The sequence below is a fragment of the Centropristis striata genome, chromosome 16 (genome assembly GCF_030273125.1).
Source record: "Centropristis striata isolate RG_2023a ecotype Rhode Island chromosome 16, C.striata_1.0, whole genome shotgun sequence".
Taxonomy (NCBI): Eukaryota; Metazoa; Chordata; class Actinopteri; order Perciformes; family Serranidae; genus Centropristis; species Centropristis striata.
The window spans coordinates 7,158,766-7,268,222 of NC_081532.1; the positions used below are offsets into that span (position 1 = coordinate 7,158,766).

A 109,457-nucleotide genomic window follows, 5' to 3' on the forward strand; every position below is an offset into this window, starting at 1 on the left:
TCGGGTGATATTGTACTTTCTTGAGTACTGAATTGAACGAGGATTTGTGTGAGCAGTGAACGCAGCAGCAGGTTGTAAAGAGAAGCACACAGTGTTCTGTGACAAGATGCAACAAAGGACGAACCAACACGTCCACACACTGTTTTTGAATGTATTTAAATGCCATTTTATATTGTATTTATTTGGATTTTGTCTCTTTGCTTTAAAAAATAAATAAAATCACTTTGAATGGCCTTTTTACAGAAATGTGCTCTATAAATGAACTTCTTGAATTAAATTTTCGTCATAATAATAAGAATTTTACTGACATGTTGTCTATTCACATTGTAATACACAACCTCTGCCCGTCTCCCACTATCATCACCGCCAAATTGGGAGGCTGTCTCTATGACAACGCAGTGCAGGCGGGGTTTGCCAGCTGGAGGAAGAGTCAATCAGTTGGCATCACGGCTCGAAACCCTGCACACTGCATCACGCCCTGAGTGGAATGGAAGAAAAGGACAAGAAACAAAATGTATGTAGCTGCGTGCTCTTTATTTACGCCTCTACTGCATGCATTTTAGCGTTCCTGCAAAATATGATTTCATTTCCATTTCATTTAGTTTTCGGCGTGGCTTAGTGAGAGAAATAGAGAAGCAGAGTTTGTGCAGCTGAGTCACTGGTTGTTTAAATGTGGATCAATAAAGCTTTTGTTCCCATCGGTGCCATAGGGTTGCAGCTCACCGCAGATTAAGACACCAACAGGCTGCATGATGAAGACACACCATGCAGTAATACAGTAGTTCTGTTTATCTGCAGGCCTCATTTTGTGTGACCGCTCAACATCTCTATTGTTTCACAGGGGGAGTACACCGGAGAGATAAAGGGTGGGCTGCGGCCTTCAATGAAACTCGTTGTTATGGGAATTATTAACAAGAAACCCAAGAGGTAAGTGAACACACCTGTTTTTATTTTATAATAAAAATCGGCCGATACATTATTTATGAAAGCTACTGTTGCACACATGACGTGGCAGCCAATTAAAGTTAGTGCTATAAATGCCTTGAATTGGAAAGCAAATAGACAGCTGTTGTCCCTGTTTGAGTGTGTGTGTGTGTGTGTGTGTGTGCCAACCACCCAGCTCGATCCCGTTTTGGGAAAATATCTTGGTAATGCCAGAGCGTCTCCTAATTATAGGTTAGTATGTGAATACGCGTGGGAGAGCTGCAAAATCCCATGAAATCTGAAGAGTCATTCTGGAGTTGCTGTGGTTGATAACATCAGCTGGTCGTTTAGCTATTCGGTCGCCAATTAAGTTCCAGTAAGAGAGGAAATTAGTCTTCACAAGAAAAAAAAACTTTGCCAAAATAAGCAATGACGCAGACATTTTTTTTTATGTCAAGGAACTTATTTTTAGCTGCAGAAGCATCAAAGTTTTAAGGACAGATGTTCTCAAAGGGCTATTTTCCTGGACACTGAATGTAACATGACAACCCTGTTCCTTTCTTTATTTTATGTCTCTTTCTTATTTACGAATGTGTAAGCCGGGTGTTATAATTAAAGCCAGGCTAACTGTTAATAAAACTTGGTGTTGCCATGGATACCACATCCACTATTAGTTTCAATGAAAGTTTGCAGCCAAAAATATGTCCTATGTGATTTTGGAGCTCAGATCAGGTTCAAATAAAATGTATTTCACCAAAAATTGACCCCAAATTAACCCTTTGATGCACAACATATAAACACCTTCTAATGTACAATATGGGTCCAAAATGACCTGCATTCATTTCCCATGTTATTTCATGCTGGCTGTGTGTTTGAATAACTTTTTTTTATTACAACATTATATCCATTTTTCCTTTCATACTTTATGAAGAAAAATGTTTTTTGTATTATTACATCAAGTTTACACACATGGGTCAAATGGCCTTGTGCATTAGAAGTGTAGCGATAAAAAAAGGGTTTTCATTCAAAAAGTAAGAAATTAAAACAAAAAAATGAGGACGTATGATGATCAAAAACTGTTAATCAAGGAAAACATGGAATACTAAATTATGAAATTAATTTATTGCAAAGATATAGAATATAAAAACTTAGTTGGGTCACTTTAGACCCATGTTGTGCATCATAGGGTTAAAGAAAAATAGTTTTGTATGTTTTAGCTTTGCAGAATCTGGGCCAAAGACTAACGTTCACTGTATTAAAAAAATATTCAAGTCATTCAGTGAAGAAAAAGTAGTAACATCATATTTAAAAAATACATTAAAAGTTAAAACTAATTCTGAAGTAATGGCAACAAATGCACTTCAAGTATGAAAAGTCAAAGTACTCATAATGCAGAGTGCATCATATTTTATAAACTGATAAAATATGTTAAAATGATAAAATGTGTTGTCTGTAAAAAAAAAGTTTTAATCTGCAAGGTAACTTCAGCAGTGGAGTAAAAAGTAAAATATTTACCTCTGAAATGTAGTAAATTAAATGTGCAAAGTAACATAAAATAAAAAAAATCTTTGAGTAAAGTACAAGTATCTCAAAACTATACTAAAGTTGAGTAAATGTACATTCTAATTGTTATTTTTCTCCACTGAAAGTTGGCTGCACAAACAGCAATATTACATATCCTCTGGAGGAACAACCGAACACATTTTTTTTATTAAGTAGAGTGCGTAAACCCACTACATCAACATTATTTGTGATCGAGTTTTCTTCATTTAACGCCTTATTGCTACATTACAGTAATGATGAAGACCAGAAGATGTCACTGTTCTCTAAAGGATCTGCATAAGTTTATACCCAGTTCAATCCATCAGAAGTAAATAATGAAAGAGAGACAGAAAAAGCTACAGTGAAGGAAATGTTCAGATCCTTTTATTGAAGTATAAGTACTAATAACACACTGTAAAACTACTCTGATAAAGTAGATACAAACATTGAAAATGCTACTTTAGGAAAATTAAGTAAGTTTAATCAGGCGTTTACATTATTACTGCTCATAGATTCTTACTGTCATTAGTTGAGGTGCGGCTCATTTAAAAAAAAAAAAACATTAAGTACATGACTGAAACTAATGATTTTTTGATTATGAATTATAATTATATATTATTGTATATTTTATATCATTATGAATTATAATTATATATAATTATATATTATATATAATTATGACAAATTATAAAAATAAACTGAAATTCTAGAGAAATAATGAAAAGGAAAAGCAGAAAATCCTCAAATTTGAGAAACTTGTGCAATAATATATTAATAATAACAATAATATAATACTTTTTTAAGAAAAATGGGTGAATGATTATCAAAATAGTTTCTAATTAATTGTCTGTCAATTGATTACTCTACCTATGGTTTCAGCTGTTTAAAATATACATAAATACTGTATTTTTCATTTTTATGTGTTTTGAGTGCAAAAATCTTAATTTATAAAGTAGCCGAAGCTGTCAAATAAACACAGGGGGAGAAAAAAGTGCAATATTTCCCTCTAAGAAGATAATACTCAAGTACAGTAGAAGTACCTAAAATGTGTACAACCACTGCATGCCAGTGTTTTAACTGTTGTATTGTGCACCACTGATGTCTGGTGTGTGTTGCGCAGCATCGAGGTGATTCTGTCCAGTGCGCCTCAGGAGGAGGAGACGGAGGGAGACGTGGGACTCCAGCTGAAGGTGAGCTTCATGGATAAAGCGGTCCAACGCAACGCCCGCCTGGCTGGAAAGTGGGGAAGACCTGAAACTACTCTCTCCTTCTTTCCTTTTGCACCTGGAGAATCCTTCAAGGTACTTTTATATTATCTCTGAGATTCATGAACATAAACTGTGGGCAGCAAAGTCTATTAAGATTGCAAAAAGAATACTGGACAACTCCTCAAGTTTTTTCTGTGGTTTAAGTGCAAATTGCTTTATTTTTTAACTTTTTTTTGCAACGTTCTAAAGTGGTTTTGTCTCGTTGCAGATCTTTTGTCTGAACTGGCCTTTATTTATCTGGTTTCTGAGAGAGATTGGGTTTTGTTCACTAATACTTTCATAAAAGTAGTATTTCATAAAAATAACATATTGGAAATCCTAATTTAGGTGGTATTACCCTTTAAAGCAGCAAAAGTAATAAACACACAATGTATAAAATAATCAGAAAATTCAAAATTATTTAAACTAGACTTAAATGATTAAAAGGAAGAGTTTTAAATCCTGACTTTTGTTAGAGACATTTTTTGCAATCATGGCAAACACAAAAAATCCTAAACTTTTTGCAAAAGAGCTGCAAAGTACTAATTTTCTGCCAGTTAACAAATCAACTAATCGACAAATCATTTCAGCTGTACTTGTATTTACTGTTATCCAGCTAAATTTATAACAAAACCTAATGTTTTAGAAGCTCTTTGTATGTTTTGAGTGCAAAAATCTTAATTTGTAAAGTAACTAGAGCTGTCGAATAAATGTCATGGAGTAAAAAGTGAAAGTTTTTACCTCTGAGATGTAATCCACACTGTAAACAATTGTCTTGTACATTAACAGTAAAATACTGGCAGCAGGGTTGCCAGCCTTCTACTGTTAATTTTAAAGTTCCCTTACTGTTATCTACTTTACACTATGGTACTGTGATAAAACCACATACTGAATTAAAGTCAAATCCTGCATTTCATTGATTTTTACAGTAGACTAAAACACAGTATAGTGCTGAAGCTAGTTGCAATATTGTTGCAGTATACAATGCAGTCATTTTTTGTAAATAGAACCTATTACTGTCTGAAAGCCAATTACTATGAATTAAGTGCTGTCTTCACTGTCACCTCAGTAATTTTAATATACCATATACTGAATGAGCTAGTTAAGTAAAATACAGCCATTAAAAAAATGTATACAAGAAGAGACTTAGAAAATATCATACAGCAATTTGTTACAGTGCAGTACAAGTGGAAAGTGGCATGGAAAGAAAATAATCAAGTAAAATAAACATGAGTCCTTGAGTAAATGTACTTAGTTACATTGCACCACTAAATTTAATGCATTAAACTTGAAACCTGACCTTCTCCTCCTCTCCACTCCCTCTGCCTGCTAGATGGAGATCGTTTGTGAGCACCAGCAGTTTCGTATCTTGGTGGACGGACAGCCTCTGTGTGGATTCAGCCACCGGTTCACTCCGCTCGCCTCCCTCACTGCCTTACGAGTCTTCGGAGACGTCCACCTCACCAAGGTGGCCTAGCACCAGCGTTTGAGGATGTTTTTGGGGACAGTATACAATACATACAGTTAGAATAGAGCTACTTTTTTGAATGAAACGATGATGGGGATGTGGGGAAACAAAGTTACACCTGCCTCGTAATCACGTGTTAAGACAAAGTGCCTTCACTAGATTACCTGTTTGGGGACTTGAAGATAATGTGACAGTCGTCAATGTCTTGAAATCAACCGAGGAATGTGATTTGAACTGAAACCAATGTGGTCCAAGCTATAATATTTTCCCTCCCGGATGAACATTTGCACAAACATGATGTGTCACTGCTATAAAAAGGAGTGCTGCATCCGTCTTTGTGCATTCAAAAAATCTCAGACGTTTGTCTTTGATTTCTCTGGAGTTAACCTTTGAAAGCACTTACGTTTACGAGCGCCTGCATGAAGATGAATGTTTCTGAAATCAGCTGATTGTAATTCTGTGCCCGACTAAGTACTGTAACAGGTGTAATAATGTCAAATACTTTAGCATACATTAGTGCATGCCAGTAACACACACAGTTTGTTTCATTCCTCTCAGTTTGTCTCCAGATCAAACACACATCTGGACGGATTAGGTCACACACGTTTTGTATCATTATCACCTTTGAAAAGCGATTAACGCCCACTAGTTTGTGTACTTTTATTTCACCCTGAGCACTTTTTTATCATGTTAATGTTTCATTATGGCTTTACTCCACCGCAATAAATCACTTTTGTTGTTATTTTTCTTTGTTTTTTACGATTTGTGGTCGAGTAAAAGCCACTTGGATTGACTCCAAACCCTGTTTTACAGTAACATATCTCACTGAGGTATTGTGTCACTGATGAGTTCATTGGAAAGACGGCTCCGAACAAACACCAGCTCAGCCTGAGTCATCCAGATAAAGGCTCGACTCAGCTTGCTGAGTGGGAGTGCCTGTCTGTGATCGCTGGGAGCAGCTAAAACTTCATGATTGTGGCAAATACGTCCAGAGGATTTTCTTGTCTCTACTTGTACTTCCTTTTAGATCCTTTACTTCAGTAATAGTAGCCTATAAAACCATAAAAAATATTCCACTCCAGGTTTCTACAGCAAGTTTTAAGACCTTTTTAAAATCACATACAATTTCCTAGTCATACTGACCAAAGTATAGGACTATGATAGAACACCATTATAATTCTTCTTATCATTATTATATCACATATTTTCCAGAAAAGCAGTAAATAACAATATTTTTGAATGACGTTGAAGAAGTTGTGAAATGGATAAATTAACCCATAAGAACCCATGGTGACACCCGTGTAACAAACACTTTAAATCTTCTAGAATCTCCCATATTCAGCTTTATGCTTCACATTAACTCATTAAATTCCTCAGCAAGACTTCTCCAAAATGTGGCTGTGACTGGAAACAGAAATGTGAAAAAGTAGCTTATTTCAAAAAGCTAATTTTTGTTCCGAGGCTAAGTTTAAACCCATTTAACAATTCTAATCCGTTAACAGGGTGTCCTGTATTGCATTTAACTTGTTCTGACCATATTTCCTGAACAAATTAAAGTCACAATTTTGATTTATGTTATGGAGATGCAAACAAAAAGGCAAATTGATATTTGTTTTTATTTATTATTGATTTATTATTGTTTTTTTACTTAAAAACAAATCTGAAAAATAATTTTAAACACTATTCATGTCACAATTTTGATAAATGTTGTGGAGATGCAAAGAAAAAGGCAAATTTGTGTCTCTGTAAGCAGAAAATGTGTCTAGTTTTGTGTTTTTTATTTTAAAATAAGAGATATTATAAACATCAATACCATAAAGGCCCAATGTATCGTATGTGTCACATCACAGATCTTTGACATTTAGGGGTAGAATTAAAAAGAAAAAAAAACATCATAAAGGGGTATATGTGGTCCACTTGGTCTGTGATATAGCCCCCATGATTTTCCTTTAAGGATAACTGGGTCTGGGTTCTTATGGGTTAATTCAAATCTTTAAAATATTTAAACTAAAAACTTAAGAGATGATGAGTTTCAAAGCTACAACAGTGAGCAGCCGTGACAGTGTTTGTTGCAGGTCTGATGGTGCCTTTTTATGAAAGTCGTGCCAATAGTTTCTGTAATCCTGCTGACAAACAGACAAAAAGAAACAAAGACACAAAGTCCTTGGTTGGGGAAATAAAGTAATCCTTTTAAGTATTCCATTTTTAACTTTTAGTTCAGTAAAAGTATGAGCATTATCATAAGTTTAGAGGAAAACAAAATGGGGGTTTCCGGCACAATTTTACACACTTCCAAAGTCTGATGAGGTCAGAACTCCAACATCTTTGTTGTGAGATCATCACGTATCGCTTGTGGCCTTCATCAGGATAACTGTGAAACGTGTTGTTGTAATGTGTGTAATGTGAAACATGTTGGTTTTACACTGAAGTTGTGTGTTGCTGAAGTTTTGACCTCTTTATCTCATAGGCGTCTGAGAGATGATAAAGTACTCTGAATACACACTGATTTATATGTGGTCTCTCAAGTCAAAAGGTTGGGAACCACTCAGTTATTTTTAACAATTCATTATTATATTTTATGTTATTTGAGGTAAAATGTTTGTCTGCATATTGGTAACTAGAGCTGTCATTTAAAAGTAGTAAAAAGCACACTTTTTAATAAATGAAAGGGAGTAGAGTTATCAAGAAATAGATAGAAAATAGAAACACAAGTAAAAGTACCTAAACGTATTTGAGTAAATGTTCTTTTCACGACAGGTTAAGGAAATTATATAACAAAGTCAGTTTGGAAAATAAAGTCAAAATGCTTTATTGTTTCATAATGAAAAAATCTTTTTGTGACTTAAACTGAATGATTATAAGAGAAAATGCTATGACTGCTAGGACCTTGAACAAACTTTAAAATACAAAATAATCAAACTGGGAAAAAATAAATGAACAGAAATATTTCTAACCACTATCACTTTCATTTAAATTTCCTGGACCCAGTTTGTTGCTACAGTTTACATTCACAGAATGTGTAAATTCAGTCTTCTTCATGAACTCTCTCAAAGTGAAGTGGAGTTTGGACTCGCTGCTCTATATGTTCTCTCTGATGGCGTCGATCCAGTCCATCTTGTCCTGGTGGGTCGGAGCCTGGATGAAGTAATGTGTGTTTGCCTGAGTGATGATTTTAAACAAGTTGCCTTGAATGTTGCCTTTCACACCTATTGGAGGAGAAGTTAGGGTGAGTAAAGTATTAGGATGGACTCAATAAGGCTGCTCTGGGTGGACAGACAGACCCTCTGAACTCCAAGTTATTTCAGGGCATTTTTTGCTCTTTTTACATTTTACTCACTGTAGCTGTTGTATTTGTTGTTGTATTTCACTGCAATAAAAATAAGTCCTACAGCTCTAAGGAATCATAACAATCATGGCTAGAAGTAGGAACAACTCAAAAATGTTTGTTTTTTTTAAAGTAAAGTGTCACAAAAAATTGGGTCATATTGAACAATTTGCCTCTTTACAACTTCCAGCCTCTCCTGTCTTGTCCTCTCCTCTCCGCTCTGTGTAAACAGCCTGCAGTTCTCTCTGATTGTCAGTGAATATTTGTCACATGACTGTTTATCTCTTCAAAATCAATCATGGCTTCACAGTGTTGCTGAGGAATACAGAATTTAATGTTTTTAACAGGATCTAGTTATTCCAAACTGTTTATTTTTGGCAACCTTTTAATTAAACTTAATAAACATGTAGAATAAAGTGATTTTGGAAGAAAACCCACAATTTTAAGCTTTGTTTTGGTAAGTTTTTGTAACAGAAGCTTTCGTAACTTATGATCCGTTCAAGGACTGTTGGAAAGTTTTCTTAACTCTCTAAGAAGGCGGCAAATTGCACAGACATATAACCGCAATCAAGCAGAATCACAACAGAACCATTCCCTCTCATTACTTGTCCTATCTTGAAATATGTTTTAATAACTTTGTTTATTTTGGAAAAAGCTCCTGAGGTTGCTGGAGCTGTAGACAGTGACTCACCTGAGGGAACTCCGTTATCGTTCAGAGAAGACACCAGACAGGATCGCAGCGCGAAGCCGCCAGCTGGGCTGATGTCATCCTGACAAGTGACATAAGACAGGAAGTGGATAAGACTGACTCTGATATGAAGAAATACATGATGAGTAGAAATACATCATGAGTAACGACAGCTTCAGAGTCATAGACAGCCTGAGGCTGAGACACAAAACCACTGCTTTGTTCTGCAAATCTTCTGTTCAGTGTTGTCATCATTTAAGCATTCAGTGAGGTCGTGTCATCATGTTTTTGCAGTTTTCATAAGTTAAATACACAAAGCAAATTACTATTTATTATTGGCTGCACACTCACCTTGGTGGGATCATAATAGTGAAGGAAAGCCGGCTCTGAACGCAGCACAAACAGTCGCACCTTCCAGTTCTTCCTCCGGTGTCCCTGTGATTAAAGAAGTGTTAGTGTGATGAGTTCATTTGATCACATCATGTTTAAATGAATTTGTCAAAGCCATAACACAGAAATTATACCACTTTTTTAATAAGGCACCCTCTATTAAAGGTTGTAGCAGAAATAAGGTCAATTTTTGGGTTGCCAGGTTGAGAAAAACCCCTTTGGCTGTTGTTTATTCTTCATATTCAGCAATAATGCTTTTATAAAAACTGATAACCTGTTGACCAGAGGGGTTTGATAAAAATATTTTGGTCCTGACCCTCTACAACCTTTATCCAAGTGGTAAACAGTCTGTAATTAACAGATTACAACTGATCTGTAATTAGAATGAATAAAGTCATTAGGTTTAAGCTCTTAAAACCCTCATTCTCACGGGTGCCAAGCTTCTTTTGTGTATAGTTTATTGTTGTAGAGAGACATCATTATCTGTATTTTTAATCTGTATTTGTTTAACCAACAAAATGATCTATCTCTATTTGTATCTAAAAGACATATTTTTATAAGAAGTCACATTAAATAGTTCAAATATTGTATTTTCTAACCTAATTTTCATTGGCAGTGCAATTTTTGGGCTTCCAATGCATATAATTAATTTAATATTGGCATTTAATTAATTATGAAATATATTGCTACATCCTCATACTGTACGTTTAATAATTTGAACAAACATAATGATGCACAGATATGTTAATCATAATCTTTACAACAAATATAGCAAGCAACTAGGGATAGTAGAAGTAACTGTTCCCATCACTGATTTATGTATTCGGATTCGGGCACATCCCTTATATAGTTATCACATAACCTCTTTTTTCAAATACACATTTCATAGTTTTGCATAAGTCCTGCAACAATACAAACTAAAAGCACCCTAGCTGCCATAAGTTTAAGCCTAGAGGTCTGGAATTGTATACAGGTTTGGTTGACAAGATGCAGGAGGTCAGTTTTAATATTCAAATATGACATATTGTAGGGGAAGTGTTTTGCGTAAAATTTGCATTGATGCAGTTATGGTTGGGTTTTAACCAGACACAAAAGAAGAAGCACATTATCCAAATTCTAACCTAATCTTTCCATTTGGCTATGACAAAAAGGTGGAAGTTCCAAAACAAGGCTTGGTGTAAAAGGATCATTTGAATATCTGAAATGGCATCTTAGCACAGGGATAATACAATGTGTTTACCTGTTTTAGTAGAAATCCTCTCCTGACAACTTTCCCACTGAGCTCCACGGCAGACAGGGACGTCTCTGCCTTCACGCTGCCTCTCTTCTTTAAGTTTTCAGACTGTGATCAAACATAAACATGCTGTGGATTAAATGCCGCTCCAACCTACTAAATATATGGACAAACACTAAAAAAATATGTCTTTATGTGTATAACTGTCCAGCAGTTGAAAGTATTGTTCCATTTATATTATATATTATTATATATTATATATTTACTACAAGTGATGTATGTTTTAATTATGATAGGTTTGTTTGATTAGATTTCCCTTATCTCGCGACTGTAAACTTGAAGTGGGCGGGGTTTGTTAAACGTACAGTTAATCGTTTGATTTTATTCCACTTCACTTAATTGATTGTCAGGACTGGTACACCTTGCCGGTTTACAGCCTAACTAGGGGTCTAAATAACTTTCTGTCCATCGAGCTAACCACTGATTAAGAGTGTCGGCTGGCTGGTGTGTGGGTGTTTGTTGTGCTTGATTATGCAATAAACGTGAAAGGAAAAAGAGAGACCCGAGTGGTATCTGACGTGCTTTTCCTTATATCCCTTCCAGAGGGGAATTTACCAAACTATAATAGTAATTTACTAAAAATCTGGACAGTATGTAGAGGTGTGAATCAGCAGAGACAATACAATATTAATGCGATTTTAAGAATTTTGCGATATGGTTGGTATTGCGATACGATATATTGCAATTTAACTGTTTAACTGCATTTTGTGTCCACAAAATCAAATTCAATCAAGAATTGTTTTGTCAAATAAGAGAAAATTCTCAGTCTATTCATCTCACTTCAGTCTTTTTATTTCTCCACAGTGAGAGTCAAACCCACAGAGTCAAATTGATCTTATCTAACTGATATCAAACATGTGGACAACAACACCTGCAGCATGTTATCAAACTTTCCTCAACTTTAAGCTTTAATGAACTTTAATGAAACGTAAAAAAAAGCCTACATTTCCATCGTTATTCCGACAATTTACTGACACGATATCTGACACACATGGTGCCTATAGATTCCTTCGATCTTCTAGTTTCATATGATTTCCTGTATATTCCTAAAATTGAGCCCGCTGCTTTCTCCAGAAAAAACAAAAATGGCTGACAGCCCAACGAAACACTTAATATCGATATTTGGCGGCCATGAATAAATATAATGTATGAAGATGTAAAGTGCTGCTGGTGTGGGACTTCCTGCTACTCACAAAGCTGTAGAGTGCCGTGGAGTCGTCCATGAACAGCTCACTGAGGCCGGCGGTGCGGAGAGCCTCCACACTCCTCTGACCCACGGGACGCAGGAAACCCTCCTCCAGCAGGGCCGAGGCCAAGGTCATGGACTCCACACGGGTCAGAGCCAGCTGCATGAACACCAGCCAGTCCACCACCGCTGAACCTGCAGGGACATCACAATAAGATGGATGGATGGATGGATGGATGGATGGAAGGATGGAAGGAAGGACGGAAGGAGGGAAGGAAAGAAGGATGGATGGATGGATGGAAGGATGGAAGGAAGGAAGGAAGGAAGGAGGGAAGGAAAGAAGGAAGGAAGGATGGATGGATGGAAGGAAGGAAGGAAGGAAGGAAGGAAGGAAGGATGGATGGATGGATGGATGGATGGATGGAAGGAAGGAAGGAAGGAAGGGTGGATGGATGGATAGATAGATAGATAGATAGAGAGAGAGAAAGAGAGAGAGAGATAGCTGATAAAATTCAGCCTGACATTTAATATCTTTGTAGACTTTTGTAAATTTCAATTTTATTTACATTTTTGCAAATCAGATTTACCAGCAGGTCAGTGGGTTCAAGTTTAAAAGGTTAGAAGTGTTCCACGCAAATATCATCTGAGGTTGCAGCAGAATAAAGATGTTTGAAAGGTTCACCTGAGAAACAGTTGCTGTACATGATGCCCTGATCCACATGGTTGCTCATGGTGATGCCACTGTGGACGTCATACATGTCGTCCAACACTTTGCTGTAAAAGATACAAAGAAAGGAGATATATGAACAAGCTGAGACAAAAGTAAGATGTCTGCAGGTGTTTGTAACGCCTACCTCAGATTGATGTCGTGTAACTGGGATCCAGCAGGGTCTTCCTGGTTCGTCTCCTTCCCACCTCCAGCCGTCCCCAGCTTCTCCACCGCAGCGGTGATGTCAGCAGCCCAGTCGTCTCTCTCCTCACGGGAACAAGCCTCCAAAAAATGATCCACGCCATTCTTTGCCTGGAGCTTGAACACCAGCTAGGGAAAAAAATACATGAATATTCAGCCAAAAAAACAGATAACAAACTGTTCTTAAGAATTTTTGGATAATGGAGATCAGGTCCTGACAAAACAGTAACCTGAGGCAAAACATATAAAAGGATCAGATCTCCTCATCCGGTGAAGTCACTTCAGTGTGGTTTCTGCTAATAAAAATATAAACAAAGGAAAACACTTGGTCCCACGGCCCCTAATGCACTTGTGTTTCCTCCAAGTCATGTTATGTAAAAAGTACATTTACTCAAGTATTGCACTTTTTGAGCACCTTTATTTTCTGCAACTTTATACTTCTACTCCACTACAGGAAAATAATGTTCATTTTACTCCAATACATGAATGTTAGAACTTGTAGGTTCTATAAACAAACAAACACACACACACACACACACATACATATATAATATATATATATATATATATATATACAGTCATGGAAAAAATTATTAGACCACCCTTTTTCTTCAATATATGTAAATCTTGATAATAACCAAAATCATTATCAATAAAATCATTGAAAATGTCAGCTCTTAAATTAAACTCTTATGAGCTATTTTTGTTGTTATCATTATATTTGTCCAAATAAATGTACCTTTAACTGTACAAGGTATTAAAATGAACAACAAAATTAAAGAAAAGGGTGACCTAATATTTTTTTCCATGACTGTATATATACAATATGATGCAGAGGTATACTTATATGATATAGGTATACTTATATGATATATAAGTATATAAAATTGTCCCCACATTGATGAACTACAACCTTTACATGTATTTGCTTGTATTATCTTCATTAAAAAACACTATGAAAGCAGCCATTCTGCACAATGAGTAAGTCTACTTTTAATACTTTAAGTTAATTTTGCTGTTGATACTTTCTCAGTTAATTTTTTTAAAATTCAAATCTGTGTTTTTGTGTATCATTTATAGTTTTTGTGTATTATTTATAGTTCTGCAAATATATTGTGTATGTTTATTAATTGTCTTTTCAGAAAAAAAAACTTTTTGTTGTTTTTATTTTCTCCTCTTCAAGATGAAGGTTTATTTGATCTTTATTCTATATTGAACTTAGAAAACTATAGAGGTCTATAATAAAATGTAATATTAATGCATATAATTCAAAGGTCGAATGTTGTCATCACTCAATGAGGAAAAACTTTACTTAAACTTTTTCAAAGTAACTTCCCAACATAATTTTCATATGCAAACTTTATTTTAGTCCTCTAAACTTTGGAGTCCTATGAAACTTTTGTTTATCTATAACATTACACAAGTAACAAGTAACTCCTGAGTGGGAATAGACTCACCAGTCGGTTTTCACACTCCAGAAAAGGAGAAGTTATCACACAGTCCTTCAGCAGGATTTTCCCTCGCTGACAGGAGTCTCTTTTACTTCCTTCGTACTTGTAGTACAGCAGTTTGTCTGGCATCAACACAAACCAGCGAGCCTTCCAGTTTTGTACAAAATGACCCTGTATAATCACATTATTTAAAAAAATATGGGAAATGTTAGTGTTAGCCATTATGTTAGCCCTGCTTTATTTGTTTGTTTGTTTGTTTTTGTGGTGAAAAAATTTACATCAGCCTGAGAAATGGCCAAAAAATTCTGCAAATTAAAATAAAAATGTATATTTTCCACTGTTGCTACATCCCCCACTACACAGGTAAATCTGTATTTTACATAATTGGACTAATGATGTATTTCACACATTAAAAGTGTCTTACCCTTTTCACCAGGAATCCTTCTCTGAGAGTCACATTCTTCTCTGTATCCATTCTGCTCACTGTGATCTTGGCAATTGAGCTTTGCCTGTCCCTGCCTGCTCAGGTTATTGAATGTAGAGGGGAGATTTTTTCCTTTCCTTTCCTTTGCGTCACTCTGTTCACACCCTCTAACACACCTCACTCAGCACTGGGAGGCCAATGATAGTGCTGCAATGCTCGCCAGTTGTCACATGAGGGCGCAGCAACTCCTTCAGAGGCTTCAGCATGTGTGAGGATCTATACAGTCTATGGTGAGGAGTGTTTGGTAAAAGGCTCAAGTTTCAAGCTTCCAGCAGTTGTTGGCATTAATATCTGACATCTGACTCACTCAAAAAGAAACAATTTTGCTTACTTATTTTATTTTATGTTCATGAGGTGCTAAATTAGTTTTATAATAATAATAATAATAATAATAATAATAATACATTACATTAGAATTAAATTATTACATATTAAGAATAAGAAAAAAATAATTACATAAAAATAAAAAAGAGTATTTCAATTATGAATTTCTGCACCAGAGAGAGACAGACAGACAGACAGACAGACAGACGGACAGACAGAGAGAGAGAGAGAGAGAGAGAGAGACAGAGACAGAGAGAGAGAGAGAGAGAGAGAGACAGATACAGACAGAGCTCAAAAGAAAGTTTTACTCTATTAATGTCAGTATGAGAAGAATTCAAATCCGGGACATTAAGCTGCAGGAAACATTCTCTAGTCGGATACTTTTTTTTTTTTAAAGGTTGTTTTATTTATCCCATTTTGATGAAAAACCAGCAGCTGGTGGTCAAACACAGCTCTGCTTTGTAACAGCTGTACCCAATAGGAGAAGGGAGTGCACATAAAGCTGGTTAATGATGCTGTGAGCCTCAGAAAATATGTTACTGTTACTTCCTGTAAACCTTTCCACTGTTTCCACTAACTCTCTAATGAACTCAGATTTTTTGGCCACTTGGGGGCAGCATAAACTATCTGTGAACACAAAACTGACACATAGCTTCACCTTTCCAGCAAACAAGTTGGCATACAGTTACACATCCAGCAAACACACAGCGACATTAGGATTCATTTCAAAACATTTCTGTCCATCATAAATATAGATCTAATATTCACTCTCTTTTACCTCAGTTTTGGTCTCTACCACCTCCTGAATAGATATCTGGCTCTATCTAGCTGCTAAATGCTCCACTGTGTTCACCAGCTAGGTGCTAACTGTGTTTATCTGTCATCTAGAGCTGAGCAGGTAGTCTACAGTGGGATTTCTGGAGCGAAAACTATGCCATGAGAGTTACAGTGAACTTAAAATGTAAGTAGAGTGACAATGCACAGCCATAAAAGGTTCTCAGGGGGTTTGTTACTATTAGCAACTGTTATTATTATTACTACTTTACTATTTTAATATCATAAAAATATTAGTTATTGTCGCTTCATGTTTGATTCTTTTTGATTATGTTGGAATGAATATTCATATGACTTAAATGCACAATATGTAGTTTTTATGGGGTCTGGAGGAGGTCTCTCATCTAAAATAAGTACAAAAGACAGAATTTTGTGATGTCATGAGTGTGGAATCATGGGAGTTGTTGTCTTTACCACTATTGCTGTCATGACAGTCAGCTTCTCTCAGTTAGGATACCTTCACATTAAACGTTTTTTACAGGGAGCCTCTACATTTCTGACAGGTGACCAAATAACAAAAGTATATAACATAAGTCTAGTCGTTTTTGGTCATTATAATGCAGAAAATATAACATTACATACTCTAACTTTAAAGCTGCTATGTGCAGGATTTAAATTGTTGAAGCGTTGGCGCCCCCCAGTGGCAGCATCAGAAACAGCAACAAAAAATCCACACATACAGTAACAGTAATAGTTTTACTGTCTATGTGGTGGTATTTGGTTTTTATCTCTGCTGTTTCCAAAAAGGCTGGGGATATTCTATATTTCTGTTATTGTCAACAAATCCCAACAAAAGAAAAAAAATGAATATTTGCTCCATCTCTCAATATTGTTAAACCTTTGTTTTGGATTTGTGGACAATAAAGATATAGAGAATATCATTAAACTTGTCCTTTAATATCTCAAAACGTTCAGTCAGTGGGACATTTACATCAACAACTGTCATTGATACTGTCTTGTTTTGGAGTTGTATGCTTTGGCTCACTATAATCCTTTTTTCAGTCTGAATATGTATTGTCTTTTATCTCAAAACACACCCAGCTGGAAATTCCACAGGATTTCCTTATGATTCCTTAAAAACCCGGCTGGGAAATGCTCACCAAAAAGCCTGCAGGATTACTTCCCTGCAGAATTTTTTTTTACAGGATTTCAGAAAAAATCCTATTTTCTTCAAGCAATTCTGATTCTTTTCCAACATATTGTCAGCGACATTTAATAAGGTTAGAGAGTCATATATCATGCCATGTCACATAAACCTTAATGTAGGACAAAAAACAGAAAAAGGCCTTCATGTGATTAAAGGGGCATTGTCTCACAGCTCTCCTCTCTGCTGCAGGACTCCTGTAAACTCTCCATTGTGTCTCCCAGGTGGAGGAACCTGCACATTCAAGCATGTGGTTATGAGACAACTGGAATGTGCTGCAGACTCTGTGTGGCAAGCGGCCAAATGGGTGTCAAGGAGAGAATCTGTTCTGCACATAGAGGAACAATAACCCAAAATCCTGCTTGTGAGACTCAAGTACCTTCTCTGAGTCTAAGTCAAACACGCTGCTCTGAGCTGAGGAGAAGCCCCTGGCTGCAGCCCGCAGATCGGGGAGAGGCTCAACGTGGGCGGAGTTAAACGTTTAACTCCGCCCACATTGAGCCTCTCCCCGATCTGCGTACTGCAGCCAGGGGCAATTGGAGCTGAGTGCTAAGTCAAGTCACAGGTTAAGGTGTGTCTGGAATGCCCTCTGTGTAACATTAACCATAAATCAAACATTAATTACGTAAAATAAAGATGATGGTGTTTTGGCACGCCAGGATATGGAAGGCTCTGACGCAGGTCAGCTCACGTGGGGCACCCGGTTGTCCTGGTCACACACACTTTAAACACAAACACCCGCCGGATTGTGTTTTCTTGGTCCACAGACTTATTGTTCACTGGGTGTGTGTTTGCGTGTCCACGTCTACAGCTGGTTACACAGAGCAGGCTGCCGGTCAATCTTGTGTTTTATGAGACTGAAATGGAGACAGGATTCCCTCTGGGATCATAAACCTGAGAGTTTTATTCCCAAAAAGTACTAATTTGCCTGTCAAAAAAATTGCTTTATGTTAAAAATGATTAGTTGAATGGTAAAGAAGGCTACAAAAACCCTGAAGGAAATTGTTTTTTTTAAGTGCAGGCAATCTTCAAAACGTGGACACAATTAATTGAACTGAAACTCAGCTTTTCAAGGTGCTGCAGCTGAAAGGAAATTGTTTCAATTTTTCCTCCCACAAATGGCAAATGTTCTTTTCTATAATCACTCCTCAAACGCTGAGGTTGAGATTGAGATTGCCTACAAACAGTAGTGGCGTTGAATTGCCGCTATAATAAAGAGTGAAATTGAAAAAACAGGATGTAGCCGAGTCAGGAGGAGGAGGAGGAGGAGAAGCGCCGTGCAGATTCTCTTGCTGTTTGCTTTGAGATTTCTCAACCAGTGGCCTCTTCAATAAAAAGTGACATTGTGACACTGTGGTTTTATGGTTGTTGACCTATTTTACAGGTTCTGACAGACTTTGTGTCATGAGTGGTGTACATAACCAAGACTCTGGCCTGCTTTCCTTCCACGTGCCATAAACAAGACACTAAAAAAGACATCCTGTCATTCCCACATCATTTAAAAATAGCTACGTATTGCTCAAATTTAATTTTAATTTGATATTCCATTAAATATTCCTTTCACATCTTTCTTTCAATAAACACACAAACTAACGTGACTTTTTCAAATGACTACTTTTAATCACTAAATTCTCAACATTAATACATTAAATACATAAAAAAAATTAAAGTGCTTTTATCAAAAGCGTCCAGCTAAGGTTTGATACTGCTTTATATTTCCCTTATTGTCAACAAATACCATGAAAAGACCAAAATCAACAGTGAATAGATTAAACTAACAAAACTGTGTATCCAGACACTGATATCGCTGACAGAGCTCCATCCATTGGTGTCTAATAACTAGTAAAACATATCAGTGAGCACATTGTTGCTGATAAGATCATTCATTACTTGCTAACATACAAAATGTGTGTAAATCAGCATCTAAAGAAGTCCCCACAAATACCTTTACTCCTGTTTAAAGCAGCTATAAACTGCTAGTTTACTCTAACTATGCATCAAATGATAACATGGAGCTGTATTGTAGCTCTAATGTCTGTAAATTTACTTTTGGGTTCACTCTCATGTCGTTATAAGACGCAGCAGGCAGTTACTTTCAGTGAAAAAGCTCAATAAAGCCTCTGTACATCATACTCTGTCTAGCTGGTGAACATAGTGAAAGGTTTAGCAGCTTAATAGCCAGATATTTCCCTCCCTCTACCAGGAGTTGGTAGAGACCAAAAACAGAGCTAAAAGTGTGTGAATATTGGGCTTAAGTTGGTGATTGTTTAACAAGCTTGCCAAATCAACTTCAATTGATGATTATATGTTGGTAGCAGCTTGTTTCTGCTGCAGTATTATAAACAAGGAACTGATATTCAATAAATAAATGAGGGGCAGCTGTGGTAGATTGTTCGTCCAGTGATCGGAGGGTTGGTGGTTCGATCCCTGACCATGGCAGCCTACATGTCGAAGTATCCTTGAGCAAGATACTGAACCCCAAATTGCTCCTGATGCTGTGTTCATCGGTGTGTGAATGAATTCCCAATGGTGGCAGGTGGCACCGTTTAGGGTAGCCTCTGCCACCAGTATGAATGTGTGTGTGAAACAGGTGAATGAGTGCAGTCTGTAGTGTAAAGCGCTTTGAGTGGTCGCAAAGCGACTAGAAAAGCGCTATATAAGTGCAGGTCCATTTATCATTTACATTCCCAAGAAAAATTCCTCTCTGGGCAGTGAGATTCAAAAACACACCTGAAAGATCTTTGATATTGTTACTTTAAGTAATGATTTGTGAAGTCAACAGTGCCTACCTGTTTCAGCAAATTACAGAGCCCTTTTTAAAATATACCTCTATATATGTGATTATATTCTCATGACTGATATTCTCATAAAGATTTTATGTCTTCACTAGGAACAAGTGGTGTTAATCTGAGAGCCAAAGACAAGGTGGAGAATCGTTGCGTATCCAGAATGTAGTGTTGGTTTTGATCTTTTTGTGGGTTCGTTGACAATGAGAAAAATGTATAATATTGCCAGCCTTATCCTTTAAGATGGGACTAAATTACATAAGGTTTTTAATACAGTGAATTCAGCTTTATGTCGACTTTCTCAGCTTGTAAACTTTCTATCCAACTGAAACAGAGAGAGAGGTTTCCCTAAAAAGACACAAGAGTTGCTAATTACAACATTATATACAGCTAACTGCTATGCAGCTGACTTGGTCAGTTGGATAAATGCTCTACAGTTTTTTAAGGAAAAAAATAGTTTTCTCTACTCCAAAACCACCAAAAAAATGACTTTTCAGTAATTACACTTTGTTCGAAACACCTTTTTACAACCGAGCACCTGAACAGTGAAAACCTGGTCTCTCAGGGCATTCAGAGCACATTCAGCAGTTTACAGTCCGGTCCTTCAGACTCAGGCCACTCAGCCAGAGTCTAGACTTGTGGTCAGCTCCTGGAAAAACAAGCGGGCACAGCTGGACCTGCAGCCCGGGAGCATCACATCTGTAGTGTGTCAAGAAGACAGAAGAGGTTTAGGCGGCGCTCAGCCTGTGCCATGCGGACACCACTTTCTCTGGATGAGCCATCGTGTCCTTCCACAGCTCCACTGCTTCTGGGACAGGGCTGTCGAATCCCAGCTGAACCTGCCAGACACATTGGGAGGGTAATAATTCCTCAGCTTGTTTCCTTTAATCTCCAATCATCTTCAAATCCTACAACATGTTACTTTTGGAAAAAAGGAATAACACAATCCTCCTCAGATTGAGAAAATGATGTACTTTCTTCAAACATTAAAGCATGTAAACATGTTCTAGTAGAAACAATGCAAAAAATGCAAGAATGAACCTGTAATGGCCATAATATGTCCCCTTTAAGGCTGATTTACACTTTTGTCATTTCCCATGTGACCAACCTGGAGTCAGAACAACTCACCTGTCCAAGACACTGTTTCCTCCTGACTGAGCTCCGGCTGTAGAGTTTGACTGACAGCGAGCAGGCCTGGTCTAACGCAGCCAGCAGGAAGTGAAACGTCTCCTTCCACTTACACTGCCCCCCCGAGGCCTTCAGGACACGAGTCTTCTTCTTCATCACCACCCGCCCCAACTGTTGCATCTCCACTTTGACAAAAAACGCTTCAGGGGTTGAAACGACAACCTGGTTACTCACATGAGCCACACAGAACTGCTGTTACAACATTTCACATTTGATTTATCACCAGGGAGGGGCACCAGCAGTCAGTACCTTGGGTGAGTGGTGAAGAGGATGCTGGGAGGTTCTGGGCGGCGAGGACTTGGAGCTGGATGCGTCCGTTGACTGGCTGAAAGCAGGTGGTGAGATGCAGCTCAGCGTGGCACACCTGGAAGATAAACAGATAATTATTTCCCTCAATATCAGATCTAATAGATTCAGTAAAAAACAAGTACCTTTTAACATTACATTAAACAAAAATCTCCCTTTTTTTTTTAGCTATTGTAACCTTACTTAATGAAAAAAATATGTTTTTGGTTATTTCAATTATTTAAGTTACTATTATATACAATAATTACTTCATTATTATTTATGGCACTTTCACTATAATTTATGTATTCATTTTCATTTCCTTGCCCAAAGTAAATTAGTTCCTACCTGCCCTTGTTTTGGGGGACAATTGTGTGTGAGGGGTAGTCAAGCGGATGCAGGAGTTTTGCGGGGTTTTCTCTTGTATTGTGACCCGTTAAGTGGAATGCTGTATGCTGTTGTACCGATGTTGGTTATTAAAGAAGATTCAGAAATAAGTGTGGAGTTATCTTGTAGCCCGCTCATCACCCATCAGCCTGAGAGACTGGAGAACGATACCCCGACAAGAAATAAGGGTTACACTATGATCTCAGCTATCTCCCAAATTTGTAGGTGGTTTAATTGTGGACAAAATTGTATTCATGGTGCCCAGAGGATGGATCCTAATCACTTTGGTGATCACTTGACTTTCCTCTAGTGCCACCAGAAGTTTGATATTTGTGGCTTTCAGTGAACTATCGCAACAAATGTGGGATGGCTCGGAAAAAATTTTGGGAGAGACACTCATGATCCCCTTAGGATGAACCATAACAACTTTAGTGTTTTGCTGAGTCTTCCTCGAGCGAAATCATCAGGTAAACAAATATACAGTCATAAAAAAAATGATTAGACCGCCCTTGTTTTCTCCAATATCTTCTTCATTTTAATGCCTGGTACAACTAAAGGGTGTTTGGACAAATATAATGATAACAACAAAAATATCTCATAAGAGTTTAATTTAAGAGCAGTTATCCAGCCATTTTCTTGATAACTATTTTAGTTATTATCAAGAATGGAAAATTGCTAAATATCAGCTCTTAAATTAAACTCTTATGAGCTATATTTGTTGTTATCATTATATTTATCCAAACAAATGTGTCTTTAGTTGTCATTAAAATGAACAAGAAATTTAGGAAAACAATGATCTAATAATTTTTTCCATGACTGTTTTTGCTTAAAAAAAAATCAGCTTGTTAGCTTTTTGAGCATGTTAGCATACCAAGGTTAGCACTTAGCACAGAGCCTCCAGCCTGGTTGTTTCTGTATGATTCAGACTGCCGGCTGTTCTGTTTCTTTTCCGAACGCTGCTAATATTTCTCTTGTTCGAGACTTCTACGAGTTCAGCTGTCTTGACCGTTAAGAGCGTCTACTGAGTCACAGTGATTTGGACAATTTGGGCCTTTTGTGTCCACCAGATGGGTAAAATCACTCACTGAATTAAATGACAGTCTGAGAACTTAATGATGATTCACTGTCTGATCCACTAAGTGCAGAAACATCCACATTTCACTGTCACTAGCCAGACATGCATCCATTTATCAACAAAACCACTCTCTGCTATAGAAATGGTTTGAGGTTTGACCTACTTTCCATGTCTTACATTTCCAAAATCCGCACTCTGGTTTCTTCTCTCCAATAAAAGCCTGTTTCCCAATTTCCCTTCGATAATGAATCCCCTTTCTCTTTTTCCTGTGATTATGCAACAACACAAAGTGTGCCTCTGCGCCGATGTTACGATGTTATGGCCAAGAGTACGGAACATGCATGTGTGCTACAATGCATCATGGTGACAGTTTTATGAGGCACACACAGTGCTTTGTTCTTATTTTCTGTCCACATACAAGGGGGTGATAAAAGACAGCAGCCAACGAGGGAAATGGTGGAGAATAAGTAATAAAAGTTCAGGATATTCCCGCATTGCCAGTTTTTCCTCTTGGCTACAACAGCTGCACAGCACGTACGACTCTATCAGCTGTGAACTTTGATGGTCCTCCAACCTTTCCTCTAGAGCCTCCATTAGGGCTGACATCTGTGGATACTGATCTCAACAACTATTGGATGGATTATCATGATATTTGGTAAGACATTTATGTGAAATAAAATCACTTTTACTGACCCTCTGACTTTTCACCTAGTGCCATCATGAGGACAATCACATTTTTTTCCCACAATACTTTTTATGACCAAATACCTGCAAATCTAATAACTTTACCAATAGCTTTAGCTGTACTTTGTAATTTGTGCTAATTAGAAACCACTTGCAATTTGAATGGTGAACATGGTGCATAGACGTAACATTTGTGCATATTAGCATGCAATTATTAACAATTAGCTCAGATATTTGCGGCATGCTATTATTCTGACACAGGCTCTTGAGATGGCCTTCTCTCATTTTTACATTTTCTGAAGGCCATCATACATGTTTGGAAAGGGAGGAGCAGTCAGTTGGGTTGCAACATGCAGCCTCATCTAGATGCCAGTAAATCCGACACACTCTTCCTTAAAAAAACAAACAAATATAACTCGTTCACAACACTCACAGAGGATTTGGACTTGAGGTTGAGTTCCAGCCAGTGCTCTGTCTCCTGAGGGCCGAGCTGTCGTAGGGAGAGGACGCACTCCGCCACCGTACGTTTCTTGGGGTTGTGTGTCTGCAGCCGCAGCACCAAGGCACTGCCACGCAACTGCTGGAGACGCAGCGCAAACACGAAGGTCTCCATAAAGGACATGTCCTGAAGAGCAGGCAGAGCAGACAGTCACAATCATGGGGATTTTCCACAACTTACTAACAAATAATAAATCCATCTGTTACTGGAATAACAAAACTGTAAATATACTATCCAAAGACAAAAGGTAACTACATAGTAAGGTTTATCTAATAATGTACAGCATCTGTATACAAAGGTCAAATTGGTAAGTCAAAGTCTTAGGTAAAAAAATCTGCCTTTTATTCACTGTCCTTCTCCTGAGTTACAACTTGACACTCAACTAGCCAGCAGTCTACCTGACAGTAGTCCTTGATCGAGGTCTTGAACTGGATTGGTTTGGGGATGGTGATGATCCCTTTAAGTCCAATCTTTTGTTGTTCCACTCCATCTGGAACGACGCTGAGGTCTGAACACTGATAACATAAGAGGAAAAAGAACGTTTTAGTTGAGGCCGGTCAAATCTATTTATAGGCTATGGTGCCCTTAAGCAAACAGGTTTAAAACAAACTGTTCTGCTTAGCAAGAACTACATGCATACAAACACAAAATAATCCAAAACCTTTATAACAATCCTGTGTATGTGTGCATGCATCTTTTTTTTATTGTGTTTTATATACATTAAGAGACTGCTGTGATGTTTGTAATATATTTTTCTTTTCTTTTCTTTTTAAACTTTTATTTCAGCAGGGTTGACTCAATTTTAAACACACAATAAGGGTATTTGTGAGACCCCAGTAATTTACTGGTTCCTCCAAACGTCCCAATGGATCATTGAAGTGCCACAATGATGCAACCGTGGGACAAAAGTGACCTCTAACCAAAACCAAGACCTTAATCTTGGATAGGATAGAAGTGCCCCATTTTTTACTTTTGCCCCTGTTCATTGAGACATGAGTGCACATCTCTTCATTGAAATCTTAAAACTGTAAACAAGACTTAAAGTGCAATACACACAGACACACTGTAGCTGATTCATTTTGCATGAATGCACAGAAACACTCATCGCTGTGTTTCAGCATCAATGAGGAAGGTTCTGCTTCTTAAAAAACAACCTTTTCCTCCTGAGTGTCCGAGCCAGAGTTAACAGAGCACAGAGACGATCTAACTGAGGCTTGTGTTCTGGACACACAGAGGCTCCATTGAGAAATGCTGCAGAGGAGCACAATGCAGCTTTTTGTGTTCTCCTGCTCCCCTCTCCTCACAGCTTGTAACCTTACCTGAACCACAGTGATCCACACCTGCTCCACGGCCTCCTGGTAGCTCACTCGGACGCACACCTTCCCTAGCTCACGCTCATCCCCAGACAGGGTGATGGAGTCTGTAACACCAGCAGCACAACAGGAACAAATTACTGCATGTTATTGAATATAGTGTTACAGTGTAGCTGTATTAAGTTGTTCATGAGTGTTAAAAGCGGATAGAGGGGTTTCAAAGTTCAACAAGATCTTGATTTGGCCAAGAATTTGATCTTTCCTCCTCTTTTTTATGATTGTTTTTGTTTATTTCATGAAAGCACTTTTTCCAAGTGTCTACAGAACTGCAGAGTAGTTATACATAGCCACATGCGATTCTACCTATCAATAAATAAAGCAACATTGTTGTGTTATTGTTGCATAGTAAGTAAGGGGGGAATTTGTCATGGCTGCACAGGTATTTCTAAAGTTCTTTTTAAAATAGCCTGCAATTTAAAGAAAAAAAATCTTGAAGGAAAAACAATTTTCTCTTCATAGAAGTAATGTATCTCTTATTGTAATGAAGCTGCTTCTCTTCATGGAATAATGTTATCTTGTGTAAGGAGGCTTATCTGAAGCTCAACAGTGGCCCTCGGCGAAAACATTTGCAAGCGATTACTGTGTCTGCCCTTTTCTTGCTGCACAATGCAGAGCGATCTTAATCACACTTCATAGAGAGTTTGAAAGAGGAGGTGTTTGTTGACGGAGACAAATCTGTATTTAAGTTACCCAGGCTGCTTTCAATGGAGCCAATCATGGAGGAGGTGCTGCTGAGGACGCTGGAGACGGAGTCGAAGCGCTGCAGGTGAATCAAACACAGAGAGATAGTCAGGATGACAGATTCATTTTGTGTTTTCAACTGAAACCAAAAACCATCATTTAGGCTTTGAGAGGCTCTGCTTAGGTAGCTAATTGAGCTAAATGCTAATGATGTGTAGCAGGCATAATGTTTATTATATATAGTATATCTTATGCTGAATTTCCACTGCACGATATGACATGGCTCCACTTAACGTAATCACTATTTTTTTGGTCAGCAAAGTTGTGGGTTGTACCTGTGACTTCTTTTTGGGACCAAAAGAGCCAGAGCTGAGCCAATATTAAAAGGTAGAGTTAAAAGACAGCAGACCACTGGTTGGTCAGAGAGAACTGTCACATGCACGACACAGGATATCTTGCACACACATACCAAATCTAAAATAGTTCTACTTTCTTATTTTAGAGCAAAATGTGAAAGTCTCTTATGCTTGTTTCAACCACATCACTTTTTTCTGAGATTAAACAAAACCCATTCATAAAATCTACTGTCTTCAAAACAAGGGAACCATGGATGCAAAAATGCTGACTAATTACCAGGTTTTATGACATTTCATAAAACATATTAAAATTGGCGCCGGATGAGAAGTCAGGGGGATTGAAGTTATAACAATTCATCCTCTGGGGATCATGAATATCTGCACCAAATATCATGCCAATCCATCCAGTAGTTGCGGAGTCATTTCACTTAAAACCACAAATGACAACTTCCTTGTGCCACGAGAGGAAAAGTCATTAGGATGTATCCCCTGGAGACCATGAATGTGTTCACAGAATTTGATTGCAAATTATCTAATTGTTGCAGAGATTTTCACTCAAAACTACAAATTCCATCTTCCTTGTAGCACTCGAGGAAAAGTTTGCAGACCACCAAAATTATTAGATTTCATCCTCCTGGGAATACGAATGTCTGTACCAAAATTTGTTGCCATCTTTCCAAAATAATGAGATATTCTGTTTGAAAAAAAGTGGTGGATTTGACTGATACTACAATCCTTGCAATAATATCTTGTTTCCTCCTTAAATCTGTCACACATCTCTCACTCATTCTTTATTTTGTTACCTGCACTTTTTTTATTCCACCTCTATTCTGGAAATTCTGGTTTATTTGTTTACTGATAGATCTACTGCCAAGGTGCTGTGCCTTTCATGCTTTCATTACTTACTACTGTTTGCTCATAATGCTGCCAAGCTAAACATTTGGGCTAATTGAACTGTAATTGTTCACCCACTGCATGTTGCTCTTGATAAAAGGACATCAACAGAAATGGAAGGTGAAAAGAAACGTATCAGTGTTGGTTCACAATAAGCAAAACAGTGAGTGTGTTGCTTTAACACGTTACTCTGACGTTCTGACGTTGAAGTGTGAACTGAGGGAGATATTGTAATGTTTATCAAGGTTTTGGGGTGAGACATGAGATTAATTGTTTGTAACAGCCTCCTAGTGTGAAGGAGCTGTTGACATGCAAGCTGCACCACATCCTTCACAGAACAAAGAATTACGCCCCAGCCTACTCATTGTTTTCCCTATTGTCTTACTGATTAAACAACACTTTGTCCAAGAAAATCAATAGCTGAATCATATGTAGCAAACAGAGATGCATTCAGGGAAAGCCGCTGGACTCCAGGAATGAGTGCTGAAGCTGAAATTAATCTTGTGACCTTATCATCACTTTCGAAATTCAAAAACCTTTCAGATCAGTTTCAGAATGACTCACAGGCTCCATTATTCATTTTCTTTTATAAAAACAGTATCTCTTGTGGTGTTTTGAATTTTATTTTTGACTTTTAAAAGACTTAAAAAGGTTACAGGAAGTCTGAAATGGGACGTTATCGATCAATTAAATACACATCTGATAAAAATAGTTAATATTTAAAGTGTTTAGATTAGCTTCTTTTTTTAACTCTTCAGGATGTAATGACCCGCTGAACTTTTCCCCTTAAATCACAAATCCAGTCTGTGAGGCCTGTTTGCAATGTTCCACTATACTACGCTGCTGAGGACAGTGGAAACTATAAACCTATATATAGTCTTGGTTGACACAGGGTGAGAAACACTGTGTGAATACAGATTAGATAGAGAACAGTCTCACCTGCATGTGATTCTGAGGGCTGGACAGATCAAACATGGAGCTGCTCAGTCGCTGCTCGACGCCCGGCTTCAGAAAACCTGGAGGCAAAATCAAAAAACCACATTGATGTGGTATTCATTTTTCTGTAGGTGCACATAAAATGCGCTCTTTTAATGCAAGCTATAAAAATAATATCATAAGTTATTATCTTCTACTTTCATTATACAGATTTTTTTCCAATATCTGCCCTAATTTTTTATATCAAACACTAATTGATTTTTGAATATTTTAAGCCTTTATAAGGTTTCTGTCATGATGCCACCATTTTTATAGGCCTGGCTGCAATCGCAGCTGTCTAAATAACTCTTTTTTTTTGTTATGAGTTTGTCATGTCTCTCTAGATGGCTGCATCTTTGATGTGATTAAAGATGAACTATTTTTTTATTTATTTGAAGCAGTTCATGCTTCACTATATGCTGAATATGGTCAAAATGACGCAATCAGGTGGAAAGAATGTATTTTAGCCTTAATGCAGGAGCTGAGCTGAAAATAAAAAGAGTAAATAAAATTACACAATCTTGCCAAAATTCATGCCAAATGCATGAACACAGCCAAAACTATTAACAAATGAAGAATGAAAAGTGTGTAAAATGCATTCAACCTGCCCTGAGGGTTCAGGGAAACATTTCTCATCCCTATAGCCATAATACTTCTCTTTCTGGAACAGTACAAACTGTTGTCTATTAATGGGTTTATAATGAATATGCACATGAAAATCTGGACTAAACTTGCTGATTTCATACAACCTCACTCCAAAAAGTTAGGACACTGTGTAATGTAACCAAAAACAGAATGCATTAAATTTAGAATTCAGAGTGTAAATTCACACAAAAAAGGTTTATCAGTCTGACCATAAAACATATTGTATTGGATAGGATTGGATTGGATTGATGCACTGCTGTGTCTGCTACCTGGACTTTGTGGACCGGCGTCTAGGTTCTTCACTGTGTTGCGGCGTGTCGATCCTGGGGAGAAGTACTCGGCCAGCTGAATCTGATGGAAGCTGGACTCTGGGCTGTAGGTGAATTGACTGGAGCCCAGCAGCTCTGCCTTCCTCTCGGCATACGTGCACCGGGCTGAGCCTGCAGACACACAGCAGGGCTAAAGATCAACATGCTGCCATTTGACCAAATTCTTCTTTTCAGTCAGCAAACTGAGAGGCCGCAGCTATTCATCTAGAAACAGGACATCCTGGTACTTGTGTAATCAAACGTCAAGTCATACCTCAGTGATTCTGAGCTGATTTTAATGAAAGTTAGTGCATGAGGCAACTGGCTGTGTGGAGTGGGTGGAGCAAAATGTGTCAATCACACCAACCTAACCCTATGTTGAGGAGAGATTACACGTGTTATAGGCTGCTGCATGGACACTTACTCACTAACCTATTGTACAGTCATTAAATATTGCCATTTTTAACCCCAAATTCCTATGTCATACCTACATTGCATAAGAAACTACATACTACAGCTGATAAACAGCCTCATGGAGGCACCGATTAAGTGAAATATGTGATATCAGAACTTTGTGTCAAGAAAAAGTCTTCCCAAAATGGACAGAAACTAGGCTACCAAGAACGTGTGTGTAAGGAAAAAACAGCCTTACAGAACCGTAATTCAGAAGCAAAGCAGTACAAGAGGTGTCTTCAGAAAACATTTGAATATTCTCCAATTTTTTAAACAAAATGAAACACATAATGATAAAAGCCATCTTGAGCCATTTGATTGGCCAAGATCTCATCCTGTTCTTTACACAAACTCTAGCCCAGAGCCGGTCTGACTGACTGAAATACACACCCTCAAAATCGAGCCAATCCTGGCAGCCATGAAGCAAAATTATCAATGTTATTTCTTGCAAATAAAAACATGCGTGGTACATGTTGTGTACTCAGTGTGGTTAGAGACACTAAAAATGGGACTGGCAATATTTGCCAACCCAGCCTTCAAATTAACACATCACTCATCACTGTTCATTTCACCTTCTATTCATTCATTCAACAGTTTATGATGGTGAAATTGTGCAATTTGCTTTAAGACATTAAAGCATCTTTCTATGCAAAAAAAGGGATACATACTCTGCGGTCCAGGCTGTATATTGGGGTAGCGGGAGCCTCTGGGTTGGACGTACGAGGCCTTAAATGTCGGCAGGACAAACGGCACCTCTCTGCCGTCCGGGGGCAGCTTGGACAGGAGGTAGTCTTCTGTGACCCCCCTTCTTTCATCTGCCTCCCATCCTGATGCCTTGTTAGGAGGCATCTTCATCGCGATAACTTGAAAACAGAGGAAATAACACAATCAGAAACCAAAACCCTCTGTCAGCTGATATGCATCTGTGCAGGACGCTAGTTTACCTTGGGTCTCCTGCTCCTTCCCCTTCTTCTTCATGAAGTTCTTGCAGCAGTCTTTGAGGCACTCCATGGCAGCAACTGGAAATATTTCAGTAAAGAAAGAGCAAGTGGAGGTTAGAGTTTGCACAGTAAACAGTGATACAAGCAGGGCCGGAACAAACCTTCTTGGGGATCTAATCAGGACTTGATAACACTTCAAATACAAAATTTGTTATGGTGCTCCCAAATTTAGCATTAAATCATAAAATGCTGTATTTGTTATAATCAAAAATGTGTTATTTTTTTGTAATCCCATTTTTTCTTTAAAAAAACCCCAAGTCCAACACGTTCTCACTCCCACCTTGACCAACACAACAGCTCCGTCTGTGACCCTACATCTTAAACTATGTACCCCTCTACCAATGCAGTTAGGTTCAGGAAAAGATCCTGGTTTGGTTTAAGATATATCATTTACACCCTTACTTTCCCCCTGTGCGAACTTTGTTGCTCTTTATACTGCATCTCCTGACTTCCTCCTTTACTCAGCCACGTAGAGCATCATTGTTTGAAGTGTAGGCTCAGTGACAAAGCTGCCATATTGATGACTTAGGAGTGTGAAGAATGGGCTGCAAAATCAGTAAAATGTGCCATTTAAATTTTCTTGTAGTGTAGCCCTATTATCAAATTTGGCAAAGTGCTCCAAAAATGTGTTTTCATGACCCCAAATTTAGGTTTGGTGCCCTAAAGATATGCTGGTATGTTCCCCAAATCTGTCATTTTTTACAAAGAAATCAAGAGCGTACATTAAAATTAAAATAATCTCCCAATCATGAATCCCAAAATTGGTATTGAGCCGTAACATGGTTAATTCTGTCCCATAATTTGTTTTAGAGCCCCAACACTACAAGGATACATTGTTATAATCTTAAAACAATTTTATTGTTCCCATTAAGCCCACAGTTGGTGATTGGATATTCCCAAATCTGGTGTAGTGAGCCGAAAGTTTGTAAATAATAATAATTGTTTGGCTGGGAAAAATAAAACTTTGTCTTTAAACAGCTCAATTATATATATATATATATTTTTTTATTATTTTATTTTATTTTTTTTTATTTTTTTTATTTATATAAAAGTAGCAGATTAGAATTCACATTTGAGCGGAAAGTTTGTAAATAATAATTGTTATAGTCTTTTACAATCATTAAAATATATAACTGGCTATGAGCCCCAAATTCAAAAAACTGTTCCTAAACCATTTATTTTTGTAATGGCTGGGAAAAATAAAACTTTGTCTTTAAATAGCTCAATTAGGTAGGCTATATATTTTTTTTAAAAGTAGCACATTTGAATTCACACTTGGAAGATTGACAGAAAAACACTCAAAGGTATTTCCTCACTAGCAGCTGGAGTCATCAAACACTGCTTTGTGCTGCGGACGTATGAAGGAATTTGCGTCGCTGTGGCCTTGTTACACACATAAAGTATCAATGAATCATCGAATTCTTTAAATAACAAAATCTGCAGAAAAGGGAAACTTACCTCTGCGATGTTTTCATTCAGAAAGGATGAAGTTACAGCTCACTCTCACGGTCCGACTGGAGAGAAATGCCAGTGAGCTCAGGTTGACGGTGCACTCCAGTTACAGGTCTCTCTCTCTCTCTCCCTCCTCCTCCTCCTCCTCCCTCTCTCTCTCTCTCTCTCTCTCTCTCTCTTATAGACTCTGATTCCCGGACTGACTGCCACCATTTGTTTGCGCTTCCTTCCCCGAACAGCCGTGAGAGCACCGTTTTGTTTTGATTTTTTGTTTACACCCACTTATCATCACTCTGTGTGCTTGCTGTCATTTTATTTCCCTCTTCCTCAGTTGATATCTCAACAGTGTCTACATCACACAGCTGCAGTATGTCTTCATCTACTGATTAAACTTATTGTTGTCATTGTGCCACAATCCATCAAATGCTGTCATAGTGCTGTCACATTGCCAAGAATTACTATGGTGCTCCAAAATGAGTTAATAATCCTTAATTTCGTTTTGCATATTAAAATTATAATTTTTTAATTCCATATAATCCCCATGGTACAGTGCCCATAACTACCCCTTACTTAGTGTTCAAAAAATATGCAGCAAAATCCCCCAAATTTGATATATTGCACCCAAAGATTATCATTTGTTATGGTCCTAAAATATTTTAGTTTGCCAAAATCCACCAAATGTGGTAAACACCACCAAAACAATTTATTTGATATAATCCAAAAATTGGTCCAAACATTGCTAAAATTGGTAGTGTTCAAAAATGTGCTGATATAACCCCAGAATTTGAGAAGATTGTCCTCCAATCCCTCAAAATTTGGTGTATTCCATGAATCCAGGGCAGCTATGTGAGAGGAAAAAAATGTTCTAATCCTAAAATGATTTATATAGTAGTATATAGTATATAGTAGTATATAGTATCGTACAGGTTATTAATATAACCTAATTTATATAGTGCTCCACCACTGCCAAAAGGCTATTGTCCAAAAAATATGCTGATATAATGCAAATGTTGTTCTATTTATCGTGTTTTATATGATTCCCAAACAAGCTTTGTCCCTTTGGTGCTTTGCCTCAATATATTTGTGGAAACACAGCAAAAAGAAGAGAAAATAGAAAATACAGGCAGATGGCAGCACGTGGCAACCTCCAGACCTGAACAGAGAAGCGAGTGCTGAAGTGCCTTCAACCTGCATTCTATGTAACGACCAGCAGGAGGCGACACCACCGATTGCAAAAAGAAGTCCATTTGTATGCTAGTCAATGGAAAAAAGACCATACTTCTGACTTGATTTATCACCTGAGTAAACATTCTCATAATGAGTTTATGGTCTCAGTGGTTAGTTTCATGTCTACTTCAATACAGCATGATATTCATTTTGTAAATTATGGTCCAAGTCAGAGTAAAATAAATGATGAAGAAGGTTGTGCTTTAGGGCATGGCTAACTTATGATTGACAGGACGCTATCACATAGCACTGTGTCTGTCAGTTTGTCTTCAAACTTTGACCCTTTTAAAGTGGGTTTTCAGTTCATTGAAACATTTTGGCCGATTAGAAATGTTTTGTTCAGCTTTCGGTTGGACTAAAAGGAGAAGGCTAATTATTTAGAAGAACAATTGTCCCTTGCTAACAAAGCTAGTTAGCTAGCTAGCATAGTGTTAGTTGATTATTGAGGCTTCAAAACGGAGTCCACAAACCAGTGTGTGACGTCACAGTGACACTGTCTATGGTCTATACATTGTTTTTGTTTTTTTAATCCATAATCCAGCATTGTAAATTTTTAACAATCACAATTTGTTATATTCCTCCTGAAAATATTACATTATAATCCCAAAATAAAGTGTACTGTCAGGGTTTCAGGACCGGCTCATGCCAGGGACAGCTGTGTGGTGAAGACATTTATTGGTCTAAAAGAAACTGTGATCAATAATTCAGAGTTAATGACTGGTTGTTACATCATTTCAAATATTCCCACTGCAAATGCACGATTACACTCCTGCTCGGATAACCGGCTCTCCTCCCATGTCATAAAAAAACACAACAATGATGCAATGACAGCTCTTGAATTCAGGCATATAAAAGTCACTTTCACAGCTTATCTGAAGGGATGAAAATTCACAGACAACTGGGGGAAACTCATGAAAAAAACAACTGTATTGTGTATACACTGACCGGTACTCAGTGAGGGTAATTTTCCATCATTTTCAGGTCATTTTCTAAATAGAGGATGTCAGAAATTGTACACCATAAATATCCCTCTGTGTCGAAATCCATATCGCAGCCATAAAAGCTCAGTGTCCATTGAACCAGGGTGGAGATTGAAGCACATGGATGCTTTCCCATCAGCTGATCTTGGCTGAGTCTTTATCGGACGTGTCTTTACTGAGGATGACATAATGATTTAAAAAAACAAAACAAAAAGTGATGAGCTGTCTCAAACGAACCATTACATCAGCTGCAGTTGAGTGCAGCTTGATTCTTTTAGGGGCCGCTGAAGTTCATTTGGGACTCTCAGAACGGGTGCTCTGAGACAAATACCGTCAGACGGATGATGGAGCTGCCTCTGAAGTTGATGACGTTGTTGACCGTGACCATCTCCAGGTCCAGCACCACCTCCCGGGGCCCTTTTATTGGCCGTGACAGGACGAGCGTGGCGCTCACATTACTGGTTTGCTGAAAGATAAAGAAGACAGGAAAAGGAATGTGAGGAATGAATTACAGGAAACGCTTTGAATGTGACAGCTGCTCATGATGGAGGACGTCCAAGTCTTTGTTGTATCATTTACAATTAGCAAACACAAGCACAAAGTCAAGGAAAGTTAATGGGTTTTCCATAGTGCAAAAGGTCAAAGCAAGGCCTGTTAAAACAAAGACAGCAGAAGGAAACTTTAGAAAGATATTATGCTACTTAACTGTGCCACAGATAATCTTTAAACACTAAAACACTCCTAAAAAAGTCTATATTTATTAAAAAATAAAACGTCAAGACATTACACACACTTATTGCTCCATCTGCTGGACAAGGGCAGGTGCTTCATGTTTTACAGCCTCCTCCCTTTTTTAAAGGTATTATACCACCACAAATATGAAATATTATACTCTGGTAAAATTATAAATAAATGTATTCGCACATAAAAAAAATCCTGTTGGTATGTAAACAAAGGAGACTCGAGCTGAGTCATATCAGATAATCTGATACTTATTTTCTTTTCTTTTTTTTATTACTTAGGCAAGATATTTGGTTTCATTTCCTGCTCTGTTCAGCAATTATATTCAATTGTCTGGTGATAGAGTTTCTGCAGGTGGCACTGTTTTCTGTTCTTTTGTCTGTCTAGTGGTAATCCAGAGGGAGCTAAAGCTTATTTCCCTGTTCTTGCTCCCTTTATTGTAAATGAACTGTGGTTGCTTGCTGCTGTCAGTTATAGAAAAAATCATTAAATTTGCTTTTGTGTGTCCGAGGACCTGCCCTTGTAAATCCTTAGGACCAATTTTAGTTTTTTAGGGTTTTCTTCATATTATTATTCTATTTTTGCTGTGTTGATGCTTATGGCATTCATTTTGGCAAGAGTGTAAGTTTGGTTGTTGTTTTTTCAAATTTTGGAAGTTTAACCTCAGCTCCTATAAGTCTAAGAATAAAGTATGTAATCTAAATACAGAGATTTAAGTTTTCTTTTATTAAATTTTACACAGCATAAAAATGCATCAAGATCAGTGTTATTGTTAATTGCTAACATATGTATGAAAAAATCAATTTAGCATTTAGTGAATAGAAAATTATTACATTTTTGTGTAACTTTTTGTCAACTTTTTTTGTAACAGCATTGACATTTTGTAAATGAACTGGCATTTAAAAAAAAATCATATTTGTAAGTGATGATCTTGAATCTTGACTGAAGTTGGTTTAAATATTTAACTCAGGGAAAGAGTTAAATAAATAGCAATTTGTAATTTTATGAGGGTTTTTTATTTATTTATTTTTTTATACATTTTCATGCTTTCAGCGTGGAGCCCTACTGTAAATTTACCTCTAAAGTTCTGGCTGTAAACTCCATGAGGCCAGTTTCAGTTTGATGATGATATACCAAGTAAAACTGGAGACAAGCTCAAATATATTTAGTATAAAATGATAGAATTGGATGTAACCCTCTTATATGTTATATTTGCAAACTTTGTTCACATTTGCAACTTTTAAAATTATCTATTGAGCATGATAGTGTTTTGAAAGTTAAAAGAAAGATTCAAAATCACATTTTTTGTTGGACTAAAGGACTGAAAAAATACAAAGTGACCAAAAAAAAGACACAAAATGACAAAAAAAAGACACAAAATAACTAAAAAAAGACAACAACAGACACAAAATGACCAAAAAAGACACAATAAGACACAAAAATACAAATGACCAAAAAAAGACAAAAAATGACTTACAAAGACACGAAAAGACATGAAAAGGATTCAAAAATGGACAAAATAGCCCAAGACTCCATAGAGGTAACAGGAAACACAAGAGTTAAAAAGAGCAAAAAGAAATGCATCCTAATTAAAACATCTGAGAATGTCTCATTGCATCCCTTTAATGTATTAGGGATGCATTACTGTATTAATGTATGACACTTCATGCCTTAAGTTTGTGGATCTCTGAAGCACTCACCCTCATGTAAAACTCTCGTCCTTCGTTGCCCGACTTTATCTGGAAGATGTAGAAGGCGCCGGGGTAGCGCGTGGTGGCCTGCATCTGGAAGATGTCTGCAGGCACACTGCGCCCCGACGACAAGTCCATGTGTCGGTAGAGAATAGTGAAGGGTTTGTCCCTGCAGGCAGGGTTCTCAGCTGAACACATGCACTGACTGCAGAGGAGGACACACAGGGGGAGTTATCATAAAACACAGAAATAAATTTCACTTGATAATAAACATTAATGTGATAGAATACTCACTTGTCACTAACTTCGATGTAAGGAGAGTGACACTGTAGAGGGTCCAGGCATGTGTAGCCTCCCTGGAAATTGAAACATACTTGTGCTGTTGTACAGGTGTTGTTACCAGTGTCACATTCATTGAAATCTTCAAAATCAAACACACAATAATCAAAGTCAGTTAAATCATCATCATCATCATCATCATCAGACAAACAACATTTAGAGAGCACAAAATGCACCGTTAATGACAATGATTATAACAAACAAAGAGCATATAATAATATTAAATAAGGAGACACACGTTTTAATCCCTAGCTGGTGTAAAAACTGATCAGTAAACATGCTATACATATGTGCAGATAGTCTAAATGCAGGGTTAATATTTATAAATTGTAAATATGTTTAGTGTAGTATTAGAGGTGCAGATCTGCCATTTTAACTTAATAAAAACCTCAAATAAGACACATTTCAGCTGACAGATGATAAATATTCCTGCAAAACTGATCAAACAAAGCGGGATGAATTACATTCAAAACTTTCCATAAATAAAATATTATAATACACAACAAGACAATTCACAGCACAGTTTTGATTAATATTTCCATTCATAATTGCCCAAATATTCACCCCCTGTGACACTGAATCTAAACCTACACTGACATTAAAAATGCACAATTAATTAGTTGTCTCATCGTCTTCTTTACCTTCACAGCTCCTGCCGTCCTCAAATACATAATATCCAGGCGGACAGACGCAGGAGAAAGAGCCGGGGGTGTTCACACATCTGTGCTGACACAGAAACTCAGAGAAGCTGCATTCATCCAAGTCTACAGGGAATAAAATAAAAGATGAATATAATCAGAAGGAGTTTGTCAGGGCCACTCAGCAACAGGCTCTTGGATTCAAACTGGAAAATCCAAAGAGCAGAGAAATGAAGGTTTTTGTAACGGAAATATTGGTTGATTTTTGGTCATATGTTTTAATTGTCAACATGTATTAATAAAATGAATTGAGAAAAAACCAACAGAAAAAAACATATAAATCTGAAGTCTATCCACTTGATAAATGTACCTTTGCTTAAAGGGTTACATATTAAGTGGATAAAGTTTGAATCTTTTTAGATCGCTCATTAGATGCCATTAAAATACAAAAAATCCAACCGGCTCACCAATGCAAGAAGTCCCATCAGCTGCCAACTCGAATCCTTCATCACAGTTACACATAAAGGAGCCGTAAGTGTTGAAGCAGCCGTGACTGCACGGCTCGTCTTCACACTCATCCACATCTGGAGGGACAAACAGTTTGATACCATCAGTGGGCACCACAGAGATCTGTCTGTCTGTGTCTCTCTGTCTGTCTCTCTGTGTCTGTGTCTCTCTATGTCTATCTCTGTGTCTGTCTCTCTGTCTGTCTCTCTGTCCGTCTCTCTCTGTCTGTGTCTGTCTCTCTATATCTCTCAATGTCTGTGTCTCTGTGTCTCTCTATATCTGTGTCTCTCTGTGTCTGTGTCTGTGACGCTCTATAACTGTGTCTGTCTCTCTGTGTCTCTCTGTCTGTCTCTCTCTGTCTCTCTCTCAATATCTGTGTCTCTCTGTCTGTCTCTCTCTGTCTCTCTGCCTGTCTCTCAATATCTGTGTCTCTCTGTCTGTCTGTCTGCTCTGTGTTTCTGTCTGTCTATGTCTGTCCCTTCGTCTCTGTCTGTCTATTGTCTGTGCCTTTCTGTCTGTCTCTCTGTGTGTGTCTGTCTGTCTGTCTGTCTGTCTGTCCGTATACCTTGACAGGTCCTGCTGTCTGGGTTGAGGATGAAGCCGGGGTTACAGGAGCAGGAATAGGAGCCGGGGACGTTGGCACACAGCTGTTGGCAGTAACCATATCGACATTCATCAATATCTGGTCAAAAAGAAAGAGACAAACTGGTTATGAACATATAAATAAATATAATGTAGGTCTGTTTATGAAAATGTTTTAGAAGAATAAAAGCCTAGCTTTATAACCTTTACGTATAATCCCTTATGATTTATTGATTTGATATAGCAAAAACTGTGCCGAGCTGCTTTACTGCACACAACATGAAGAGGGCGCTGTTCTAAAGCTTATGGAGGTCAAAATGGCATTTTGTAAAAAAGACATAATCCCACATTATCCAACAGGAATTACAAGTATTTTCTTTGTAATTTTAGGACATACTTGTACTAATCTCTCTACTTGGTCATTGTCTGATCTGTTTAAGAACTTATACCAAAGTGTGATGGATCACTTGTTGAATTTACATGATTCAGACCATTAACTACAAATGCAATCTGCTTTACTGCCTTGTATATTCAAGGCTGCCATTACATTCATTACAGTATTAAAAATCAATTTGCAGAAAGTAGAAACCAGCTTTATAGAAATAAACCATCTCAATGAAAAATTGACTTGGTAATAATAACTATTTCTTGCTGGAGATTTTAAGGAAAATGTCACAGACTTGAGACAGTCAACCATCTAAAATGCTGATAATCATTAAATTCATCTGATTGTTCACAATATGTGATGACTGTTTGACTTAAAGATTTGTCTGGAAAAACGTAGCTTGATTACAACGCCAATTAGCAACAAAGGTTCAACTTTCACATGTCAGAGGTCCCTTAAACGCACCACAATTAAAGGGGCTTTCAACGGTTTCTGTTAATAACTGCATTTGACAGTAAGAAAGAATTGTTAATAATGTTTAATTAGAGGTATGCTTTTGAAAACATTCAGCACAATAATAACTTTTTTCATACAGCACTTTTTATACATAAAATGCAGCTCAAAGTGCTTCATAGTTTGTTTGTTTTTACCTTTTATTCTTTTATTTCCTTTTTAACTCTAACTCTGTTTTTAAATTGAGTTTTTATTACTATTTTATAGTTTTATTGCTTTAGTACTATTTGATTGTTTTCATTGTTTTTAATTATTACTATATTTGTGTATGATTTTTATTCTATTTTAATAACTGTACAGCACTTTGGTCAACTGAGGTTGTTTTAAAATGTGCTCTATAAATAAACTTTGACTTGACTTGACAGTGTGTAATCAAAAACAAAACACAATAGAAAGGAAAGAAAGAAAAATATACAAGATCAAAATTAAACAATAAAGATACAATTGAAAGAAAAAAGATGTAGAAAAGTAGATAAGGATTAAAAAAACAACCTACATGCCTTAATAAGTAAGTCTTGAATTGATTTTTTAAAAGGAAATATCAACAGAGCTTGCATATCTAATGTAGCTGCAGGGTAGTACGTGCAATGTGAAGGAAATTATCTTTGAATTTGACGATGGTCTGCAGGAGCTCACTCACCCTGGCACTGTCCACCGATGAGCCAGTATCCTTCAGTGCAGGAGCAGGTGTAGCCACCTGCTGTATTGATGCAGACCTGGGTGGGGTTACAGTGATGAGAGTTCGTCTCACATTCATCAATGTCTGGAATAGAAAGAAGGAGCAGAGAGAGGAGGTGTTATTGATATAAATATTAATATATTGTGGTATATTTTCTGTTACTTTTAATCATAAGTTCTCTGCTTTAGTAAAAAGCCCCAGTATGACCTCCTGATCATGTAACAGCCAGTTTAAACCAGAAATAACGTACTATAGGATCTGGGATTTTCAGATATTAGAGGTCTTTTGGGGGCAGAATATAAACAGTATAAGTTGTATCCTTTTAAGGTTAACCTCTGGAGTCCACGAAAGCGCCGGAGAGCCCTGCTGCTGTCAGCTTCCCTCTAAAGTTCTGACTTTTCCAGAAGTTTCCATGTCCCATTTAGCACGTCAACTCTTTTTCAGCAAAGGTTAAAACCACATGATGATGATAACATGATTTTACTGAAGATTTTGCAATTCTTTTCGAATTTTGCAGTGTGCATTCAGCATTTCAATGCAATTTTAATGCAATCTTTTGTGTTTAATGTTTTTTGTGTTTTTATGCTTTTTTTGTAATTTTTTATGTTTTCATGTTATTTTTTGTGCGTTTGTGTTTTTATGTGTTTTTTGTCAATTTTGTGTATTTTTGTGTATTTTTTGTTTTTGTGTTTTTTGTGTTTTTTGTCATTTTTTATGTATGTTTTTTGTGTTTTTCATGTGTGTTTTTTGCAATTCTTTTGTGTGTTTTTCATGTGTGTTTTTTGTCATTTTATTGTGTTTTTTGTGTGGGTTTTTTTGTATTTTTTGTGTGTTTTTGTGTTCAAAATGTTGATCCAGTAAGTCAAAATGAAAAATAATAATCAGGTCATATAGGTGAGGTTGTGGTGAAAACAATGATACCAACATGGCAGGTTGAACACTTTTTAAATCGGAATGAAAAGGAGTCAAAATCCAACAGAATAGCCCCAGACTCCAAAGGGTTAAAAGTAGACCTAGCAGCGTGCGTGTTCACGGAAACGTGCCCCATACATTGGAGGTGTGGGATGTTACAATTGTGGTTTACAGAATTGTTTAAAAACGCCCTGATACAGACAGAAAGGAGAGAGAACTCAGGGCTTTATCGGAGTCGGACATCTTTTTTCTCCCCTTTTTTGTGAAGTAGAGAATATCATGACCTGGACAGCTAGATATATGGACAGTAGACTTTATTAATCCTGAAGGGAAAATACACCATTACAGCAGTCAAATCACAGAGAAGAATCATAAAACAACATAAATTTAGTGTCCAATAACAACCTAAAGAGATAATAAATATAACTATATGCATTTATACTGCCTGGTGATATTCTGTAGTTATTATAGTAAAATAACATTGTTAAAACTTATCAAATACACCTTGAGCACATTAGCTCTAAAACATTTCTTACGATACTTAAATACTAGTTTTGTAATACTCTTCTAACTTTCGCTGTGATTATATTTAATTGCATACATGACTTCTGGCAAGTTGCTGTATATGAAAGAATGTCATATACTGTGTACAACAGATGAGAAAAATATTAATTTGCAAAATAGGTCAAAAGCCATTCTTCGTTCCATAAATGTTTTCCTTAAAGGCACAATAAAAAAAAAGTAAAAATATCTATCAAAACAACCCAAGTTTGATTGATATTCCAGTGGTCTTGTTTCATAAATTGGGTTTATTTTGGATATCCCGACTCCTCTTCAGTTGATTTGTTTCCATAAAACCAATTCAACACAGTCCAAGCTCAGTTACTATAACAATCTATGCTGGGAACGATGCTGAATTTGCTTTATAGACCTAAATCAACTGAGAATAACTAACTGAAGTAAGCCTGACTTATTAGATAAACTCACTGGACTGCACAAAAACAAAACATGAATTAGCAAAACAAATGAAAACAGGACTATGTGGTTTTTGTAAAATAACCCTCTCAAACTCCAAAACACATCCGTGACTGTACTGACCTCCCCACTTTCAAAAAATGTGCAAAAACTCTCCTCTTCAGAATTGCTTTTAATGTGCGACTGCTTTAACCCATTGAGGCCTAAAACGGCTGTAAAAAACGCCTGTAAAACCTCTGGGCCATTTTAAAATAACCCCCTAAAACCTGAAGTGTTTCTGGAAATTCAACAAAAGTGTCAACGCTTCTACTAAACAATAGATTTTTCAGCCTCTGTAGCAGATAGAAATGATATTCAAAAAGTATTTGAGAGCTTATACAAATACTACAAAACAACGTATCCGCTTTCTCGGCTTTAATGGGTTAAGTTGTTTTGTGTTATATTTTTGTTCTGTTGCTCCAACTGCATTTTTGTATGACTGTGTTTTAAAAAGTGTCTTTGAGTATTCTGAAAAGTGCTCTATGAATAAAATGTATAATAAATATGATAATTATTTAAGTCAGACATGCATGACGAAGTAAAAGGATGAGGAGGAAACACATTGATTATATAAATTTCCATGTGAGAGTTATGCTTTTGTACTTTCTCTCATAACTGAACTGTGTCTTTTCTTGATTTTTGCTTTATTTCTCAGCCAACCACTTTATTAAATTCAGTGGAGTGGGAAGTTGTGTTCGGATATGGGATGTCCGTTTTCTGATTCACACTGATGTTCTAGTCTAAAAGCTAATGCAGCTTTTCAGGGATACATTCCTTGCTCGAAAGCACATCCTCCTGACCGCTGGCTTGGGAGATTGCTCCGACAATCTTCTATTCAAAAGTCTGTTTCTCCAACACTCAGGATTTCACCACCCATCGTTAAAAAAACTCTTAACACAACAGTTAATTTCAGTACAGCATCAATTTACAGTTGTTTTTGCACAAGATTAAAGATATCTCAGATTACAATCTGAATTCCTGGAGCCGCTCACACTCTACATCATAATAGCCATATTTCCTTATGAGGATATGACAAATCAGAAAATTCCAAACTCTGTTCGTGGTTCTCAGACCATGAAGTCACCGATCTCTAGAAAACCGGTGGGGGAAGTGGGTGGGAGCCCAGCTTTTTGTTTGGACAGGCAGCCATGAACAGCGATAACGTCTGTCAGTGAGACCGCTGCCCTTTGTGCCAACTTGGACCACTGGTCCTTCACGGGGGTGGAGGAGGCCCGGAGCGCTCGGGCTGCCGGCCAACAGCTACACAGCCCCCAACACCTGCTTGCAGTTACCAGTGAAAACCTCTCTGAATGGTCTTCATCTGCATCCCATGTGTAGCCCTACTGCAGATCTCAAAAGTGCACACACGAGCTGCAGGAGCGTTTCAGCTCCTTATATAGACCGTTTCATAAGCTGCCCACCAGCTTTGGGGTCACCGCTGACGACCCTGATGAGCCTCAGGGAAGATATGGCTGATGGGATTTGTTTGATTGTCATTCACATGAAGGAAAACTTTAACAGTTGAAAGATTTGACATTAAATTTCCAAACAAATTGATTCAAAACGATCCCCAGTGACACTGAATTTGATCATAAGCCATTCAGCACTGTGTGATGAGAAAAAACAGACACCAACTGCCTTGTTTTCAGACCAACTATGATGCATTTTCGGTTTTAAAAAGCCCACAAGGTTGGACATTTTTCTAAAGCATGTAATCCCTTAACGCAAGCAAAAACACGAAAATCCCCCAAACTGGAGTTACGAACGGAAATGAAGAACACAGGCCCACGTGAAGAGAAAAACACATTATCTGAGGCATCATTTCACTTGCAGCAGTCATTTGACTGTGTGTAAAAATGTGCTTGAGCAATCGAGCTCCTGATTAAAGGATCAGTTCACCCAAATTACAAAACACATTCTCTCATCTGTCGTGATTAGTGTCTGGTCATGCAGGTAGTTTAACTGCAGAAGTTTTGAGATGCAATGCCTCTTTGTTCCACTTGAAGGAAAAGTTAATGAAACACAATTTCTTTATTTATAAAACTGATACCACTCTTGTGTCTGTCCATTCAAAATTGAGCTGGAGCCTGGAGACTATTATGTTAGCTTAGCATGAAGACTGAAACCAGGGCATACAGCTAGCCTGGTTTTATCTAAAGATAACAAAAAGCACCAATTTATCTTGTTGGTTTAATCCATACAAAAACCAGCCATGGTCGCAAGTTGTGCCAGACTATTTCTTGGCTTTTAAACTTTTGTTTTTGTTAAGATATGAGATACAACATGTTATGGCTAGCTGTTTCCCTTTGTTTCCAGTATCTATGCTAAGCTAACTGGCTTGTGGCTTCATATTTCCCAAGAGTGGTATCAATTTTCTCATTGAATGCTTGGCAAGAAAGCAAATAAGATTATTTACCAAATGCTTGATTATACACTGCCTCCTTTGACTATTATTCTACTTCCAACTTTGAGTTAACAGTTTGGGGAAGGCCCTTCCTGTTGCAACATGTTGATATCCCTGTGCACAAAAAAATTAGTGTTGTGGAAGAACTTCACTGGTCTGCATAACCACATCCAACTCCTTTGAGATAACTGTTAATGCTGACTGCTAGCCAGGCCATATCACTAAGTGTTTGACTTCAGTAATACTTGGAAGAAAATCCCTGCAGCCAGGCTGAAATATTCTTCTTCTCAGATGAATAGGCTGTTATAGCAGCTGATTTAAAGCACATGGTTTTTGGAAAGATATGTTCAACATTTTGGCGTCAACTTAATTTTAAGCCGTATCTCTAAGACTAGATACTACTTAATAATAATGTCTTCTTGTTAATTATGTGATCTGCTGCAAGGATGGGCTCCAGAAATCAGCTAAGAGAGGGATAACGCACCATAATGTTGCTTGGAAAAGACACCTTGGGAAAAAAAAGAAAAACACATATCCGGCAGCTAATTTGCTCTATTGTTCTCTCAGACTGGTGCCATTAATGCCACTGATGGAGTGTAGTGCCATTAACTCAAAGACAAAGCCATGTTTGTTTGCAGGGTCAGACAGGAAGTCACAGTCTGTGTAATTTCTGCCCCATAGCGGCATCAATCAGCAACCCATTACATCACTACACACACACACACACACACACACACACACACACACACACACACACATTAGCCTTTAGGGGTGTGAGGACCCGTTACGAATGGCCCCCACAGAGGCATGCCTGTTCTCCAGGCACAGATTTGGCAACACATGACCTCATGTTTGGCACTGTGACGGTGTAGTTTACCCAAACAAGGTTGTGAGTCGATTCTCCGACGGGCTCTCTCTCCTACAAAGAAAAACAGTCCGTATTTGTGCATGAGCTAAACTCCAAAGTCCTCTTCAGAGAAAACTCTTCTATATGTGTACATTTTCCACTCATTACAGGGTCACGGTTGATTTATCCAAAACACCACAAATGGACTTTAAGGAGGCCTTTTTCAACAGCTTGTCCAAGCTGGACACACTGGGGGAATTATGTTAAAATGTATTTAGGACAGCTGGGAGGAGGGGGACATTAGACATTTCGTGTTTATCTGACAGCTGGGGTTGTGAAATTACACATATTCAATCAGAAGGCAAGAAATTTCCTCACTGAGGAGTTGAAGGCCCCTCTGCTGCGGCCGGGTGACGGCAGACATGACGCTGCACGGAGCATCGAAACAACATCTGTCCCTGTGATCTGACAGATTCATGCATTCCCCTGGAGTTCAACCATAATCTCTAATGACTTACACTGAATCTCTGGCCGCTATCGAGTTTCTCTCGTGTCACCACGTCCATCCAGTTTCACTACAACATCTGATAAACAGCAGGAGGAGGCAGATGCCGGGAAACATGTCTTTCTGAAAACATTCCCATCTTTAGAGCAGAGGCAACTGCAGAGATTCAGATCGAAACTGCAAACAGCTGCAGAAGAAGGCGGACTTGCATCTCTTGCAGGAAATCGTGCAGCAATGATCCTTAAAACATGATGTGAACACTGACTACATCTCACCATTTCAGACCCACTACACCGCACTCAAATGAGGATGCCATGACTTTTAAAACAATGTTGAAAAAGTGGTTCCAAATTTAGGATAAAGCTGTGACCTTATGAGATAATAAACACATTTATACTCTAGTCCCTTCAAGCCTCTAAAAAGTAAAATTAATCAATGTGAAAAGGAAAAAGAACCCCTTGCCAAAGGGGCCGTAAGTAGACATAGTTTCACTTTAAGGGGTCACAATCCCACTTGGCTCTGCAACCACTGTGGCTGAAGAAACAACAAACTGATTTCAGGCTTGTTGGCTGCATTCGCTGTCTGTGATGAATGGGAGCACAAACACGCTGACCCACTGTGAATAACTACACAAGGTTTTTGTGTGAGTGGTATAAACAAACAATTGAAGACAATGAGCAGCACTATTGGAAAAGCTGAAGAATTTGGATAAATAAGGCGAAAAGACTTGGGTGAAGTGGTATTTCCTCCAAATGTTTATAATCTGTCTTGAAGACAAGAAAAGTGAGCTTTGCAGCACTTCATGATGTAATGCTTGTTTGTGAATCTGTCTGCAAGCAAAATAAACTGTCCTGTAACAGGTAAACCACACCAATGCACTCTTATGAGGACCTGAAAGTTATTCAAACCGTGATGGAAAGTAACAAAGCACATTAACTCTTAATTTTTAAGACTACTAAGATATTTTTTTAATCAATAAAATAAAATAATCCTTCTCAATCACCACTTATGACCTTTTGCTGTGTTTGGGAGTCATGAGACACCGTGTCTAGGCTGCAGGAAAATGGTGAATATAGCACACAAAAAACACAATTATATTAAGGTGAAACATCAAGCAGACATAGCGTTGTGTTTTCCCAAAAATGACAGAAATCTGGGGTACCTGAGTATTTCCATTTTATGCTACTATATGCATCTACTCCCCTACATGACAGATGGAAATAGTATACTTTTTACTCCTCTACATTTGAGAGGTGGTTACTTTACAGGTCCATCATATGATTTTGAAGTAAAAGCCACTTGATAAGCTTGTAAAACGCTTATGAAACACAACACTCCATCAAAAAAATAAGTCATAGAGATCCCACCCTTTTGGCTTTGTCTACTTTTGGGCCCTTTGACACTTTTTAGATATTAGGCCAAATTTCCCATCTAAACTTCTCAGTTGGTTATATTCCAATAACATGATGTGATACAGTATTACATATTTTACACACAACAAATAAAAGAAATTTCATAGACAAGTAAAAAAAAACGGCAACAAATGTGTCAACCAGAACTTTGCATTTTCTTATTTCCTGCCCACCAACCATATCAGGGCCGCTTAGACTTGTTTGTGACACCCTGGAGACCCTAAATTGGAAACAGTGGACTAAACTGTATAAAGTAGTTAAAAGTACTGATGACACATTTATCCATCAGTATTAAAAAAAACCCATATAATGACATATACTGTACTGTATCAGTCACATGGGGCCTTTTTCCTGCAGAACAACTACTTTCATTTTTGCTTCTACAACTCAATTTTGCTGATAATACTTTAGCACTTTTATTTAAGCAGGATTTTAAATGCATGCCTTACTTTTAATGGAGTATTTTTTTTACATTGTTGTAATGATACTTTTGCTGCAGTGACTCACCATGACAGGTGCCATCCTCTGCAGGACTGTATCCCAGGATGCACTGCGCAGTGGTCCTCACTCTGGGGTAACTGGGCTCCACAGATCTCGGGGGATCTGGGGGGAAGGTGTCTGGAAATCCAACCGATGTGTCCGGATAGACCGGCTCTGGCAGGGCCGGGGTCTCCGGTCTATACGGCTGGTTGTACAAGCTCCTGGGGATGCACAGGTAGCCTCCGTTCTGGTTCACACAGCGCATGTCTCCCCGGCAAGCATCTGGCAGGGTACGGCACTCATCCACATCTGGAAGACAGAGCGGTGCACTGATAAGGCCGTTCCTGCATCCAGAACATCTGGGGGCTCGGGATCCATGTACTTCTCACGTTGGGAACTTATTCTACTTCTACATACGGGTCGTAATCTCATGCTCACACTGTAACTTTTCAAAATAAGACATCAAATGACATGTCACTCACCTATACACTGTCTTGCCCTGCGGTCATACGCAAAACCTTCAGTGCAGGTCTGAGGAGAGATGATCCAGATGTGATTTCATGAAAAAACATGATACCTCTCATGCAAATAAATGCAGAATTAATCTGTTACATTCTGACATGCCTTTCCATCCATACATACGGACTTTCTGACAGTTTGATCAAAGTTTTCTTGTGTCATTAAAGCCACTGATTACATCAAAACGACACGGCACAACAGTTTCCGACCATGACCTTGATCTAAATGAATGAAATTCCTGAAAACACTGAAGCAAGGTGTTGTGTTACCTGTCCGTGTCCAGGCTGGATACACAGCAGAATAAATACCAGAGCTGCCAACATCCTGCAAAGAGGGAATTCCAAGTTATTAAAACGTTTCTCTGAGAGAGAAAAAAACAGCAAACATCCTGTTAAATTTTCATTCAAAAACAAAACTAAAGCAGAAAAAGTAAGTCCGCTGCGCAAAGAAAAACAAACAGGATTACTGACCTTGCGGAAGAGCAAAACCTGAAGCCACGTATTTCAAAACGCATGGTATATGGTTTCTCAAAGGAAAGATTTAGACGACCCGTAAATTCTCCCCAAATCCCCTCGCCACTACCCACCAGGGCTCTCGCCACCCCCCAACTATGCGCCTTTACGCGAAAGCCGACACCAGGTTTTCATTAACCGCTGTCTGGTCGAGCTGGAGCTTCGGTACATTGACCAAGTGTTGCAAGGAATGATTTTTCCAAAATGGACTGTTCCGTTTCTGCCCCTACTCTGTCGGCTCTGCAGATTATTTAGCAATGCAAATTGACTGGCCCCCTCCGAGCGCTTTCACAACAGCTGGATTCAATCAGGGAGAGCCAGCCCCCTCCGGTCAGAGCGCACAGAGAGACAGCGGCCCCACAGCGGCGCACTCACTCCGACAAGCTGCGACTCCTGTGCTGTTAGAGGGGCAAAAAGGCATAAAGTATACACAGTGGGTGTCTGTTTTCCAAAGATATAAACAGCCCCCTCCCTTCATACAACTCGCACAGCTGAATGCGCATCTGGCGCAGCAAACGCTGGCGATCCGCGCTGTAGTAGCCACATCTGGTTTGGTTGAATGCGCAGAGGGGAAAAAGACAAAATACACAGAAGTAAAGGGTCAGCAGTACCTTTATTTGATTAGAAATCCCAATTAAATCACGGGTACTAACTTCAACTAAAGATCCTTCCACTTTAAAGTAATCCACCTCTTTTTTTAACACCTTTGACTTTCTGATTTTACATCTACAAAAATTGTTTTACAGCCAGGTTTTACAGTTTATACATTTTACCAATTCACCTGGAGAAACCCTGTAACATTCCCTCTGATTGATGTCTATACAAAAATGTAGAGCAGCTCAGTCACACGCTGGCCAGCTCTGGTCAGGTAAAACCTCTTAAATGTGCAGTTTTTTTACATTTTGTAAATATATATATTTATATTAACCATTTACAATCCTGATTATACAACTATCTACTTAGCAAAAATGCAGGCACTTAACTTCCAAAACTTCCTCAGTGCCTATAAATAGGAAAAACCACCACCCATTTACATATATATAACTATATAATAGTGCTGTACTTTAACATATGAGCAGTCTCAAGCCTCTGATCAACCACAGTCCGCAGTTATAGCCATAATTACAACGCTTGTTGCATATCACAGTCTGGCCGTCTGGAAAAGACAAGATTTAGCACAAAAAATGTCTTTATGGTTTAAACAGATGTACTGAACCACATAAATCTCTACGCAGACAACTGCTGCCAGAGTTTTTAGGCAAGTCCTGGATCAGAAACAATTCACTGCATTGTTGAAAAGAAAAATAAAAGACAAGAAAATAAAAATGTCCAATGCAAATCAAAAGGATGAAAACTGAAGAGATGGCTCCTCTTGCAAACAGAGGTGATGATTAGACTCAACCCACGTGGATTGAACTGCACACAGCGAGTTTACAAGGTCACTTGTGTTCAGAACTGGTGCGATGAAGAAAAATCTAAATGCATGATGCGATCTTAACTCAAAAGGACAGTTTCTATGAAAACCAACGGTGTTATCTCATCTATGAATGACCCACCAGTTGAAAATGTTCTCATGCTGCTTCCTTTTTGCATGTGGAGTCGCTTCATTGATCATTTTTAGCTTGTGGGTCGACACATAACTAATGTTGACACTCATGTGTAAAGGGAGACTCTGTTGCATAGAACAGTAATTGCAAGTAAAACTGAATCTTAAAAAACAAAATTTAATTTCAGTCCCCTCCAAAAAAGGGAATGTCAAGCCTTCATGAATTCTATGATCCTTTATTTTTCAGGATATTTTTAAAAAATATGAGCAGCAATAAGAAGCAGAACTGCTCAAACATGTCAGTCTGTTTAGTGTAAAACTCATGTTGGATGAATTAAGAAGTCTATCCGACGCTCGACAGATCACTGCTTCAACAAGTCTTTGAGCACAGCTCCGCCACTGGCCTCCGCTGAGACCGGAACGGGCGTGAAGGAGGGCAGGGCGTCAGAGATGGGCTTCATGAGCAGGTGACCTCCTGAGCCGCCAGAGCCGGAACCAGCCAGCAGGGGCACCGCGGCAGAGCGGGGCGCCAGGAAGGGATTGGAGTCGCCGGGCCGCTTGCCGAGTCCTGCAGCTCCTGTGAGGAGAGTAAATTTAATAAGGTTTGACGTATTCGGGGATGTAAGAGATGGAACAACGCCCCCACTGTGACATGACTGATTAAGCACATGAGAGAAAGAAACATCCTGGCGGCGGTTATTCCCACAGGGGCTGTTTACCTGAAGCGGTGCTGGAAGCAGCACTGGTTCTTCTTGAAGGCGGGGCGCTCAGAGCCTTGATCTCATGGACCGGAAGCTTTGCAGCGGGCAGCGAAGGGGTCGACTCGATCTCCAGGAACTTTACAAACATCTCTGAGAAGGACTGAAACAACAAAGGACAGGGCAGTGTGTCATGCTGCTGAATTACTAAGATATTTCAGCATGGAAATTCTGCTTTACACCCTGAACAAGGAGTTAGAGGTAGCTTCAGGACACCTCAGCAGAGCACAGGCTGACAGTTTAAGAAGGTTTTTGAACTGCTGCCATAAATGTGTATCTTTGCACAAGTGGGTATAAATACTACAGTGGCTAGATGATATCTCTAGTGCATTTCTTTGACTTTTATTTGATTTTGAATGGCACATTGTAACACATAAACAGTGATATGTTTCCTATTTTTTAAGGCTTTTTGAAGCGTTCTTAATATATCTTTAACAGAAGTCTTCTCTGTATTTTTATCATCCCTCTCCTACGCACCCTTCTATGAAATAGATGTGCACATTTTTACCTGTTTCTTTGACACAATATAACTTTTATTTTATTTAGTTTTTAATTCTCTTTTTATTGAGTTATACTGAGGTCAATACAAACAATGTTATAATTCTCAGTGGGCTTAATGGCCACATCTATCTAAGCATTTTGTAAAACAGAGTTGCAGCAGAAGGCGATAAAAGGGAGTTAAAAAGATATATAGCAGGTATAAAAACCGAAAATAAAATATAACACAGAAAGCTAAACTTCAACTTCAATCAATAGAACCAGAATGGTGTGGCGCCAAATCTTATCACTAAAAAAAAAGAAAGAAAAACATACTGTATAGTCACATTAACATTGATGGTCACACAGGTGTGATGTACACAATACAACTTTCCCATCTTTTGAAAAACTTGTCCTGTTGCAGTCTATTAGAAAAAGTAATTATTTGCACCAGAACAATATCCTAAATAATGTGAATCCAATCATCAGTTGTCATGTTTCTGGTTTTCAACCACTTTAGTAATGGTTTTACTGGTGTACTGTTGTCACCATGTTGGCCATCATGGAGCACTGTGTGAGGTTCTCACATGGGCAAGACAGCATCAATTTATTAGAGACATTGTGAATGTTTAATTTCTTTAATGTGTCTTGGATTTTATTGCAATTATTTTGTTTTGCTCTCGTCTCCTCATTTCCAGACTTTCTTCTGGGAAACCACAAAGCCCCTGTGAATTCGTTTCTCTGTAATTGCAGGGAAGTTTTTCTGATTGCTGCTTTGTGATAACTTGCTGAAAGACAGTCCTGGGAAGTGTGGGATCCATTATACAATACAAAACAATAAACAAGCTTTCACTTTCACATGTGCACTCCTCTGTGGTCCGCTGATATACAGTATAAAATACAGGTTTTGTTCTGTTTAAGAGTAAAATTCAACCAGTAAAAACAAAACAATTGCAAAAAAATAAAGTTTACAGAATGTATTTATACCCACAGCAATGAATGTATATTGACACTTGACAGTTTATTATACCAGCTGCTAATATTAACTTTGATTTCATTATAATCATTTAATGCTTGCTAATTACCAGACTAAGGGATTACCAGAGGATTTATCTAGGTATTAGCTAGTTTAGCTCTTCTGGTGTGAGATGCCAGGAGACAACAAACAAAAAAGGGACTGTTACATTTCAAATATTAAAATATATGTGTGATTGTGTTGAGATTCGTCAAAATTAAGCATTTTTCAAGGAGTACAGTCAAATTCAAGCATATTCCTCACCTTAAAAACTTAAAATTAAGCCTTTTTTCAAAGTTTCAAGACTACAAACTCTGAAAATATAAATGGTGTATCTTACCGAGTTGAGCCCTTGGCCACTGGTGGGCCTCTGGGGAGTGTTCGGGACACTTTGCGCTCCTCTGCCTCCCAGCCAGTTTGACATCCATCCAGTAACACCTCCTCGCGCGTCCTCCTCCAACATCTGCAGAGGGGAGAAAAGGAAGAACAGACAAATACCACTGGATTCTTAGAAGGACTAGTGTCTCCAAGTCATCACACACACCTCATACTTTATGATCAAGTACATGAAGTAAGTGGTTTAACCAGGCAAAAAGGATCAAGAGTGCAGGTACAGTAAGAGTTAGAGTCTCATACAGTTCATTCAGGCTACTTTTGAGTATTTCTTTAAGGAAGCAGTTGGATTATTTCAGTTTTAATTGCCCCTTACTTTCCTTTCTGCCTGCCACCACTTTCTGGAAAATTATTTTGTGGACCCGCTCACCAGTAAAGCCTATATACAGGCACCCAGATTCTTCGCCGACAGCCCACACTCCTTGAAGGAACGTATGGCTTTATAATTCACTGTCAGTCACACTCCCTAATCATCAGCGTCGCTTGCCCGGCAGGCTTCAGCTGGACGGACACCATATATAGAGTGTATGGATCACGGCTCTGGGGCTAAAAAAAGGCAGTAGTGAGGGGAGCTGCTCCACTGAGTCTGATTCTGAAAAGTCGTCTGGTTTTGTGGGACACTTGGCTGCCGTGAACACGAGTTGAGTGGAAAGTTTAAATAGCATTAACAGGAGATGAGGGAGACATGAAAAAAAAATAAGTGGAACGACCTCCAACACAATAAAAATGGGTCTTCTGAGGAGTTGTAATCGCATTTGCCCCTCACCCTGTATCTGTTTTCCTTTAGCAGTGTTGGGTAATATACTGGATGGAGGCCCGTAGACCTCCTGCCAGAAGATCTGCATAAGGAAATGCTTTCTTTTTCAGGCCTGAGCACTGAGAGGATTTTCAGAGCTGCTGGATTTAGAAGTCACAGTTGAACAGTGAGTTTCGGGGATTGTTTGTCTCTCAAGGTCGTGTTTAACTAATTAAACATTTTGTTGGCCGAAAAAGTTGTGTTGACATATTGTCAGTGTTCCAGGTCACTCTGACTGTATTACAGCACTAGAATTCGGCCCAAAAACTATTTGAGGCATGCTTTTTCAAGCTCTTGTTAATTGTTAATTAATCTCTGTCAGCAAGTTTTAGGCTGCCAGAACACCTGATATTTATCATGCAGATTTTTCATGCTGTTCTGGTTTTTTGTTAGACTGTTCTTTTTGTCACTGTCAAAAGATATTGCTTTTTAAGGTAAAGGCTGGATCAGCTTGTCTCAAATAAATATTCAAATATTAAAGGATTTCTGGTTTACATGACTTATTGTGCAGATCTAAAACAGATAATTTAAAAAAAAAATGTTTTTTTCCAAGAAGTACATTCGAATTCAACATATTCTAAACCTTGAAAACATGGCGCACTTTCCAAATTTTCAAGACCTGCACGAACCCCTGAAAGCAGCACGACTGAAATGACTTTCATACTGAGCTGGAATGAAATGAGCGCACATAAAGTAAGTAAGTAAAATATTTTATTTCTCTCTTTCTGGGGACTGTATGAGGAACACTGTAAATAAAAAGTGCAGGTAAGCCAGTTTTTGTGATACAGTAGACAATGGTGTGTCCCTTAACTACCTCCAGTGATAAATCTAAAGGCTGAATGATTTACTGCATCTAAAGGTTTGTGAGTGAAAACTGGCTGCCCGCCCATAAATAACATCACCGTGGTCCAAAACAGAGAGGAAAACTGCTTGAACAATTATTTTTCTTGTAAATAATGAAAGATTTATTTCTGAAGATAAAATTTCAATCTCAGGTTTGAAAACAACATATCAATTTGACCTGAGAAGTCAGTTTTTCTTCAACGCAAATGACTACAAATGTATAATGTTGCACTGTCTCTTTATGGTATTTAGGTGAGGTGCTACAGGCAAAAACATTTTTCGTTTTTCATTCACTGGTTGATTTTGAGGTTTTGGGCTATTTTTCTCACACGACTTCATCCAAAACAAACGTTTAGGTGAATATTTTACTCGATTTGATCCATGTGCGCTTATAGATTTCTGCTAAATTCACTAAAAGGGAGCATTTTATGCAACACGTAGAACCCCGAGCATCGTTAGAAAGTTCCCCCCAGCCTGCACAATATTATTTGTCTTCAAATTAAAATTTCCATTAACAATGTATGAAATCTTTAATGTATGTGTTGTGTATAAGTTTGTGATATTAATGTTGAATGTAATTGTTAAAATGAATGTAATTATTGTAATGTTGCAAACTGAATAAATAAATAAAAAGTTGATTACAAAAAAGAATGTATGAAATCTTTAAAGGCCATTTAAAAAAATTATTATTATTTTTTTGTCAATATATCGATCATATCCTGATTTACAGAACATTTTGTTCCTAAAAACAAGATTTTTTTTTATGGCTAATGACAGCATTTTCAGGTTTCTGAAATGATTAAAAGGAGATATCCCAGTTTCCTTCTCTAAACATTTTTTTAATCTAATATTCGAACTAAATAAAATAATAAGTTTGAAATTTGCTTTATCCACTGTTAAGATTTATGTCCTGGATAAAAATGGTAAAAAACTTTTCTGAATATAACATCAATACACCAAGACATTTTGAACAGCATAGAAGAGTCCATGCTGCGATTTGGGTTCAAAAACTTTGGTCATTTTGAAGATTTCTATTATTTCAGCAATTGGATGACAAACACGTCTGTTCTCTTAACTGCTGAGAAACCCTTTTTATTGTCAATATACATAGGAAAGCTGCACATCCTCTGAATGCTCTAGATCTCTAGTTTATGGTTATACAGTTTCATGAGGCGTTGATTATCCTAGAGGTCACAGTAGCTCATTTTAAACGGTGAGGTCGACACCCAAGAAATGCCCTCACTGCAATGAACTGGCTACTACTGATGACTAACATCATCCCACATGAAGGAAACTGGGCTCATTGAATCCACAAGAGTCTCAGCTTTCTAGTGATACTCAGTTTATGTAATTAAAAGCCTGTTTCGGGACTCAGTATGCACAAATATTCAAATACAGTGGGCGGAAATGGCAAATCTAATGCATGAGAAAAAAGTTTTTTTGCCTTAAATTGTAAGTTATCAGCATAAAGTAGCCATGCATGTAAAGAGGAGAGTTGTGTGAACCCAGTTCGCCCATTTTCATTCAGACAGCATCTCCCCCTTTTGAATGAAGTCAAACAATAGCTTTAGCTTAGCTATAGCATATACAGTACTCCTTCAGTGCACAACAAAAGATAATAAAACAAATCTTTGTACCTGACATTAATTTGGTAAATAAGTAAGAGTGTATATAATTGAACTAATCTCATATATACTTAAGTTATTAGTGTGGTTATGAGTCATGCCATTATTCCTAATGAGGCAGAACGCCACAAACATTGTTCACTGGCTTGTAATGCCATTATACTGTAATAACATACCTGCTGCAGCCTGAAAACATGATTCTGTCAACCTGTAATTGCTTCACTGAATATTTTGGATATGAGTCAGGGAATCTCTCACCTTATCGACATCTTCTCTGCTCAGTCCCAGAACGCTTCCCATGAGCCTCAGCACATCGGCACGCTTGGTTTTAGGTGTGTGGAAGTAACCCAAGAACAGGTTACGCATCAGGACTCTGGAAACAGAACAACGCGAATAATAAGGGGATGATGTCATTCAAAACCTCAGTCCCATTTTTATACAGCAGCGTGAATTATAAATGAAATGTATTATTTCAGTATTTCTTTACATTTGTTTATCCAGGAGGTATGCTAGATGTTTTAATAGAAATTCAAGCACTGTACAGAATGTGAGAATGCATATTTTCCCCATATTTGTATCTGTCCTGTAAATAACCGTATCGTTTTTTCTTTTCATGACCTAAAACAGCCCTATTTTCAGTTTTATACCAATGCATTTTTTGCAGTAATCCAATGGCTTTCTATGTGGTTTATGTAGCTACAAAAACATGTAATCCTTCACTTAATATATAAATAAAACAATATGATCATCTCAGTGTCATAATGCTTTAAAAAATTGAGACTTTATTAAACATTTTTGCTGCAGTATGACTGTCTACAGTCTCCTATAAACTGTGGGAGAGTGTAATAATAAAAACCATATGTGATCTTAATCATAATCTCATTTAGATGAATGAAAGAATGTTAGATTTAACCCAGAAAGGACTGAGCTTACTTGTCTATCTTCCCCTCGGTGCTGTTCAGGAGGTTCATCAGTTTCTTCTGCGCCTCCTCCAACATCTCCTGTCTCACATCCACTGTAACACACAGAGATATTTTTTAATCTTTTGAAATAATGTTCATGTCCCTGCTGCACCTGTGTGCCCCAGTGTTAAAAAACCCAAATACAGACAACCTTGAATAACCCAGAAATCTGTTAAAAAAACATTTCCCGCTGTCCTGAAGGTATTTCAGAAGCATCAGAAACTCTTCTAACCATCTGGATGGTTATATAATACATATGATGAAGAAGATCTTTAACCCTTTTCAAGTTGCAGCTATATTCCGTAGCCACGTAGTCGTAAACGTCCTCGGTCTTTTTATAAAACACAAGCAGCGGTGTTAGTGGAGGGTATAACCACCTCTTTTTCTCACAGTTTACTGTAAACCTGCCTATCAGACAAAAAGCCACCAGAATACAGCTCTGGAAAGAATTAATAGACCACTGCAAAATTATCAGTTTTGCTGGTTTTAGAATCGATTTTAAGATTCTTTTGAAGATTCTTCAGATTGTTTGTTGGTGTACGTTTTTACTGGTGTATAGTGTATTGCTAGTGTATTTATTGATGTTTATTCAGAGATTGTATGTTTTTATGTGTGTCATGTTTGTATTTTATATATTGGAGAAGCCAAAGACAAATCTATCTATCTATCCATCCATCCATCCATCCATCCTTTACTGGTTTAAACATTTCTTAATGGTCTTAGTCAAGCCTATTTATCTGATTTACTTTTATCCTATGAACCCTCGAGGACCCTCAGGTCTTCTGGGAGCCTTTTAGTAATACCAAAAGTTTGAACAAAAATGCACAGTGAGGCGTCGTTTTGTCACTGAGGTCCACGTTTGTGGAAGAGCCTCCCTGAAGACCTGAGGGCATCAGAGACTGTTCATAATTTTAAGAGCAAACTTAAGACTTATCTTTTTAATTTGGCTTTTACTTGAACCATTTTGAATTACTTCAGAACAGCAAAAGCCTGATCAGACAGAGTGCTTTTTAGCAGCCTGGGGTGCCTTTTTGCAATCGTTTTGCGTGCCATGAATGCCCTGAATAAAATTTAAAAATGTTTTCGATTGTCTGAGAGGATGAGGTAATGCCAGATTGTCAAACTGTCCTTGACTCATCCTAAAATAAGCCTTGAATTACCATCAATCAGGCGATGCTCTCTGAGCAGCTGGTGGTAACACTGTTCCCTGTGATTTCTCCTCTTTCTGTGGATCTCACACAGAGCTGTTTCCTTTTATCCAACCAACTATTTGCAACAGCCTCTCGCCCTCAATCAGAGCCAGAACAAGTGCCTTCCACTTGAAAACCAAAATAACAGTTACAAAAAGATCATTGCCAAATTATCAGATTTACCAAAATTTCAGATTATTTGTGCTGTTGCTTGAATATGTGTTAAGAGGCACATACTGGTGCTGTTCTGCATGTAATGTTATCCTCTCGTTGGTGAGACATTCTCACGACTAACCAACTATTAATAGACCTGATGTAAATTTCCCATAGGTGACTAGTTTCGTTAAGTAAATATATGGCCTCATATCAGGCCTGAACGAATAAAATATCCGAACGGCCAGAAAGGGGGAAAAAAATCGTCTGAGAATTTGCTGTGATGTAATGGCCAAATCTGAAAGTGATAAGAGTGAAATCTGCTGAGTGTGGCAGGAGAACCTAACTGACCAGAGTTTCACTTGCTCTGTTATGCAGACTATGATAAGGGCATGTGCACACTAAAATAAAAACATAAGCCTGGGAGAAAGAAAAACAGAGATTCATAGGCTGTCTGGGCCAAAAAAAAGCAGCAAAGGACGGCAGATGCATTCCACAGCATCTTAAATAATCCTTGAAGAGGGGCGCGGTGGTCTTTAAACTGAGCAGATGTAAAAGAAGATATTTATTTTATTGCAACCTTGTGAAAAGACACCTTTATTTTCCTGTAAAAGTCAGAGGGCAGTGGTTTATAAGGAGTTTTTTCTGATAATGTCATCGTATTGACGTGTTGCTGAAACACTCAGCTGCAGCTCACCTTGTTTTTTCAGCTCTTCCAGTTGCTCTTCCTTCAGATCGAGCTGATCTGTGAGGCGAGACGCCGACTCTAGAGCAGCGTTGGCTTCGTCCAGGTTAATCTGAAAGCAGAAAGCAAAAAACCCATCAGTTATTACGGCTTTGGAATATAACCGCAGCTTCAGCTGTCATCGAGGAATATGTCAAATGTTTGATTTGTGGCCTCATAAATAGAGTAAAAGGATAATGTGGTCAGTTATTGGTGGTTTACCTGAAGGGCGGATGCTTTGTCTTCCAGCCACTCAGCTTTTCTTTTCCACTCGTCCTTCTCCTTCTTGTGCCGATCGAGCTCTGCAGAGTACATGGCTTTCTCTTCTGATGGGGGGAAGAGACAATAAAAGTATTACTACAGCTAATAAAGAACTTTATTATCAGACTGCAGGCACAAACGGGCTAATAGCTGCCATCTGCCTCTCTGATCTCTGAAAAAAAAAAAATGTGGCCAAAATACTAGATACTACTAGACGAGCAGAGTCTTCTTGGGGAAGCAGCAGACTTGCCTTGTTGAAACTGCTCTAGCACCATCTGCAGGTTGGACAGTGACACTGCGTACTGGTTGACCTGCTCCTGGGAGGTTCTGAGGTGGATGAGTGCGTCGTCCCTCTGCTTCACGACTCCACTCAGCTGCTCCTGCAGAGACTCCACCTGCATGCTGGCCTGTTGGCTGGAAACAGAGGAACCAGTAAGCAGAAATAGACTTTTAACTACTTAAATAACCTGAATATGTCTCAAAATAAATTAAAAATACATCAAAATAAATTCTAAATGAATGAGAAGCCAATCGAACACAAAAATCATTCCTTCATCTGACTCAAAATCATTCAACTCGAAGCACTTTTTTCTTTTGCTCAAAATGTTCAACGCAAAGGAAACCAATGGGAGAGAAAAAGATCTAACTCCATCACTTGACTTTCATATTTCTCAGAGATTTCCCACCAGGGGTCCCACAATAAATTCATGTTTGGGGTCAATTTGTAGCCATTGTGGTTACAAGGACCATTATAAACTCAATGTGGTTATTTAGGGTATTTTATATGCAAATCTACAAAGCTGAAATGCTTTTTAGATGGTTATTTTAGGGCATTTGCACTTATTTTTGTCTTTGCCACCAAGCCAACAGTGACACATATTCTTAATATAATGTGGCATGATGAAAATGTGCAGTAATATCCCTTATTAATTTATTTTAAAATTAATGCTTAATTTCAACCTAACATTTAATATGATGGCGGTTTGGATGAATGCATGATGGCACTACATGTTGGGTTTTTTATGCACTATGTTTGTTTTCGATTTGTTCATACTGGTTTTGCACCAGGGAAGCACAATATCATTCCTCTATGTCAGGAATGGGCAACTGGAGGCCTGGGGGCCGCATACGGCCCGCACCCTCACTTGAAGTGGCCCTCAGTACAACTACATGCGTTTGAGCATGAAATCTTAAAAGTGCAGTGTAAAAATGCACAAAATTACTTCTTGTAATTAATGTTGATCTGCTGTTGTACTGAAAAAAAAAAGACATCACCGTAAGTGGTGATTTTTTATTTGCTTCAAACCTTTTGTATTCCTATTTATACTGTTATACATGCATTTGAGCATGAACTTTGTTAAGTTACTGCACTGTAAACATATTTAAAATCGCAGTTTCATCATATCTGGTTAAGTGCACGGTCCTATATGAGGCCCTGTGGTAGTGTTGATGAAAAATTGTGGCCCCCTGCAGCATTTAAGTTGCCCATCCCTGCTATATGTACTGTACGTAGCTGCATGACAAAAAAGTCTCTCTTATATCTCTTATATACTGACACACAGTTTAGTTTTAGATGATGCTAACCTGGCATTCTCCACAGCACTCGAGGACGTTGCCAGTTTCTCATCCAGCAGTGCCACCCTCCTGCGCAGTTCAGTCTCCCTGTCCTCTGCAGAGAGGGCTTCTCTCGTGTACGAGTCCTCAATCTCCAAGAGGTGATTACGTAAACGTTCCAGCTCCAAGGTGAGACGCTGCTCTTTGTCTCTCATGTGCTGAAGCTGCGATGGAAACAAAAAAATCCGTCCATTTTGAGAGCTGCCACAGTAACTTTGACTCTATATCTGTTTCTCCATACTTCAATCCATTTTATGGATTTTAAAGTTTTCATCAACAACAATCAACTCATGAAAACATGTTTATGTGACTGGACAACATGATAAGGAAGGCAACACTCTAGTTAAAGAACTAATAGTTGTTTTACAGTATGAAATATCACATTTATATATAATACAATGTATTTCCTAAGAGTTATACAGAAAATCTGTGGTGAAATGTGAAGCCTATTTCTCTGTATGTACATAGATAAATAACATGTCCTAGGTAGGCTAATATGGTGATGGAAAAATACATCAAACTGGATGTTTTAAATATATTTTGATCCTTATATTAATGTACAGTGTACAATAGAGATCAACATTGTATCTAATGCTTCTCTGAATGAAAAGTAAAGTTTGTTTTGGATCAGCCTTTCTTTAGGTAACATTCAAGCACCTTTCAAGCACTTTCAAGTTACCTAAATCAAAGGTTTCCAGACTCCCAAAGCCTTTTATAATCACATTTAAAAAAAAAAAAAAGGATTGACTTAAACCCACAGCAAAAATGTTTTTGGACAATTAGTTGTCATTTTATCAGCAGTTTGATTGTACGTTTTGATCATGATTATTAAATGCATAATTACATGAATGATTGTGTAGATGAAAACACCAGATTATCATTTTTTTCCAAGGAGTATATTTGAATTTAATCTTATTTCTAACCTTAGAAATGTAGAGGTTAAACTTAAGCATTTTTCAAACAATGAGGACTGTACAAACTCTGGAAAGAATACCACAGAGAACATGTGCTGAATTTGTCTTGCACATAGACACAGCAGTAAGCAAACACAGATGCAGTGTCCTCCCAGTTGAAAATTAAAGAGTAGTGAGTGAATACAATCTGTCCTCCTACCTCACTCTGAACTGCCGTGGTCTCCATTTGTTTTTGCTTTAGTGCCATCATCACCTGATCCCTCTCCTGCTGGAACGCCACAGCTTTCTCCTGCATGGACTTCAGTTCGTTCAGGAGTTGATTCAGCTCACCAGATTTACCCTGCATCACACCAACAACACAGTACATTACAAATGTAACTATATGAAGAATAAAGGACAAAAGAAAACCCTGTTTCCAGTCTAAAATGGCTTTGATGAGTTAATGTTTTCATCAGGAAGAATATTAAGAGGTACTTATTCAAGAGACCAACTTTCTTAGTGTTTGTGGTTTAATTAAGATACATTCATTGAATTAAAGAGAAACAAACAATCATTTAGGGCTGCATGATATATCGATATACAAAATATATCTATATATTGTTAAATGTGAAATTGAATTAGACCATATCGCACGTATTGATATAGTTCAATTGTTTTTCTTTCTTTATATATAAATGCTGCCCTTACTAGGGTTTGTCATATTTAGTTCTTTTGTAATGTTTGTTATTCTTTCCTCATATAAATATATTTATTTCAGAAAAAGATTGGCCTATTCTATTTCATAAGCTATTTTTTTAAAGATATTTTTTTATTATAATGTGCACTTAATGGAGCTTTGATTTAAAAAAAATAAAGGTTCTACAGTATTTATGTTCACTTAAACGGTTTCGATAAAACTTCTTGTGACATGTCATATTTGGCTTTGACTTTGACTTACTTTGCAATAAAAAATATCAGGATATATATCGTATATTGATATTCAGCCTTAACATATCGGGATATGACTTTAGGTCCATATCGCCCAGCCCTACAATCATCAAGTCTTTGTTGCCAACTGACCTGCTCTTTGTCTTTCAGCATCCTCTCCACAGTTGCAGCCTTCTCGCTCACTGCACTCAGTTCAAACTCCTTCTCTCTCAGCAGGAGGGAAACCTGCATGTTGGTCTCCTGCAGCGCTCTGAACTCAGACTCTTTCTCTCGAGAGCGCAAAGTCACCAGCTCGTTCTCCTCCTTCAGCTTCTTCATATCCAACTCCAGGATGAGAGCTCGCTCCTTCAGGTTGGTCACGGCCTGCTTCAGCACCTCGTTGTCATTCTCGCGGTTGCGTAGCGACTCGCTGACGTGAATCAGCTGGTCGCCTTTGGTCTTGATGAGCAGGTCTTTCTCCCTCACAGACCTCTGCAGGGCTTCTAGCCGCTCTCTGACCAGCCGAGCCTCCTCCGCCTGACCTCTCTGCTCGCTCTCTGTGGCCGATGCTGAGTTGGAGAGCCGGTGGTTGTTCTCCTGAAGAGTCCTGATTATGTTTTCCTTCTCAGCCAACTGATTTCGCAATTGTATAATTTGTTCCTGCAGTTTCTCGCTGCTTGCTGTTGGAGATGTTTGGTGGATTGGAGCATCAGCTGTGAGAGGAGGTGCACTAGACTGAGCAGCCACGACTTCAGGAGTCTGTGCCACGCTGTCCAGCTTACCCAGCAGGACGTCTTTGGTGGTGCTGAGCTGGGTGATGGTCTGCTGGACCTGAGCCAGTTCCTGACTCAGACTTCCCAGCCTCCTTTCCTTCTGCTCGTAGCTCTGGATCAGTCCGGCGTAGTCCACCGACAGCTTGGAGCTGCAGTCGCTGTCGGCGGACACCTGACCCTGCAGCTTGATCAGCTCCTCCTGCAGCTGAGCCGACTCGTGCTGCATGTTCTTCACTGTGGTGATCACCTGCTGCTTCCACTCCTCCATCTTCTTCACCTGCTGTTTCAGCGTGTCCCTCTCCTGCAGCAGCTCCTCGAATTGGTTGCTGCTGACGCCTCCGGAGCCGGCGCCGCACTCTCCTCCCGAGGTCTGCAGGACGGTCACCAGGGTTTGGCACTTCTGGGTCAAAGCGTCGATCTCTATGTCCTTCTCCCTGATGATGCGGGACAGGTTCTGGATGGTCTCCTTGAACATCTCCTGGCTTCCAGAGGGATCGCTCATGGTGGAGAGGCGTTGGTTCTCCTGCTGAAGCTTCAACAGCGCCGCCTCCTTCCCCGACATGATGTCCATGAGGCGGTGATAGTCGGAGCGGAGCTGGCTGTTCTCTCTGGTCTTCTCGTTGAGCACGGCGAGCACTTGCTCTCTCTCCACAGCGTACGCTTGCAGCTGCTGCTGGAGGAACAGGACGTCCTGGCTGTGTCCACCACCTCCACTCATGGCGATTCTGGCGTGAAGCGACTGGATCTCCAGATCTTTCTGCAGGATCATCTGGGACAGTTTGCCCACTTCGTCCCGAGACACCGCCAGCTGATCCAGCTGTTTGGTCAGCGAGAGGTTCTTCTCGTTCAGCTGGCTGATCTCAGTCTCTTTCTCCTTGATGCCCCTCACTAGTCTTTCTATTTCTACTTTAGAGAAGTCGTGTTTCTCGTTGTCGTTCTCCTGATTAAGAGTCTGAGTCTTCTCCTCCTGCAGGATGACCTCTCCCTGAACAGAAGGGGAGTCGGCACGGATCCGACCCTCGCTGAGCTGATTTACAGACTGCTGGAGGCAGGAGATCTCTTCGTCTCTGGCGTGGATGAGTCTGTCATAGTTAAGTGTGGTCTGCTGATGGCGAGCATGAGCCTGCTCAAGCTCCGTCTGCTGAGCTTGGAGGGTCTGCTGCGACAGGAGGAGAGACGCCTGCAGCTCTTCCACGGTTCTCCTCGAAGTCTGGACCTCCTCTTCCATACCGTTCTTGGAGGACTTGAGCTGCGTGATCTCCGTCTCCAGCTCGGTGATGATGTCTAACGTCCTGGGCTCAGTTAGAGGTTGAGGCCTGCTCTGCTGATCCCGGAGTCGGTCGATCTCCTCCTTCAAATGACTGTTCTCCTCTTTCATAACCCCCAACTGTCTGTCCTTCTCCTCCACTGCCTGTTTGAGAGCATCCACTTCCTTTGTTAGAACGGAAATATTATTCTCCATCTCCATCTGCAAATCTGAAGCGTTTTGTTTTAAAGTGTCCATGAAGATGTCTTTCTCCTGCAGCAAATCCGTCAGCTGCTTCTGCCCCGCGACTGTGATGGAGAGCATCTCGTTGGTGTCTCTGTGGTCCGACGCCAGCTGCTCAATGTCTCTCTTCAGCTGAGCTATCTCCATGTCTTTCTCCTGGTTGAGTTTGATGGCTCGCTCGTGCTCCATCTGTAAAGCGGAGGCATCCATGGAGCGGGCTCTAGTCAACTCCTCTATAGTCTGCTGGTACTGTTTGGCTTGTTCTGCCAGCGTCTTCTCTGTCTGCCCCAATTCACCTTCGAGTTGATTTTTCTCCAGCTTCAGAGCTTCGATACGAGTGTCCTTCTCCCGTACCACCCTGTTCAGAGCTGACTGGCTTTCCTTCATCTGCTTAGTTTGTTCTTCAGCTTTACCCAGAGCCTGCTCACTCTCCTTCAACCTCCTGTTCTCCATCTTCAACTCATAGTCCTCGGACATCACCTTCTCCTGAGAGCTCCTCATCTCATCCAGCTCTCTCCTGAGGTCTTTCAGCTCCCTTTCCGTCCCTGCTAGCTTCTCTTCAGCTCCCTCAGTTCCTCTCTCCCCTGCCTGATCCAGGTCTACTTTGGCATCAGAAACTTGCTCTTCTCGCTCCTGTAAAGTCTTCCTCAGCTCTGTGACTTCTCTACGCGCGTCCCTGCTCTGCTCCTGTGCTTGTTTCAGTTTGTCTTTCAGCTCCTTCACTGTCCGTTCCAGCTCCTGTTTGCCCATATGCAGGTCGTTCAGAGTGAAAGCGCTGTGGCTTGTTTTGTCTTTTTGGGTCTCCAGCTCTCGCTCCAGTTCGCTCTTCTGGTCTTTGGTTGTGTTCAGCTCTGCGGTCACTCGTATCAGCTCAGCCTCGGCCTCCTTCAGCTGCCCAGAGAGCTGCTCCTTCACTGAGATCATGTGCTACAGACAGACAATTAGAAACAAAACCCAAAGGAAAAATTAGTAACTTGCTGGTCAGGGCCTCTAGCTCACAGTCGGAAAATTTCTTTTTTCTTTTTTTTCTCTGCCATTGTTCTACATACTGTGTTCTTGGCACAAAGGCAACATTTATACTCTGCCACATTGATAATTACAATCAGATGAAAAAAAAGTGGGCACATTGAGCCCGGCTCCAAAACTTTATGAACCCGTTTGCTCTTTTTCTTCTCTTATTACTGGAAAATCTCTTGTGAAACAAACCTTGAGACTATGCAGATAGCGGTAACAAGTGATGCATAATTCATGTTGCCATCAGCGGCCACAATCTATCAGTGGGCTAAATAAGTAAGTAATATGTTGCACTAATGTACAGGGTTCGTACACTTTAGCAGTGATCAAATTCAAGCATTTTTTAAGGACTTTCAAGGTAAATTTTCAAGCTTTTCCAGTATCTTACACCTGTTCTAAGTTGCATGTTTTTTAGATGAGTACTTACATACTAAAAGGGGGAGATTTCACTTAAACATACCAACAGCGATGGTATTACAATTTTAGGAGGAACGGTCTTCATTTCAGATAGGCTACTCATTATTTTTTACATTGAACATGTGATTATCTATAGTCTATAGATGGATATAGTCAGATTGCAAGAGAAATACAGTAAGAATTTCAAGCATTTACAAGCACTTTATCCAAAATCCAAGCACTTTTTAAACCTTGAAAATACAACATTTAAATTCAAGCACTTTCAAGGATTTCAAGCACCCATATGATCTCTGTATTTATCATTTCATAGCTTAATATTACCACAATTTGAGTGATCACAGTGGCTTAAAAATCATAAACACTTGTAGTTTAGGGGGTTTTGTAGTCCTGAGACAAATGTGAACCTGAGAAAAAACCACACACTGACAATAATATGCATAGATTATCTAAAGCACTTTTTAGATAATTATTAAGTGGTTTATAAATAAACATTATTATGGTATAATGAAAGCGAGCCACTGTGCTGTCAGACCTGTGTTGCCTCCTGGTTTTGCTGATCTAGTTCCTCCAGCTCAGACATCAGGGTGTCCCGTTCCTCCTCAGTGTTTCTCAGGGCCTTTTCTCTCCTCTCCAGCTCCGTCCTCAGATCCTCCAGTGACTCCGATTCACCAGATTCATCCTCATTATTGCTAACTTTTTGCTCCTCTGCCAGTTTTAGTCTTTCTTGCAGAGCAAGCTGTGAAAAGAGACAAAAAACAAAAAATTGCACATGATATGACAGGATATTTTAAAATATATTTCAATAGAGCTGTTACATCAGGAAACAGTGTAAGTAAAGTCCAAAATTCTGTTTTCCTTTGACTTTTTCAGTCCTTGCAATAACTTTTACACTTTTAAAACAGCATATAGACAAAGAAAAAATGTATCATCTTGTTCAATACTGCTGCAGTAGTCATAAGTGAAGACGTGCATACAAACACACATTATAATTGTATCAAAATAGCTATTACACATATTTGAGCAGCCCGTGGTGAAAGTAATTTCACATGTATCAGATCAACAAACCGTTTCTTGTTCTAGGACTTCCTTTTCTTCTCTCAATGTCCCAATAATAGTGTTCAGTTCCAAGATGTCTGCATGCTCGACTTCTTCCTTTGGTTCTGCCTATTTATACAAAAAGTTGGAAAAGTCAGTAATCTGGGGCGTTAAGTCATGAAAACCCACCACTACATACATTATAAATATTTAACATGACGTAGGGTTAATGGTTTATATTCACTCTTACCTCAGCCTGGCTTTTTAGTTCCTCTATTTGTGTTTCTGCAGCTGGAAAGAAGAAAAAAGAATTAACATGACAAAGGAAAACAACCTACAGCATATAGTGGGGAATTTAGAGAAAATATCCTGTGTCAATGCCATATAGATTTGAAGAGGAATCACATAAAAAAGAAGAAAAAAAACAGCACTGTGACGCTTTAATTAGGCATGACTACATTCAACATGACAGTATACCTGCAAGGTTTTGTCTCAACACTTGGATCTCGTGGTCTAGCTGAGCTTTCTGCAGAGACTTCCCCTCCTGCTCTTGTACTCGTGTCTGCAGCTCGGTGACGGAGGCCTGCAGCCGCGTGTAGTTCTGCAGCAGCCCGGTGTTTTCTTCCTGGACCTCGTCTTTCTCCAGCTGCAGCGACGCCTCTTTCCTCTGCGCCTCCTCCAGACTGGCAGACAGCTCGGCCAGCTGCTTCTCCCGCTGATCTGCCGCTTCCTGCAGGGAGCTTATGGTCTTCTGGAGTTCAGATAGTTTGGAGGCATCTGATGGGGAAGTAGAAGCTTGACCGCCACCTGGAGAGAAGGGTTTTGAGGAGAGAGTTGAATGGATTTGCCATAAATATAGTATTGCATTGGGCAAGAGTGCAGAAATAAAACACATTTTTGGTATTAACCCATTTAATCCCACCAGTCACAATAGTGACGGTAAAAATATTTCTTAGTTATAAGGCTCTATTCCTGCAGAATATGTCAAACAAAGCTGTCCTGAGCCAATGGATGTTCCCCTCCTCCCATCACATTGGACATGTCCAAAAGTAAAAATGGTATGTCTGTTATAATAAAGTAACAATGTTGAATTAGACTGATAACTGCTTTTTGTTTTGTTTGCTCCATGTATTGTCCTCTCAGTATTCATATTGGTATAGTTGTATATTTGATAATGTAGGCCAAAGTCACACTAAAATGTTATTCTAGTGGCAATGTTGGAGACTACCAGTAACAGAATTCTACATTTGTTAATAACTGGAAAGGGAAATATAATAATTTGTATGACTGCATAGGAGAAATATGTTAATGTAGTCTATAAATCAAATAAAAAAATCAAAATTACTTTATTTATCCCGAGGAGAAATTCAGTTAGTCTGGTAACTGTTAGAATGAGACGGCCTGACTGGTAAATGGTAGATACAACATCTTATCCCACCAGTCACTATTGTGACTGAACATAAAACACACTTTTTCACCTATTTTTCCATTAAAGTCTTTTAAACTAATGGTTGATCATTTCAATGGAGTATTAATGACACATGATTTGGATATTTTCATGTCTGGGAAAAATTTGGGATTAAATGGGTTAAAGTCATGATTTCTTCTTTGATTTCCTCTCCCCACCACAAGTTACAACAATGAATACAAAAGTGCAGCTAACCACTGTGAATCTGTTCCTCCAGCTCCTCTATCCGCTCCTCGTACTCTGCTAGGTCCTGTCTGTGTCGCCGTGTGATGTCGGCCATCTTCTGCCGCTGGGCGTCCTGCAGAGCTGTCAGCTCATGTTGGTGTTCATCCACCTCGCGGCTCATCTCCTCTCGCAGCTCCTGTTCCAAAGCAGAAGATACATCAAGGTCAGAGTCTGAGTGTCACCTCCCTCTGTGACACGAGATTTTGTTATTTTAATCTGCATTAATTGAAATTTGGACCACATGGGGACAGTGAAAACAAACTTCTCCTCAACAGGAAGTTGCTTATTTACTAGGGGACTCGATTAAAAAAAAATCTAATTAATTAGAGGCTTTGTAATTAATTAATCGAAATTAATCGCATTTTAAATCGCATATAAATATTTGACCTGAGAACAGTGAGAAGTAATTTTTTTCACATGGATTTTTAGTATACCATTGAATAATGACTGAATACATAAGCTTAAGCAACAAAAATATTGTTTATTTTTGTTCAAGTCCAACAGACCAGTGCAATTTTTGCCATTAAGTGTAGAAATAGCATCTTTAGAAATATAGTACATTTCAGAAATTCAGGTACCCTATAGGTAGGCAGACACTAGCTATAGGCACACTAGCGTCCACGCTAGCTGCTATATGTTTTGCATTGAGGTGATACTTGAGGCTGGATGTGCTGCGGTGATATGTGAATTCCTTGTTGCATAGCAACACAACCATGCTCTTATTGACGCTTCCATCCGTTGGTTTTTTGTAACAAAATGTCCCATCATCCACGGGGCCAACCAAAGGTCTCATCAGCTTCTTCATTCATGTTTACTGTGGTTTGTTGTTGTCTGAACTCATGAACGCTAGTTGGTGCTCCAGTATAATCGGTCCGCCTGAAACTCATCCAATGAGAAACGTTCCGCGGTGCAAAAATAAGTGCGATTAAAATGCGTCAATTTTTTTTAACGCGTTAATTTTTGTGTAATTAATTAATCTTAATTAACGCGTTAAAGTCCCCTATTATTTACACATCGATCTGCAGCATTATCGTTCATTTGAAGCATCTGGCCACCTGATGAATGCAAGTCAAATTATCACTTTCTTTTAAACTTTTACGCTTTTTCCACTAACTCCTGATGGAAATATGTTCACCAGCTAATTGCTAACTTTGTCTAGCTTCCGTTTGTTGCGACGCTGTCCAGCAGATAGTTTATCAAAGCTGTTGACTGGAAAAGATGCTGACAGTGTTGAGAGTGAAACAGTAAATATGCGATCTGTAAAACTAAAACAATGAGCTGAAAGATGCTACATAGTTCCACAGAGCTAAGAGGAACTTCAGTTGGGTAAAATGACCAACCCCTTTCACAAACACAATATTTAAACCATTGTCAAGATAAAAATATTATATTTAGATTAGATTCTACCAAAGAATATCATATCTTCTATAACAATGAAAAATTTACCTTAATAGTTCTTTGAAGTTTGACAATGTCACTCTGGTCACCATTACCAGATCCTCCTGCCGTCGATGCCTGAAATAAAATTAGAAAAATTAGATCTCCGCAGACATTTTCTTTCAATACTGTACAGCTGTGCATTAATATTTCTTAGCATTTGCTTTTAACATTTTGGGACACTCTTCAGTATCAGTCTTTTCATCATACTGTTTACATCTGACCACATAAGGCCTATATTAGGCCTTATGTTTTTTTTCTATATTATTATACATGTCATACCACTTATAATATACTGTGTATATCTTTCTTTATTCATTGATGTTTATACTACTACATGCAACAACCTATTTAGCATGCTAAAATATATTTACTCCAACGTGCAATATCTGTAAAATGCAAAGTACTTTCAGGAAAAAAACACACAAAAAAAAAAAAAAATTAATAATAAATGCCAAAAAGCAGAAATGTATGTATATAATTTATGTATATATCTAATTGTTTATATTCTTTATTCTGTTTTCCATATCTATGTGTCTGTATCTTGAGCTGCTGTAACGACTAAATTTCCCCACTGCGGGATGAATAAAGTCATATCTTATCTTAACTCTTGTTATGAAAGTGAATTTTTTTTTTAAAATGTCAAATTATTCTTTGAACTACATGACCCAGGTTTAACTCCCTGACTCATTATCAATCCCGTCATCATTACCTGAGACATCCGCCTCCAGTGCGCCACCTCTCCCTCCAGACGCACGACTTCTGTCGACAGCCGGTTGATCTCCTGCTGCGACCAGATGACGTCGCTGAGGTCCATCTCGTCGCCGTGGAAACCCTGGTGGGACCCCGAGGGCCGTGACAGGAAAGCAGAAGAGGAGGTAGTGGTGGAGGAAGATGTGGTGATGGGCAGCATGGCGGGGCCCAGGGAGGCGGACTGAGCCGACTGCTGCAGGTTCTGGACTTCTTCATGGAGTCCACTCTGCCGAGCTTTCAGGTGACTGATCTCCACCTGGAAGACACAAACAAACAGAAAAAATCATAAACCGAACACCAACATGAGTTCAAGTTCGTATTTTAAAAAGTGGGCTGCTCTTTGTCACACAACACAGAGCCTCTCCAAAATAACATTTTTGAAAGCAGTTTTTACTTTTTATTTCAAAAGACTTGATATCTGTGTGTTTTCTGACTCATTTTTACAAGTAAAATGATTTAATTCATGGAGGTTTTCCATGTGGATTTAAAACACAAAGAGTGGACAAATGTGCTTCTAACGTCCTTTGGAGAATTTTTTTAAAATGGAAATTTTATAAAAATCTAACCATAGAGACATTTTATTAGGGATGCACGATATTGGATTTTTAGCCGATATCCAATATGCCAATTTTTACAACTCATTTAGCCAATTACCGATACCGATATTTTTTCCCGCACAACTAACACCTGCAATCAGGGCAAATTTGCCCAATTTCCCAATTGACATAATAAGTAAACATAACCTGTGTTATTCAAATTGAATAAAACTACATGTACCTTACAGACTGCTGCTTAAATTAAAATTTAACTTAAAACAGGAGCCCAATATGTGACGACTCAATCTGCACTGTGCAAACAAAATCAGAAAAAGTACAAAAAATATAAGCAGCTTCAGTCCCTAATCAGAACAGAAATAAATAGGTGGGCTCAGACTACACTGCTCAGTTCTATGAGCTACAAACAAGGTGCAGCAGAGAGGTGATGTCACCCCATTATTTAGTCAGTTCATTATATCGGCGTGTTGGCCGATGTGCCGATAATATCGTGCATCCCTACATTTTATGTTTATATTATGCACGCTATATGAACAAATTGAAAATGAACCTTTTTTTGCAGATTTTGTTATTTAAAATTCATCATAAACTTGATTAAAAATATCAAAACATTGAGCCAACTACTACTAAAACTTCCATATGTATTTAAGATAGACACTGACAAAGGACAATACTTAATGGTAAATCCTGCTTTCTGTTCTGAATGCTTCAATTATAAATACAAATGTACATACATCTTTCTGCTGCAGGAGGGTTCTGTACTCTGCAGACTGTCGTTTAATCTGGATCTCTGCTGCCTCCAGTTTCTCCTCCAGCTCCGCATGGATCTTTCTCAACCTGTCATACTGCAACAAAGACAGAAGGGAGGAAGTCAATAACACAAACAATATGTAGGAAATTAAGATGTTTCTTATCAGCTTTACAGGAAAGCAGGAAGAGTTCAAGGTGAAACCCAATACTGTTGTTGATTTAAGACTTGAGATATTCACTAAATACCGATATTACAGACAATAAAATTATTTTTACTATTTGGAGCTGGAATAGAAATTCAATGTTTCTATGTGCATTTTGCACCAATATGACTATGCAAAAGTACTTTGAAGGCTGTTTTTTTTAAAACAAGTATGCCTTTAGATACAATGTATTACATTATGGTCTACATCACCATCTTTGAAGTACGAGTCCTATATCTTACTGTCCTTTTGCTGTCACTTTTCAGCCGACTAGGTGATGAGACCATTGCAAAAAGTGAAAAAAATTCTGCATTATATGTTCTATAAAAAGTTTCCATATCGGTGCATATTGGACAATGTATGAATGGATACTGATAGATATCAATATATCTATAATAGAGCAACATCAGGCGATAATATCGGCCTACTGATGAATTCTCAAACTAAAACATCGGCTATTCTGGTCAATGTGTTGTCAATCATTTCATACTGATTTTGCAGGGAATCTGACTACTAAGATGCATTAATAATATCAATCTAGATAAAGCCAACCTTCTCACTGATGGTCTTGTTCGACTACATAGGTCATATAAAATCATCAGTATTAAATTGAGACTTTTACCCAGATAAAAACTGCTTGTAACTGCTTTAATGTTATTAGTTACAGCTGTGCTTTTCCTACTATGATGAGACAAAAAGTCTATAGTGAGAAAGAAATATAGTTGTTCTTTGACTGTGAATAAGTGCACAAATAAGCTCACCTCAGATTTCTGAGAGGTAAATGAAGCTTCGACTTCAGCCAACTTGGAATTGGAAACCTGCAGTTCTGTGGCAGCATCTGAAGATACAAGAAAAAAAACAGCATTTAATATATGCATAAGTAAAAACAAGAAGCCTGAAGTAAATGTAAGCATGATCAATAAACATGGCTAAATATGTTTTCTCTTGTACACTGTAGAAGAAGAAGAGTAAAGCATTATTCTTCATTCAGTTTTGTGATGACAGACCAGTTTGTCTACCAGTTTATCTGCCACATTCAACAGATACTGACTGGTGACTTTTTCCCTGCTACTCGATCTTAGTCACACACACACACTCACACACACACGCACACATCTGATTAACCCGGCTCACATGACAAACAAACATGCACAGCTGAGCAGGCCAACATTTCTGGAGATCGAATTAGAGTAATGTGATCTTAAAAGCTGGATGAAGCTCAGCCAACATACCAACATTTATTACTACACATATTAAATGCACCCTTCAGGCAACTGTAGTTACAATTAATGTCCTCTCTTTTTAAAATGTACGTAAATTATGGATTAAAGGCCTGGCATGCAGAGCGCTTCCCAGCTGTTCTGCTGCTCCGTACTCAGTGATAAGAACTCATACTTTTGGTTTTTGATTAGAGCTGTGACTGAGTTGGAGATCTGCGGTCAAAGTTCACTTTACGTCAGTGCTTTGTCACTCGTTTGTTTACTTCAGAGTGATGGTGCCTTTGGGTTCAACTGGCCACCTTTGATTGTAATTATTGCATTTTGATGTGATAAAATACTCGTAAGCCCAGACTGAGAAAGGCCTAGACCTGGTGGTAACATTAAATCAAACAAATTAGTGACTTGCTGAGCGGTTAAATTCAGAATCTGAGGGAATATCACTAGAATTTGACCAGATGATGAAGCCTGTAATCTGTGTAACCATCAGGCTGTTAGCAGCTCCACTGACAATGAATGAGTGGATGACTGCATCGACTGAGAATGTTTGCTTGAGATTTTACAGCCAAATAACTTAAACATTGAACTGTAAATTCTAAATATTTTTGCTGCAGATTAAAACGATTCATTTGTAAACTTTTACATGCATGTATGAAAAACCTTCAACCATTAAAACAAAGACTTCTGCTCAGGATAAATATATCTGACATGTGAAGTTGAACCCAAAGTATGTGTGTGTTACATTTAAAACTGGAAGGAACACATAATTGAAGGTATAATATTCCCACGTTAGAAAGTATGAAACAGATTTAAACCCTGTTATTAGAATGTTGTTGAGCTGTGTACTTATCCCAAATGTTTCCAACAATTCTCAAACCCTACAGAAATCTGTCATGATAATCAAGGTAACACTTGTGGTTTTCTGTCAGAAGTTGTCATAAAGTGACTTTTTATCCAGTTTGAGCCACATTTTACCATACACTTAAATCTTTAAATCAATGTTAGCTTTAGCCGTGACCTGATCAGCATGGGAGATACACTGATTTTTAACATGAAACTGCTCTTATCAGTGTTTTTACCGGTTTTTACCACTGTGTCTGTTGGTTTTGGGGAGGAGGATATCTCTGTTTTTAATTCTGCTTCCAGTAAAAACTTCCTGAATGTCTGGACATTAAGTTATCAGAGAAACAAGCTGAGCAAACGTTAGCTGGCAGCTCAGCTTTCAGCCCCTCCAGAACCTCTTGGGGCCATCAAAAAGAGTCAGAGAAACACTGATTTTGACAAGGTTTTAATCACTTTTTCCATTTGTTCGGAGAAGAGGAAACCTCTCTGGATAATTCCGCTCCCAATAAAAACCGCCTGAGCGATGAATACTGAAGGAATACTGACTGGGAGAAGCCGACTTCAGGAGCGAAGGACCATACTAAAACTCCATCTTTTGTTATAGTTTTGATTGAAAATGACATATTTTGCATTTAACCCACTTTGCAAGTAAAGTAGCTGCACATGCATTAGGATAACAGGATTGTACATCATTTAAAAGCACCTAAACACTGCCGACCCAAGCAGAGACCTTCAATCTGTTTTTCCAGGCTCATTCTCTGGCGCTATTACATGATCCTGATGGACAGAAGTTAGACCATTGTGTGGTGTAACAGACTAAACTCAGCAGCACTTTCCCGTGTTTAACAAAGACTGATTTAATATCATGTGTGCTCAGTTCATTTGAACCACAGAGGTGGAATTAAGTGCAAATATGTAGCCGTTCCACACGCATCTGCACAGAGTGTATAATAAAGTGGTGGTGTGGCAAAGGCAGAATATTTAAAATGGACTGCACACTGTAAATTAAACTTTACATAGTAAGTCACCAGGCAGCTTCAAACCTTCAATATCGTGAAAGAAGAAAAAAGATAGTCACTCAGATTTGAATGCTGATAGCCAAAGAGGATTTTCTAGTTCACTGCTAATTAAATTGTACACAAACAAACATTTGTGTCATTGAAGGAGTTCCAGTTAGTGTCAACACAGCAGCTTTATAAAAAGGTGTTGTAATGTTTACATATATCCACGTCAGAACAAGAAAATCTATAAAAACGTCAGACTAAGAAAGCAGCAGTGTACATTCATTAGTTACGTAAAGTTTTCTCCCTTTACTGAATCAGTTGCTTATGAATTTTACGTTGTCTAATATCAGGACATATAAAGTGCCAGATCAACAGATTAATCAACAGCAATGCAATATAACTTATTTTACTGTAAACAACCTCGATCTATTTAAATAGAGACACTGACAACTGTAAGGAGGCACCAGTAGCATAAAAGATACTGTGCATAAACACACTTGCCGAAGAATTAATGACGGTAATAATATTTAAGAGAAGTGTTTAATCGAGCTGTTGAATTGTATTGTATTCTAGTGTGTTTCCTATACTAAATATGAGAAACAACCCTCAGTACAACCATTACATTTTCTAAAATAGCTTCTTCAAAAACACAATATTACATCTCTGATGGTTGATTTATTGCAGAGCTGTTATATTGTTGTGTTGTAGTCTCACCGTGTTGAATATAGTTGAAAGAAAACTGGCAACTAAGAGTATTCCTTATAAATTTGTTTCTAACACTGTCAACTTGTTATTTAATTCAGATGTTATATGTCATCTTTCTCGCCTCAGTGTGCTTTTTTTCTCTTTAGAGCTGTCATTTGGTTTCAATTATGGCTGCTGAGTATGTTACTGTGTTCCTACAGAGCTAAATCTTTATATTTCAGGACTTAGTAATTAGCAGGTACACCGAAATACCAACCAGCCAATATATTCACACGTCTAGATGGTCTTGTTTTTCCATATCTAGTAAGATCATAAAAGCAATAGTCCTTTAGGATAATTTTCAGTTAAGTCTGCATGGTGTGCTTTTTTAGCCTCCCAACATAGCTGAGATTTCATTACAATCTCCCTAAGCACCAAAATATATTGCTGCAAGACCTGAGAACCTAAAGACACATTCAGTGTACATTCACTGGAACGATCAACCAGCTAATATATTCATGCGTCTACACAGTCTTGTCTTTCACATGGCTTATAATAAGTTAGCCACATTTTTCTGGTAGTTTTGCAGCTACTGGACACTTTTTGATAAAAATGCAGTTGTCTTTTTAAGGTATTTTTCCGTTAATGGCAGTGTTTTTGCAAGATAAAATGAAACGGCTTGCTGTTTCTCTGTGGTCGCCTCTCAAGAAAGCTGAGCTTTCTTAACAATCTTCCTAAAGATTTTATTTTTGGATGTGCTGCAAGACCTGGTCATCTAAGAACACATTTAGTTGGTGTTTTATTTAAAGTTGGTAGACTGAAACTTTCAACCAGCTTATATATTCAACGGTCTAGACTGTCTTGCTTTTCACATCACTTATAGTAAGTCAGACAAATCTTTATGTTAGTTTTCCAGCTTTTGGACACTTTTTGATCATATATGCAGTAGTATTTTTAGGTATTTTTCAGTTATTGGAGGTTTTTTGTAAGAAATAGTTCACCACCCAATTAAATGGTTTGCTTTTTTTCTGTGTTTGCCTCCCAACACAGCTGATATTTCATTGCAATCTCCCTAAAGACAAAAATCGTTTTATTTTTGGACCTGCTACAAGACCTGTGAATCAAAGGCACCTTTAGTGGGCGTTTTATTTAATATAGGCAGGCTTATTTCTGTGGTTGCCTTTCAAAAAAGCTGAGATTTCTTTACAATCTTCCTAAAGATTTTAATTTTGGACTTTCTACAAAACCTGATAATCTAAAGATACATTTAGTGGGTGTTTTATTCAAGATTGGTAGTCTGGAAGTATGAATCAGTAAATTTATATGTTTACAACATATATGAAAGAAGGTAAAGAATGTTTTCTGCAAGTTTGAGGATGTGGCTACCAAAGAGATAAAAAAAAACAGGAAGACACTCTTACCTCCTACTTCTTCCACTCCCTCCAGTAGCATGTCTTTGGTAAAGTTTGATATCTGCCCGGTGAAAGAGGACAGGCTGCCGCCGACCTGGCCCAGAGACTGGCCGAGGCCGGAGCCGATCCCACCCAGCCACGATGACATCCTGAGGAGGGCTACAAACCAAACAACAACAAAGCAGGGCCGAGGAGGACTAGGGGGAGGCTAGCCTAGCTTTGACTCCAGAGGTGAAACAATAAACTTGGTCATCAAGCTTAACTGTTGACTCTACACCATACGGGCGTCGTTAACTTCAAAATCCACTTTAATCTCCCGAAACAAAGTAGCTTTTCAGGCTGACAGACGCTCATTTAGCAGAGACTCGAGGCTAGTAACAGCTGATCGTTTGTTGCCTGAAGGAATTTCTCAAGACAAGCTAAGCTAAGCTACGCTAAGTGACAGTCAAACGGCTGATAGTGTGGATTTCTAACCTTACGTTGAGGTCTGTGTCGCCTGCGGTGGGTGTGAGCGGTTTTTTTCAGCAGTTTATAGCCGGTTTAAACAACACAGCGCCCAGAAAGTGCCACCTCAACTGCAGCCATTATCAGCTCGGCTGTCAGCTTTGACGTGGACACAGAACCACAGAAGGCTGAAGCGGTGCATTGTGGGATGCTGGAGGACCAACACATTTCAAGGTGCGTTCAAGAACCTATACAGTGGGGAGGGAGATAGTAGTCTTTTTTTTTCAATGCTTTATTGAAAATTACAAAAATAAACATTTCTTGCACGTTTTTCACAGTACATACCTTGCATAAGTGTTAACGGAGAAATATCTTAAGTTTGTAAAGTTTATAAATTGTACATATATCCCTACAATTAATTCTTAACATAATGATTTTTAATGACTAAAAAATGTATTGATTTTGATTTTAGCCCTATAATTTAACTTACGCTGCATGTCTTATGGCTTTCATTCTTGTTTTGACTTGCACTATTGTCTTTTAAAATATATTTTAATGAGCATTGTTGGAGGGTACCTGAGATCCATGATTTTTATTGTCAACGACTGCTTCTTCGTAATTTTTGTTCACGATTAATAAAGAACTTGAAACAGATGACAACACTTAAAAAACAATATATTGACATATCTTCTTCTTGTTTGTTTTTTTATTTATAATATTGACATAATAGCTTCTTTATAAACAATATGATAGTGTTTTACCCTTATTTCAAGAAAGTATGATGGTTTTATTCTTACAAATAAAAAAAGTAATTTGTTATAGCAGTTAAAATAATAATAATAATCATTATTATTATTATTATTATTATTATTATTATATGTATTTGTGTGCGCCTATGCTGCGTGTATATTTCAAAATTAGTTTAAGGTACCAAAAAACATATACTCAAACTTTGTAGGAAGAAATAAAACTGTTTATACATAAACCATATTTTTTAAATATTTTATTTGGCAAAATATCCAATTTCAGAAGTGAGTATGATTCTTCATATACATACATGGACCTTTTCTTATATTTCCAGGGTTGCATTCATCTCCAATGTGCAATTGATGTGCAAAACAAATTTTATATAATTTAAATATAGTCTGTCCATGCTTCTGCTGTTTTAACATAAACTTGAACATATACCGCATAGAACCACATGTCTGCTACGTCTATTCAGTCTTATTTTCTGTAATAGTTATGACTACCTAGACACATACTTTACCCTTAATGTAGTAAGAATTAATTTAAAATGAATCCATAGTAATTTAAGGAGTATGCCAGAAATTTAGTATTGTACTTCCATGAAGTTGGGGGACTCAAAAGTGAGAAAGAAGCGTTAAAAGCCAGAGCAGCAGAGGTAGAAATATCCTGACTTTTAATCCCTACTGTGGGTCAAGCACCAAGACAATGGATTCTACATTTCCCATTTTGCAACAAATAGAATCTTTTTGTCAAAACCTCCAGTCTGACTAAATGGCCACAGGTAGCAGCCTTAAAAAGTTGCAGTCTCCAAATTTACATCACAGTTGATTTATGTTTAGGTTCGAATCCGGGTTGCAGCTCTTCTGTGTAGTTTGCATGTTCTCCCTGTGTCAGCGTGGGTTCTCTCCGGGTCCTCCAGCTTCCTCCCGCAGTTCAAAGACACCTTAGGTTTAATTGTTGACTCTAAATTGCCCGTAGGAGTTAATGAGAGCTTGATTGATTGTCTGTCTCCGTGTGTCTGCCCTGTGATACTTTGGCAGCCTGTCCAGGGTAGACCCCGCCTCTCATCCAATATCTACTGGGACTGGCTGCAGCCCCCCCACGACCCGAGTGTGGATAAGCGGTTGAGAATAATGAATGAATGGATGATGCTCCTCCAGAATCACAGAGTACATTATACAACAGTTTTCACATAATGCATTCATGACCAGTAAACTGATCTGACCTTTGAAACACTCCTTGTATGTTTTTTTTGGCCAATATTATCTATAAGAAAATAGCCAAGCTTTGTTGTTTCTTCTAATTTGTTTATTAAAAGATTATTTCTTTACATAGTGTTAAATACAATCTCTCAAGAGACCAGAGGTCTGAAAGCAGATGAGGAGAAGAACAGATGTGGGCTCACGTTTGATTTAACTTCCTTTCGGCAGACCACCAATACAATATATCACTCTGTCATTATTTTAAAACGCAATGCAGCTGTCAGCCATCAATCTTCAGTTGTAAAAAATAAAGAATAAATCAGAGGAAATGTATTTAAGTCATAGCATTTCTGTGCAAAACAGGGAGAGTTAGGACCCAGAGCCCATATTCCAGCAGCTTGTACCATCCTTTCACCATTGAAGGTCGTAGAACAAACCTTTTTAATACCAACAGTAAAATTCAAGTCTTCTATCTTCCACCTGGATGCCCATGGTGCATTTCTGGTGTGTAGGTCAAGAGAACGATCATGACCCACAGGTGCAGTACAGCCTGTGAAAATAAATGTTTTTAAAAACCAGCGTTCATCAAGATGGAAAAATGACATACCACTCAAATACTCACCATGTACAGAATGACAAAAACTCTGGCCATGGGGTAGCGCCTCAAGAAGATACCCAGTCTGATGCTGAAATGACAACATTTCCGTTTATTACTGGGTATTAAATCTCACACAGGAAATAGTGCAGTGATAGAACAGTACAGTGAAATGTTACCTGAAACGGTCAATGGTGCTGGCTGCCTTGCGCACTTTGCCGTACATTCCTGGACTGTCCTGATCGCTGAAAAGGACGGGTGTGTTTCTTTGTCGTGCCACTAAAAAAACAACACAATTATGAATGAAAAAACAATCTGTTCTTTTTAACAACAAGAGTGAATATAAAGTGGGAATTTCAAAATAAATAAAAAATATATATCGAAGCATTGTTTAACCCCTTATCATCAAGTTTTATTTTCTGTATTTTTCAGATCATAATAAATAACCTTGTTGGACCGGGGGAAGTCTTTTTCATTTTGTGTGTACCTTAGATCATTACTAATAATAGAATATCGTCACCCTGTTAAAATAATCGCCTAACTCATTTTTTCAAGTTTTGCAGGAAACACAAAAAACTTCACCAAAAGTGTAACATATGACATTTATTGATCATTTCACTCAAAAAGGCTGTAACAAAGGATGGCTATTGGTATAGTAATAACACTGTGTGTAAATTATGTAACTTTTTTTTTTTGGGGTATTTTTCATGCTTTTTATTGAAAGTGACAGATAGAAAGGGGGTGATAGAGGGGAAGACATGCGGCAAAGGGAGTTCAGGCCGGATTCGAACCCGGCTCCGCCGCAGCAAGGCCTTAATGGTAAGCGTTCTACCAGTGTGAGCCACCGGGACGCCCCAATTATGTAACTTGAGAGAAATAAATTACTTAGGCAATTTTTTGAACATGCCTTTGTGACTTAAGCAAGATATGGTAACACTTTATTTTGAAGGTGTCTACATAAGAGTCACACAAGCCTGTCTGAAACATGACATGACAAGTATCATGAGCATTAATGTTACTTCAAAGTGTCATTAATGTTCATGACACATCCCATGTCATGTTTATGACACGCTCATGTCACTCTTCTGTAGACACCTTAGAGTAAAGTGTTACCAATATTAGTGTCAACAATAAAACACTGATAAACTAAACTGATAACTAAACAATCTCCCTCTAGCTCTTCTTTGCTGGGTTCTTATCTGATGCCTATGAATGTGGCAAATTGTCAACGAAGTGATGATCTTAAGGGGGTAAAATCACATGATCTGATCAACTGAGGATGTAGGTGATTTTACCATAGGTGGCCGGCATCATGAGGAGATGATTTAGGCAAAAAACCCCAATTTTGACAAAAAATGACATAGGCGATTATTTTAACAGTGTGACGATATGGAGAAGCCAATTGCTCAACACCATGTCCTGCAGGTAAAACCCTGACTATGGTTAAGTATCTCATACAACCACACTTTCTAAATCTTAATTATCCCTTTAAACAGTCAGCAATGAAACACGTCTAAAACTCTCCTACCTGGTCCCTCCAGACCGCTCATGTTGATGCTCGGCCCTCCACTTTGTCCTCCCTGTGAGTTCTTCAGCTGCTGTTCCAGGCGCTCCAGCTGAAACACCAGGGAGCTTTTTTCTGTGCCCAGAGCCTCCAGCATCGTCTGCTTCTGGATCAGCGTCTCTGTCAGCTGGTGGAGACGATTCTCCAGCTCCGTTTGACTGCTGCTGCTGAGGGTCTTGTTGGTCAACTGGAAGGACATCATGTTTGTCACTGTGTGTCAAACTGACCAAGCTTCTGTCTGCCCCAGAGAAGATATTTAATGATTAAGTGTCTGACCTGGTTCCTGAGTTTTTGGATTTCATCCTCTCTGTCCTTGACTCTGCTCTGCAGAGTGGTTTTGGCTCGATGTTGTTCTTCCTCTAGATACTGCAGCTCCTATAATAGGAAAAATACAAAAACTTATATGTATAATATATATTTTTTTTTAAGAAACTATAAGACTGTTGCTTTATGTTAGAATATCTCTAACAGAATAAAGAATGCAATACATATTTTATGTAACACATTCATTCTACTTCTCAATATGTAATTAATCTTCTCTCATAACATCCATGATGCCATTTTGTTAATAACTTGGTCTTCTTGTTTTCTTCCAGTAAAGAGCAATAAGAAGTTTGGCTTACACATATCCATAAGAGTAATCCTTCTTCCTTAGTTTTGAAGAGTACAAGTTCAAAATATAAATCTTAGGTTTCAGAGGGACCCCTACACATGGGCTATAGTTGTAAATTTAGGAAATCATCCTACATCACTCCCCTTACCTGTTTGTAGCGCTCGAGCTCAGCCTCCACCTCCTGCTTTAGTCTGTGCTGGTAGGCCATTTGCTCCTCAAACTGCAGCTGCTGCTCCCTCCATGAGTCTGCCTCAGTCACAGCCTGATTCTCTAAATCCTGCCAGATAAAAACATGTCTCACTTACACAGCTCAGTCAACATCTGCAACCTTAAACCAAAGTTAGACAGAAAACACTTGTTTCTGCAGCAGGTACAGGTACAGCGTCTCACATCATGCAGACAGATACACTTACAAACCTCCCAGTGAAGCAGTAAATCACACAGGGATCAATACAGAATCACATTACTTTGAATTTACACATCCTGTTTGCCATTTAGAACATCTCACCTGTATTTCTATCCGAAGTGTGTGCACTTGGCCCTGTAGTTTTTGGACGTCCTCTTTCTGCATTTCCCTCTCGTGACGCAGGTCCTCCAGCTCCAGAGCCATGGTCCCGCTGCCATCCAGAGTGTCCAGACCAGATCCCTCCTTCAGACTGCTGATCAACTTCTCTTTGGACTAGAGGACCATTTAAAAAAATTACAGTATAAGATCATAGAAAAGCCTCATAACAAAAACAATATTGTAATGGGGCAATTCCCCACAAGGTTGTGCGGCAGTGGAGTGTCATTAAAATAGCTTGTTAACTATAATCCCAATGTAGCAGAGTAAACCTTATATTACCCAGTTATTGGGCAGTCTGTGGCCTAGAGGTTAGGAATCAGACTTGTATCTTGAATGGTAACTGGAGGGTCAAGGGTTGGAATCCCAGAACTGACAAGTTAAGGACTGAAGTGTCCTTGAGCAAGGCACATAACCCTATAATAACCCTGTAATGTGCTGCCACTGCTCCTTGCATGGTGTGTTCACTTGTGTGTTTAAAGGATGGGTTAAATGCAGAGGTTAAATTTAAATCTTTATCTTCTTGTTTGTTTTAGCATCTCAACATTTCCAACTGCACATGACGGCAGCTTCATTTCACAGCAGCTAGACAAGATTCTTCCTTGTGCGTCCACTGCGGCACTGACCACTGCAGCCCAAACACACACCAAATTAAATGGAATTACTGGCACTACTCTGAATGCAGCCTAAATGAAAAAGACAGTAAGACTTACTTGAAGGATGCGTGAAGCTTTGTGCTTGTAGTCTTGCAACTCCTGTTTGGCAGCCTCAGCTGCAGCTTTAGCACTTTTCAGCTGTGACTGGAGGTCGTCGACCCTGAGCTTCTCCTCTGCAGCTCGCCGCTCTGCTGCAGTCACCGTCTCTGCGAGGGTCTGCCTCTCTGCCTCCACCTTGGACAGGCGGCCGCCAAACTCATTCTACACAGGAACACAGGGTTAAGAAGTCTCACAATTTCCATGTGTTTAGTCTAGACTTAAGTGTCACATATAAAGGAAGATGAATGGCATCTCGGTACCTGCATCTGCCTGTAGCTGTCCTGCTCCCTCCTGACGGCCAAATCAGCCTCTCGCAGCCTCTCCTGTATCGTTTCAAGAGCTTGGTTCTGCATGCTGCTCCCTTCTGTGTGGTCTTGCATAATTCTAAAAAAAAACAGACACTGAAGCGTTAAATCCAAACTTGTTCATATAAAGCTGATGTCTATTTAAAGAATGTGGTGACAAAAGTTTACCTTGACCGTTCCTTCTGTGCCTCCTCTAATGCAGCACAGCGGGACTTCAGCATCTGATCAGCTTCATCTAGTCTGATTTTCAGGATGGCGAGTTGACCGTCTTTAGCAGAGAGAGCCTCTGTTAGGTCATCAACCTTTGACCGAAGTTCCCGTACCATCCGGTCTGTCTGAGACTGCTCCGAGTTCCACCTGTCTGCACGTAGACGGGCCTGGTTCAATTCTATACGAGAGGAAAACCACTTAATCAGTTTAGAGTGCAGAAATGTCGGCCATCATTGTTTTTGCTTGGTCTCATCTCTTACCATCTTGTAAGTCTTTTGCTCTCTGGATGACTGAAGCCATCTCCTGGTTGAGGGAGGCCACCTCACTGCGCAGCAGCTGGTTCTCCAGACGCAGACTGGACAGGATGTGGCTCTGCGGCTCCTCTGTGGGAAGAGGAGGAGGAGGAGGCTCCTGCCTGATGGACTCTTGAGGGACAGCCAAGCCTGAGTCTGAACTCTCAGGTGTGTCTGTGGTGGCCACATACAAAAATATCAGTCACATATTACTGCCTGAAAAGAATTTTGAGCATAACTGTTTCTCCTCTAAGGCAAATCCCAGCACCCTCCTATTTCTTTATTTTTAATTTTATTGTAATTTTTTTTTCATGCTATGTTTGCCTTGTATGTATAAGCTACACTGTATCCATCTGTTCAAGCAAAATGTTATTAGATGCTGCCTTCCATACAGAGACACTGATTTGTTGTGACTGTTTTTTGTTAAAATAAATAAAGAAAGAAAGGTAAAAATGAATACAATAAAAAATAAATACATTTTTAAATATACTTGTTTTCGCTTTAGCTCTGCGTACATAACAAAAATCACACAGTTATAATAATCAAAAATTACAGATTTCAAACACATTGTTACATTTCCCCCTTATTATTACCAGAATAATATTCTATCTTAGTTTTTCTGCTTTTCGGATAAGGAAATGCAACACTGTTTCCAACACTGACTGATAATTTATGAAAACTAAAGTTAAATAAAGGGTCTAAATATTCAAACCTTGGCTTTGTTCTTTAGCAGAGCTCTCCTCTGATGTTTTGAGGCTGTGAGCAGACAGTGAGCTCATGCTCGAGGCCCTGGATACACCCCGGGTTGAGGGGGGCGTCGACGGGGCTGAGGGGACGGTGTGAGGAGTGGTGGAAGGAGGAGGTGTTGGGTTTTGGGCCTCAGTAACCGCAACCGACACTTTCACCTGTTCCCTTCTCGAATCCCTCCTGTTGCTGACCGGAGGGTCCGAGCTGTTCAGAAAGTCAAAAAGCATGTCATCGTCCACATCCTGCTCGCTCTTTTTGGGCCTCACAAAGCCAGACGAGGTCTTTGCAGAGTTGGGGGGGCTGCTGCCAGAAGCGGATGGAGTACTGGCCATGTTGGCCGTACTGGCCACGTTGGCGGTACCAGCCAGCAGGGTAGCACTGGATCTCTTAATGTTGCCAGCTGCTGCAGAGATAAAGCTGGGTGCGTCATCAGACGATACATAGGCATGATGTGTCACAGCTGCATGGGTCGTGTACTCTGAAGTGCTATATTCGGGTTTCACAAGTGATTCCTCTCCATAGGATGACGAAAAGGAGGATGTTCTCGACTGGTTTTTGGTCAGGGCAGTGGCAGCTCCCTGGTCCACTTTATTCAGGAAGTCCTCAGCTTTCCCAGCCAAATCAGCAAACCAAGACATTTTGTATCCTAATGGCAGAAACACAACAGCACAATTTGAGGATTACATGGGCCTTCTTGCTGACAGCTTCCAAGATGCTCAGGCCTTTCAACACATTTACCCTGCTAAAGGGTACAAAAAATAACCAAGTGTAATTTTAAAATTCATTTTAAAGTCTGACTTTCAATATAATTCTCCTAACTTTTTCTAATAAAACTAAGGATAGTGTTGCCTTGAGGGTCAGAGAAGTCAGTAAGTAAAGGTGAGCAAATGACCACTTGAATCTACAGACCGGCAGAATAAATCTAGGCAGGGAAATTGAAACAGCAGCTCTTGCCCCTCCCTTATTACTACCATAAATAACAAAATAAAAAATAAATCATTTTCTGTAATGAAATTAGCAGTTTTCATCCAAAGCAAGATCCACATCAGGGAGTAAAAAATCAGACATCTTTCCACACGTCCTTCAACTGATTATCAGTTACGAACATTTACGTTAGAAGAAGTAACCAAAACAAAGCTTAAAATTTCTGTCAAAATAACTTTATACTACATGTCTAGTTTAAGATGTCACCAAAAATAAATTGTTTTGAATAACTAGATTCTGTTAAAAACATCTTTAACAACACAAATTTCTGCACTTCTCAGCAACACTGGAAAGCCATGATTGATTTTGCTGAGACGAGGGATCACGTGACAAATATTCAATGGAAATCAGCCAAAGCAGCAGGCTGTTTACACAGAGCAGAGGGGAGGGGACAGGAGAGGTTGCATGTACAGGATGTAAAAAAATATACATTATATATACATTTCCCCACTTGGAAAAGTGTTGTAAATATAAATTCCATTATATTCCAATAAAAAATGATTAAAGATGATGATGTATGTCATTATAACTGTGTTATACTACATAACGGACATTCTTGAGTTGCTCCCACTTCTGGCTATGACTGTGCTGTTTCCATAGACGTGCAGGACTTATATATTGCAGGGAAATACAAGGTCATAATGAGTCAAATGTGCAACAAGCAAAAAAAATGCTCTGAAATGGAAACTGGGGTTCAGAGGGTTAAAATACTTTGATTCTGATATCCTTTATTTGTCAGCAATTTTATGCTAACATGAACTAAAAAAATAGTTCCATATTTTAAAACTACATAGATGGATTGGGTTTTATTCTGTTTCCCCAAAGACATATTCATTTTTTAAAAAGCACTACGTAAAACAGAAACATAACAATTGAAGTCATTAGGAGCAAACTGACAGTCATGGGAAATCTTGCATGACAGACACTTAAGCACCTGTCAGATATATGAGGTACCCTAATCGGCAGAATAAAGGTAACATAATGACAACAACTGATTGATAGATGAGGTCAAAATACCATTAGGGTCATAGCTAAACTTAGTGATCATCCAGTCTTTGTCAGCAGAGACTGAGGAGGATCAGGACTGAAATCTCCAGTGAATACACATTTCTGCACAGCTAGCATGCTAGCTAAACACCTCAACAGACCCAAAGCTGGATAGCTAGACATTATAACGACACTGCATTTTTTTCTGGCACAAATACATGGATATAAAACAGCTATTACATGAGTCGTCAGCAGCCGGAATAACGCTATCATAAAGTAAACACAGTTGGTTCAGGATCAACTCCATCACTGCTAAAGCTAACAGGCTAGCTGGCTAGTCAGTGAAAGAAAGCCTCTAACGTACCGTTTGAAACGACGTCAAGATGTCCAGATGTGTGAGATCAGCTGGCTACCGCCGGGGTTTGACTGCTGGGCATGAAAGAGAAATACAGGCTGGATAAACACGGTCAAATGTCATTATCTGTCAAAGAGGATATTGGTGATCTTCTCAATACGTGGACCAGGAAGCGCAGCCAGCAAGGACCCCACAACAGAGCGACCTGAGAGAAGCCTGATTAGAAATTAACCAGCGAGTTTTCTAATGCACATCACCGCCTCCTGCTTGTTGTATACTCCTAAATAAACAGCTGTGGAAAGCAACTGAGTATATTTCCCCGAGTACTGTACTTAAGTACAATTTTGAGGTACTTATATTTTAGTTTTTGTATTTTACGCTATTTTCTACTTCCCCACTATATTTCAGAGGTAAGTAGTATATTTTATTCACTCATATGTTTATCATCTTAAAATTAAATACAATTAAATAAAATGCATTGATATACAGAAAATCAAAATTCAATAACATTAGCTCTACTACAGCCAGCTACAGCACCAAAATCTTAGTTATTGCATCAATAATAATAATGTATTATTATAATATATCATGTACCAATACTAAACAGCCCGATTGGCTGTACAGAGTATAATACTTACATACCTTGACTTCAGCTTTTGAATGCAAGCATCTTACTTGCAACAAAGTGTTTTTTGTTTTTTTTGGTAATAGCACTTACTAATAAAATTCCTTATTTACTGATGTGTAAATATCTCCACACATCCATTAGCAGATGTGATCTGTGATAGCTAATATATGAGGAAATATAGACTGAAAGATACACAAAAAGGTCCTTAACTACACCAACAAAGGGGTTGAATGAAATTAGGTAATTTGGGTCTGGTTAATTAAATTCCATGCATACATCTTGTAAAGATAAAACAACCTCAGCAGGTGACTTTTAGATTATAAAAAATACAAAGTGAGACCGACATTATGAAACAGTGCCTCTTTATTTTTCCTGCACTCACTCCAAAATGCATATTTACATGGCATGCCACATCAATACAGGAACTGACTATGGACACAATCGATAACACATAGAATCTGCTCTGGAAGTTGAGGGCAGGGAAGTTATCCCATGAACAACCAACAAAGAGAGAACAGAAATGAAGCAACACTTTTATAACCAGGCCAGTCATAGAAAAGGGTTCCTCTTAAATTGGGTCGTTTCAAAGACTTAAAAAGTGATAAATGTCCAGTTGACACAAATTTAACTTTTCACATTTGCCACGGAGAGCCGGCGTCATGGTCGAGTTGGAGATTGTGATCATCTACACTTCCCAATAAAAAATAAAAAAAATCACGAGGCTGTTAAAATTCAGGATGGACTGCAAGGGCAGATGATCACACATGTAGGGGAGGAGATTTACAATAGTAACTCAATGTTGGTGAGGACAAGCTGGTCAATTCATTTAGATATCCAGTCCAGTATTTTCAAAATGCCTCAACAATCTAAGTCTTCTACGACAGTGTCCTTGCTCAAGGTAATAATCCACAACCGTTGCGTCCTTTGAGGAAGAAAAAAAAAAAAGACAAAAATGGAGTGGACTCCAGAATATCCAAAAGAGGGGGGAAAAGGAGTTAAATACATAAAAAAACACAACCCAATATACGAGTTTGTGTGTGATAATGCAAAAATAACAAAACAAATATCTGGACAAATTTCTTCTGAGAGAGATCCTTTAAGAAAAATGTTGTCTTTGCTCAATCAGTATTTCCTCTGTGTTTGGATAAACAGTCTGTTGTATCAACATTCAAACACACGTCCTCTGGGCGTCATTCACACCAACACACACACAATCACTCACTCTTTCACTCACTCGCTCGCTCAATCTCTCACCCACACACATACACACATACACTCTCTCTTCCACAGCCAATTACACATGCAATGTGGTGTCTGAATGATGGACTACCACATCAGATCAGCCCCCTCCTCTTCTTGTAGTCTTCCAGGTTGAGGGACCTGCGAGGAGCGCCGTCCTTCACCGGCAGCGCGTTGGAGCTCACGGACAGAGACTTTGCCTCTGCAGAACACAAGAGCAATATTAATATCCACAACCACCTTGGTATTAGAGATGTAAAATATACATCCAGGCTGAGCATTTAACAGAAATCATTTGGGGGGAAAAAAGGATCTCACCTGCATTGGGGACCTGTAAGTCAATCTTTACGTCAAAATCGTGAACTTTAAACAAGTCCTCTGAGAGGTCAGTGTTTGGCTTGGGGCCGTCTTTGTCTTTTGGGTTTGCCAGACCCTATAATGGAACAAACAGAGAGAAAAAATCAGACATTTAGATACTTTGATTAAAATGTGATATCCATACACAAAACGAAAAAAACGTTATTTTCTGCTTCAGATCATACTTCAAATCAGAAAAAATCAGTTTCATCAGACTGTCCTCAAACCACTGTTCATATGTAAAACTATAAAATTTAATGCACTGAAATTTGTAGGAATCCCATGCAAACGTGACCGAGAGGCGTACATTTGTTGACAGGGGGCGACCTCTAGTGGCCATAGTAAATATGACGGGAGCGCAGCAGTTCGTGTGTCCTGCTTACCAGTTTGTTCTTATCTCCAGAAGAGTCTTGCTGTGACCCAGAGCCGTATTTCTGGTTCAGGTGAGCGAGAATAGCTGCATGGACCGACGGGTCTCTGGCCTGCAGAACCAAAATGAGCAAATGGACAGATTAACAAAATTCGATTCAGCATTGTTTATTACATTTTACATCGAAGAAATGTCCTGTGAAATAATGAAAGGAGTCTTACATTAGACACCATGGTGGGTTTGCACTGTCTTCGTGTGAAAGGGTCCATTTGTTGGTTTTTGGCATTTTGTCCTTCAGCCTGTGAGAAAATAAATGAGCAAATAAAATTTTTTTTTTTTTTTTTTTAACCGCACAGTTTAGTGGTGTGGTGTCACTGAAAATTTCACAACATCACAGTTTCATTGTACTTGTGTCACACCCCTTCAGTGCAAACAGAAACTACAGGATGCAAACAGGATGCAACGTCATGTATGTTCAAGCACTTCCATATTCAGTCAGTTTTCCTTTATATTATAAAAGCAACAATATGTACAATAATCAATACCTTTGTTGCAATTTATCAATCCCCACAGATGTTTCATCATCCTAGCCTTAATACTATATCAGTTAAACAAACGTGTATGGAGGCAGTGTTTCAGGAGGTGCTCACTTACCACAAGAGCTTTCTCAGATTCAACAATGTTCCAGCTTCTGTTCCTCTGATTGATGTAGCTGCACGTTAAATAAAACCAAAAGGAATAGGTATAGTTCAATCACATGCTCTGTGTATTGTATTATTCAAATGTGGGAAATGTTGTGGACCTGATTTTAAAGAGAAGTTGCAATTTCCACATTTTCCTCCAGCAACATGTAATGTTTTTTTCAACCAGTGAAGTGAAGAAAACTTAAGTGGGGCTGTACTTGATCATCATCATTTTTATTTACATTCAAAGCTTCACTTGTGGTTTTAAAATGAAGCATCAAATGTCAAATGTATATACAGGTTTGTGTCTCTTTATGTGCAGCATGCAAGAGTTTTTCGAGACAGCAAAATGTTTTTGAAAGGCTGGACAACAAATAACAGATTTTTGAACTTAACAGTGCTCTGGAGTTATTGTAAATGTTTGGATCATATGAGTCGAAAACGCGGCCACCACTGGAATCTAATACTACAAATAGTACAATACTTTTAAAATTAGTTCAACCTAATCTTTATCTGCAGCTGTGCAGAAAGGTTTAAGCAGAATGAACACAGAAAAGATAAAGCTGCACAGCACACGAATGTTGATTTAGAAATGTCATTTTAGGGAAGCTTTTGCAGCTATAAAACATTTTTTAGCAGTTTAACATGTAAAAACATTTAGAAGTGTAGCTTGTGTACCTGATGGCAGAGATGTTCTTGGTCCTCTGTCTGTCAAGTGCTTCCGCCCTTTCCTCGAGCTCGTTCAGCTCGTCCTGGATCACCTTTACTTTGTCGCCATCTCCACTTTCTTCTGCCATGGCCTTCAATCAAAACACATCAAAATTAGTGAGTAACAGTCAGATTTCCACAAGCTAATGGTGAATTAAGGGTCACTGTGATGTAGCGAAAATACATCACAGTTATGTATTTTACCTTATCTTTGAGTAACGACGTTTTCTTCATGGCATAATTCGGTGGCGCTTTTCGGAATCTGTCCTTTTCCTTAACAATCTGCGGCGAGTAAAGACAAATAAATGTTTTAGTTTCACTGCATAATGCTGGAGGCCAGAAAAATCAATGTACACGAAGAGAAACGGACTTACATCTTCTATGTCTTTGTCATTGAACTTATAGTTCAGAGCTTCTTTGATGGACTGCTCCTTTTTGGTGATTTCGTCAAGAGTTGGTACTTGCATTCCAGCAACCATCATCTGGAAAAAATAATCAAAAACCCCAAACTTGAATTCAATCTTTTTTTTTTTCACAGCCTGAACTTATGCTCTTAAAAGAAATTCAAGTTCCTGCTTAAATGGTTGTCACAGAAAATGTGTATTTCTGCTTTTTCAAACCCACTTACCGCCTCTTTCCACTTCATAAACTCGCTTTCCATAAACTCCTGATTTGATACAAACTCAAGCCTGAACACCCGCGTGTCACCGCCATGCCTGAGGAAGGAAAATGATGAAAAGCTCACATTTTTGGTAAGCATGAACAATGAAAGAAGTCTGTTCACTGAGGCTACGTTTACACGAGGACGGTCTGAACAGAAGACGCAAAAGTGGCGTTGCGTCTTCACTTTTTATTCCTCATTTAGACGAGCATTTTCGGGAGGAAATCTGCGTGCATACGGTGACGCAAAAGTGTGTGAAATTCGATTGTATGCAGCCAGGCGGCATCACTTAAAGCGATAAGAGCATCTTTGGGCATGTGGAAGTTTTCACGCCACACATTTTCATCATCTACTCCTTCCACAAAGTTCTCCACCATCCACTAGATCTCCCAGGTCTCGTTCACAGTTGTCTGGCTCACTTCTGACGAATTGCTGCATCCAAAATGTGATAGAGGTAATTACAGATCCTTCTCTGTTCACTAATACTATCTGTACATATCCTGTACATTTGGTGGAAAGACTCCTGTAAGTTTATTAGAGCTGCCAGAGCAGCTTGAAGGTCCGACGCATGGAAATAATCCCACGTTTGTTTATTTTCCTGTACTGGAGCATGTATGTGACGTAAACACATACGTGACGTGAGCAGATCTGAGCAGAGCTTTGCGTCTTGGCAGTGTAGACGGACACGCTACGGCGGAGCGTATTTAACTTTTCCACTTTGGAAGGTGGTTTCAGATTTTTGCGTCTTTAAGCCCCCAAAACGCCGTCACCGTCTAAACGAAAGGCACTTCCGATAAAATATTTTGTCGTTTTTACCCGCGAGCGTCCTCGTGTGAACGGGGCCTTAGTCTGAATTGTATACTCACCTTAATTGTAATCCCTTGTTTGTTCGTGTTGATCCAAGTTGGTAAACTTTCGCCGTCTCTACCACATCCACGATTTCAGCAACCTTGCAACAACGAAGGAGGACTAAAATTAATCAAAACTCACTAATCTGGCTTCATTTGCCATTTCTAAAGAGTTCCAGATCTTCATTATAACACTTTTTAAAAAGTACATTGTTGTCATATACAGGGAATGTCCCCTAGAGGACAAGCTGCTTACCCTGTAAACTGGTTTGCTGCTGCTGTTCCCGATCCCTATCCTCACAAAGCAGCCAGTAACTGTTTTAGCGAAGAAGGGCATGTGGCACCAGCGCTCCAGCTTGTGTCTGGACAGACGGACCCTGTTGAGTTCGTCTGGTAGTGAAACAGGCTGGGACTTCGGTGGAGTTTCTTCTTTCCTGTTAGCAGAACACAGTCAAGATGACAGACGGAAAAAAAAGAAAGTGGTCTTCAGAGGACATTTTTATTTTAACTCTATGGAGTCTTGAGCTATTTTTGTCCATTTTTTAATCCTTTTCATGTATTTTCGTGTCTTTGTAAGTCATTTTGTGGGTTTTTTTTAATGTTATTCTGTCTTCTCATTTTGTGTCTTTTTTGGTCATTTTGTGTCTTCTGTGGGTTTTTTTTATGTTATTCTGTCTTCTCATTTTGTGTCTTTTTTTGGTCTGCTTTGTTTTTACATCAGGATGTGATGAAGAAGCCATGCTTTTGACTCCAGATGTTTAAAAAGCCATTTGCTTGTACCACTCTGAAGAGTAGATGTACATCAGTTTGTGGGATAAATGTATGGAATAGTTTGGACGATGAGACTAAACAGAGCACGACTATATATCAGTTTAAGAAATTGTATTTTTTTTAAATGCTTGGAAAATATAGTAAAATGGACCAGTGCTGGAATGTAACTAAGCACATTTACTCAAGTACTGTACTTAAGTACAATTTTGAGGTACTTGTACTTTACTTGAGTAGTTCCATTTATGCAACTTTCTACCTCTACTTCACTACATTTAGAGGCAAATATTTTACTTTTTACTCCACAACATTTAGCTGACAGCTTTAGTTACATTTTGGTTGAGATTTAACATAAAAAACATAATTCATTTAAAGTGCTTACAAACTTTTATAAATTAAACCACAACACAGTATATTAAGTGATCAAAAATAGCCATACCAGACAACATTACAATGCTGCTTATATAAATGCATCAATAATAATAATCTAATAATATGATTAGAATATAACAATCTGAGTGAGGCCATTCTGCATAATGAGTACTTTTCCTTTTGACACTTTAACTACATTTTGTTGCTGATACTTTTGTACTTTTACTTCAGTAAGTTTTGATTGGAGGACTTTTACTTTTTAGACATGAGATGTAAAAAGATGTAGCAGGTTAGAGTTAACAAGTTAAACTTCCTCCTACTCTTTCTCACACATTTAATTTACATTTTTGGGGTATTTTTTAATTTTGTGCGCTTTTTCTTTTTCTTTTTGGTATTGTGCCATGTCTGAAGTAAAACTATTATTAACAAATACATAAATAAAAACTTACTCGTCATCATCATAAGACGATGAACGGGAACTCCGATCGCTTTTGACTGATGACTTGTCGTCGTCTTCCTCCTCTTCCTCCTCGTCGTCGGAGTAAACCTCACTCGTCTTCAGCGGCTGACGTTTGGCCAGCAGTTCCGCTGCTCGCAGGAGAGATTAAACGTCAGCTTTTGGAACCGAGTGAATTGTCGAATCTCAAAGAAGTAGAAAAGTCACACCGACCTGTTTTGTTCTTCTTCTTCTCGCGTTCAGCTCTGAGCTCCTCCATGGCCTGGGACTTTTTGTCAAGTTTTTCATCGCGTTTGGATCGTCTCTCCTTGTTGTGTGACATGACCTAGAGAGGGATGGAGATTAAAAAAAAAAAAATCACACACAAAGAAAGAGTCAAGGTAAAGAAGTGGGGAAAAACTACCTAGATACACTACCGGTCAAAAGTTTTAGAACACCCCAATTTTTCCAGTTTTTTATTGAAATTCAAGCAGTTCACGTCAAATGAACAGCTTGAAAGGGTACAGAGGTAAGTGGTGAACTGCCAGAGGTAAATAAAAAAAGGTAAGGTTAACCAAAACTGAAAAATAATGTACATTTCAGAATTATACAAGTACCGGTAGGCCTTTTTCAGGGAACAAGAAATGGGTTACCAACTTAACTCTATGGAGTCTTGTCCATTTTTGAATTCTTTTCATGTCTTTGTAAGTCATTTTGTGTCTTTTTTTGGTAATTTTGTGTCTTTTTTTAGTCATTTTGTGTCTTTTGGTGTCTTTTTTTGGTCATTTTGTGTCTTTTTTTAGTCCTTTAGTCGAACATAAAATGTGATTTTGAATCCTTTTTTTACTTTCAAAACACTATCATGCTCGATAAAGAATTTTAAATGTTGCAAATGTGCATTCATTTCAGAGTACACCGAGACATTAAACTGCATCATTTTCAATTAAATTCTGGAAAAGTTGGTGTGTTCTAAAACTTTTGACCAGTAGTGTATATTACGAGCAATGACAGAGGTATTTTTTCCCTCTTTAAATTAATACGTGTTAGTTATTTATTCATAACAAAAATAATGTTACGTTTTAATCATTACCGATCAACTAGAATCATTCATTCTAGTGATTTCCTTTTACACGTCATCCTTTTTGATTATATCCTTATAAAAAGGGAGGTGTGGAGCATGTCAGGTAGACGCTTCACAGCCTCGTAAATGAGTCATTCTTCATCTACGTTACACATTAAAATATATTCATTAAACATAGAAACTCTGTAAAAGGCTTGTGAAGCATCACCTAAAATACTGACAAAATAGTTTGATGCAGAGCAACTGAATTGCTTCTTTCTTTTTCTTTTTAAACAACTTCAGTGTCCCCAGCATGACTCTTAAGAATAGATCACAGTGACAAACATTTTTATTTTAAGTGGACTCACCACTTGCGTGTCTTGAACCTGAGATAGTTTCCTCTTTTCCTGCTCTTCCTCCTGCTTCTTTTTCTTCTCCTCTTTCTCCTTCTTCTTTGCCGTCTTCAGCTTCTTCTTAATTTCAAAACTGTCAAAAGAAATCCAGTCTTGAATAAAGAAAAGTGCCAAACTCTGCCTTATGCATGAACGATTTTTCTTATTTTATTGAAAAGTATTTTGTTGAGGAATGGGGAGAATTAGAGAAAAAGCGACACTAGTGCTCCTTTCAAATACATTTAACATTCCCTAAATTGAGATTGATTCTTCGCTCCCACTCACCGTCTCTTTAGCACCTCTCTTTTCTCAATTCTGTTGAACAGTTCCTGCTCCCTCTCCTTCTCCGTCATCTGCTCCAGCCGAGCTCTGTCCTCCGCGTCTCCCATCAAGTCGTCGTCGTAACCGTCCCTGAACACCTCGTCCTCAGAGGAGTCTGAGTCGGAGCTAGAGGATGAGCTGTTGATCTCCGAATCAGACACCTCACCTGATGAAGAGCAATTCATTGGCACAAACGGCGATTATCATTTATAGTTCAGTTCTTGTCCAAATTACAGTAACAACAACAACAAAACACTGCAGCCACTTGACTAAATGCTACCAATTTATTTTATCACAATGTGCTTTGACTGTGCCAATTTTCAAAGATTTTCATGTACAACTTTTGGCAGTGAGAATCGATATAAAACATGTATTTTGGTGAGACATGCATTATAAAAAGTTAGTGTGTGCGCAGGTGAAATGGAAATGACCTTAAACTACTTAATTAGGCACAAAGTATTTAAGATATTTTTCTGATCTACTTCTATTTTAAATTTATTTTAAATTTTATTTTTACAGTTTATTTACTTTGTTCTTCTGTGACATTTAATGAAAGCTATTTAACCCATTGAAGCCTGGAAAGCGGATACGTCGTTTTGTAGTATTTGTATTAGCTCTCAAATACTTGTTGAATTTCATTTCTATCTGCTACAGAGGCTGAAAAATCTATTATTTAGTAGAAGCGTTGACACTTCTGTTGAATTTCCAGAAAAACTTCAGGTTTTAGGGGCTTATTTTAAAATCGCCCAGAGGTTTTACAGACAGTTTCAGGCGTCAATGGGTTAATAGAGGCTATGACACAGGCTGTTTTTTCTTGCCAATCATATCTTAAATCATTTTGGATACTTGTTCTGGATTTGAGCAGATATCCAGAGCTTTTTGTCAAAGACTTTCTCATGTTCTCTGTTTCCATGTGGGCCTAGTGCCTAGTAAGACAATGGAACACAAATAAAACAAGAGCTTAGACACTACACTGTGCGCCAGCTTGGATAAATGGGATGAGTGTGTGAGTCACCTAATCCCAGCCACTTGAAATACCCCTGGAAATGTGCGCCCTGGTGATAATGTGTAATCTACAGTTCAGAATGAGTCTCACCACTCAGCTGTGCACATTATGCAAGATGCCATTAACCTGAGGACCTGTATCAGTTTATGCTGTTAGTTCACATCTGTGCAACTGCCACCACAACAAGTTGCTCAACTTTTTATCATTTATGGTTACAGAAACAGTTTGTGATTTTATCCAAGTAAGCCTGCTTGCATAGCACAGAGCTTATTATCCCTGTTCCAAAGAAGTTGGAATACTGTGCAAAACGGAAATAAAACCAGAATTTAGATCATTCAGAATTCAGAGTGTATATTTACTAACACAATGGTTTATCAGTTTGAACATGAACCTCTTAAAACCCACCTGCCAGGGTATGTTTATGGGTAGTTAAAGGGTTAGGAAGGTTATAACAGAAAAACTGTAAGGCCAAAATACATGTAGGAGGCTTCATTTGAAAGGTAACATCTCTTCTAGTTTCTGCAGTTGTGCTTGTTCAACAAGTGGCTAAAACACCACCAAGACTACATCAGCCAGGCAGGTAGGTTTTAAGAGGTTAAATATATTGCCGTTTTCACATTAAAACTGAGGACGTACCCTCCTCTGGTGCAGAGCTCTCCGCTGAGCTGTCTCCATCTGAGCTGCCAGACGCCGTTGCTTTATTAACCTTCTTCTTCGTAGCGTTCTTCTTCTCAGACCCTTTTCCTGGTTTAACTTTCTTTTTGCCTTTGGTGCCACCCACAGTCCACTAAACAAAGGAGTGATAAATTCAGTTTGAGATATCAACTAGCTGTAACTATTCAACATTTTGTTACGCCCCAAAATAAAACGTGAATTGTTTTGGAATTAATACTATGACTGCCATACCTCATCATCACTATCGGATGTCTCAGAGTCTGTAGAAGCTGCAGGTTTGCTAACGGGCTCTTCCTGATCACCTGAGTCAACCCTCTTCCTCTTTGCCAAAGACAGGAGCTCCTGAAAATGAGAAACAGTCACGTGATTTAAAAAGTGCATCCAGTAAAAACAAGTTGGAAAATGCCTCCTGCAAGTGTAGCGCTGCTTGTTCATGGTAATAAAATGAATATTTGATGATCCGATCCCAAGTGTTCATCTCTAAATACATGTGTTAATAAACCAAAACCATGTGTATTTGCAAACCACATTTAGAGGTGAGATGTATATGGCCCCCCGAGTATACATCAGGACTGATTAGTCAACTTTGCAATATGCTTACAGCAGGATAAACCTTCCAGACTCAGTTGATGTGCCAAAACAAGGGTTTGAAAGCTCATAGACTAGCTGACTGGGCAGGAGCAAATGTGTATTTTAGTTTAGCAGTGGTCAGTTTCTCACAGGTGAAATTACATGTTAGTAAAAAGGCAAAATAGAGCCACAAGTGTTCATCAGCACAGATCTGATGGCAGGAGTGAGCAGTTACTGGATTTATGCAGGACTTTGATTCAAGAGACTCGTTCTTTACGAGCCTGAACAAGATAAGCAAAGCAAGAACATGATGCTAAACAACAAAACCCTGAAAATGTATTTGCTAATGGCTGAATTTCTTCTCTGCTGAAAGAATGTGGAAATGCTATGGATGGCCTTAAAGTTAGGATGCACCAATCCAACGCACTGTATCACTATCGGTGCCTATAATGATGTAAACAAATCACATTACTGTAAAATAGTTTCTTTGCCTGTGTCACTATAAGCTTCAGTGTTTCTGCCATCAATCACAACAGGCTGACCTCATGTAACCTTACATAAAATGTATTGTCATGATTTACACAAGTTGAGGGTTGCAAATATTAAATTTGGGAAAAAGCGAGCACTTGCATCGGATAGGGCTAAGCGATATGACCAAAATCTTCTATCCTGATATAGGTAATTTTATATGCTGATAATGATATATATCATTATATAGTGTTTAATAAACAAATAGTCTATATTGAGAAAAAAAAAAACACATTATTAGACCTAGTTTTGTATATGTGCCTTTAAGTTCATTCAAGCTTCACTCCAACATGCAAGGACCTGTACTTAAAGCTTTGTCCAAAATATGCAAAAAAGATCATACTTTGTTTTTGTGATAGAAACAAGATAGAAATCTGTATATCACAGGTGTTTTATAAGGTTTAATAATATATATATATATATCATCACATCGCACAGCCCTGATCTACATGACTTAACGTGTCTTTATCAAGGTGATGCAAACAAAACATATTCATGATTTGGGCAACCAAGGAAACAACCCCGACTGAACTTTCCCTCAACTCTTCTGCTCAGTTGTTTGTCACTACCAGACGCAGGTAGTGACAAACAACTGTCTCTGAGCGCCAACTGCTTGGTAGTGTACTGTCAGGTAATGCACATGGAGGGGTTTAATGGGGATCACAGTTACTAAGGCAGCAGTCCTGTACAACTCTTCAGACTGACATGTTAGACTGTAGAGCTCCTCAGTCTGCCTGCCAGCGCTTGTTTGACAACAACACCGAAATAGCACTTCAGCCCTGCGCCCATGACGTCATTCGGCAGATATAAGGTTCTTCTAACTTCACTCCGGCTCCAGTGAGCGCTAACATGCCCCATTGTCTTTCAGCCTGACAGCTAACAAATAAACTCCCCAGCAGTGCAAGCAATCAACCTACTTACTGAAACAAGTAAAAAGGCCCGTTGCGCGGCATTTTGGTGGCAACATAATACTACATGACTGCTGGCGTTGAGAATGTAACCTTAACGCAACTTAGCTGGCTGATGCTAAGACTCTTTCTGTACAACTCCACACGTTCCTCCGCTCTGAATACACCACGGAAACACTTGGGATCATTCTCAACATTTATTTGTCTTGAGGAATGGCGTCTTTGCTGAGAAAACGACTGTAAATAAAGATAGGCCCACTCTCGGCTTGTCCAAGCGAGGCAAACCAAAGCGCAGTCAGTTAGCACACATTAGCTTCACCTCAAACTGTTTACATTTAAACTAGCGAGCCGCTGTAACACAAATCAGAGAAGCGCGCACCTACCTGATCTAAATTATCATCACTAGCGCTGTCCTCTGAGTCAGAGTCAATCACGACCCGACCTTTCCGCTTCTTTACATTCACCATGATTAGCTGCGCGGCTAACCTCTGTGTCGTCTAGCTAAATGTTTGAAGCTAGCCGTTGCTGCTATCGAGCTAGTTGGCTCTGCAGTCAGCCACACAAAGGCAGCACTGAGCATGCGCGCTCGTATTGATGCCATAGTTATAACTGGATTTTACGGCTCTGTTGGTGAAATAAAATTCAAATTAATGCTTGTGCTTATCACGCTTTATTAATAGAGATTAAATGAGGAAAAATATTAGGACAAACTGCGAGGACAATGACAGTTAGCAATGCATGGAACTACATATTGGCAGTGAGTGTGTCAGTCCGGACAGGAAACTTTGGTGCACAGCTAAATTCAAGGTCCACGATAAATCACACATTTTACTGCTGTAGTTAAAACTGTTGTCCCGTTTATTTCCCGTAAACATTTATTGGATTTGTAAATTACTTTATTGAGCAGTTATTAAAACGCTTCCAATTGATAACAGTGTTTTAGAGAGAAAAAATGATAGTCTAGTCTGCTAAAACAAGAACCGAAGTCACGGAAGTGTCCATCTGTCACCTTTCGGACATGATCACAGTAAGTAGAAACCGATTATGCTCACCGTGCATTCACTATCACATTATTATCATCATCATTATCATTATCATTATCATTATTATCATCATTATTCAGTTATGTGCATCAAATGGTCTTGGTCATTAATTGTACCACTAGTTGGGTTTTGTATGTCAACACTGACAAACAAAACAGCTATATTCTTGTTTATTAGTTACTACAGGGAAACAGATAAAACAAGGACATATTCACTCATACTGTGCGCCACGTGTGAAGGTCAGACCGGAAAATGCTTTGTATTTCCTTACATGTGAATTTAACGATTTATTAAGTAAAAAAACTGGAATAGATTTATAGTGGCACCAATTTTCAACCACATAGATGTAGATCATTTTTATTCATCAGCAGTGGGGAAGCTAGTTTGCACAAGAAAAATCAAAGAGACTCAAGTCAGATAGACAACAGAGGACATGTTAAGACAAATTAATACATCATATGTACATTATTGTAGCTAAAGAGCCCACCAAACCACTGAACCAGAACTGAATAAAAACTAGAGATCAGATACTAGAGGTTTAATCACAAGTGATGCACCAATAATATAAACTAAACCTAAATAGGTTAGTAGTTTCATCAGGAGTCTGAAATGTGTTCCTCCAAACTAATGGGCTTTGAGGACGACCTGTAACAGTCGCAAGCCAATTGAATAAGATTGAATAAGGCCATCTTGTAACTAGAGTGTAATGACACTTCCTTTCTGTATGATGCATCCCAGCAGTGAACCCTCCACATCACAACTGAAATGTCCCTGCTGAAGATCACACGTCTCCCCTCAGTGAGGCTGCTTAGCTCCATCCACCATCAGCTGCGGCTCACCTCCATCACTCCTCTCACGGTGCCCAGGAGAGCTGCTAGTCGGAACGAATACAGACGACCGGGCCAGCCCAAAGAAGACAAGTTCCCATTGGCACCAGTTAACTTTAGCTTCCTAAAGGGTTTGGAGGGGATAAAGAAGCATTTCACACTGCTGAAGAATGAGATTTTTGAGCGCTTTATTGGACCACAGGGCAGACCTCTTGAGGAGCACATTTTGGAGCAGATCCGTTTGGTATGGGAGTTCAGAGGTCCAGAGAGCCTGGAGGAGTGGACGGTGTCCTCAGATCGTGAGATTGGGGGCCAAAGTGAAGTTCACCTGAAGCTTGGCAAAAACAACAACACTTGCTTGCTGTACGGGACTCTGAACTCTACTCCTCCAAGGGACGGAGAAACGCGCTACAGTGGCTACTGCACCATGCGCTCAAAGCAACCACTGGTTAGTGCCCTGCTGTTTTCCCCTCTCAAGTTTTTTGTATCACACATTTCTGAATTACTGTAATAAGTCCAGAGAGGACGCTGAGGTCATGCCCTCAGTATTTTCTCTGAACACTTGGCAATGTTGCAATAGTCTGAATTTGCGACTTAACTTTAGACTACTATTGGCCCAATAAAACCTTAGTTTTCCTGTACCGGAACATTATTTTTGTCCATTGAAGAAAAATATATTTTTTATTACAGAGAAGCAATGCTGCATTTGCTTCCTTTTTACTTTCTGCCTAAAATTAAACTTCTCATAAAATGATTTCTGAAACACTCAAGTTAATTTAACAGGCAATTTCCAACAGCTACAGATATTTATGCAAATATGCCTTAAATACACAATGTTTTTCTCCTGCATGTTGCCTAGCTCTACCAGCTGCACTAAAAGGTAACTAAACTTTTTCTCCTTCAGATTTCATTTGATAGAAAAAAGCACCACGACTGGACCAGTTTCAACACCCTGCATTTGCGAGTGCGTGGTGATGGACGTCCATGGATGATCAACATTACAACAGAAATGTATTTCGCTCACAATCAAGATGACATGTACCATTATTTCCTGTACACCAGGGGAGGACCCTACTGGCAGGATGTCAAGGTGAAGTTTCTATTGAGAAGTGCTATAATATTGTATATATGCTGATATAGCTGGGCCCTGTTCCATATAGTGAGTTTACCAGATAAGCCAGGCTTATTTCAACGTGTCAGAGTCATTTTTAGTTGATTTTCCACAAAGTAAATTCAAATTTAATCTTTAAGGAACCCAATCAACTACAGTTGAAACATCAGGCCAGAGTAGAAACATCACATCATTTGAAGAAAATTGTTCGAACATACGCTGCACTTTTAGGAATAGCTGCTTAATATGCAACTTTTCTTTTGTCTGATGTAAACAGTCCTTATGGAACATGTGTGTTACTCATCTACAGATACCTTTCTCCAAGTTCTTTCTCTCATCTCGTGGGAGGGTACAAGACGGCCAGTATGTAATGTGGCTGGACAAGGTAAAAGAAGTCACACTGGCGTTATGTAATCAATTGTAATGCATTCTTTGGTACAATTTGCTTACATTTGTGCATCAATTAGTTCACATTTACATCTTTTTTTTTTTGTATTGACAGGTTAACACTATTGGATTTACCTTGGGAGATAGAGCAGATGGTCCGTTCCAGCTGGAGATCGATTATATTGGCGTGTGCAAAGATTTCGCACACACTGAAGAGTTTGCCTACGAGATGTACCCTAATAAGCCTGACGAAAAATGAAAGCAGCCGCTGCAATACTGCAGATGAACCGTGATATACTGAAACTGTCAATAAAAAAATGTAAATCATTTTTGATAAGACTTCTCTTTAAGTCACTGTATGTGGATTCCAGCACACAAACTGTGATACTTAACTGTAGCAGCCGACATAGACAACCTTTCAATTATAGACTCTACTTAATGTTCTGTCATTCAACAAAACAAAATCAAGTTGTTTAACCTGCTCTGCACCCTGTATGTGACATGTCTTCCTCCAACAATGTCAACTAACCAAATCTTAACAGTAACATTTTCACATGAATTCTGACATTTTTTTGGATATATTCCATGACCGAAGTGTGATTGCACACAAATGTTGACACACATTGGAAAACTGCAAGAGCAATTTTAATATAAAATTGAGAATGTAGACAAGGGCATCTTGTATCTGTATTTTTATCAGTCTTTCCCAAATAAGTAAAAACAAAGCACATTTTTAACAGCAAAAGTACCAGCTAAATGCAGTAAAACGGATACATTTTCTACATATAAAAATGCATAAAATCATCATTCAATGCTGTAAACTACACAATGAGTCAGATCTAAAAACACTGCAGAGTAGGTTGGATAGAAGCAGAAAATGTGAGCTTTCTAACAGTAGGCTAAAAAGAGACTGCAGGAATGAAAGAATCGCCGGCAGACAACAAAATATTTACATTGGAAGAACAGGCTGTACAAACGTCTACAATCAAACATGATATTTTACATCATGACAAGGCCTCTTCTTGCCCCAAGGACACTCTCTTTCTTCTGCTTCCGGTCTTCCATGTGTTTTACTCTCCTTTCCCCTCTAAAATAAGATACAGAAACATCCATGAGTGATGTAAGAGTTACGGGTGACTCATTATCAGCCAGTGTGTGCTTTAATTCTAAACGTACCTTGTCTGAACCTGGTGCTGTTTGTAGTTCTTCTGATGAGAGTTTATAATAAGCGACTTGTTTTGCGCAGTGTTTTCTTTGGTTTCTCCAAATGGCTTCAGTTTACCTACAAAAAAATTTTTTAAACCATCAGGGATTCAGCTGTCGACTGACACTATTCTTCAATGAGGCACAGACATTAAAAATGTTATGGTACCTGAATGGGGCTTGTAGGCGAGGGGGCGTGACAGACTGGCCTTCAGGTCAAATGCAGACTTCTTCTGTGTACCAGGTGTTGTTGAGGTACTTGTGTTGCCGGTGAAAACGAATGGTCCTTTAAATTAAGGGGGGAAAGGTCATTACACAATCTACAGGCAAATGTGGATATCATTTGAATGACGACCAGAAATGCTACCTGGAATTTTTGTGGCAGAGAAGATGGAAGTCCTGCTACTTTTGGGCTTTCCTTCAACACCAGTCTGCGTTTGTGGGGTGCTCGAGGCCACACAGGGTGACATGCGTGCCGGCGTCTTAACGAGGGACTTCTTGTACTCGTTGTCATGAGTGGCTTCTGAAAACCTGCACGCACATTTGGTTGTTAGAGCTTTTCATTAAACACTACATGAACACTGACAAAAATGTGTTTACCATTTTTGGAGGTCATTGTGTTTCAGGATTTTTAATTAAAAAGGAGATTAAATGTGGTTTGCTTCTGCAAAGATACATTTGTATTTGCAATCAATGTCGGGGAGAATTGATCACTACACAGTAATCTAAAAAAGTTTTTTTTTTAATTGATCTGTGTCAAAAATTGTCACACACCCTACGACACAATGCTTTTAACCCATTGAGGCCTAAAACTGCCTGTAAAACCTCTGGGCGATTTTAAAATAAGCCCCTAAAACCTGAAGTTTTTCTGGAAAGTCAACAGAAGTGTCAACGCTTCTACTAAATAATAGATTTTTCAGCCTCTGTAGCAGGTAGAAATGAAATTCAAAAAGTATTTGAGAGCTTATACAAATACTACAAAACGACGTTTCAGCTTTCCAGGCTTCAATGGGTAAAAAAAAAAGGCAAGGAAACTTCCTTTTAAGATGGCTATAAAAGGTTATGGAAACATTTTGTCCATAGGAAACATTACCAGCAACCAGTTGGTTACAAAAGTTTCTGCAAGAGGGAATAGCATCGGAGTAATAAAGAGTGACTCACCGAACATTGACCCTGCGAGTGGAAAGGACAGACGGTCTGAATGGAGCTTCTGCCTTCCCAGCAGGTTTCTTTGGAGGAGCCTTGATGGCTGAGACCACAGTGTGTCTGCGTTTGTCCTCAGCTGGTCTCTTATTCACCGGGACAGGGCTGAACATTGAAGTGCGACTCTGGCTTGCCTTCTGTATAAAACATACATACAACACATCACTTTAACTGTTCCCTGGAAGTGGTCAATATAGCTGGCTAGATGTAGATGGTTGCAGTGTCCGCAGATATAGACGTTCAACGGGTGCTGTCACTTACCACTTGTGTTTTGGCATCAACTTGCGGCAGTTTAGTTTTGTCCGAAGGATTCTACAAAATACAAAGAAAAAGATAAACATGACATTTTCTGCAGAATAAAGTTAGCAAAGACTGTTCAGAAGCTTTTGATTACCTTCAGTTTTTTAACTGAATTCTCCTTCTGCTTGGTCTTTCTCTGGTGGTAAGAGTCAATTGACTCCATCTTGTTAAAGTGTGCCTCGTGGAGTTTTTTGAAATCTACAAGAGACAATTTACAAAAAAATCATTTGAGAGTTTATGGGTGAAAACTACTTCCATAACCTTCTGGTCTGTGAATTTTTGATTCAAAAGAAGATTGGTGGGAGGGAGAAAGCATGAAACAAACAACAAGGAACCTACTGGGGGTGACAGTCTTCAATGCTGGCTTTTTCTTCAGCCGAGGGATTTTACCAGCTTTGGCCTCTTTGGGTGCTTTTTCGGAACAAAGACATTAAAAATGTATATCAAATAAAGGTATCAATTAAATCAAAAATATATGTAGTATTTAACAATTACAAGTTTGGACTGCTGACCTGTATCACCATGAACAGGTGCTTCATCCTTAATGTCCTGGTGCTGCTCGGGAGGTTTAGTTTCACTTTGGTCAGAGGAAACCCTTCTCCTCTTATTGCCAGGGGTGCTGGATGTGTCACCCTTAAAGGAAACACAACCATTTAAGTCTTAAATCCTCCTGAATACACTGCAACAAAGTGCATAGGGTTTTTTCATATAAAAGTGCTATTTAATTTCCGTTAGTGTCATGCATTTGTTTTAAGAATGCTATGATGTGCAGTCATACCTCTGCAGCACTTGGAGGCAACTTGGCATCACTGTCAGTCGCTGTCGCAGTATCAGAGATCTTTCTCTTGGGAGCGTTTTTTCTGCCTCGACGCATGTTCACAAACACAGTGGGGCTGGAAACGCCTTCCTTGTGAGGAGAGTCTTTATTTTCCTCAACGCTGTCTTGTGTCACAGTTTCATCTTCAGGAACAGCAGTAATACATTTCTCTTGTCCCTGAAAAACAGCACATTAATGCACAGGTCCGTAGCAATTACTATCAAAAGAGGCATGGTTCAACATTTAGACTGATTTTGCAAAAAAACAACAGTAACGTTCTCATTGACCCGAATTAAATTACCTGCTCTTCCTCCTGGTTGATCTTTTCTTTTTCATAATGCTGCTTGATCGATTTCAGGAGTTTATCGGCCTGTATAAGAAGTGAAACATGGTATGTTATTGAGTATATGTTGGCCAGCTAACGTTACACAGAAAAACAAACCGTTAGCGTTAACACAGTCGGACAATAACCTCGGTGTATTTCTCAGCTAATTTAAAAAGTTCAACTCAATTACCTTCATATTCGCTTTCAGGCCGATCTCCTTAGCGATGGTCCTCAACTCTGCATATTTCATGGAGTCAAAATCCATGTTTCTGTGATAGTTTATTCCGTTTTTATGGGAAGAAGTCAGCACACACACGTTAAGTTCCTCATACACCGCGAGCTATGGCAGCAAGCGGCCAACGGTTAAAACCACACAGATTCAAAACACAGCATCAGAGCAATCTGATTGGCTCCTTCATGCGACCGGATGTGCGTCACTACCAATCGGAACGAAGGTACATGAATCATACGCTCTATGATCATACATCATGTTTATTTATTTATTTATTTATTTATTTATTTATTTATTTATTTATTTATTGTTTTGTCTGTTTCTTATCTTGTGTTTATTTTGGAATTGACGTTTGTCTGATTTTGTGTGTGTTTTTCTTTCTGTAACCCCCTGGCAAATACTGTATATTGTAAACTGTTACTGTGAATAAAAAAATAAAAACATTTTTTGGTATTCAACAACGTAAACTTTGAGTCATTTATCCGTTGTCGGCTCTCTTAATTAATGTAGACGCTTAATAT

At 38.6% G+C, this 109,457-nt stretch overlaps 9 protein-coding genes across 11 annotated transcripts; 2 read left to right on the forward strand and 7 right to left on the reverse strand.

Annotated features, from left to right (window-relative positions):
- The first annotated feature begins 395 nt into the window (after nucleotides 1-395).
- si:ch211-10a23.2 (Galectin-related protein A-like) lies at nucleotides 396-5,923 on the forward strand. Its single transcript, XM_059353455.1, has 4 exons — nucleotides 396-514; nucleotides 842-927; nucleotides 3,587-3,767; nucleotides 5,047-5,923. Exons 1-4 carry the CDS (start codon nucleotides 488-490, stop codon nucleotides 5,188-5,190), a joined length of 438 nt encoding a protein of 145 aa, XP_059209438.1. The 5' UTR covers nucleotides 396-487; the 3' UTR covers nucleotides 5,191-5,923.
- Nucleotides 5,924-7,994: 2,071 nt separating this feature from the next.
- Nucleotides 7,995-14,934, reverse strand: plek2 (pleckstrin 2). Its single transcript, XM_059353876.1, is given in 9 exon segments — nucleotides 7,995-8,387; nucleotides 9,198-9,276; nucleotides 9,546-9,629; nucleotides 10,825-10,926; nucleotides 12,072-12,259; nucleotides 12,747-12,838; nucleotides 12,883-13,103; nucleotides 14,432-14,596; nucleotides 14,850-14,934. Coding segments are annotated over 9 exon segments (1,110 nt in total). The 5' UTR covers nucleotides 14,901-14,934; the 3' UTR covers nucleotides 7,995-8,259.
- A 3,880-nt stretch (nucleotides 14,935-18,814) lies between these two features.
- Nucleotides 18,815-30,811, reverse strand: LOC131988433 (tandem C2 domains nuclear protein). Its single transcript, XM_059353544.1, has 11 exons — nucleotides 30,745-30,811; nucleotides 30,469-30,663; nucleotides 29,309-29,479; nucleotides 28,359-28,435; nucleotides 26,179-26,248; nucleotides 25,435-25,535; nucleotides 24,514-24,630; nucleotides 24,050-24,241; nucleotides 21,435-21,549; nucleotides 21,126-21,325; nucleotides 18,815-20,836 (listed from the first exon to the last, which is right to left on the reverse strand). The coding sequence occupies exons 1-11, from the start codon at nucleotides 30,809-30,811 to the stop codon at nucleotides 20,726-20,728; spliced, it is 1,416 nt and encodes a 471-aa protein (XP_059209527.1). The 3' UTR covers nucleotides 18,815-20,725.
- A 3,091-nt stretch (nucleotides 30,812-33,902) lies between these two features.
- fbln5 (fibulin 5) lies at nucleotides 33,903-49,527 on the reverse strand. The gene is made up of 11 exons (XM_059353092.1): nucleotides 49,099-49,527; nucleotides 48,898-48,952; nucleotides 48,592-48,640; nucleotides 48,137-48,418; nucleotides 40,497-40,619; nucleotides 38,942-39,058; nucleotides 38,337-38,453; nucleotides 37,873-37,995; nucleotides 37,187-37,313; nucleotides 36,902-37,097; nucleotides 33,903-34,926 (listed from the first exon to the last, which is right to left on the reverse strand). The coding sequence occupies exons 1-11, from the start codon at nucleotides 49,140-49,142 to the stop codon at nucleotides 34,765-34,767; spliced, it is 1,395 nt and encodes a 464-aa protein (XP_059209075.1). The 5' UTR covers nucleotides 49,143-49,527; the 3' UTR covers nucleotides 33,903-34,764.
- Nucleotides 49,528-49,736: 209 nt separating this feature from the next.
- trip11 (thyroid hormone receptor interactor 11) lies at nucleotides 49,737-79,216 on the reverse strand. Its single transcript, XM_059353093.1, has 21 exons — nucleotides 78,605-79,216; nucleotides 74,197-74,273; nucleotides 73,217-73,327; nucleotides 71,888-72,184; nucleotides 71,185-71,253; nucleotides 69,709-69,874; nucleotides 68,523-68,852; nucleotides 68,296-68,336; nucleotides 68,076-68,174; nucleotides 67,543-67,746; nucleotides 63,471-66,506; nucleotides 62,611-62,751; nucleotides 61,468-61,661; nucleotides 60,134-60,297; nucleotides 59,845-59,948; nucleotides 59,596-59,695; nucleotides 57,527-57,608; nucleotides 56,852-56,966; nucleotides 53,277-53,399; nucleotides 51,406-51,547; nucleotides 49,737-51,263 (listed from the first exon to the last, which is right to left on the reverse strand). Exons 1-21 carry the CDS (start codon nucleotides 78,741-78,743, stop codon nucleotides 51,049-51,051), a joined length of 5,949 nt encoding a protein of 1,982 aa, XP_059209076.1. The 5' UTR covers nucleotides 78,744-79,216; the 3' UTR covers nucleotides 49,737-51,048.
- A 1,831-nt stretch (nucleotides 79,217-81,047) lies between these two features.
- On the reverse strand, nucleotides 81,048-89,181 carry golga5 (golgin A5). Its single transcript, XM_059352970.1, has 13 exons — nucleotides 88,968-89,181; nucleotides 86,598-87,278; nucleotides 85,853-86,059; nucleotides 85,551-85,770; nucleotides 85,338-85,461; nucleotides 85,036-85,239; nucleotides 84,269-84,439; nucleotides 83,909-84,037; nucleotides 83,424-83,522; nucleotides 83,112-83,334; nucleotides 81,763-81,862; nucleotides 81,611-81,674; nucleotides 81,048-81,538 (listed from the first exon to the last, which is right to left on the reverse strand). The coding sequence occupies exons 2-13, from the start codon at nucleotides 87,268-87,270 to the stop codon at nucleotides 81,458-81,460; spliced, it is 2,295 nt and encodes a 764-aa protein (XP_059208953.1). The 5' UTR covers nucleotides 87,271-87,278; nucleotides 88,968-89,181; the 3' UTR covers nucleotides 81,048-81,457.
- Nucleotides 89,182-89,931: 750 nt separating this feature from the next.
- rtf1 (RTF1 homolog, Paf1/RNA polymerase II complex component) lies at nucleotides 89,932-102,043 on the reverse strand. The gene is made up of 18 exons (XM_059352972.1): nucleotides 101,872-102,043; nucleotides 99,714-99,824; nucleotides 99,444-99,594; nucleotides 97,766-97,967; nucleotides 97,457-97,574; nucleotides 96,263-96,374; nucleotides 96,042-96,180; nucleotides 94,709-94,886; nucleotides 94,471-94,553; nucleotides 93,572-93,659; nucleotides 93,318-93,425; nucleotides 93,148-93,225; nucleotides 92,914-93,035; nucleotides 92,207-92,264; nucleotides 91,774-91,851; nucleotides 91,566-91,664; nucleotides 91,144-91,258; nucleotides 89,932-91,027 (listed from the first exon to the last, which is right to left on the reverse strand). The coding sequence occupies exons 1-18, from the start codon at nucleotides 101,953-101,955 to the stop codon at nucleotides 90,921-90,923; spliced, it is 2,031 nt and encodes a 676-aa protein (XP_059208955.1). The 5' UTR covers nucleotides 101,956-102,043; the 3' UTR covers nucleotides 89,932-90,920.
- On the forward strand, nucleotides 101,661-105,183 carry ndufaf1 (NADH:ubiquinone oxidoreductase complex assembly factor 1). Of its 2 annotated transcripts, none has more exons than XM_059352987.1 (5): nucleotides 101,661-102,515; nucleotides 103,273-103,806; nucleotides 104,263-104,448; nucleotides 104,780-104,854; nucleotides 104,972-105,183. In XM_059352987.1, exons 2-5 carry the CDS (start codon nucleotides 103,297-103,299, stop codon nucleotides 105,113-105,115), a joined length of 915 nt encoding a protein of 304 aa, XP_059208970.1. In that variant the 5' UTR covers nucleotides 101,661-102,515; nucleotides 103,273-103,296; the 3' UTR covers nucleotides 105,116-105,183. The 2 variants fall into 2 exon arrangements, with proteins under 2 accessions (XP_059208970.1, XP_059208969.1); XM_059352986.1 differs by having other exon boundaries at nucleotides 101,662-102,515; nucleotides 103,270-103,806.
- Nucleotides 105,184-105,479: 296 nt separating this feature from the next.
- On the reverse strand, nucleotides 105,480-109,084 carry nusap1 (nucleolar and spindle associated protein 1). Of its 2 annotated transcripts, none has more exons than XM_059352977.1 (12): nucleotides 108,895-109,084; nucleotides 108,681-108,749; nucleotides 108,341-108,556; nucleotides 108,075-108,195; nucleotides 107,902-107,979; nucleotides 107,657-107,760; nucleotides 107,524-107,574; nucleotides 107,221-107,399; nucleotides 106,427-106,590; nucleotides 106,229-106,345; nucleotides 106,033-106,138; nucleotides 105,480-105,943 (listed from the first exon to the last, which is right to left on the reverse strand). In XM_059352977.1, exons 1-12 carry the CDS (start codon nucleotides 108,967-108,969, stop codon nucleotides 105,856-105,858), a joined length of 1,368 nt encoding a protein of 455 aa, XP_059208960.1. In that variant the 5' UTR covers nucleotides 108,970-109,084; the 3' UTR covers nucleotides 105,480-105,855. The 2 variants fall into 2 exon arrangements, with proteins under 2 accessions (XP_059208960.1, XP_059208961.1); XM_059352978.1 differs by having other exon boundaries at nucleotides 107,902-107,973; nucleotides 108,895-109,083.
- Between the last annotated feature and the right edge of the window lie 373 nt (nucleotides 109,085-109,457).

Bases quoted from the DNA above. Each gene is read 5' to 3' on its own strand.
- LOC131988433 (XM_059353544.1), bottom strand. From the start codon at position 30,811: ATGGAGTGCCTCAAAGACTGCTGCAAGAACTTCATGAAGAAGAAGGGG. The intron at 29,480-30,468 runs GTATGTATCCCT...GTGTGTCTGCAG, and splicing joins TATACAGCCTGGACCGCAGA to GCTCAGCCCGGTGCACGTAT. The intron at 21,326-21,434 runs GTACTGACTGCT...CAACCCCTGAAG, and splicing joins CTCTTCACCACTCACCCAAG to CGTTTTTTGTCAAAGTGGAG.
- fbln5 (XM_059353092.1), bottom strand. From the start codon at position 49,142: ATGCGTTTTGAAATACGTGGCTTCAGGTTTTGCTCTTCCGCAAG. The intron at 48,641-48,897 runs GTAACACAACAC...ATCTCTCCTCAG, and splicing joins TCCAGCCTGGACACGGACAG to ACCTGCACTGAAGGTTTTGC. The intron at 37,314-37,872 runs GTAAAGAAGACG...TTGATTTTGAAG, and splicing joins GGACGGCAGGAGCTGTGAAG to ATTTCAATGAATGTGACACT.
- nusap1 (XM_059352977.1), bottom strand. From the start codon at position 108,969: ATGGATTTTGACTCCATGAAATATGCAGAGTTGAGGACCATCGCTAAG. The intron at 108,557-108,680 runs GTAATTTAATTC...GCTGTTTTTCAG, and splicing joins TCAACCAGGAGGAAGAGCAG to GGACAAGAGAAATGTATTAC. The intron at 107,761-107,901 runs GTAGGTTCCTTG...TGTCTCTTGTAG, and splicing joins ATTGAAGACTGTCACCCCCA to ATTTCAAAAAACTCCACGAG.
- golga5 (XM_059352970.1), bottom strand. From the start codon at position 87,270: ATGTCTTGGTTTGCTGATTTGGCTGGGAAAGCTGAGGACTTCCTGAAT. The intron at 86,060-86,597 runs GTTTGAATATTT...TGGCCACCACAG, and splicing joins TGCTAAAGAACAAAGCCAAG to ACACACCTGAGAGTTCAGAC. The intron at 84,038-84,268 runs GTGAGATGTTCT...TTTATCTGGCAG, and splicing joins CACTTCGGATAGAAATACAG to GATTTAGAGAATCAGGCTGT.
- si:ch211-10a23.2 (XM_059353455.1), top strand. From the start codon at position 488: ATGGAAGAAAAGGACAAGAAACAAAAT. The intron at 928-3,586 runs GTAAGTGAACAC...TGTGTTGCGCAG, and splicing joins ATTAACAAGAAACCCAAGAG to CATCGAGGTGATTCTGTCCA. The intron at 3,768-5,046 runs GTACTTTTATAT...TCTGCCTGCTAG, and splicing joins CACCTGGAGAATCCTTCAAG to ATGGAGATCGTTTGTGAGCA.
- trip11 (XM_059353093.1), bottom strand. From the start codon at position 78,743: ATGTCATCGTGGCTGGGTGGGATCGGCTCCGGCCTCGGCCAGTCTCTG. The intron at 71,254-71,887 runs GTAATGATGACG...ATTTTATTTCAG, and splicing joins ACTGGAGGCGGATGTCTCAG to GCATCGACGGCAGGAGGATC. The intron at 66,507-67,542 runs GTCTGACAGCAC...GTCTGTCTGTAG, and splicing joins AAAACCAGGAGGCAACACAG to CACATGATCTCAGTGAAGGA.
- ndufaf1 (XM_059352987.1), top strand. From the start codon at position 103,297: ATGTCCCTGCTGAAGATCACACGTCTCCCCTCAGTGAGGCTGCTTAGC. The intron at 103,807-104,262 runs GTTAGTGCCCTG...TTTCTCCTTCAG, and splicing joins TGCGCTCAAAGCAACCACTG to ATTTCATTTGATAGAAAAAA. The intron at 104,449-104,779 runs GTGAAGTTTCTA...ACTCATCTACAG, and splicing joins CCTACTGGCAGGATGTCAAG to ATACCTTTCTCCAAGTTCTT.
- rtf1 (XM_059352972.1), bottom strand. From the start codon at position 101,955: ATGGTGAATGTAAAGAAGCGGAAAGGTCGGGTCGTGATTGACTCTGAC. The intron at 94,887-96,041 runs GTAAGTTTTTAT...TTCTGCTAACAG, and splicing joins TCGTCTTATGATGATGACGA to GAAAGAAGAAACTCCACCGA. The intron at 93,426-93,571 runs GTAAGTGGGTTT...TATTTTTTCCAG, and splicing joins TTATGAAGTGGAAAGAGGCG to ATGATGGTTGCTGGAATGCA.